This window comes from Pristis pectinata, chromosome 3 (genome assembly GCF_009764475.1).
Source record: "Pristis pectinata isolate sPriPec2 chromosome 3, sPriPec2.1.pri, whole genome shotgun sequence".
Lineage (NCBI taxonomy): Eukaryota > Metazoa > Chordata > Chondrichthyes > Rhinopristiformes > Pristidae > Pristis > Pristis pectinata.
In genome coordinates, this window is record NC_067407.1 from 46,148,973 (window position 1) to 46,254,718 (window position 105,746).

General features: G+C 42.2%; 1 protein-coding gene across 1 annotated transcript; it reads left to right on the top strand.

Moving 5' to 3' along the window:
* Window positions 1-296: 296 nt before the first annotated feature.
* niban1a (niban apoptosis regulator 1a) lies at window positions 297-97,614 on the top strand. Its single transcript, XM_052012465.1, is given in 14 exon segments — window positions 297-454; window positions 37,511-37,641; window positions 43,741-43,872; window positions 47,892-48,006; window positions 51,078-51,245; window positions 74,098-74,213; window positions 75,523-75,627; window positions 77,650-77,812; window positions 80,053-80,240; window positions 81,793-81,954; window positions 83,174-83,284; window positions 89,061-89,168; window positions 91,019-91,130; window positions 95,025-97,614. Coding segments are annotated over 14 exon segments (2,391 nt in total). The 5' UTR covers window positions 297-402; the 3' UTR covers window positions 95,753-97,614.
* The last annotated feature ends 8,132 nt before the right edge of the window (window positions 97,615-105,746 follow it).

Genomic DNA, 105,746 nt, shown 5'->3' on the forward strand with positions numbered 1-105,746 from the left:
AATTCTTCTTATACATTCCTGCTGCTTGGAATGAAATGCCACTCGGCAACTTGAGGAGTGCCCTTGCATGGGCGCAGGGTGGAAATGTATCTACGGCAGATATTCGGTGCTCAACAGATCTGTTATCATTTAACTACGTTGTGCAACCTGTCGCTTAGTTATTGTTAGTTATTCGCCAATAGTTACTCTTGTTGTGCAAAGCCAGTCTAATTGATCTGGGTGAGGAACGGGGCGGGGTGAAGGCGGTGACTTTTTTCAGGAAGTTAATTATAACAGCAGAATGAACAGAGCAACATTCTGCTGCATGTTTCCCCGTTGACAGCCTCGGACTAGCGTGGCTCTGCGGAAAGTTTAGATCCCGCTTATTATCAGCGCTCCAGCCGGTATTCTATTCCTGGCATAATGGGCGGATCTGTTTCCAGCTTGGATGAGAGCAAATGCAATTATATCAGAGGTGAGGACGATTTAATTACAGAAGTGGGTCTTTCTTGGTTGCAGCGCGGCAAAGAATAAACTGTCAAGTAATTCAACTTGATAAACTGTTAGATGTTAATCTTTGATTAGTGGAAATCGAGAGACTAGTGTTACTTTGTGTATATGTGAATGAAACTTAATCCGTTGTAATAATACTGGGTTGTTTGCCTGCCCGGTACTTGGAGGGTTTATGTGTGCCTGCGTGTTCTCTTCAACTCTCTGCGGATTCATGCCTAGTTATGACCAATTTACTTTTGAGATCCAGATACGTCGTATCAACAGTTTTACCCTCCCTAGAACCGTGAAAGATTGAAAGTTGAATGCTGTAAAGTGTGTGTGGGAAGTGAGAGATGGAACTCTCAACTCCAGCGGAAAACTTGATTCATGTCGAGTCCCATTGATGATGTCTGCCGAAAGAAACTTTGAAACGCGCATCTTTTCCAGACCAAGGACTACTTGTTTCATATGTGAGAGGAAGGTTTTGCTTTATTCGTAGATACAGAAGGGTTAATCATTAACGTTTCCCGGTATTTTTTTAATATAATTATTAACGCCCTGAACGTTCAGAATGCGGTCGGCCACCGATTTGGGGCACCACTGCCAACAGTAGACGGGTTGTATGGTCGGGTTTGAAATCGCGGCTGTTGCTGTGGACATTTGTGGAATAGCAAGGGGCAGCAGTGTTTTAGCACTCTGGACTACTGAGAATTTGCACTCCCTGTACACTTGTGCTACGTGGCCTATCAGAATAAAGGGGCAACTTCGTGGCTGTCTGGCCGTTGCCGTCCCCGGAGGTATAACTCTAACCGCTGTGCTGAATTAGTAAATGGTCTTATTTACTCACAGCTTGTGTCAGCGGAGGTGCGTGACATCTACATCTGGTTGGATCTCAATGGCTGTAGCGCAAGAGCAGTGGGTGCAAGCACAAAGCTGTCTGTTAAATATGTGCAGTCCGAATGAGATTGCCATTGCACCAATTTGCAGAATCAGTTCTAAGTTACTCGGTTGTGCTGCTGACCAATAAACAGCAACGTTTGTCTTGTTCCAGCGTTAATGTCCATAATTTATGGTCGTGGCAAATTTGACCAGTGAGCACACGCTCAGGCGAAGGAGACGTGGCGACTGTTCCGCCAGCAGCTTCAGGCTGATTCCTGCACTAAATCCGCTGCATTTAAAATGCACTCCAAGAGGCAAACATCTGCCAACGAAACGAAGAGACAAACAGTGCTGATGCATTTAGAACTATTTGGGGGAAATGCCTTTACAGTTACGGCATCGAAAATGCGGAGAGCACAGACTTGGGCGGGCGCGCTGCACTGCCCTGTTTCGTGAAATCGGGGAAACTCCCATTAAATCACACGGTCACCTCCATTGCAAAGGCACAATAATTGGAGCGCTCAACGATGAAAGCGAAGTGGCGGTTGTAACTCTAGCTTAAACAACATTAATCAATCAGGAGCAGTTCCCTTGGGCCGCTGGGGTCCCACAGTTAGTTTTCTGGCTGCAGCCGCGGTTTGCTGCAGTCTGCCCCTGGGCTCGCCTCCAGGATTTCACATTTTCTGCTGTTGCTGTTTGCCAATTTGATTTTACTGTTAACCTTTAACATATGAACTAAATGGAAACCCGCACAATTGGCACAGCAAGTTAAACCAAAAAAAAGAATACATAATAATGGGATTAATTTAGGATTAGTGTAAATGTGATTGATGGTCGTTACGGACTCGATGGGCCGAAGGGTCTGTTTCCTTGCTGTATCTTTCTGTGACTCTATATCTGATGGTCACTAATTTTATATGGATAGGTCTTGGTTTAAAAAAATGCATTTTTTCCGTTACAATATGAGTTAGTTGCTCTAGATTTTTTTGGGGCTGGATGGTTGCTTTCTCCGTGCTGATGATTTTATGTCCTTTATTTAATCCCCCCCCCCCCCCAAGATGATTGGTAAAATGGCGAAGGGTGGTACATCTCACCCCACGCATGAATGGGGACACACTTAGCATAATAGAATTGGGCGGTGAGAGGCTTCCTGCTGTTGGTGGTAAGTTAGCTGAACTCAGGGTAGCAGTTGGTTCGTGCAGTTGTCCAGTATGTCCAGTTATCCCCCCCCCGGCACACTGAAAGTTAGATAGCAGCAGGACTCTTCATATTGCAAAGCGGATATTGGGTAGAACAAGAAATCAATCCTCTGAATTTCCTCATTAACTCCATCAATTATAATATTATTGTGCTGAAACTCTCAAAGAAATTGAGCGTTTTCATTCAGTTGACGCCTGAAACAGCATCTCCCCGCTATTTATATAACAGTGCTGATATCTCCCCAGCACTCACAGAAGTGCAAGGAAGTCACCCTCGAAGAAGCAGCAGCAGAATCAGACTCACGGCGGCACTGCACACGAAGTGCCCGCCCCTCCTGCCACTGCGCAAATCAACAGCCCCAAACTGGGGAACACGTTTTTAAAACCCTCTTCTATATACCGACGCCTGAATTTCATCTTTCCGGGACGTTTCCTTCCCCTCCTAGACACAAACCTTGCGAAGCTCGACAATTCCCACCCCAACCCACGCAGGATTTCGATCCACTCGAGTGGTTTTCCCAATGGGAGCAACATGCAACACCATCATGCTGAAGGAGAGACGTGTCCGGGTAGGACACAGGTCAAAGGACAGCAGCCCACCAGGTTATGACCCAACTGCGATGTGGTTGAGGCGGCACCTGAGCCACCAGGAACACTTGCAGTAACCACCCATCCAATGACTACCCGAAGGGGGCCAATGAAAATCACTTCCAAATTCATTACAAGCGTTTGTTAGTTTCAGCACAATAATTGTTGAAGTAAGGAAATTTAGAAGGTTAGTATCTCACTAGATCCGATGTCCACCATACGTAAAAGTTCTTCTGCTAATTTCCAGTATGCCAAGGGGCAAAATCGGACAAGTACGAGGCCCCACAGCTACTGCTAGAGAAACAAAGGAATGCAGATGCTGGAATCTAGATGAAAAACACTATGATGCTGGAGGAACTCAGCAGGCCAGGCAGCATCCGTGGAGAAAAGCAGGCGGTCAACATTTCGGGTCAGAACCCTTCCTCAGGATTCATACTTTGATATCCTGAAGAAGGGTCCTGACCAAAAACGTTGACTGCCAGCTTTTCTCCACAGATGCTGCCTCGCCTGTTGAGTTCCTCCAGCATCCTTGTATTTTTCTTCCCACAGCTACTGCACTGAGCTTGTTTTCAGATTCATTGCACAGGATCCAATCCTCTGTGGTTGCAGCTAAATGTGCCAGGCTCCTGAACCTTCTGGGCCAATACCGGGCATTGAATGTCAGGTGCTGGATGGAACATAGGACATGGAGGAATTCTTGGTCACAGAGTCCTAGAGAAATACTGATCAGAAATGGGCTATTTGGTCCACCAAGTGTGTGCCAGCCATCAAGCATGCATTTACACCAATCCATTTATCGTCCCACGTTCCCATCTGCTCCCTCAGATTCTACCACTCATCAACACTGTAGCATTTTTCTGCCCAGGACCGCAAGAAACTGCAGAGAGTTGTAGACACAGCCCAGCACATCACGGAAACCAGCCTCCCCTCTATGGTCTATACGCCTCTCTGCCTCGGTGAAGCAGCCAGCATAATCAAAGATCCCACCCACCCCGGACATGCTCTCTTCTCCCCTCTCCCATCAGGCAGAAGATTCAGGAGCCTGAGGGCACATACCACCAGGTTCAAGGGCAGCTTCTATCCCACTGTGATAAGACTATTGAACGGTTCCCTTATACGATGAGATGGATTCTTGACCTCACAATCTACCTTGTTATGACCTTGCACCTTATTGTCTACCTGCACTGCACTTCCTCTGTAGCTGTGACACTTTACTCTGTATTCTGTTATTGTTTTTACCCTGTACTACCTCAATGCACTGTGTAATGAATTGATCTGTACGAACGGTATGCAAGGCAAGTTTTTCACTGTACCTCTGTACAAGTGACAATAACATACCAATACCAACCCATACTTCTCTGGGCTGTGGGAGGAAACCTACGTGGTCACAGGGAGAACATGCAAACTGCACACAGACAGCACCCAAGATCAGGACTGAACTCGGGTCATTGGAGCTGTGAGCCCAACTAAAGCTGTGAGGGAGGGGCTCCAGGAGCTGCGCCATTGTTTCACCCCTATCTTTTATCTTGGATGTCATTCCCCAAATACATAACTGTTGGAGGAGCTTTTTTTTAGTGGCTCTTCCTTCAGTTTGAAGATGGGTATGATTTGTGACCTGAGAGTGAATGAGAAATTCTGACAATAGAGCTTGCAGGCTTATTATGACACAAGAAAAGGCCATTTGGTCCATCAGATCCATGCTACTTCCCAACAGAGCAATCTAATCAGTTCCTTTCCCCTCCTTATTTCCCCCATACCGCTGCATTTCACTTGCCCATCAACTCGCCCTGGTTCTTTTGTGACTTACACCAAGGGTTAATTTACAGTGGCTAATTAGCCTTCCGGCATATCTACAGGATATGGGTGGAAACTGGAGCACCTGGAAGAAACCCACACAGTTATGGTGAGAATGAGCAAACGCCACACTGACGTCAGGATTAAACCCAGAACCCTGGAGCTATGACACAGCAGCATTAACTGCTGTGCCACTTTTCCGCCCTTATTTAATTTGCTGCTCAGGTTAGCTGGTATTAGTTTACAAACAGATCTCTGGATCGTGAGCTAACACTGGCTAAATCATCTTCTTTATCCTTACTTACCTTGTTATTGTTCTGACGATAGGGTCCCTGCATAATCTGGTGGCTTAAGCAGGCATTAAAGAATAGGTGGAAAACTAGGGCCTTGAAAGAAGTGAAAATACTGCTGAACAAGGGTGAAGTGGAGATGTTGTGACTTTTATAAGGAGTTTTTACAAAGAGTTGGAGAAGGCACAATGAATTTGCTTCTGTGCTCTAAAATTCTTTAATGAAACACTGCAGACTTATCAGGTACAATGAGGAAGGGGTTATGTAGTGAGGAGGCCACCACACCACAAGAAAACTGAGGTTAAATTTTAAGAGTCCAGCAATGGCCAAAAGGACAGATCAGACAGTAGAATTTGGACTCTCATCTGTCTGGCATAGATTCACATCGGGCTATGATTTATCAACTGAGTAATTAGAGAAGTGCATAAATTAGATAGGTCCATTGGATCTATGACAGCTCTCAGCAGACCAATCCCATCATGATATAAAGCAGCAAATGTCAATGCTTGGAAGGAGGTGGAGGTGTTGCTATGGTATCTTGTGTTTGTCTTGTTGATGAATTTTTGTCAAGAGTTCCCCCTCCTGATATTGTTCAAGTCCTTGTAGTGAACTTGGAGGATTTTGAGGGAGCAGCATTGAGGAACCACTCCTTCCATGGTCAGTCACGCCTTGCCAGAGTGATGACTCCCTTCACACGCTGGCACTGAAGCCACCCAGGTGGAACACTCTGTCTGCCTTTGGGATTCAGAGCAGGGTTTTTTTCAAGATTGAAGTAGAAGACCCCTTGGACTTGGGCAAGTCACTGAGACACTGGACCAGGTCATTTTTGATGGCAAAGTTTATTCTGCAAAGACTACATTCCTCTTCTTATTTGCCCCTGCAGAAGAAGGTTTACCCACCACCTTGCTCTTTCAACTGGCCACCTCTTTCCCATCATGTTTCATTAAGTATTGGTTTATTGTTGTCACTTGTACCGAGGTACAGTGGAAAAATGTGTCTTGCATACTGTTCGTACAGGTCAATTCATTACACAGTGCAGTTACATTGAGTTAGTACAGAGTGCATTGATGTCTATGTCAATGTGTCTGTTCCGGAGCTAGGATAGCAGAGTGGTGTTCAGATCTGTTGCTGTTGAGGTTCTCCATGAAGGTCCTGACATTCCAGGTCCCAATTTCATGGAGCGGGAGCTGCCTGTGGGTGGTTTCTTTTAACATGGAGTAGCAGTTGCACACCAGCTGCCACAGAGAGCAAGGTCTTGATAAAGTGGCAAGGGAACCCAAGATGACTGGAGACCAGGCTCTGCTGCATGAGTATTAATGCTCACACATTAGTGGGTACATGTGTAAGTGGTGCCTGCTATGGACATGCTCGCTCCTGCACATATACCAATGTTGCTGCTCAAACTCAGATGGGGAGGGGGCCTTTAGCCACTGTTTCCCTCCTGGCTTCTCACCCCACCTCTTTTCCATAATTTTGTCTCTGCTCCAGTTACTAGTTTACCAGTTCCTTAGCCTGGCCGTGTGCGAGGACCCATTTCCAGTCTCTGGTTCCAGCCACATCCCTGACTCCCATCTCTGGCCACATACCTCACCACTGAGGTCCATTACTGTAGCCAGATATCTCACCCTTTGAATCCCAACTCCTGCCATACTTCTATACACATCCCGACCCCCTGCTCTGGCCACACTTTGGCATATGTCCCTGACCCTGGCTCCAGCTGCACACCTAAACCCCGTGGCATGCCAACTATGGTATTAACCAACAGCTTAACAATTGAACCATTCTCAGAAAAGACCAGCATCAAGAGAGGCTGCATTGTTGCCCCAATAATTTTCTTGTTTTTTTTTTGACACAATGTTGCACCTCACCAATAAATTTCACAGCTAGTTTTCTGAGCCAATGGAAAGCTGTTTAACATCTGCTGACTATACTCTTGAAACAATCCACCAAAGCTCTGTAGTTGAGCTGCAGTATGCAGCTAACACTTGCATTTTTGCACACTCAAAGCTGAATTCCAAGCCATCATTAACACTTCCATTCACACATACAAGCAAACCCTACCAATCTACCCCCGCTGCACCTCACTGCCCTATAACAAAAAAAAGGTTAACGGTGAGACCTTGGAAATCATGGACCACATCCCAAATCTCAGGAACCACTAGTCAATGAAGGCAGACATCAATGGTCGCTTGATGAAAATGGAATTTGAAGATCATGACTTCCGATCCAGCACAAGCTCATGGCTTACCAGACAGCAGTGATCACTGCCCTCCACATACCTCTAAGACCTGGATTACCTACAGCAGGCATCTCAAGGCACTGGAAAGATACCACCAATGCTGCCCCCTTATAATCCTCCAAGTTCACTACAAGGACTTGAACAATATCAGTGTGCTCTCTCAGACCAACATCTCTAGTAATGATACCTGAACCAGATCCTCTATTCCAAGCTCTATCAGAGGAAGATATTAGCAGGTGGACAGAGGAAAATATTCAAGGATATGCTCAGAGACTCCTTGAAGAAATGCAACATCCCCACTGACTCCTGGACTATGCCCATGCAAAGTGTAGCATTTGGAGATATTTCTTTTAAGATATCTTTATTAGTCACATATACATTGAAACACAGTGAAATACATCTTTTTGCATAGTAATTTGAGGGGGCAGCCCACAAGTGTTGCCACGCTTCCAGCACCTACATAGCATGCCCACAACTTCCTGACCTGTATGTCTTTGGAATGTGGGAGGAAACTGGAGAACTTTTGAGTCCATGCATCAGGAACACACACAGACCCTGCATGAACCACCCAGCTGACTGCCTCCTCAGCCACCACCTGCACCATCTGTGGAAGAGTCTCTGGTTTCCACACTCCCCTCACTCACCACCTCACAACCCACAGTGGAAACACAAGAGGTTCTGCAGATGCTGGAATCTGGAGCAACACACACAAAATGCTGGAGGAACTCAGCAGGTCAGGCAGCATCTGTGGAGAGAAATAAACAGTCGACATTTCAGGTCAAGACCCCTCATCAGGACTGGAAAGGAAGAGGGCAGAAGCTGGAATAAGAAGCTTGGGGGAGGGGGAGGAGGACATGCAGGCAGGTAATAAGTGAGTTCAGGTGATAGGTGAGTCCTGGTGAGAGGGGGACCTATCACCTCTCAGCTTCTTCCTTCTCCCCCCCCTTCCCCACCCCCACCCTTCTACCTTCCCCCTCTCACCTGAACCTGCCTATCATCTGCCTGCATGTTCTCCTCCTCCCCCCTCCTCCTCCTCCCCCTCCCCCTCCCCTGACCTTCTTATCCCAGCTTCTGCCCTTTTCCTTTCCAGCCCTGATGAAGGATTCTTGACCTGAAATGTAGATTCTCTCCATAGATGCTGCCTGACCAGCTGAGTTCCTCCAGCATTTTGTGTGTGTTAACCCACAGTGGAAGCAAGTCATCATTGATCCAGAGGGACAGCCTAGGAAGACCTCCATCAGCCTCATTCCCCATTTCCTGCTTACTCTGCAACTTATTCTCACTTGCATGTCCATTAGCTCCCTTTCAATTCTTTTTCCACTTTTTTTTTTCTTTTTTCTTTGCACTGGAACAATTATTGAGTTTCATTTGTATATGCACAGGATTGTCAATGTTATAAAATAAGGGAAAATAATACAAATGTAACTATTGAAGATAATAAAGATGTTTAATGTCCTTTAGTTTAACTTGCACAGCACAGATTATATTTTCAAATATTGTTCTATTTACACTCAGTACATGGACAAAATATTAGGAAACAAGATTGTGCAATGTATGGCATGTTAATGGTTTTAAACAGATACATTTTTCATGATCTATCACTATGACATAAGCATATAATTTAAGAAAAAAGATGATACAACCATTGTAGCAGATGTGCTTAGTTGCAAAATAACTGGTTTCTGTTCCTCAAAAAGTACATACAAAAAATATAACAGAGTATCATTAATTGGAGTGAAACATACTAATCTCCAAAATAGATATTGTTGTCAGGGAAGACCAACAGAGCTATTATTTTCAGTGGGTGTCAGGGTGTCCTCTCTGTTTCATTTTCATGTATGGAGAAATGAAATTTTGTAACCAAGGATAACAGAAACTGCTCTCTGGTAATTATTTTCCAATAGCTCATGCTGTTGCATTGGTTATATGAAACTGTGAAGAGGAGGCCAGCAGCCTTCGCAAACACAAGGGTACCCAAGACCTTAACAGATGATGTAAATTATTGCACCAAGGTTCTTAATAATACTGCAGAGATGAAAATCATTCCATTTGCATTGAGTTTGATATGTAACACAACTTTTACAGTCATAAAATGATAAAGACATAAGTCTGATCTTGACACGTTGGTCAGCATGGTAGCTTATTGTTCCAGAGAGATGCAATAAGCTTGCCAAGGGTGATTGAGGCTCTGCCAATGAGCAATCTACTTCACTGGAAGGTTTATTAAGCTGGTAAAATTTGAGCCAAGTTACCAGAAATGCTTCACATTGTCAAGTACTTCCTTACTCATCTAAACATTTGGAGAAATGCCTGTACTTGTAACTTCTTTATGCTGATGCTTGCCAAATTTGCTGCATGCATCAGAGAGTTTTGCTGGTCATCGGCAGAATTCATTGGAAATGTTGGAGGTGAATATAGTGCCATCTGCAAGGAGCAGATCTCGAACACTAAGTTGTGTAATGTGACCTTTGCTTTGAAACTATCAGATATTAAACAAATCAGTACCCACCCTTATTTTAATGGCTCAGATGGCACTCCACTTCACCCAGCAACAATGCTGTGTGGGTCAGCATTGAAATATGGAATGTGCTGAAGGTCAGATGCTGGTGACCTGACCTCCGTCTCCACTGCTGGTCAGCACTGATTTCAGGGACAGAGCTTTGTCGAGTATATGGTCCCTGAGCTTTATGGTAGCATTGACTGGGATTTCTAATGTGAACCCATTCATTTAAGTGAGTTTACAGTCCAGAATGTTGAAAATAAGTGATTTGGCTTTTTTTAAATTTTAATTAATTTATGTCAGTTAAATGTGTTCTGAAATATGTATTTTTTTTACTTTTAAAATATTCTTCATTTAAATCTAGTTCAACTTCTTTGAAGTATCTTTGATTATCAGAGAGATTTAAAAACAGTTGAAATCGTCTTTAACAGGAGCTGTAACATAGCCAGAAACACCAGCTACACACTGTAGGTTTGTGTAGTTAACTGGAAAATCATTGTTTAAGTCAAGAATTTCATCTTAAACTTCTATGTCGTACTCCAATAAACCTTTAAGTACAATGATCCTAATAAAAGCAATTTAAAGGTCAATTTTTTAAAAGTCCCTTCAAATGGTTGACAGAGTGTAGTGGTTGAAGAGTGTTACTTTGACTGGAGGTCTGTGACCAGTGGCATTCCATAAGGATCAGTGCTTGCACCTCTGTTGTTTGTAATATATATAAATGATTTAGACAAAAATGTAGGTGGACTGATTGGTTAGCTTGCAGATGACACAAATATTGGTGCAGTTATGGACAGCAAGGAAGGTTGTCAAAGGATTCAGCAGGATATAGATCAATTGGAAATGTGGGCAGAGAAATGGCAGATGGAGTTTTATCCAGACAAGTGTGAAGTGTTGCACTTTGGGAAGTTAAATGTAAAAGGAAAGTATACAGTAAATGGTGGGACCCTAAGGAGTATTAATGTACAGAGGCACCTTTGGGTGCGAGTGCATAGCTCTCTGAAAATAACACAAATAGATACAGTGGTAAAGAAGGCATATGGCATGCTGCCCTCCATTGGTTGGGGTGTTGAGTATATAAGCCAGGAAGTCATGTTGCAGCTGTGTAAAGCTATAGTTAGTCCACATTTGGAGTATTGTGTGCAGTTCTGGTCTCTGTATTGCCGGAAGGATGCAGAGGTTTTATATCGGGTGCATAGCTGTTTACCAGGATGCTGCCTGGATTAGAGGGTATTAGCTACAAGGAAAGATTGGACAAACTTGGATTGTTTTCTCTGGAGTGTCAGAGTATATAAAATTATGAGATACATAGACAAGGTAGTCAGTCTTTTTTTCAAATAGGTCAAATGTAAGAGGGCATAGATTTAAGGTGACGGGGGAAGGTTTAAAGAAGATCTACTTGGCAAGTTTGTTTTACAGAGTGGTGGGTGCCTGGAATGCACTCAGGGGCAGTGGTGGAGGCAGATACCTTTAAGAGGCATTTAGACAGACACATGAACAGGCAGGGAATTGAGCGATATGGACCACGTGCAAGCAGATGTGCATTTTAAATTGGTGTCATGGTCGGCACAGACATCGTGGGCCGAAGGGCCTGTTCCTTTGCTATACTGTTCTATGTTCAAAACTTTAAACACTTGCAATTATTTGTATTTCTCCAACTTTACAAAATATTCTATAATGTTTCAACAATCTTGTGTGCGGCAATCTTGTGAAATGATCTTTAGATTTCCATTGGTAGTAAATTAACAAACTGGACAGTTAAGTGACTAATTAACATTTTTAACGGGAGGTCATGGATTTTAGTCGAAAAAGCAGAATCATTATGAAATAGAAGCTCAGAGACATCTGCTGTTTGCAGATGATACTAATGAATTTAACAATTTGACTACTTCTGTGTATCTTGAAATAATCCCCAGCAATCAAATAGTTATTTTTGTTGATTTGAGCCATAGATCCATAGACCCACACAGCATGGAGAAAGGCCTGTTGGCACACTGAGTCTATGCTGATCTCAAAGCACCCATTTACACCAGACCCACTTTATTCTCCCCACATTCCCATCAACTGCCCCCAGATTCTACCACTCACCTACACACCAGGAACAATTTGCAGTAGCTAATTAACCTACCAATCCACAAATCTTTGGGATGTGGGAGGAAACATTAGCAGCAGGAGGAAACTGTGCTCCGGCATCTCTCTACATACAGAGGCAATATGTAAATTCCACATGGGTAGCACTGGAGGTCAGAATTAAACCCAGGTCTTCGGAGCTGTAAGGCAGTAGCTCTGTTAGAGCTACATCACTGCCACCCCTTTGCTGATCTGCAACTTTGCTTTCAATATTTTGCATCACTGAGGAAATGCCAGTACCTTGTGATAAAGCAACGGTTCTTCCTCACACTGATGATCTTGCCACATTTGGTGCACATATCAGAGAAAGTCTTCTCCATAAAATAGAATTCATCAACTCAATTGTCTAATCGATGCACCAAATGTGGCAAGATCATCAGCGAGGGGGAAGACAGTTGCTTTATCACAATTCATCAAATCAATCCTCTGATAAGCACACCATCTATGGCAAGATCAGCAGCATGAGGAAAAGACTTAGGCTACGTGAGATAAGTCTTTAAGATTACATATGGGTTGTGGACAAATCCAAAATAAGGAAAGAAAGTACAAGATAGGGATTTTTTGTTTTCTCAGAGACTTCTTAGAATGTGGAACTCTCTACTACGGGAAGTAATTGCGGCAAATAGCTTAGATGTTTTCAAAGCAGACTTGATGAGATCATTAGAGAAAAAGAAATTGGAAGATACCATGAAAAATCAAGGTGAGAGTGATGGAATGGGAGGACATTGCAAGTGGTGAATGCATAGTGAATTAATTGGCAGAATGGCCTGTTTCTGTACCGCATGTTCGTTGTACAGGAGACCACTGAGCATTTTATGGAATTTGCCACTGGAAACATGTGTCTAAAGAAGGCAATCTTTTCCTATTGGCATTATGCTTGTTACAGAAACTTCAAAGTTAAAATGGAAACACATGACTCTGTTCAATCAGCTCTTTGCCCAAAGAAAAGACTTGCATTTATGTAGTGCTTTATGGGACTCTGGGATATGCCTAGTGCCTTGCAGTCAATGAGATACCAATTTTTTGAAGTGTAGTCAATGAAACAATGTTTATTGCCATATGTGTTTGTGAACAACAATGTATGACGCTCTGAGTAACAAGAAGGGCATTCTCCGAATTCTCTTTTCATATTCCGAACAAAGTGGCAATTTTCAAAAGCATGGTCTGAGGTGGAACCTGAGCTATTGTGCTTGCCACATATTGGATGTACTGTGGAATTAAAATGCATCCCTTATGCACAGTCCAAGTAATACAAGTCACATGGGCAGCCCACCATCTCCTCACAAAAGCAGGAATCACGGTCAAAGTTGAGTTTATTGTCATATGCACAAGTACATGTATGCACAGGTGCAATGAAAAACTTATTTGCAGCAGCATCACAGGCCCATCGCATCATATAAGCAGCATTCTCAAGAAAAACAAAAATTAGACAGACACAATTTTTACAAGACAGAACACAATTAGAACAAACAAAGTCCACTTTAGTTGTGAAACAAAGTGTCTCACTTGGAATATCATTTTACTACATTGAAAATCATTCCTTGTAATCTTTTGTAAAGGTCCGAGCTTCTGTGAACTGATAGCTCACAAATACCTCTATCTGTGACCCCAAGACTGCCATTGATCGCAGATGCTTGGGACCACCTGCACCCCAGGGAGACCCATGCACTGTTACACCCTCCTTCCCCTATAATCCCTCTGCCCAACACTTTTTTAACAATCCCCTCTCCCTCTACCCTCATTTTTGCAGACGACCCATTTGACCTCCTATTTAAGTTTGAGAATGCTGTGAATAATTATCTTTAATGGTATTGATCCATTTCGCCTGGATCAGTGAGAAAATGCCACCACTGCTGCTCACCTAGTAAGTGGCATTTACCATGTGGGAAACATGAAAGTTAGGTTTCTTGAAGCAAGGATGTCCCAATTCTGCAATTTCACTATTTATTTGGTGACTTCCAATTTGGTAACCTTGGTGCACATTTGGTGAGCACCATACTCTTGTTTAGGCATGGTTCTGTATGTTTAATATACCATTATTAACATTTCGCACAATGAGCCCAAGCTACCAAGCAGTTAAGGCACTATGCTATTCAGCTGGGCAATGTCAAAATTAGGATAATAGTTTCCAATGTCAAAAAAAGTAGACTGTTTGCAGATGAGGTTTTGAAATTTGGTTTTCATTTGGATGGCATTGTTGACTTCTGATCAGAACTTTCTTTTCCCTAATTTGGCCATGGGCCCAAACCAAAATGGAAATGATCTGATATCCAAAGTGAACCATCTAAATCACTGCTCATCTGGGGGCTCTAGACTAATAGCTTTCTCTTAGAATGCCTAGGGAATTAATTCACACCTAAACAAACATTTTCTGTCAACTGATGTTTCTGTTATGGTTAGCATATTAATTGCTAAGTAATTCATCTGCAACATCTTAAAAATGCATTTGGCCTTTCAGAGTATCTGTCAGTATGTCACAACCATTGCAAGTAACAGCACCACCACTGTGCTGGAAAGATGAAACCTGCTTCTGATAGGTTAGTAAAGTAATCCTGTGATCACAATGCTGAAAGTGGCAAGTCCTGGCTGGTGTCACATTTTGTGAAACAGCATTATGTTATGTGCTTATATCTGATTGCAACTAATCTGAAATATTGTTTCAATATGAAAATATGAGAGTTTGTGGAGGAAAAGCTGCACTTTTTGAAACTTATTAGGTTTAATCCATCTTCCTTTACTCCAGTTGGGTACCATATGGCTCAGGAAAGAACTGAAAGCTTGCCTACCATAAGGGAAATTAACTCCCCCAATAAGATTGCTGAGTGATGACTCTATTAATTAATTAAGCACCATCATGCAACACAGCTGTGTATTAGAGATGACTAAAATTATATGCAATCTGCCTTTCAAAAAAAATAGAGTGAATTGTTCTCCAGGATTGGCAGCCATCTGTATAAGTACCATGGAATATCCAGCTTGGGTCCAGACCAACAGCTGGAGCAGAATGGAAATATGTTTCTTAAAAATAACTGTAATACAGTGAAAACTCTGTGCTTACTTTCATTATACATTCATAGCAGCCACCAAATACATATCACATGTCATCCTAGTGCTGAACAAGTTGCTTGCACCTAAAAAAAAACGATTTGGTTGGCTGGCTTTGTCGAAATGTTGAGAGCCCAGTGAGGGGAGAATGAAGAGGGGGGATTGGAGAGGTGTGGAGGGAGGAAGTGGTGGACATTGATGGACCATAGTTTAATGTTGAGTATAGAAACTCCCCAATAAGGTAAATAAATATTAATAAAACTCCTTTTATGTATCAATGACAGACTCCTGGAAACACTGATTACATCACACATATTGTGCACTGTTGTTCAGTACAAGTCAAGTTTGGGAAGAGTACTTCAAACCTGTGATCAGCACCCAATTTGCATGAGATGTAAAATGTATGCAATGGGATCCAATTGCTGGAACAGTGTTTGCAGTACAGTTGGTAATCTTTGCATATAAATTTGTTTCAGTGAATATCTATAGTAAAAGATCACTGACATTAGGGAAGCTCACAAGTTTTAAAACGGAACCCGTTGCATTTTTCCATCAACGTGATAGTTCTGCTGCACCACTCTATATTTACCTAAACTCATTCAGGGTCATTGTCATAGAACATTAACATAAAACAATACAGCACAGTACAGGCCCTTTGGCCCACTCCATGATCACCTCCAGCACTGTTATTCTCAACACTGGTGCCACACAAGGCTGCATCCTCAGCCCCCTACTCTACTCCCTACATACTCATGACTGCGTGGCCAGATTCTGCTTTAACCCCATCTACAAGTTTGCAGATGACACCACTGTAGTAGGCCGTATCTCAAATAACAATGAGTCAGAGTACAGGAAGGAGATAGAGAGCTCAGTGACATGGTGTCATGACAACAACTTTTCTCTCAATGTCAGCAAAACAAAAGAGCTGGTCATTGATTTCAGGAAGGAGGGGGTGGTGTACATGCACCCATCTACATCAATGGTGCTGAGGGCTGAGAGCTTCAAGTTCTGAGGAGTGAAGGTCAGCAAAAGCCTGTCCTGGTCCAACCACGTAGACACCACGGCCAAGAAAGCTCACCAGTGCCTCTATTTCCTCAGGAAGGCTAAAGAAATTTGGCATGTCCCCTTTGACACTCACCAACTTTTATTGATGCACCAAAGAAAGCATCCTATCTGGATGCATCACGGCTTGGTATGGCAACTGCTGTGCCCGGGACCGCAGGTAACTGCAGAGAGTTGTCAACACAGCCCAGCAGATCACGGAAACCAGCCTCCCCACCATGGACTCTGTCTATACTTCTCATTGCCTTGGTGAAGCAACCAGCATAATAAAAGACCCCACCTACCTGGGTCATTCTCTCTTCTCCCCTCTCCAATCAGGCAGAAGATACAGGAGCCTGAGGGCACATACCACCAGGCTCAAGGACAGCTTCTATCCCACTGTGATATGACTATTGAACTCGTAGAATGAGATGGACTCTTGACCTCACAATCTACCTTGTTTGACCTTGCACCTTATTGTCTACCTGCACTGCACTTCCTTTGTGGCTGTGACACTTTACTCTGTATTCTGTTATTGTGTTTATCCTGTACCACTTCAATGCACTGTGTAATGAATTGATCTGTACGAACGGTATGCAAGGCAAGTTTTTCACTGTACCTCTGTACAAATGACAATAATAAACCAATTCCAATACCTTTCCCTCCTACACAGCCCATAACCCTCCATTTTTCCATGTGCCTATCCAAGAGTCTTTCAAACTTCCCTCTTGTATCAGCCTCTACCACCACCCCTGGCAGTGCATTCCAGGTACCCACCACTCTCTGTGTAAACAAAAAAGAAAAAAAAACCTACCTCTGACATCTCCCCTAAACTTTCCTCCTCTCACCTTAAATAGATGTCCTCTGGTATTGGCCATTGCTACTGTGGGGGAAAGGTGCTGGCTGTCCACTCGATCTATGCCCCTCATAATCTTATACACCTCTATCAAGTCACTTCTCATCCTCTAATCCAGGCAGCATCCTGGTAAATCTCCTCTGCATCCCCTCTAAAGCTTCCACATCCTTCCCATAATGAGGTGACCAAAACTGAACACAATACTCCAAGTGTGGTCTAACCAGAGTTTTATAGGGCTGCAACATTACCTCGCGGCTCTTAAACTCGATCCCCTGACTAATGAAGGCCAGCACACCATATGCCTTCTTAACAACCCTATCAGCTCGCACGGCAACTTTGAGGGATCTATGGACCTGGACCCCAAGATCCCTCTGTTCCTCCACACTGCTAAGAATCCTGCCATTAACCTTGTATTCCGCCTTCAAGTTCATTCTTCTAAAGTGTATCACTTCACACTTTTCCGGATTGAACTCCATCTGCCACTTCTCCATCCAACTCTGCATCCTGTCTATATCCAGTTAAAACCCACAACAACTTTCTACACTATCCACAACACCTCCAACCTTGGTGTCATCTGCAAACTTACTAACCCATCCCTCCACTTCCTCATCCAAGTCATTTATAAAAATCACAAAGAGTAGGAATCCCAGAATGGATCCCTGTGGAACACCACTAGTCACTGATCTCCAGGCAAAATACTCTCCATCTACTAGCACCCTCTGCCTTCTGTGTGCAAGCCAATTCCGAATTCACGCAGCCAAGTCTCCATGGATCTCCTACCTCATGACTTTCTGGATGAGCCTACCACGGGGAACCTTGTCAAACACTTTGTCAGTATACATAATTTGATGAAAATACTTTCCCCATGATTTCCCCAGTGTTCATTAAATGCATGCAGCATAGCAGGGAACTTGTGTAGATATTTCCATCCTAGGTTATGTGTCTCCCTTCATAACTAGTAGAGTGATCTCTAAGTATGTCGAGTAACCAGAGATGTAAACCAGGCAACTGGAATATAATGGAACCAAACCTGTACAGTACAAACCTGAGTGTATTGTGCTAAAACAATATAGGTTACTCAAAAGTTAGAGAGAGTAAGCTTCCTTAATTGGAACCACAACTGGTCAATTTGCCTCTCAATCAAAATTGCCAGTATTAGGCTTACATTTAAACAAATTAGCCTACAAGTTGTTTTAAGATACAGATAGGGATGGATCAGTGGTGCAACTTGTAGAACCGCTGCCTCATAGACCCACGTTTAACCAGAGACCCAGGTTCAATCGTGACCTCAGGTGCTGTCTGCATGGAGGTTACATATTCTCCCTGTGACCATGTGGGTTTCCTGCAGGTGCTCTGGTTTCCTCCCACATCTCAAAGGCACGCAGGTTGTTAGGTTAACTGGCTGCTGCAGATTATCCCTAGTGCTTAGGTGAGTGGTAGAACTTGGGGAGAGTGGATGAAAATGTAGGAAGAATAAAAATGCGATTTGTGTAAATGGGTGGTTGACGGTCAGCGCTGACTTGGTCGGCTGAAGATCCTGTTTCAGTGCTGTATCTCTCCATTACTCTGTTACTCTAGTACAGATCATCCATCCAACCTTCTCCCAAGGCCATCGACTGAATATTACTATTACAAACAATTCAGTACTCCCCCTCTTCACTTCGATCCACCTATCACCTGCCAGCTCTTGCACCACTCCCTCTCCCCACCCTTTTATACTGTCTATCTCCCCTCTTCCTTTCCAGTCCAGATGAAGGGTCTTGACCTGAAACGTCAACTGTTCATTTCCCTCCATAGATGCTGCTTGACCCGCCGAGTTCCTCCAGCATTTTGTGTGTTGCTCCAGATTTCCAGCATCTGCAGTCTCTCTTGTGCCTCCAGTCGTTAGAGTCACAGGATAATACAGCACGGCAACAGGCCCTCCAGCCCAACCAAGTTGCCAACATGAGCTAGTCTGATTTGCCTTCATTTGGCTCACAATATGGAACATAACTATGGAAAGTTTAATTGTTATCATTAAAAGTCTTTGGTGTAGAAATTCATCTGTGGTTACTCATGCTGGATGAGAGTGACTGTCTGTTATATTCCCTCTCAACATACAGTTCCTTTGACTCAAGTGGGAAGTACTCTAATTTTTATCCTGTTAACTTTAGGTGAATATTTACGTGCACTGAAATCTCTTCTTGTCTTGTGACTTGGAAGTCTTTTTACTTCTGTCTTTGGAGTAGTTTCCCTCTCACTAAAGTGCTCTTTTCTGATTGGGGTGGAGGGATTAACTGCATCCTGGGCTGCATTGATGCAGGTGTGTGGATGTGAGAGACCACCCCGTACTGCTTCTCCTGTATGTCTGTCACAACTATAGTTTCAACCTCAGTGTTCAGGAAGGTATGGAGCATCAACAGGGATCTTCAGCCCACAACACAATTGTCCTCACCGAACCATGTGAAACAAAATTATTTCTGTTGTCAGAAATAACAGAATACAGAGTAAAGTGTCACAGCTAGAGTGAAGTGCATTGCAGGTAGACAGTAAGGTGCAAGGTCAAACAAGGTAGATTGTGAGATTTAAATAACATTTGGAGTGGCAAGTAGTCCTTTGAGCTTGTTCCACCATTCAATAAAATCATGCCTAATCTCTTACCACACCCACGTTTGCAACAATCTTCATTTTTATTGATTTCATTCATTAATATACTCACTGATGAACTATCCACAACCCCCTAGGAAAGACAATTGCAGAAATCTGTAATAATCCAATTGAAACATTTCTCTTTATCTTATTTATAAATTATCTTATTCTGAAATTGTTTGTCTAGTTTTAGACTTCCCAGCCTGAGAAAACAGCCACTCAGAATCTACCCTGTCAATCTCCTTCAGAATCCTATTGTTCATTCTTCTAAACACCTGAGTGCAGACCCTCTCCTCACTGGACACCCCCTCCATGCCACAAGTCAGTCCAGTTATCGAGGCTGTGCTCTTGAAATGTTAAGACTTCTAAATACAGGTCCTCCCCAGGTTATAAACTCCTCAGATGGGAATAGGCAGAAGATCAGGTCAGCATGGACTAGATGGACCAAAGGGCCTGTTTCTGCACTGTAGTACTCTATGATCCAACTTATGGACATCCCATACATACAGACAACATTAGGGAGACCAACAGGATGGCAGGGGATGGATTTGCCGGCTGCTGCAGGTATCTTCTGCTGGGTGGGAACGGGGCATTTCTGTATGCTTTCTCTCCTCCCCCCCCCCCCCCCCCCCCAACCACCCCCCCACACCCCTCCCAACCCCCTGAGCCGCAGCAATCAGGCTGGGTTGAGCTGTACAGAGCTGGGAGTGCTGAGCAGTCTCCCTCGCTCACTCACTGAGCCAGTGAGGCCGGCTGGTGGCCGCTCTTTCTGCATCTTGCTCTCTTGTCACAGCTGCTTCAGTGATCCTCTCCCACACACCGTTTCTGTTCATTTCTGATTTATGAACAGTTTGGGTCACAGGCAGTTTTCATGACCAGAACCCTGTCGCAACCTGGGGACTGCCTGTACAGTAATTAGGAATCAGGTTTCCTAAGGCTTAGGGAAAGTGGCAGCTGAAGAACTAAGGCTCCATTTGTTGTGCCTTTCCAGCAATGCCTGTGTGCCAGGGAAAGTTGGAGTGCTTCTGCCATTGGTCTCCATACAAACCTGTTCCCTTCCAGTAATCAGGCAACTTCCATAAGCTGTGAAACCCTCCTGATCTCTGATGCAAAGTCCCCCAACACCCAATTTGAAACCACCTGACCTACAATTTTAAGTCCCCAGATCCCAAGATCCAAGCTTGCCTGAATGCCACCTCCCTGACCTGGAATTCAAAGTCCTCTCTGAATTTCCCTGCTCTCTGCTTTGAAGCTGAGAGAAAATAAAGCTGGAAACACTCAGCAGGTCAGACAGCATCCGTGAAAAGAGATTTCCATGGAATTTTTACTTTCTGGCACAATTTTTCAAATTAAGTTATGTACACTGAAGATTTTGAAAATTTTTTTTCTTTTAGTCCTTTCCATCCTTTGACTATTCATCATAATTAAGACAACTCCACCTTCAGGAGAACCCAAGGACTGATTAGAATATTGTTATCTGTTGCATCATTGAGGGGAATAGATGCATTGAAAGAGAAGTTGGATAAGTGAGAGGGAATAATGGGTTTTACTAGTAGAGTTGATGAAGTGGACAGTAGGAAGTTTCTGTGGAGCATAAATGCCAACCAATCGGTTGGGTCAAACCTCCTACTTCTGTGCTGTTAATCCCATGCAAGGATGAAATACTGTGTAAACTCCACTATATAAGCCTATACCTGAAGCCACACTGCATGAGCATTCACTCTAGAATCCTAAGCCCCGGCCCATGATTTGAAAGCCCCCTTCCAATCTATCATCCAAAGCCTTTAACCAACAATCTCTTTCCTGACCACATAATCTTTAAAAAAAAAATTGGATCCGACAATCATAAGTAACAATGACTAGATTTGAGCAGTTCCTGTGAGGACAGCATTTATTCCTGTGGCATTCCATCACTGCTGAGTTTAATGATAAAATTGGGCAAGGCTCTTGTCTTAGCAAACAATAATTAATCGCATCATTGCTTAAAAACTTGGAATTAATTCTTGCTTCAGTCAAAAAGGCCACAACAAGGGCTCATGTGGGATTTGGAGAGTCGCACAGTCTCCAACTCCCACAAATGGAGTAAAAATAAAATAGCAAATAATCTCAAAAAAGCATTACTTTGGTTTGCAAAACAATTAAAAACTGCGTCAGAAAACACAAATCTGATGGAATTTAATGCAACCCTCTTTCCACAGATGCTTCTGAGTGTTTCCAGCATTTTCTGTCTTCATTTTCCCTTGTCCACTCTTCCAGGTCCACCCACCATTTCCCTTCTCAGGGTGGGAGATGCAACACCCACTCTTCTACTTTGTCCCTTCCCACCACCTGGGCACCTAAAGTGTCCTTCCAAGTTAACCTGTTGTTTCACTTGCACTTCTTCCAACCCATCGCACTAAAGTCAGCGTTGACAATGTGGTCTCCCCTACACTGGAGGAATCAAAGAGAGATTGGGTGACTGCTTTGCAGAGCACCTGCTTTCTTTCCACAGGAGTGACCTGGAGCTTCCCAGTGGCTGTCATTTTGATCCTCCATCCCACTTTCTCCCTGACCTGTATATCAGTGGCCTCCTGCACCGTTCCAGTGAGAACCAATTTAAGATTAAGGAGCAGCCTCTCATCTTCTGCATGGGCACGTTGCAGCCCTCGGGAGTTTGTATCAAATTCAACAACTTGAGATTTTGGTTGGGGTTAGAACTGGCCAGTTCTGCTCTAAGTTCATCCATCTGTGATATTAACAGTTCTTTTTCCTCTACACAGACACTACCTGATCCACTGGGCACTTCCAGCATTTTGATCTCAAGTTTCTGTATCAGCTCTGATCTGTGTTTCACAGCTTTACCTGTACCTCTTGTTTTTCCTCCTCCTAACGCCCCTCATTTCACTGTGCGTCTCGATGTACATGTGACTAATAAAGATATCTTATCATTAATCTATCAACCAGATGACTCTACAATCACATTGGCAACTCTGACCTCACCCTATTAGGCATATTCCCTTTGTGCTATCCATCCCTCCACCCCTCACCCCACAATGCAAGCTAACCTGTTTTCTTAATTTCCCAGTTCTGATGAAGGGTCTCGGACCTGAAATGTTAACACTACTTCTCTTTCCACAGATGCTGCCTGGCCTGCTGACTGTTTCCTGCTTTTTCTGGTTTTATTATAGCAAAAAAATTATGCTGACTTGTGTGTAAGGACATTTTGAGACAAAGTAGAATATATCTTCAGTATTCCAATGAATGGTGCCGGCTCTTCCCTATAAATAAACCAGAGGATCAGTTTTTACCCCTATGTGAGAACATTTCCTTGGCTGGGAGCAGCACCAAGCAGACATGGCTGACTCTAACAGTGTAATGTTTGTGCTCTTCCCATCCAAAAATAGCCTGAGTCAGTTAGAAGCAGTCAAAGTTGTGCTGCTGACTCAGGGAAACAGACCACAGCATAAGATGTGTGGTTGAGAGCTCACTATCAGGGAAGGAGGAATGCCCACAAGAAACTTGTTTAAGGATGAAGACAATTGCCCTTTGCTGGTGGGAAATCCATCACTGCTCCAGCCTGAGTAAAAGCAGCAGTTGAATCATGTTGACAGAGTCCAAATCGCATATTTAAAGAAGGACTCTGCAGGACTTGGGCAGCAGCCTGATTTCAATCCCCGTGCAATCGAAGGAATGGTGCATCAAAACGCCATTGTGTTCTCATAATATTCTTCCATCTGCTATTTTAGTGGAGCCGTTAACTATACAAGTAAACTCACTACATTAATTACTCCTTTTTAACATTGAATGAAGAACTTTTATGTGCAATTTTCTACTCAATTTTCACTCTGAACCTTTCACCCTTTTTTCAGTCAATATAAGTTCTTTGCAACATCTGAATGCTTAATTTCTGAGTTTTGCCCATTGATATTTGCTCTTGCTTTAAAATGAGCTCAGTTTGTGTAATTTAATGCTATGGAGAAAGTGAGAGGGCAGGGAACAGGAGTTGGGTGACTGATTGAAAGATATTAGCTGTGACCCAGGTTGTGTAATAGCTTGTTACTCAGAAGCCTGTTATTTAGATCCTTATTGCCAGCATGTTATTTGAAACCATTGCAGACTTTTTTAATGCTTCCCATCTTTGAATGTTTATCATAACTTGGGTAACCCCTACACCAGCAGATATGATTATAGATAATGTTTTTATGGTGAAGACCAGCAATTCAGTGAAAGGGGCTGGACTGATGCAAAGCAGGTTAGCAACACCATTGTGTCTCTCAAATCTGATTTTGTCAAAACCTTATGAATAAAATGCAAGGCAATCATTAAATTCGAGGGTAGACAGTATTATGGGTGCAAATCTATTGTTTGTGGAGAATTCAAAAGGAAGGTCTGTGTAACATACAAGAGATTTGATATTGTTTAATCCAATTTTGATTATCTTTTCTTTCTTTTGCTTCAACTTCAAGCCAGCTTCATTATTTGGAAGCTAAACCCCAACATTCTGAGAAATTTCTTTGAAAACTGAAACAATTATTGCAGAAAACTGCTTGTGCAACACTGATAGCAGTGGATGAGATGTTGTAAAAACTCTCCTACTCCAGTCTGGAAAGAGCTGGATGCATAAAAGTTCACCCGTGTAGCCACTGACAATGCAGTGCTTGCCTGCTCTGAAGATCCAGTTGCAGATGCAGCATATTTTGGTGAGAGCATCCTCATTGATGCACAGACATGCAAAGCCTCACTCCTTGCTGAGTTTTGGGGAGGAGAATGGCTTTCTGGACACTCTGGCTGTATTTGTCCTCCTGCTGTAAACCTTTACCACACCCCTCTCCCCCCTCTATCAGCCGTCTCCTCAGCTTGCCTTGTCTGCATGCCTTCTGCTCATTCTCCCAGTCATTCTGTATTCCCAGCAGAATGCATTCTGATATCTCCTCTTTTTCAACCATTGACTGCAGTGCCACTTTACACAACTTTGCAACCCTCTTTGTCAAAGTTTTTCTCCTGTTCTCTGTCCTAAGTTGCATTTCATGTCTGTCCTTTTATCAACGATCCCTCAGACAGAAGGACGTGTTTATTTTAATTGCCTTGAAGCCCATGCAGCACTGCGGTGATCTCTAAAACTGCCCCTGAAATAAAACATGCAGCAGAATCAGAATCAGGTTTATTATCACTGATGTATGTCGTGAAATTTGTTGTTTTGCGGCAGCAGTTCAGTGCAAGACGTAAAAATTACTATAAGTCACAAAAATAAATAAATAATGCGAAAGAGGAATAATGAGGTATTGTTCATGGACCGTTCAGAAATCTGATGACAGAGGGGAAGAAGCTGTTCCTAAAACGTTGAGTGTGGGTCTTCAGGATCCTGTAATTCCTCCCTGATGGTAGTTACACGAAGAGGGCATGTCCTGGATAGTGAGGGTCCTTAATGATGGATGCTGCCTTTTTGAGGCACCACCTCTTGAAGATGTCCTTGATGGCAAGGAGGGTTGTGTCCATGATGGAGCTGGCTGATTCTGTAACCCTTTGCAGCCTTTTTCGATCCTGCACATGGGAGCCTCCATACCAGGTGGTGATGCAACCAGTCAGAATGCTTTCCACTGTACATCTGTAAAAATTTGCAAGAGTCTTTGGTGACATACCAAATCTCCTCAAACTCCTAATGAAGTAGAGCCGTTGGCATGCCTTCTTTGTATTGCATGTATTGGGCCCAAGATGGATCCTCTGAGATGTTGACGCCCAGGAACTTGAAGCTGCTCACCCTTTCCACCACTGACCCCTTAATGAAGACTGGTGTGTGTTCTCCCAGCTTCCCCTTCCTGAAGTCCACAATCAATTCCTTGGTCTTGCTGATGTTGAGTGCAAGGTTGTTGTTGTTGCAACACCACTCAACCAGCCGATCTACCTCACTCCTGTACGCCTCCTCATCACCATCTAAGATTCTGCCAACAACAGTGGTGTCATCGGTGAATTTATAGAAGGCGTTTGGAGCTGTGCTTAGCCACAGGGTCATGAGTCTAGAGAGAGTAGAGCAATGGGCTAAGCATGCATCCTTGAGGTGCACCTGTGTTGATTGTCAACAAGGAGGAGATGTTACTACCGATCTGCACTGACTGTGGTCTCCCGATAAGAAAGTCAAGGATCCAGTTGAAGAGGGAGGTACAGAGGCCCAGGTTTTTGAAGCTTGTTGATTAGTACTGAGGGGATGATGGTCTTGAACGACAAGCTGTAATCTATAAACAGCAGCCTGATGTATGTTTTGCTGTTGTCTAGGTGCTCCAAAGCTGAGTGGAGAGCCAGTGAGATTGCGTCCGCTGCAGACCTGTTGTGGCAGTAGGCAAATTGCAGTGGGTCCAGGTCCTTGCTCAGGCAGGAGATAATTCTTGCCATGACGAACCTCTCAAAGCACTTCATCACAGTAGATGTGAATGCTACCGGGCAATAGTCGTTGAGGCAGCTCACCCTGCTCTTCTTGGGCAGCGGTATGATTGATGCCCATTGAAGCAGGTGGGAATCTCCGACTGCTGCAGTGAGAGGTTGAAGATTTCCTTGAACACTCCAGCCAGTTGGTTGGCACAGATTTTCAGTACCCTGCCAAGTACACCATCGGGGCCTGACGCCTTGCGAGGCTTCACCCTCTTGAAGGATGTTCTGACATCGACCTCTGAGACAGAGATCACAGGATCACCAGATGCTGTGGGGATTTATACATGTGTAGTGTTATTCCCCCTTCTTGTTCTTGTTCTTGTTCTTGTTCTTGTTCTTCTTGTTCTTTTTCTTCTTGTAGAGAGGTTATTAGTGAGGAATGATAACTTTAGAAATGCATCTGTCCATAATGGAAACTGCAGTTCTTAAGTCTGGCTGTCTTGCCACAACCCATAATGAAACAAATAAGTGTCAATGAGGAAATGCAATGCAAATGAAGTATGACACATTGTTCTGCACCTCTGGGTGATGTAGCAGACTTTGTGTTCGTGGAACTCGGGGATCTTAAAAGGTTGCTGATTGTGTGAGTTAAGAAGCATACACTCATCTTTGTCATTAAACATCCTCAGAGTATGAGCTCCACTGCAGACATAATCTAATTGGATAAAATTGGTTGTCACTCCTCATCTTCAAACAATGTTGGGTTTCTGAACATGTTCTGTGTAAATGTCACTAATTGTAGCCGTTGTGCAAAATAAATTTATGATCAGGATAGGGTCCAAAAATCATCTGTTTTTTATTTTGCAGGATCCCTTCTCACAAATGAAGCTAATTATAATTAATCATTCAGAACAGCTCATTTTATACCCTTGCTAATGTTTCCTAGAGTCAATTTAACCTCTTGATGTTAGGTTGTAATGAGAAGTGAGATGTAGATTCTTCTTTCAAGTGAGCCATTTAGGTCTTTCTCAAAGGCAAAGTTAAAATAGATAAGACATATTTGATTCTGTACCTCTTTATTTACTTTTTTTAAATAAAAGCTGCCTTTTCAACATGCCACTCACACACTCCAGGCTCTTGTGTGTGTGAAACGTAAATCATGTACTTAACACTTGAATGAACATAATAATGTTCAGGGTTACGGAGGCAGATTGTTCCTGTGTTGTTTACACTATTTATTGCTATGGATCTGTAGCAGGGGAATTTGAATAAATGATGGCTAACAAGGCATATGTTCTGCAAAATAATGCCCGACAAACTGATATGTTCACTTAACTACAAAACCAGTCATTAGATCTATTGTCAGCATGCAACAATGAAGTAGGCAGAGAGATGATTGACAAATAGGCCATGCAACAAATCCAGTGTAACTACCTACCAAGGCTGGCAATCAAGAAATAGTTAAGTTCAGGAATGGCTCTAATTCCATCAGCTCCCCTCCACCACTCCTACCCTTCCCTATCCCCTCCCTCAGTCAGTGTCTCTAAGGCCAAGTAGAATATACAGTGCAAGCCCAGAAACACAAAATCTAGGGTGATGCATCAATGTAACACTGTGGTTTCATACATGGTTAAAAAGAATGACTCGCAATTATCAGATAAAGTAGAAATCAGATAAACAATGGGTCTTTGACCTGTAAACATTAAATTTGTTTCTCATTCTATAGGTGCTGCCTGACCTGTTGAATGTTTCCAGCATTTTCTGTTTTAGTTTCAGATTTCCAGAATCTGCAGTTCTTTTGGTTTGCCATTATGAAGCACTGTTTACATCCACAGGGCATTACAAAAGATTTCACAAGCAGTGGAATATTCTATTTAAATGCAACACTCTTCTTGAACTTGGAAAATATGGTGCCACAAACAACAAAAGATAAGTGACCATGTGGTCTGTGTTTTCGTCCAGGACACTGGGGAGCAGACTGCCACAGGAACATTTAAGTTGAAGTTCAGGTTTATTGTGATATGCATACATAACCAAGGTAGGGTAGACTGAAATCTCATCTGAGGACAGTAACTTTTACAGTGCAGCCTTCTCTCTATTGTAGGGTCATATGTCAACCAAGATTATATACCCAAATCTCTGAAGTGGGGCTTGAACCTGCAATCTGATGACTCATAACTTTACCACTGAACCAAAGCTGACAAAGCATGGGTGTTGACCTATAGAGGCTATGGTGCATATAATGCATCTTGTCGTGTGAAGCAGACCATGTAGATTGGAATGGAAGTACTTATGGGACTGCTGCAGAACTGTGCTGATTACTGGTAAACAATGAGATAAAAGAACGTTTGAGTCAAGTAAAAGGAGAGTAAAGTCTGGAATTAATATTTTTTTAAGACATCTTGTGTGACACTGAAGATGTTGGCAATGAAATTTATCAATTATTACAATTACCAGCCACAACCTCAGTGCAGGGCAAGGAGTGCATTGCCTGAAGCTGTGAAGGTGACCATAGGTGTGAACTTTTATGTGCCTGGCTCCTTCTCGGCTGGTGCTGGAGATAAAAGCAACATATTGCAGTTTGCAGTGCATCATAGAATAAGCCATTGATGATCTATAAATAAAAAAGAGAACACTTGATTTCATTACTTCTTGCCAGAGGACAGTCATCGTGAACTCCAGGATTTGCAAGGATTGCAGGCTTTCCCATGGTGTAGTGTACCACTGAGTACGTACATGTTCCATTGAGTACATTTTATGTCAGCTCTGTCGTGTCTCTAAGCTAAGAGAGTGGTGCATTATGTGATGCCTTCATTCTAAACCAGGCTTCTAATAGCCACACATGACTCAGTGTAAAAGATTGTTGAATAACCATTCTTGGGAACTGTATTATATTGTGTGCTATATAAATGCAAGTTTTGTGGTTGGATCTCCTTATCTACAGCTGCTTCCATTTGGCATCAGGAGCAGGGTCAGGGAAAAGTTACAGAGATCAGTGGCCTCTTTTTGACCTCGTATCCTACCCAGCACCAAAAGAGACCTTTATTAGTAACTTGTTTGTGCCAGCTATATTTCAGCCGCAAAAAGAAGAAAATGGTGCCTAAGTGGAGACCAGGGAAAGCACAAACAGCATGGCTTTTGGGGCTTGCTTGCAGTGTGTGCATGTGTATGATTGTGCATATAATGAGATGAAATCTGATAAAACTTCACAGGTGTTTTGAAATAATAGGTTAGAAATTGGATCCACTAGCTTCTGTTCTCCATGCACAAAAGCAATTTAACCCAGGTTGGATTGTGCTAGTGATCATTTTTGGGTGAAGGGGAAACTGGCCCTGATATTTCTGTGTGCAGTTCACCAAGGTATTTCTGATGTTTTCCTGATATCAGTCACACGCCTCATGATTTTACAGCTTTTGGGTGCAATCTATAATCTTTGTTAAACTGTCCCAAAATAATCAGGCACACATCCTGCTGAGATCACCAAAGAGATGTCAACTGAAGGATCTCCATTGTGAAACTGATGACTAGCACACTACATCTGCCAGACACAGTTTTCTGTGCTCAGGATTTGGCTAAGTCCTCGGTTGTCCCATCGCTGATTACAACCTTCTCATGTGATGCACGTCAGAGGTGCACACTGTGATCTCTGCCTCATTGATCATCTCGAACCTGCGGTGGTGTGGGGTCACTCACAATCTGGGACTTCATGGGGCTGGCCACTCACACAGAGGATCACCATGTCCCCCACGCTCCCTAACACACCCGTACACCTCCCACTGCACCATTACTCACACACCTCTCAGTCTTAGGCACTAACCATTATTATTCCACCACAGCAGCAGCAGATTATACATGAGACTGCAACCCACTCATTAACACCTTCTTGCATTGCATCCTGAGTGATGTCATCTTGAGGCCCACTGATGGCACATTCCACCAGACTCCTGGTGTTTGCTCTGCAGGTGCCCAGTCTGGAGTGAACAGCTAATCTTTGCTGATTGTTGGGGGCTGTCCCTTCTGCCGGAGCCTTATTGCCTATGAGCCAGCCAACTATCTCCACCATTAGAGTTTTATTTAAAGCTGCGTGTGCATTCATTCTAATACCAGCCTACACAATTTCTACTGGGACAAGTACAAGAATGAAAATTAGAAAAAAAATCCCCTGATACACTGTGTCACTCAAAAATTAAGCCCTGCGTCCTGCTAGATGGAAAATAATCATTAACTTCAAGACTGGATGGTACTGATTACACTGAGATACAAAAGGCAGCAGATGCTGGAATCTGGAGCAAAAAATAAATGGCTGGAAGAACTCGGGGGGTGGGGGGGGGGGGGTCAAGTAGCATCTCAGAAGGCAAAGGGATGGTTATGTTTTGGGTTGAGACCCTGCATCAGGACTGAGAGTGTAGAGGGCAGATAGCCAGTCAATGGAAGTGAGAAGCAGGGGGTGAGACAGAGACTGGTAGGTGATAAGTAGAACCAGATTGGGGATGGGGGTGTGGGGCGTATGGTGGGCAGATGGGGGAGGGGGAGGGCTGGTGTTGAGACAGAGATTGATAGGTGGAAACAGCTAAGGGAGAGGGGAGATTCGGCAAATGGAACCAGGTGGGAAGGGGAGAGATGTGTTAGAAACAGAGGCTGGGAGGGAGGGGTAGTGGGTAAATGGAACCAGGCTGGAGAGGAGGACGGAATAGAAAAGGTGAACTAAGGGAGAAGAAACCCAGGTGGATAGCTATGTGGATGATGGGCAGATGATACCAGATGAGGGAGGATAATGATTCTTGGTAATGAGGGGGAGGAGGCATGGAAAAGGTAAACAAATGGAGAGAGAACGTGGGTGGACTGGTGGGAGTGGGAAGGGAACACTGGTGTGGGTTACCTGAAATTAGAAAACCCAATGTTCATAGCATTGGGCTGTAGGCTACCTAAGTGGAATATAAGTTTCTGTTCTAGTTTGCGTTTGGCCTCACCATGGCAGTGGAGAAGGCTGAGGATGGACAGGTCAGTGTGGGAATGTTAAGGGGAGTTGAAATGGTGTGCAGTCAGATGTTCAAGATGGCTGTTGCAGACAGGGTGCAGGTGCTCTGCAAAACAGTCACCTGGTCTATGTTCAGTCTTGCCAAGGGAGGCCACACCGAGAGCATCAAAGACCAGGTTGGAGGAGGCGCATGTGAATCTCTGCCTCACCTGAAAGGGCTGTTTAGGTCCCTGGATGGCGGTGAGGGAGGAGGTGAAGGGACAAGTGCTGCACCTTCTCTGGTTGCAGGGGAAAGTGGCAGGGGACGGGAAGGGCTGTGTGGGAAGGAATGAACAAACTGGGGAGTCATGGAGAGAGTGGTCCCTGTTTGTTTTAAGTTCAGCCTTTACTGTAATGATGACCTCGGGGAAAGCAATCAAGCTAATTGTGTGATGAGAAACAGAGTTTTTGTCACTATATTTGTCTGTTTTATTATTACTGTTCGTATTGCTTTAGTTCAAACTTCATCAATTTTGGTAGTCACTGGATGATGCTCAGACTTGATGCTATTAGTGAGGTGACACTGTATATGCATATTCTGTAAAGTCATGTTAATTCTGGAAATTGCTGTACTTCCAAGGACACATACTGTGTTCAGCATTCGGAGCCAAAAGCAGAACACAAAGCACCTGAAAGTGACAATTGTGAGCGTAAACAGTTTGGCAGTGGGGTACTTCCACCTTTCCTAGTTTTAGAAATTTACCATTCGGTGAAAGGAAGAGGTCTATTTGTGTATGTGTACAAATGTTCCTGACATCCATAATGTCAAAAACAACCTGAAGGATAACTATGCAAGAGATCTCAAAACTATCTCAACCATGTAAAAATAGGAACATGGTGTGTTTTTCACAATAAAGTGAATATTGACCACAACTTGGATGGAAATAATATATATAGTGCTATTAATATTTTAAGTCATACCTTGGAGCAGATAGGAAGATTGTAATTAGTCATTAAGCCTTTTCTGACTTAAAAATGTTTGTACAAGTGCCAACTTTTAGACTGTTTATCTGGACAGGGAGCTTCTCCAGACAACTGTCAGCTCCCAGCACTATCAATCCTATTGCCTGAGATACACAGAATGTCACATTTAACTTGGGTGCCTCTTGCCTTTTGCTGCTTCACATAGTTTCCTGAGTATTATGAATGTAAGGTTTTTCATTTTTTAAAATATTTCCTTTATAAGTAGCCTTTGTTCAATTGACATCACTCGGTAAACAACACTTCATCATCCCAAGTGAGTCAGGTTGATAGTGACATCTACTCTTTGGATTTTGTTTAGGAGAGACTACAAAATAGATTGCAGAGAATTACTTTAATTTGTCATTTACAGTTGGTTTATGAGCATTTTGAGACAATGTTAAAATCAATTGCTGGAAAATGAAGTGCTGCATGTGTGCATCTTTTCAACGCTCTTGAAAGGCAAGGCTTTGTGAATGGATAATGCTATTGGAAAAGATACCCTGACTTGTTACAGATCCTGCTGGACTTTGAAAGAGACAAAAGTCAAGGGAAAGTTAGTCTTATGAACCAGTTGTACTGCATTTTTCCATTGATGTAAAGCAATTTCAGGCTTGGATTTTAAGGACATCATTTTCTGAAAATACTTTTGATCTGAGAGAGATTATCCTTGGCCATATTGGTTTGTGTTGTCAATAGTAAAGTTTATAAATTCCATAGTGGTTCAGTGTACTCCCCATGGAGATCTTCAAGTGCTTTTAATGAGCTTTTTTTCTAATATTTAAAAAGGTACACTGTTGAATTGGTTTTCTTCAACTTAACTGGCCAGCAACAAATTCTTTGTCCAACATGGACCATGCAGAATAAGTCAGTATTGTTAGCTCCACTTTTCTCCAAGAAGGTACAAGCCCTGAACAGTGAGTAGCAATAATGTCCAGTTACATTAAAGGATAAGATGATCAGGGGATGTGACGACATTGATCCCTGGGACTTAAATCCACCTGGACCAATGGAATTAAAGTTCGCCTCTCCTGCCTGAGAGGTTCCAAATTCTTGCCCTTGTTTATTGCTGGGGTATGAAGGACTGACGTACCAGATGAAAGTAGATTTTTCAATGTGTTCACTAAACAACAATAAATTATTCTACAGTAGCACAGCATGGAAAGATTTTTTATGTTCCTCTTAGCCCTGTGGAGGAACAGAGGGATCTGGGGGTCCACGTCCATAGATCCCTCAAGGTTGCCGCGCAGGTCGATAGGGTTGGTAAGAAGGCTTATGGTGTGTTGGCCTTCATTAGTTGGGGTATTGAGTTAAAGAGCCACGAGTTAGTGTTGCAGCTCTATAAAGCTCTGGTTAGACCATACTTGGAGTATTGTGTTCAGTTCTGGTTGCCTCATTATAGGAAGGATGTGGAAGCTTTAGAGAGGGTGCAGGGGAGATTTACCAGGATGCTGCCTGGATTGGAGAGCATGTCTTATGAGGATAGGTTGAGCGAGCTAGGGCTTTTGTCTTTGGAGAGAAGGAGGATGAGAGGTGACTTGATGGAGGTGTACAAGATGATAAGAGGCATAGATCGAATGGATAGTCAGAGACTTCTTTCCAGGGCAAAAATGGCTAACACGAGGGGATATAATTTTAAGGTGATTGGAGGAAGGTACAAGGGGGATGTTAGGGGTAAGTTTTTTTTACAGAGAGTGGTGGGTGCGTGGAATGCACTGCTGGCAGAGGTTGTGGGGGCAGATACATTAGGGACATTTAAGAGCCTGTGAGACAGCCCCCCATTTCTCTATCATTCATGTGTCTATGTGGGAGGGAAGGGTTAGATAGATCTTAGAGCAGGATAAAATGTTGGCACAACATCGTGGGCCAAGGGGCCTGTACTGTGCTGTAATGTTCTATGTTCTCATATTACCCTGACTTTAGGAGAGAATGTGAGGAGAGGGAAAGTTATGAAAAATTTACCAATAACCTGAGAGGATTGATATAAAATTGGGAAACTCAAAACATCTTCCCCCAGATGACATCCCAGTCCGAGAATTGCCCTCTGCTTTGGCACTTCTTTTCTTGAAGAGTGAATGAAGGCTCTTCTCTGCCAAAACAGTGCGGCCAATGCCAAACACACAGTTCTGCTGCCATCTGCCATTCAAGGAAGCTCAGACAACTTGTTCAAACAGACATTAAATCTCAGCTTAAGAGCAAAGCTCAGAGTTGGATCACTCCCAAACCAAGTCCACCCTTGGCTCTGTTACTTCCACCAGTCCTACAACCCTCTAGAAACTGTGCTCCTTCACCTCTTGCCCTCGCACTTTCTTCACCCTACCACAGGCAGCCAAACCTTTTGCTGTTGAAGCCTTCTGCTCTGGAATTCTCTCCACAAACTTTTCCATTTGTTGATTTCTCTTTCTGCTTTCCAACTTTTTGACCAAGCTTTCCTCCACTCCTTCTACACTTGACTCGGGGGCAAAAAATTGTTAATAACCACTTTTGGGAAGTGGTATTCTACGTTAACTGTGATATATAAATGCAAGTTTTTTGGTTGTTGTTGGACCTTCTTGTCTGCAGCTGCTTCCCTTTGTCATGAGGAGCAGCATCAGGGAAGAGTATGCAGAGATAATTGGCCTCTTTTGATCTCAGATCTTCCCCAGCTCCAAAACAAACCTGATCAGCAATTTGCTTGTGTTGAGAGGACTCTGGTCTCAATATGCAAATATTTGGCCACAAGCTTTGGAGGAAGTGCTGCGTTTTCTCTGCCATGAATTCATCATCCTGTTCATTGACAAGTACGTAAGAAAAAAAGGACTCTACATATTTGTCTGTGGAGGTGCAGATGTTGGACTGTGTGGGTGTATATGTTTGTTGCTGTAGAACAGTGATTAAGGGGAAAATGCAACTGAATAGACAAGAGGTTGAATTGGCAATGTGAGCATGGGAAAGACAGGAATGATGAACAGTCAGATGGGCTGTCAGTTTATGTTGGCAAGCAATTGAATTGCGTATGGAGTAATCACTATTCCCCCCTCCAACACTACACCCCCAACACCTCCCCACTTGAATTGTTAGTAATGGCTGAATGAACTCTGGAACTCAAATTATGGCAATGAGAGAATTGAGGGAAGGCAGACAGACAAAGACTCTCAGCAATGAGTTTAACAGAAGCAAGGATTTCCTGGGCTTTTTGTGCACAGGCAGTATCCAGTGAAATGATTACAGAACTTCAGCTCCCTGTACTGCTGACTGCCTTATTAAGTATTACCTCAACCCCACTGCCTTGCCTTTTAAATTTTAAAAACATTACACATGAGAATGAATGTGGAGCTCAAGATGTATGAAAATGGATTTGCCAGACTTATTTCTGCAGATGTATGGAGTATTCATTGTGCCGTCAGCAGGATTCCAAGTACAAAATGCTGAATTAAGTAACAATTTGTTGCTGTGGACCATGGTCTTTGGGGAACTACATGAAGACAGCCCAAATTAATCCTGTACCACCAACACAAAGTAATTTTTTTCCTAATACAGGTCCCAATTACAAGACCATCTCTTGAGGCCTTGATTATTAATTTGCTTTAAGAGCTGACTTTGAGCCAGAAAAGCTAACAGCTTGAATGAAGCCACTCTTAAATATAATTGCCCAGAAACTCCTTTGCACAACTCTAAAGGAGCATTTGCTGTGCAGTGGGATAAGGGCTTAACCTAGAGTACAAAAATTTTGTGCCTATTTCTAGGCATCTTAGTGCTCATTAGGAAATTAAAATCCTGAGTTTTTGGCAGGATTTTAAATTATCTCATCACTTTTACTCCAGAGTAAAATTCCTTCAGATGAGGTCAGCAATAGTGCACCTCCAGGGTGATTTTCAACCTCGTGGATCTGAAAACAACAGTCCTTGTTTACTTGCAGAATCACTCGTCTTTACTAACCTGATTTTTCCCTTGCTAGTTAGAGGGCCAAAGTTAAACTGCAATGCCTTGTCCTCGATGAAATCTATCCCCTCCACTGACCTCAGATATAATGTCATATGCCTTAAAAATCAAAACAACTGCAGATGCTGGGAATCTGAAATTAAAAAAAAGCTGGAAACACTCAGCAGGTCAGGCAACAGCTGTAGAAAATAGAAAGAGTTAACATTTCTGACAAAAGGGCTTCAACCTGACGCATTAATTCTTTTTTTCTCTCCATTGATGTTGCCTGACCTGCTGGATGTTTCCAGCATTTTCTGTTTCTTTTTCATGTGTGCTTTGACTGCTCTGCCCACGGAGGTCAGGGTCCCGGTTGCACTTAGCTTCCCAACTTCACGATTGCTCCAGGTTGCTGCTGCAGATCTCTGCCACATCTCGCAGTTTGCCGCTCACTGCTGGATCAGGGAGGTCATCCAAGCTCTTCACTCATGGAGGGAAGGTCTCAGCCTTCAGGAGCAGGCAGAAGACCATGCACATTTGCCTGTCTTGCGGGCTTCCCCAAAGCACAGGCATTCGGAGACTGCACTCATGTCTATACAGGGGCAACTCTGGCCAGCGGCGCCTGGCTTGTAGCCCTGGTGGGTCTCTGCAGGACCATGCACAAAGAACATGCCTCCTGCAGCTGCTGTTCTTCAACAGCTACTTCCCCCTGACCTCGCTGGGAGTTTTCTTCCTCATCCCTTCCATCATTGCAGCAACGTTCTCCTGCTGCTGGAAGAGCTGGATGCAGAGATCCCCTCTTCAATGCCAAATGCAAGCAGCTGCAAGATCTTGCAACAGAATGCACAGTACTGAAAGTGAGGCCTGGAATGAGGCATGGAAACCCAACAGCACTGCTGCGTGCAACTGTGAAACTCACAACTGAAGATCTTGAACTTCATGAGACTTTCACAAATCATTTTCTTCTTCTTCTTCTTCAACAATCCCTTAGGGTCGAGGAGGACCTGCTTCTGTGTATGAGTTCATTTAACATGGGTTGGCTAAGTAGCCTTGGTGATCCACAATACTGTTTTAACAGCACAAAAAGGTAGTAAATGTTAGGTTAATGCATCCTGCTTAGAGGAACTGATGGGTCTGGGGAAATCAATAAAAATTAGACACTGGTGGTGGCCAAATTATTGGAAAAATTCTGAGTGACAGTATTTTGACATCATTTAGAGAGCTACAGATCAATCAAAGACGGTTGGTGTCAATTTGTCATATGTGACTAATGATTTCATTTTTTGAGGACATAACGAGCAGGTTCAACGAAGGTATTTTGTTTATTTCTCAACTGGAAGTGCACTCACTTGCTCACTGGGCTTTCACGGCGCACAGTCTTAAGAGAGGTGATTCTGATGACAGCCTGTTTTATGGTCAGTGGTGAATGCTAAACACACACCCGTCAGTGTCCTTATTTTCAGCATTGTACAAGGCAAATGGGAGCCAAAATAGCATTGGGGTTTCCTCCTGCACTTTAATTAGCAAGAATTTAAAGTTTTTGTACAATCTAACGCGGAGGGTTCCACCTTGACATGATTCATGCAAGGCTCTGGTTTTGCGTCTGTGTTATTATTTTCCTGTTCTATTTTCAGGCAAGACTGAAGCAGAGCTTAAAAATTTCAGCCCACATTACCAGCGGCAGTACCCTGTGACCTTCTTCAATCACATTCGGCGTGAGGTAGAGCAAGACAGAGAGGTCCAACCCCAACTGCTGCATCGTAAGGTACAGTATATGTGTTGTGGTATTGGAAGGGTCATCCCACCATCCCAGTCAACTGCAGTGACTTGCATTCAGAGAGTGCATGGATCATTCTGAACTCTGAGCCACATTCCTTGTGGACATGTTCCACCCTGGCAGCAGCAGAATTCAAGGAATTATCTCTATAAATATCCTACTGTGTATGCCAAAGTTTTGGAATTAAAACAGAAAAGGGTTGAAATCTTCAGCTGGTCAGACACCATCTGTGGAGGGAGAAACAAAGACTTGGTGCTCGAACTAGCCCATGCCTCATGGTTGCCTCAATCCCCTGCACTTTTATGTCCTCTCAGCTTCCAGGGTTCTCTTGGTATTGCTGCCTTGATTATTCCACCAGGCAGAGTGAAACCAATGTTTCAGGTCAATGATCTTTCATCAGAAGCTCACACGAGAAATGGCAAAGTTACAGACAGTCAAATTCCAGTCAATCTAGTCCTGAACGAGCCCAGTCCCCATAACTGTGATTGGAAAGCATTGTCCCAGTAATTATACCATTTGCACTGGATTTGAACCTGACTTCAGCTAAACCCTGGACAGTGGCAAGCTATTTGCATGACCTGTCAGGTCAGGAAGTGGTTGAGTTCAAGATCTTTGAATATCCCCACATTTTATCAAAAAACATCAGAATCACAAAAAGCAGCTGCCCTTGTGCAGTTTTCTGGCAAGAATATCAGTTTCAGTCACGATTCTGTCAAGGAGTGCTTAATCTGAGGTATATTCTGCTTGTTGGTCCTGTTATTAAATTTGTCTTAAGTTAATCCAATGACACCCAAGAGCCACAGATGTCAGCAGTGACAGACTGTGCTGTGATATATTGTCATCAAGTCATATAGTTGTACAGCATAGAAACAGGCCCTTCGGCCCACCATATCTATGCTGACCATCATACCAATCTATGCTAGTCCCACTTGCCTGCATTAATTCCATATCCCTCTATGCCTTGCTCTTTCAAGTACCTGTCCAGATGCTTCTTAAATGTTGTTACTGTTCCTGCCTCCACCACCTCCTCTGGCAGCTCATTCCAGATACCAACTACTCTTTGTGTGAAAAATTTATCCCTCAGATCCCCATTAAACCTCCTTCATCTCACCTTAAATCCATACCCTCTAGTTTTAGATGCCTCTACCAGGGGAAATAGACTCTGGCTGTTTACCCTATCTGTGCCTCTCCTAAATTTTTATACAGTTATCATGTCACCACTCAGCCACGTTTGCTACAAGGAAAACAGACCTAGCCTAGATAGCCTCAAGCCCTCCAATCCAGAGGATCCTTTAAGAGTCCTTTGATGGTTGCATCATGGTACCACCTCCTGTTCCGATGTTGTTTGTGGTACTCAAGTCCTCATAGATATCGGCAGTGAAGATGACTTTGGACATTGACATGACCCTTGACATTGTGATTCTCATCTGGTGTCTGTTTTATATTAGAATACGGGTCCTCCTGAGGTTACAAGAGCCCAACTTCTGTACAGCTCATACATACCAGCGAGCATTTGGGAGAGGGGCAAATGGATTTGCTGGCTGCTGTGAGGCTGCAGGCATCTTCTGCCACATGGGAGCGGCAGTTTACGGCAATATCTGAATGGTTAAGTTAGATGCCCTGGTTTAACTAGACATTGCCCTTGGTTGGCCTATGCTGTTCTTTAAATAAATTGCCGGGAGGCCGCATTTCTGATTTGTGAATTGTCTGGGTTATGAACAGTTCTCAGGAATGGAACCCTGTTGTAACCTGGGGAAGATCTGTGCCAGAGATTTGTGGCCACTCATTCAGAGACTAGACATTAATCTGGGTGGTGATCCTTCCAGTCCCCCATTCACAAATCCTGCTTTCAGCTCTGATGTTGGGAGGGCAATGAAAAGGGAGTATCACCCTAGGAAGAAAGCACAAGGAAAATTCAAAGTGAATAGGGTAGTTTACCTCGGTTTTATAGTGAGATTGTTAACCTTTTACCTTCATTGAAGAAGTGGATACTCATTATCATAGCTGCCTCCCTCCTCAAAACCATGCACATACCTAAAGTCGAGCATCCCAATTGATTTGTATTCCTTTTACAAGAACATGTCTATCTGGCTCCCTGAAGTTTGTCTTTTTCTTCAACCTTACTGCTATCACTGCTGCCCAGAGTGCTTGCGTCCTCTAATGTCACCATTACTCCCATTGTTGCCATTGCTTTTTTGAAACAGCAAAAGATTTAAATTTTCTCCGATTCATCCAAGATTCCATTCTCCTCTGGAAGTCTCACTGTCCATTTCCCTTCCACCATGCCCCCACCCAGGTATTCCAAGCTCCTCTTGAATGCCCCATGTACCTGAAACATCCTGCACGGTTCCAACTGTTCAAATTAACCATCCCATCATCTCCCACTGGTCTTCAGGATATAATATTGACCTTGTTTGAAGTGCTGCTCTGTCTCTGTTCCCACAGACCCATTGTCATCAAGAATTATCAGACTCAGTGTATTCCCTGTGGACCTGCTGTGATCCTGCTCATGTGTAGCACTTAATCTGTGGTCACATTTCTGACTTCTTCACATACCTTGCTGCTAGATCTGGGATGGACTTTCCCCCTACTTTTCCCTTCAGTGAAACTCGAGCCTGTGCTACTTCAAAACAGTGTATATTGGACTGTAGCCCAACGTGTTTGTAGGCCAGTGCAACAGGCTGGAGCATCACAGTGGGGGACATCCCTCGAGTTGACAATGACCCTCAATGATGGCAACTAGTGAAGGCACAGGACACTGGGAGGTCAGAGTCTTGACAGCACATTTATTTGACTGTTCTCATTGCAAGATTGGGAAACCTCACTGTAAGCATTTTTTCATTTCCTATTTAAGAAGGTGAAATGTGTTTTAAGACTGTAGCTGGCCTCCAGTTTTGCTTCTAATACATTCATTATCTATACACTAGCTCCAGGCAGAATTAATTAAAAACAATGGGTTAATTTCCCATTGGTGATGATACAATCTATGTGCCTGTTTGATGTCTCCTACTGTACAAAGCAACCACCTGGCCAATGGAACTCCAGTTGTTCAACCTTGACAAATGTGGACCCTCTGTATGGCTTTTGGTGGCACCAAAGTATCTCTGACAATGATTTCATCAGCCTTCCAGACAGCTCATTTAATAATGCCTGCTGTTAACACTCTTTTGGCTCTGGTCTGAGCTTTCCATTCTACATCCAGTCATCCACCGATAGCCACCTTGTGCAAACACTACTCCATATCCAACTTAGCACCTCGCTAGCTGAAGCTTTCTTATGGGTGCATTCATCACCTTCTGAATGGTTTTACCTTGTGCTTTCCCAATGGTCTCAACAAACCTACCCTGTATAAAGACTAGCCAATCCAGAATCTCCTCTGCACAACATTTCACACATTCATCATGAATTGAACAGTCACCAGATTGTGCTCGCTTCAGGCTCCTTGTCCTCATTATTAAATCCTTTTGCAACCCTGTGTGGGAAATCTTATTTTCTTGTCTGAATTTCCCATTTCTCTAATTCCACATTGCTGCTTGACCCTAGTCCATACTGTCTCGCCACTGGAGATTTCTCCAGCTGCCGCTGTGCCCTGGCCTGACAGAATGGTTTTCCCAACACACTTATTCCCTTTGGCAAAAATTGTTCTTGTTTTGCAGCTAACTTTGGCCAGGCTAAGGTTACTGTCCATGCCCACCCATTCCCATTGGTATTGAGAAGATGTTGATGGATGGTGTTCTTGATCGCTATTCCACAAGTAATCATGAGGGTTCTTCTGCTCTTGCTGTGAGAAGAGTAAAATGAAGTACACTTTCAACATGTTTCACAACTTCAGGCATCCTAAAGCACAAAATAATTCTGAAATGGAGCCAATATTATATGCCGGAAATGTTGCAGCAGTTTATGCACAGCGACTCCCACAGAGTCATGTGATAATGGCCAGATAACCTGAAAACAGAGGATCATTGCTCTCCTCAATTGCTACAGAACCTTTTGGATCCACTTGAGAGAGAAAATGGGTACGACTGGTCCATACAAACACACTTCTGACAATGCAGTGTTCCTTTCAATTTTGCACTGGAGTTTCAGCCTTGCTTATTGTGTTTTGTGATCTGGGGTAGACAGTTTCTGGTTTTGGACTCTCTGAACAAGCCCCAGTACTTGGTTTCTTCAAAATTCCTTCTTAGTTTGTGTCTAAAAGGCAACATGAAAGAAGTTAAAATAGGAAACTGGGAACTCCACCCTCCCTCCCCCCATCTCTGTAATGGGCCCTTGCATATCACAGAGAAGCTTGGCTTTCCTTCCTCATAATGCCCTGAAAATCCTGGAAGGTTTGCATATACTCGGTGACACAACCTCTGTCTCCTTTTCTGACTAATCAGTAGCATTGAAAAGATTAGTTTCTAAAATGTCACACTTATCAATGAACACTGGCCGTTGTTTTCAAAGGAAGAGGAATTTGCACACACATAGATGTTGCATTTCTGCACAAAGCATTCTTGCCCACGATATGATGGTGTGGCTGAGTTGTAGCATTTTAGCCTCTGATTCAGAAGATTCCACTGCGATGTTCAAATGGGCATTTGAATTAGCGTGGTAATATCCGGTACTTTTATTTCCTGTACTCCTCAAAATGTCTGTCCAAGGGTAATAGGAGAGAAGACATTGGGGTCATTTTTGTTGCAATGCACACACTTCCATCAAAGAGCCATCTAAATTCCAGTTAGTTTAAGCACCCTTCCAAAGGCTTGAGCAACATAATCTAGGCTGACACTTCACTTGTGGCTACTGGCAGAATGCTGTCAACCTGAAGGTGATATCTTTGAGGTCCTCCTTTACCCACCCAATTGAATTGTAAAATCAATAATCACACATCACCACTGGAAGAATAGCTGGGAAGTTAGCTCAATATCCTGGTAAACATTTAACCCCTCAACTAGAACACTAAAGCAGAGCAGCTTGGTCATTGATCTAAATACTAATGCATTCTTTCTCAGGACATTTCAGCTGTTGTATTTGTCTAAATTATAACACTTGATACTGATTGTGAATGTTGCTATAAAAACAGCCATTTTGTTGTTCTTTTCGCCGTCTGATTAGAATAGTCTAACCTCGACCCATGACAGATTAGTCATCGGGTTGATTTCTGAGTAATTGGATACATTTATAGAATAGACGCTGCACTGGAAAAAAAAAGTACTTTTGCTCCAATAAATGAAGTCTGGGCAATTTGATGAGTGAAATTCATCCATTTTTATATTTTATGCTTGACAGAGATTCTATTATCTGGTGTAAGAATGCTTCTGCTTGCTTGGTTTACCAAACATTGTGAGCCTTTGATGAAAGCTTCCTCTATTGGGTACTTCTAATGAAATCTTTGGGATGTATTTATGGTTTCATTGGAAAATACCAAAATGAAAATCTTCATGATCACATTTTATTGATTCCACTTACAGTGGTGATAAAGAATTGTTGCTGTCTCTTGATGCCCTTATTTGCAAGTTTTGGCCTTAACTGAAGTAAATGGATGTATGATTAATGTAACCCCAGCTGGAGTTACTCCCACAGGTAACGAGTTTGCTTTCTGAATGGAAACAACAACTGATATTAGAAAGAAAGCTTTTGTGTCTAAAAAGTTAAAAAGTAGTTTTAACTTTATTTCTTTGGTGTGCACTTGTTTTTTTTTAATATTTTGCTTCTAGCTCCTTTTAGTATATTTGGCTGGCCTGGTAACTACAGCAAAAAGGGGAGATAGGAAATCTGAATCTGAGCTTTTGTTGGACCTCCCCTCATACCCAGTACTCACAAGATCTGACAAATTGCTTCTAAAAGGATGCTGCTTTTCCCACTTCCCACTGAAGTATTCCAGGCTGACTCATTCTGGGAGAAGCATGACCCAAAGTGTGAGCCTGCCACACTCCCTGATGCTCGGCACCAAGCACTTATGTACTAATGTTTGACACAGTTGTATTGCCCAACTTCTCTATTTATGGTTTATGGTAAAGTAATGAACCTTTTGCTCAAATAATTTGAAATAAAGTAATTAGTTGTCTGTGAATTATGCTTTAGAGTTGAAATGCTTTCTTTTAGGAGCAGGCAGAAACTGGGAAAGTGGTGCATGAGCAAGTCGTGATTCAATATGTGGAAGAATTGAAGAAATGGAAAGACCGATACATTGTTATAAAAAATGACAACAGCATTGAATGCTATGAAAACAAGGATGTAAGTAGTTCTCAGCGTCATAGAGTTGTACAGCACAGAAATGGGCCATTCAGCCCACCACATTGATGCTGACCTTTCGGTCCATATCCATCTATGTCTTGCCTATTCGAGTGCCTGTATAAACATCTCTTAAATGTAATGATTGTATTTGACTCCACCCCCTCCTCTGGCAGCGAGATCCAGATGTCAATCACTCTGAGTAAAAAAAAACTTCCCCCCCAAATCCCCTTTCAAACTCCTTCCTCTGACTTTAAACCTCTGCCCTCTTGGTTTTGAAACCCTTACCATGGGCAGTGGTGGTGGTGGGGGGGGGGGGGGGGGAAGATTCTGACTCTCTCCTTTCGATACCTGTCATAATTTCATATATTTCTATCAGGTCATCCCTGAGCCGCCTTTGCTTCAGGGAAAACAAACTCAGTCTATTCAGTTTCCCCTCATAACTGCGGTCCTCCAGTCCAGACAACAGCCTGGTGAATTTCCTTCGCACTCTCTCAAGTAAAACCACATCATTCCAATAATGTGGCAACCGGAACTGCAAAGATGTATGTCACAACTTTTACATTACTTGCCCTGACCTATGAAAGCAAGCATGCTATATACCTTCTACATCACCCTATCTACCTGTATTGCCATTTTCAGCGAACTACAGACTTGAACCCCAAGGACCTTCTGTTCATCAACATTTCTTGGAGCCTTAGCAGTTATGCATATGTCCTACACCTATATGACTTCCCAAAATGCATCACCTTACAGGATTAAATTCCATCTGCTAACGCTCTGCCCAGCTTTCCATCTGATCTATATCCTGCTGTAGCTTTAGGTGACTTTCCTTGCTATCCACAACACCAACAACTTTAATGTCATCTACAAACTTATTTATATATCACAAAACAACAAGGGTCTCACCACTAATCTCTGTGAGACACCACTGGTCACAGACTTCCACTCAGAAAATCATCCTTCCACAAAGATGGCAAGATTAGGGAACCTTGGACAACAAAAGATATTGAAGATCTGATCCAGAAAAAAAAGAGGAAGACTACGGGAGGGAAAGGAAAGTGGGATTGAGGGAGTTTTTTGAGAAATATAGAGTGTGTAGATGAGAATGTCAGAAAGAAATTAGGGGGACAAAATGCAGCCATGAAATATCCTTGGCAAGTAAGATTAAGCAGAATCCCAGGATATTGTCTAAGTATATCAGGATCAAGAGGCCAGCTAGGCAAAGAGTAGGTTCCCAAAAGGACCAAAAGGGTAATCTATGTGAGGAGCCAGGTGATGTGGGCAAGTCTTAGATGAATATTTCTCAGAGACACAAGAGATTCTGCAGATGCTGGAATCTGGAGCAAGACATGCAAAATGCTGAGGAATTTTGTGTGTTGATGAATACTTCTCGCCTGTATTCAACAAAGGAAAGCACATGGAAATTAGTGAGTTCAGGGAGAGGTACGAGGGTAATCTGGAGCAGCTCAGTATTAAGAAGGAGGAGGTGCTAGATGTCATGGGTTACTTTAGGGTTGATAAATTCCCAGGGCTGGATGAGATCTATCCCAAGTTGCTATGGAAAGCAAGGGACAAGATGGCTGGGGCTCTGATAGAGACTTCTGTATCTTCATTAGCCACAGTTAAGGTGCTAGAAGACTGTAGGATAGCTAATGTTGTTCCTACCTTTAAGAGGAGCAGCAGGGTAAACCATGTAACTACAGGCCAGTAAACTTACCTCAGTGGGAGGGAAATTATTGGAGAAAATCCTAAGGGATGGGATTTACTTACATTTGGAAAGACAGGGGCTGATCAGGGATAGTCAGCATGGCTTTGTGTAGGAGAAATCCTGCCTCACTAATTTGATTGAGTTTTTTGAGGAAGTAACTAAGAAGATTAATGAAGGGCAGGATAGTAGGCATTGTCAAACATCTTACGAAAGTCCATATAAACAAAGTCCCGCATGGTAGGATGGACCAGAAAGTTAAGACAAGTTGGTTAACTGGATCCATATTGGTTGTAGAACCCTTACTAACTCACTTTTAGAAGATTCCCACTTGTCAGCTATTGTTTTACCTGCAAGCATTTGTTCTCAATCTGGGCAGGCACAGTAGTGTAGCAGTTAGCATAACGCTATTACAGCACCAGCAACCCGGGTTCAATTCCTGCCGCTGTCTGTAAGGAGTTTGTATGTTCTCCCCATGACTGCATGGGTTTCCTCCAGGTGCTCCGGTTTCCTCCCACATTCCAAAGATGTACGGGTTAGGAAGTTGTGGGCATCTTACGTTGGCGCCGGAAGTGTGGCGACACTTGCAGGCTGCCCCCAGAACACTCAACGCAAAAGATGCATTTCGCTGTGTGTTTCGATGTACACGTGACTAATAAAGGTATCTTATCTGATATTATCAATCCACTTTTTCCAGATTCCCTCTTATGCTATTGAAATCAGCCTTCCCCCAATTCAAAACCTTAAGTTGAAGACCAACCTTATCCCTTTCCATAACCACCTTTTAACTTACAGAATTATGATCACTCTTCCCAAAGTGCATCCCCACCAACACTTCCACCACCTGCCCAGTTTCTTCATTCCTTTGCTGGTTTGTTAGACCTGCCGAGGCAAAACAAAATAATTAAGTCAGACCATTAATGCTACGCTCGAATGTAAAGTTCATAATTCACAAATGGAAAGCTGCAAGCTTTCTTTGTTAGTAGCAACACCTGAATGCAGATTCTTATCGTTCTTTTGGCATAAACTGCAGGCTCTCTTTGATCTCCACGGCAAGATTGTTACTGTGATAAGCAAAATTCTATATTTGCAATGAATGTTAAATGATCTAGTAGTCTGTGGTAACCAGCTAGCATTCTGCATGTTGGTGGCACTGGATTTCTATATTTCAAAAAATAGAAATTATTCAAAATATATACAGTAAATACATTTGGTACTTGTCTTTCTATACATTCATACATCAGTTCAATACATTTTCTTACTGTTATAAGCATCACTCATATTTTCTCCTCAAACTGGATGAGAAATCAGCAGGTAATTACACTGATCATAAGTTATTTGTATTGGTCATGCTGGTGCCATTTTGTCAGTGGATTTCCCTGGCACAGTAAGAGGAGAGAGGTTTTTGGCTACACAGCTAATTGTAGTTAAAGAGAATATTTTAAAAATATGAATATACTTTATTTTTGCAGATTACTAGTGATAGAATGACGGTAATGATCAAATTAGTGACATCTCTATTAACATATCATGGGCTTTTTTTGGGCTGGTTGACATTTTTGAATAGATCTATATCATTTTTATTTGTATTTAAAATACCATTGATAGTGGTTTTTAGAATTTCATGTCAACCTGTTTAAATTGTATAAAACTTGACAAGAAATTAGTAGACAAATCTGAAGGAAAAGCAGCCTTGGTATTCACCAATACATTTCTCTAAAGTGAGAATGTTAACTGTTATTTTGAAATTGTTAACCACATCAATTGCTGTAGAAATGACAACTTCCAGGAAAAAATGTGTGAAGCATGCACATTACCTGTCAGTCCTGCTTTCTCTGGGAATTAACAGGCCGAGCCAATCGCTCCAAAAGGAACTGTCCTGAAAGTTCAATGCATTTAGGAAGATTTTATGGAATCCATGATAACTCGAGAGGATCAGGAATGGGGTTGGCAGATGATTACATTTTTATATCTATACTTCCTCAAGCCCAACAAAAATCTTCCAGCCCACGACCAGCCCATTCTCAGCCTCCCTGGTATCCCCTCAACCATCCCCCAGGAACACTCTCTCCAGAAGTGCAGCAAGTTCCAGCAGAATGCTCATTCATCGCAGGTTCACTGGTGGCCTGGGCCCGAGAGCCCTTTGACGGTAGCTCACCATCGGGCCGCTACCTGGGTGACATTCAACCAGAACTTCACTTCTGTAATGGAGAATGGAATTCTTAAGATTTTGTCACAATAAACTAAACATCTAATTTGTAGTAAGTTTGCTGTGGGCACTGATTATTCATTGCGTGTTGCTTGTCTATGTCAGGCCTATCAGAAAGGGGGTGGCCCAAAATATAAACTCCGTCCGACCGGCTGCAGGGTGTTGACATCCATGACTGAGTACAGCCTACTGGTGGATAAATATTTCCCTGACCCAAGCGGTGAGTTGTTGACATTTTGATTTCGACTGCTGCCTTAGTACATGTCGATATTTCCTTCATGTCCTTCTGGGAGAATGGCCACTTTTGTCAGGACGTTCTCAGTGAAAGGCTGGAGAGCCCCAGGTGCTTTATTGAAAGCAATATGATGACCAAACTTCTTGAAACCTATCAAGGTTAGACAGATTGGAAGCAATATTAATCAATCTACAATTTTATACTTGCATTAAAAACAAGAGGGTGGCCAATGTTGTTCTTTTATTTAAGAAGGGAAATAGGGATAATCAAGGAAATTATAGGCCAGTGAACCTTGCATCAGTGGTAGGGAAGCTGTCAGAGAGGATTCTTAGGGAGGGCATTTATGCGCATTTGGAAAAGCATGGTCTGATTAGGGACAGTCAGCGTGGCTTTCTGTAGAACAGGACATGTCTTACTAACTTGATTGAATTTTTTGAGGCAGTGACAAAGGCGATTGATGAGGGTAGTGCAGTGGATGTTATCTATGTGGATTTTGGTAAGGCTTTTGACATGATCCCTCACGATGGGTGGATCCGGAAGACTAAGATGCATGCAATCCATGGTTACTTGGTAGTTAGGGTTCAGAGTTGGCTTACCCACAGAAGACAAAGGGTACTGGTGGAAGGGTGTTATTCTGGCTGGAGGTACGTGACTAGTAGTAGTGTTCTGCAAGGATCAGTTTGGGACCTCTGTTGTTTGTGAAATATATAAATGACTTGGATGATAATGTAGATGGGTGGGGTTAGTAAATTTGCAGCTGACACAAAGATTTGTAGAGTTGTGGACAGTGAAAAAAGTTGCCAAAAGATACAGCAGGATATAGATCCATTACAGATTTGGGCAGAGAAATGGTTTAATCTGGGCATGTGTGAGGCATTGCACTTTGAGAGGCCAAATGTAAGGGCAACATATACAGTTAATGGCAGGACCCATGACAGCAGTAATGTACAGAGGGATCTTGGGGAAGTCCATAGCTCCCTGAAAGTGGCCATGCAAGTAGATAGGGTGGTAAGGAAGGCGAATGCCATGCTTGCCTTCATTGGTCGGGGCATTGAGTATGAGAGTCAGGAAGTCATGTTGCAGCTGTTGCAGTTATGAACATAGAACAGTACAGCACAGGAGCAGGCCCTCCGGTCCATGATGTCTGTGCTGAACATGATGCCAAATTAAAGTAATTCTCTTCTGCCTGTACCTGATCCATATCCCTTCATTCATGTATCTGTCCAAAAAGCCTCTTAAACACTACTACCGTATCTGCTTCCCACCACTCCACCTAGCACTCCGTTCCAGGCACCCACCACTCTTTGCACATCCCCTCCAAACTTTACCCCTCTCACCTTATAAAGCTATGCCCTCTCCGTGTTTCTACCCTAGAAAAAGATTCTGACTGTCTACCCTATCTATGCCTGTCATAAGCTTATAAACCTCTGAAGGTCTCCCCATCAGCCTTCAATGCTCTGGAGAAAACAACCCAAGTTTGTCCAACCTCTCTTACAGCTCATACCCTCCAATCCAGGCAGCATCCTGGTAAACCTCCTCTGCACTCCTTCCAAAGCCTCTACATCCTTCCTGTAATAAGGCGATCAGAACTGCACACGATACTCCAAGTGCAGCCGAACCAAAGCTCTATACAGCCGCAACATGGCCTCCCAACTCTCACACTCAGTGTCCTGACCAATAAAGGTAAGCATACCAGATGCCCTGTCTACCACCCTATTTACTTGCATGGCCTCATTCAGGGAGCTATGGACCTAGTTCCCAAGCACCCTCTGTACATCAGTGCTGTTAAGGGTCCTGCCATGAACTGTGTACTTTCCTCTTACATTTGATTGCCCATAGCGCCACACCTCACACTTGCTCAGACTAAACTCCATCTGCCGCTTCTCCCCCCATTTCTGTAATTGATCCATATTCCGTGCATCCTTTGACAGCCCTCTACACTGTCCACAACTCCACCGAGCATCATGTCGTCTGCAAATTTACTGAGCCACCTGAATCTGAAATTAAACCATAAAATGCATGAATATGCAGGGATGGAGGGATATGGAGCATGTGCAGGCAGAAGAAATTCAGTTTAATTTGGCATTGGGTTTGGCAAAGATATCGTGGGCCGAAGGGCCTGTTCCAGTGCTGTACTGTTCTATATTCTACAGCCCAAAATTGGTGAACAATACTTATTATTCTTCCTATTCATGAGAAGAGCTTTAAATTAAAGGAAAATCATGCAACTTCTACAATGCAGCATTGCCAGTTTCACTTACAGATGGCAAAGAGAAATCTACCCCTTCTCCTACTGAAGTGTGATCAGTCTGCCCATTAAATGATTGAAGCAATCCCTTTCTACACCCATGATGTACACAGTTTCCATCTGGGTTCACAAAGCGGTCCTATTTTATATCCTGGTTTGCAGAATGATATTTTTTAAAATATTGGGTATGGACAATATCAGATACATGGGTGCACTCTTATCGCCAAGGCCCAAGGAGAGGAGATTGGAAGGTGATCAGAAGGTCTGATGGGGAGGGTGAGGGGGTGGAGATGGAAGAGAATTTAGTTGGTGGGGGGCAGTGTTGACAGGCTGTGTGCCATTGTTGGAGGGGCCCCAAGGTATAAAAGTCAGATAAAGGACATGCCTTTAGGGGAGTTGCAGTGAAGTGCTGTGAAGACCTGATTGTCCAGAAATGGCCAACGATGATCACTCCTGGGACAATGTCATCAGAGTTTCCTCATAATTCTCTAAAAGGAATGTAGCATGAGGAGTGGACGCCATCCCATGCACAACTGACATGGAAACCACACAAGGTGTGCCAGGGTGAACCGCACCCAGGAATGCTGGTTGATTTTCTGAAGCAGCATGATACTGTACAAAATAATGCATTTCAGAGGCATTGTTTCAGAGAAAAAGTGATTGGGTGTTTGAATTTCTAGGCCATGCATCTATCCAAGATAAACCTCAAATATATGCATGGAGATATGAACTGTGGTTGGAGGATTTTTATACATGGTCCCATATTTATTCTCCTTTTCCTAGTACATCAACTCTGTTGACATTTCAGGACCAATGGGAAAGATGGTAATCAGTGCCTTGTTGTTAAACCACACCCAATACCCAGTTGTATCTGTGGCATCCATTCGAAAACACAGCTACTTCTGTTTTGAGAATGAGGAGACACAACAGGGATTTGGCGCCGTGCTTAATGACTGTATCCGTCACCTCAATTATGGTAGGTTTGAAGAAACAAACTAAAAACTACATGTGAGCTATTGCTGTTCTTTTTGCTCTTGTAGGCATCTTAATTCTATTATTACTGAAAGTAAATGGTCTTAGTGCACTCCAGAAATAAGTATTTAAACAGGTTCTTGCATATTTCAAAACAAAGTGAAAATGTAGAATCCTGACAAATTGGACTGTTTCTACTTTGTTGTGCTTATCTGGCTGCCTGTTTCTGAGGGTCTGCATTCTACAACTGTATATTTTCCCTCCTGTGTCGTAATTGAATCTGCATCAGCGCTACAAAATTATACCTTAGTGAGTAAACCCAATGATCTGCAACTGAGCTAGCAAGACAATGCAGACCAGGACATGTAAGATATGGAGGCAATTATGGATAATTATTGATAATTGCATCTTGTAAGGAATGTCGGAAAACAAATCAAAACACTAATAACTGCTAATGTCTGCTCTCTGAATGCCTGTAATGCCAAGGAAGTACAAGATTCCAATGCAAACCTTCAAGGAAGATAATCTATTTATGCAGTGGCGTGTTTAATGATGGGTGGTATTGTAAAGCAGTTTAAGGAGGGGCAGGCAAACCCTGATGATGAGAGTATCACACATACAGGGTTTCTCAACCTTTGGTGGTGAAGGTATGTCACCAGTTTCTCCCAGAGTTGTTCTTTCCCAGTGTAAATAGCAGTAACAAATCCATTTGTAACAACAGCATTTTTTCAGCAAGATTGGTATCATTATGTTACATGTTTACAGAGCAGAGGAGTTGAAAGCTTGCCTAATATTCAGAATAACAATGCTGCAGTTTAAACAGGTGCCTACTGTGTGAAATCTTGATTTCCCCCTGTTCAGGCTGGAACTCCTTGGTAAAAATGTAATTTCAGCTTTATACATAGCGAACCTTGACCAAGTTACACTGTAGTGTTGTTAAGACACTACAATAGCATTGTTTCAGTATATATTGGCCAATCCCAAACTGACTTCAATATATTTTTGTAAGAAAAGGAAACATTTTCAAATGAACGAGCTTTGGTATTGGGTAATGAACTGCAGCCTTTATTAACTGCTGAGTACAGCAAAAACAGGATCTGTATGGTAAGTGCAATCTCTGGTGTTTGTTAAAAGCAATGCCAGCAAGAAAGAAGTCATTAAAACCCAACCTTGTGTGTTTTAATCTGTTGAATTCACACCTGCTTGGAGTGCTGGCTTTCTCCTCTTGTCGTCACCAGACATGGAGAAATATTACTGGGAACATGCCCATGAAAATAAGTAATGATTCCACAAGGGACTTTGCAACAACCCTCAAACTGTCCAATCTCTGCTCCTCACATTTTATTAACTGCTACCTGTTTTCAAGATACTCAGTAATAAGACATTCCCTGACAAAAAAAAAATAAGCTCATTAGAATCACAGATAGGTTCTCTTAAAATTCTAGGTTATGGTCTTTGGGAGGATGAATTTTCACTAGAGTACTACATGTTACTCCCTTCAATAACAGAGTAAAGATAAGCCAGGCAACTACAGGCTAGTCAGTTTAAAGCCAGAGGTGGGAAAGCTTTTAGAAACATTGATCTGGGATAGGATTAATAGTCACCTGGAGGAAAGTGGATTAATTAAGGCAAGCCAGCATGGATTTGTTCAGGGCAATTGTGCTTAACTAAGTTGAAAGATTTTTTCAATGAAACAAAGGAGAGAGTTGATGCAGTCAGTCGTTTATTGTCATATACACAAGTACATATATGCACAAGTGCAATTAAAAATTTACTTGTAGCAACATCACAGGCACATAGCTTCATATAAGTATTCACAAGAAAAACATAAATCAAACATGCATTATACAATTTTTACAAGAAAGAACACAATTAGAACAAACAGAGTCCATTTTAGTGCAAAGTGATCAAAATGGTCATAGTGTTGCTGAACTGTAGTGATTAGGGTTTTGCCAGTTGGTTCAAGAACCGAATGGTTGAAGGGAAGTGGCTATTCTTGAACCTGGTGGTATGGGACTTCAGGCTTCTGTACCTCCTGCCTGATTGAAGCTGTGAATGGTGGGGAACTTTGATGATGCTTGGATGGTGGGGATCTTTGATGTATGTTGCCTTCTTGAGGCAGCACCTCCTGTTGACACTACCAATGGTGGGGAAGGATGTACCCATGATGTATTGGGCAGAGTCCACTACTCTCTGCAGCTGCTTGCGTTCCTGTGCATACACAGTGTAGTGTATGTACATGGATTTCCAGAAGGCTCTTGATAATGTGGCACACAGGAGGCTTATCAGTACAAGTCCTCACAAGTTACGAATGCCAGACTTATGGACCTTACATACAAATGAGCATCTGGGAGACCGGCAGGATGGATTGGCTGGCTGCTGCAGGGCTGCAGGCATCTTCTGCCCAATGGGAAAGGGGCATTTTCACATGCGTTCTCCTTCCATCCTCTCTTTCCCCGACCCTCCCGAGCCACAACATTTGAACTGAGCAGACTCACTCGTTCACTCACTGAGTCAGTGAGGCTGGCTGCTGGCTGCTCTTCCTGCACCTGCTCGCTCTCCTGTCACACCTGTTTCTGTGATCCTCTCCCACACACTGTTTCTGTTCACTCCTGACTTGCCAACCGTTCAGGTTACAAACAGTTCTGAGGATTGTAACCTGGGGAGGATATATAACGGCATAAAAGAGTCATGGATACAAGGTTGGCCAAGTAACAGGCAACAGAGGGTTGTGGTGAATCATTGTTTCTCGGATGACGAAGGTGAATAGGGACATTCCCCAGGGGTCATTGATGGGGCCATTGCTATCCTTTTATTGTATGTTAGTAAGCTAGATTTGGAGGTGCAAGCCACAATTTCTATATTTGCGAATGACACAAAACTTGGCAGTATCATGAATTGCAAGGAAGATAGTAATAGACTGCAGCGGGATATAAACAATCTGGTGGAATGGTGGCACAGCAGTTGAAGTTTAATGTGGAGAAGTGTGAGGTGATGCATTTTGGTCAGCAGAATGAGGAGAGGCAATGTAGAATAAAGGGTACTGTTCTAAAAGGGTGCAGGAACAGAGGGGCCTTTGGGTATGTGTGCACAACTCATTGAAAGTGACAAGGGCAGTTGAGAAAGCAATTAAAAAGGCGTGCACAATTCTGGGATGTATCCATCCGGGCACAGAGTACAAAAGCAAGTAAGTTATGTTGACCCTTCAGAAAACTGGAGTATTGTGTTAAATTCTGGTTGCCACATTATAGGAAGGATGTGCAGAAGAGATTCACCAGGATGTTGCCCAGAATGGAGGTCTGTAGTCATAAGGAGAGACTGGATAGGCTGAGATTACTTCATAAGATTATTTCATAAAATAAGATATCTTTATTAGTCATAGGTACGTCAAGACACACAGTGAAATGCATCTTTTGCGTAGTGTTCTGGGGGCAGCCCGCAAGTGTCACCATGCTTCTGGCGCCAACATAGCATGCCCATAACTTCCTAACCCATACGTCTTTGGAATGTGGGAGGAAACCGGAGCACCCGGAGGAAACCCACACAGACACGGGGAGAACATACAGTCGGTGGCCAGAATTGAACCCGGGTCGCTGGCGCTAGGAAGCGTTACGCTAACCACTACACTACTGTGCCTTCACCAGGATGTAGGAGGCTGAGTGCTGATGTTATAGAGATTTATAAAATTATGAGCAGCAGAAATTGTGGGGGCTGTTCCCTTTGGCAGACAGGTCAAGGACTAGAGGTCATAGGTATAATATAAAAGGGGAACTCAATTATAAATGACACGAGGAAATTTCTTTTGAGCCTGTGGCTGGAATCTGGAATGCACTGCCTCCAGATGTGATGGAGGCGGCTTCCATTGTGGCCTTCAAGAGGGAATTGGATCCAGATATGGTGAGGGAAAATAGGGAAAATGCTGGGAGGTGGAAGTAATTAGTTGCTCTGATGGAGAGCCTGCACAGACACCGTAGGCTGAATGACTTCCTTCTGTGCGGTAATCACCCTGTGAGTAAACCAGTGAGCTGAATGTCAGAACTCAGCCAATAGTCGAGGCAAGAAAAGTCCATAATCCAGCGGGGTATTACACCTGCCTTATTTTAGACTTCTGGGTGCAAAGCTGACAGGTATCTTTATTCTATGGAAAATGCCCCAGTAATACTGAATGTGGAGTATTCTGTGTATACTTAGACATATACATTAATCACCTGCTTCTAGAACCGGGCATCATAAACTGACACTCCCTTGCACATTCCATGTGCCAATGTTTTTCTGATTAGCATAAAGGAAGTGGAAGTATTTTCTGTTTGTGTGCCTTCAGTAAATGCGGTGGAGTCTGTCAGCTGCTGAAACAAAAGTGGGACCTCACTGCAAACACAGGATTCCACACAAAATTTAATGCACTTCTGGAGATTCCTGCATCCTGGGGATCACCAATTCTGGCTTCTAGAAGAGGACAACAGCCAGATAAAGGACGACAGTATTATCTTGCAATAGATTCTTTTTACATCTGTAAATTGACTCGGTAATAAATCAAGAAAGACAAGGATCACCTCGTAGATGAACAGAAATAGGATAACTCCGAGAGATGCTAAAATTCTCTGGGTTCATTTTGAACACATATTGTACAAGAGAACCCAGAAGATAAAACTGGATCTGGGGTGGACAATATAATGCACTAGGATGTGGTTTCATGATCACAACTTCCTGTACACTGAGCAGGCATTTAACCTTAGGGAAAGTCTGAAGAAGGATCATTTCAAGTTCTCTACCTGTACCTGGGTGCTGGATCAAGGTGAGAGGGGCAGGAGAAGGTCCTCTCATGGCCAAAACATGATGTGTAATCTGGGGAAACTGGGAAGAAATCCTGGGAAAAGAAAAACTTGCTGTGTGTTGCTGGTGAAATTCAGTGCTTTAACTACAAATCAAGAGGAACAAGAAGAAATTCTGATTGTAACAGAAGAGGCATGAATAGCTTTGTGTGATAATAAATAAGTCACTCATTGTTAGGCAAAGTTAGACTGAGTTAAGCTGCTATATATCATCCATTACAAAGAGTTAATACACACATACCAGGGTGATAGACCAAGCATGTATCCTGTCTGACATCATTTCCTCACATAATGTCAGTTTGTGGTAAACAGCCTGACAAAGAACCAAAGAAGGATGCACAAGAGTTTTCCTTTATGCTAATCTAATCTTGAAACATATTATTTGCAATTTAATTTTTTGCAGCCCTCCTCCATCTTACACTCACTCACTGACTGACTAAAACCCAATTTCATGTCTGCTACTGGTCTTGGCATAGGGCATAGGAGAAGCTCATGGGTTGAGGCAGGACAGAGGAGGAGGGAAGGGGTGGAGTTTGGGGAAAGTCCAAAAAAAGAACTTTTTGTTCAAAAATACTTTATGTATTGGTGAAAGAAATGTATTTGAAAAGAAATACCACTAAAATATTAAATCCTCAACTGTTTCCGGTCTTCTCACTTACATTTACATAGTTATTCTCACAATTCCAAATCCTCTCAGAGGCCTTTACCCACAAATAAATGTTTCTGAAGTCAAGTCACTGTTGTATGTAGGAAACACAGCAAATTAACAGTTGTGTTTCCATGAAAGGAACTTGATTATAAATAGAGTCCTTCAGCCGCAACCTGTTATGCTGCTCGTCTGCAGCTGAGTTGAACACTGGATGAAACGAGAAATTAAGTGTTCAGGTTTCCTCCCAGAACTTTAACACTGGTGCAAAGAGATGTCCTCCTCAAAAAGACTTTTCTACAGTTCCAACATAATAGTGCTGTGAGAATGTTAAAAAGCAGTTGAATCTGGAGTAACGTTATGATGACTGGCCAGGAAATATGACTCTTCACTTTTTAGAATTTTCTTTTGCACAACACCTTTCTTCTGTCATAAAAACTTCCAAATAACATCAATAACAATGCAATATTTCAAATTCATCTCCCAGGCGAATTTCAACCTCACTAGTCTTAAAATTCACAGATTTTTTCTTACCCAGAGAACAATTAGCTTTCAGTAATCAAATTTCCCTAAAACCATGCTTAAACTTAAAGGGCCAACACTCAAACTACATTCTGCGTCCTCAATGAGATTTGTGATCCCCTGTGACTTCAAATACAAACCTGTGCCTGGACTGTTTTGCCCAGGAAGATCAAGGACATGGGCACTCTTGGCATCCTAGCTTCTGACCATTCCAGGTTAGAACAACTGATCTCTGCCACATCTCACAGTCTGCTGCTCACTGCTGCATAAGGAAGGTCATCCAAACTCCACAAGCTCCTCAGGAGAGGAGACCACATATTTTTAAGACCCAGCTGTCAAGATCACAGCTGTGAGATTAAATGCTGACAGCAACAAAAATCTAGTAATAGCTCAAGTGTCACATGCATTAGAATTGAGAAGACCACTATCATCCCGGTACCAAATAAAATCAAGGTAACGTACCTCAATGACTACCGACCAGTTGCTCTGACATCCACCATCATGAAGTGCCTTGAGAGGTTGGTCATGGCACGCATCAACTCCAGCCTACCAGACAACCTGGACCCATTGCAATTTGCCTATCGCTGAAACAGGTCTACAGCGGATGCCATTTCCCTGGCCCTACACTCAGCTCTGGAGCATCTGGACAGTAAAGACACATATGTTAGACTATTGTTTATTGACTACAGCTCTGCCTTCAATACAAGAATTCCAAGCAAGCTTGTCACCAAACTCCGAGACCTAGGACTCAACACCTCCCACTGTAACTGGATCCTTGACTTTCTAACAAACAGACCGCAATCAGTAAGGATCGGCAGCAATACCTCCAGCACGATCATTCTCAACACTGGTGTCCCACAAGGCTCAGCCCTCTACTCTACTCCCTATACACTCATTGACTGTGTGGCCAGATTCTGCTCTAACTCCACCTACAAGTTTGCAGATGATACCACCATTGTAGGCCGTATCTCAAACAGTGATACAGGAAGTACACGGAGTACAGGAAGGAGATAGAGAGCTTAGTGGAATGGTGTCATGACAACAACCTTTCCCTCAATGTCAACAAAACAAAAGAGCTGGTCATTGACTTCAGGAAAGGGGGCGGTATACATGCACCTGTCTACATCAATGGTGCTGAGGTCGAGATGGTTGAGAGCTTCAAGTTCCTGGGAGTGAACATCACCAACAGCCTGTCCTGGTCAAATCATGTAGATGCCACGGCCACGAAAGCTCACCAGCACCTCTACTTCCTCAGGAGGCTAAAGAAATTTGGTTTGTCCCCTTTGACTCTCACCAACTTTTACCGATGCAACATAGAAAGCATCCTATCTGGATGTATCACGGCTTGGTACAGCAACTGCTCTGCCCAGGACCGCAATAAGCTGCAGAGAGTTGTGGACACAGCCCAGCGCATCACGGACACCAGCCTCCCCTCCTTGGACTCTGTCTTTACCTCTTGTTGTCTTGGTGTAGCAGCCAGCATAATCAAAGACCCCACCCACCCGGGACATTCTCTCTTCTCTCCTCTTCCATCAGGGAGAAGATACAGGAGCCTGAGGGCACGTACCACCAGACTTAAGGACAGCTTCTACCCCACTGTGATAAGACTACTGAACAGTTCCTTTACACAATGAGATGGACCATGACCTCACGATCTACCTTGTTGTGACCTTGCACCTTATTGCATTGCACTTTCTCTGTAGTTGTGACACTTTACTCTGTACTGTTACTGTTCTTACCTGTACTACATCAATACACATTGTACTAACTCAATGTAACTGCACTGTGTAATGAATTGACCTGTACGATCGGTTTGTAAGACAAGCTTTTCACTATACCTCTGTACAAGTGACAATAATAAACCAATACCAATACCAAATGACCCATCAAAAAGGGAAATCTGACAGCCATGCTCTTTGAACCTTGCATTTCTCCATTTGAAAGTCTTAGTTCAGAAAATGAATCCATTAACACCCGTTTTTCACAAATTGCGCATAAAAGCAAGACAGATGTGCGAGTCATCATTTGTAGTTGAAATCGGGCCCTTGGAAAGTCAGCCAAAGCACTTCCATGCACAATTCACCTAAGCACGTCTGACATTTCCCAGTGTCAGTCACGGATCTAATGAACCTACTGCAAACAAACAGCACTCTTTAAGCTTGTGTTGTTACTTTTTGAATGGATGCTGTGGTAATGGAAGGGGCATGGGAGAGTACTCCCAGGGAAGACCTGGAGAAGCTGATGAATGGAGAGCAGTTCCAACAGGAGGGATGTTCTTGGTGCAAAGGAGCCACAGAAACCTTCCAGGGTGACAGGAAGTTACCACGAGGGTTTCTGTGCAAAGTAATACCACATGAGTGCAGTCTATGCATACCTGCACTTTGAGGAAGACTGCAAATCTTGTTGCCAGCATTGCAGACTCCTGTGGGCTCAGAAAATTATACATAGTCTCCTCTCCTTGAGTCTGGAGTTTGGGCAACCTTCCTAATGCAGGAAACTGTGAGATTTGGCAGGGATAAGAAGCTCTTGGTTATGTGACACACATTTCTATCCTTACCAGCTCAAATTGTAGCTTTTGGAGCTTTACATCCCAAAAAGCCATCTCCAACAACCCCCACACTAAGGATTTTTTTTCTCTGCTCTGATCGGGTAGGACATCTTGAATTGTCTTGGTCAAAAATGGTTCAATGCCTTTGTCAGAATACGTGGAAGTAAGCACATCCTCAGCTCGTTTGGTTATCCACACACGCCGTCTGATATTAAGGAGGCAGGGTGGCCACTAGTGCGATGAATCCCTGCCTCCATCAGTCCTTCAAGCTGAGCTTTCAGTTTCTCTCTGAGAGCAACTGCAACAAGTTTTGGAGGAAATACCACCAGCTGCTTAATCTCAGTGATCTCAAGATGTAATTTTAACTCAAACATTTCACTTCCTTCAAGCACATCTGCAAATTCATCCAGCAGCTGCCACTTGTTGAGTGTGGAACCTGCACCTACAGCAGCCTGCATTCTCCTCAGGTTCTCTCAACTGTTACCTCTTCTAGCCGCTGGGTTACAGAGGTACTGAGGATTGGCTCAGCAGGTCAGACAGCATCTCTGGAAAGAGAAACAGTCACCATTTCTTTAGAAGAATGAAGAGCGAAGGCTCACAGACCTGAATCATTTACTGTTCCTCTTTCCGTAGATGTTGCCTGACCTGCTGAGTGTTTCTGGCATTTTCTGTTTTTATTTCAGATTTCCTCCATCTGCAGGTTTTTTAAAACTTTCATTTATCAGGGATTAGCACACAGTTCTCCAAATAAAGCAAACTCTGCTTTGAATTCTTTTCATTCTTTGGATTTTTCAATTTGCCCTGTCGCTGTACATTTTTATAGCTGAGCATCGTTAGCACTTGTTTCATCTTTTCAGGTGATTTATCCTCTTTCAGTCCACTATGACTGCATAATGCACTTGGAGACTACATCTAGAATACTGTGTACATTTTTGGTCCCTTTATTGAAGGAAATATATATTATCATCGCAGGCAGTTAAGAGAAGTTTCACCAGGATGATCCTGGTTATGGGGGCTATTATCTAATGAGGAAAGATTGCTCAGGTTGGGTCTGAACCATTGGAGTTTTGAAGAATGACAAGTGATCTTATTGAAATGTATGAGGTTCTTTGGAGGCTTGAGAGTGTAAATGCTGGGAGGATGTTTCTCCTAGTGGGAGAGCCTATGACCAGAGGGTATAGTCTCAGAATAGGGGGGGGGGGGGTGCCCATTTAAGACTGAAATGAAGAAGAATTTCTTCTCTCAAAGGGTTCTGAGTCTTAGGAATTCCCTGCCCCAGCGTGTTATGGAATCCTTGAACGTATTCCAAGCTGAGGTGGATCTTTTATCAGTAAGGGAATCAAGGATTATAGGATAGGGTGGGAAAGTAGACATGGGGAAGGTTGGATCAGTCATGATCTTCATGAATGGTGGAGCAAGCTCAAGGGGCTGAATGGCCTACACCGGGTCCTATTTATTTAACAGTTCCATCCTTTCTAGTATCTCCTCTTTGTCAATTTTGAACCCATCCATCATCTCATCCATACCTTCCTTTGCTGAGACTCCAGCAGCATCCTCTTCCTTGGTGAAGACTGACGTAAAGTAGTCTGTCCTTCAGCCATGTCCATGGCTTCCATGAGTAGAATTCCCCTTTTGGTCTCTGAGCAGCCCACCCACTCCTCTCTTCTTCACGTGTTTTCAGCATTGTTTTGCATTCCCTTTTGTGTTTGATGGCTGTCCTTTCTCATCCTTACTCATTGCCTCTCTTAGTACCTTTATTTTTCCCTGAGCCTTTTGTAATCAGCCTGGTTCTGACTTGTGGTGGCAACCTGGTGGCAGTCATGTGCGCCTTTTTCTCTGCTCCGTTTTGCATGCTCTCATTTGGGTCATCCAAGAAGCATTAACTTTATTTTCCCTACCCTTCTCCCTCATAGGAAAGTAGCCTCACTGCAGCTGAAACAGCTCCACCTTCTCATTCTTCAATTGCATCTTTTTCTACCAAGCTTTGATTCTAATTTACCCAGATCTGTCTCACCCCATTCAAATTGGCCCTTCTCCAAATGACAATTTGTGGAATGATCTATTTCTTTTTCCAGCCTATTCTAAACTTTATGATATGGTTTCCTAGATGTTCTCCCACTGATACTTGCTCCACTTGGTCTGACTCAGAACCAAGTCCAGCAATGCCACCTTCTTCATTGGGCCACAAATGTATTGATCAAGAAAATTCTCCAGAACACACTTTAAAATTCCTCTTCCTCTTTGACCCTCACATTATTGCTGTCCTAGTTTGTGTTTGGGTAATTGGCCCCCCATTATCACTAGGTTAGTGTATTTTACACATCTCTGTAATTTCCCTGAAAATTTGCTTCCCAGTGTACTGCGATTAGTTGCTAGTTGCCCACTAGAAGTCCCAGAACAGTTGTGTGATCGCATCACCATTGTTTCTGAGCGCTAAACAGATAGATTCTTTCCTCCATCATCCGAGCACACCCCGCCCCGTCTCCACTATTGCAATATTTTCCTTATATCAACACTGTATTTCCTTTATTCCCCTCCCTCTCTTAACTACCTTGTATCTAGGAATATTGAGAACCCACCTGTCTTTCTTTAGCCAGGTTTGTGTTATTGCCATTACATAACAATCCCAGTCGGTTAATTGTGCTTGCAGCTCACCAACCTTGTTTAATACACTTCCTGTGTTTACATGCAGGGTAAACCTTCTTGTCCCCTCCCTTGGTCTGGTCCTGTCTAAAAACCTGTGATTTCTGGTGTTATTTATCTCTCTACATCCTTTTCTTTTCAAAGCTGTCTTCCTGTGCACACCCCTTGCCAAATTTAGTTTAATGCTCTCCCACAGCACACGGCAACCTTCCCACAAGGGTATCAGTCCCAGCTCTGTTGAGGTGCAATCCATCCAGCCTGTAACGGTTCCCACTTCTTTCAGGAATAGTCCTAATACCCCAAGAATCTGAAGCCCAATTTCCTGTACTCTCTCTGAAGCCATGTATTTATTTACACAATCCTACTCTTTCTATCCTCTATGACTCGTGCCACCAGGAGTAATTCAGAGATTACCACCTTGATATTCTTAATCTCTTTTCCAACCTCTTAAAACCCGCCTGCAGCAGCTCATCCTTTTTCTGCCTTTGTCATTGATACTGATGTGGACCACAAACTCTAGTGACACCCCCTCCCCATCTGGTTTCTACAGCTGCTCATTGACCATCCTTGACTCTGGTGCTTGGACAGGGATTGCGTAGGCATCACATCCTCCTGGAATGACAACTGTAACCATAGAGTCATCTCCCTGCTCCCCTAACTATAAAACCCACTGTAACTGTTGCTTCTATCCCACTGTGATAAGACTATTGAACAGTCCCCTTATACAATGAGATGGACTCTTAATCTCACAATCTACCTTGTTGTGACCTTGCACCTTATTGTCTACCTGCAGTGCACTTCCCTGTAGCTGTGACACTTTACTCTGTATTCTGTTGTTTTTTACCCTGTACTACCTGAATGCACTGTGTAATGAATTGATCTGTACGAACGGTATGCAAGACAAGTTTTTCACTCTACCTTGGTATAAGTGACAATAATAAACCAATACCGATAACCTCCCACAGGGGAAACCCATCCCCCATCAATACTCATTAATGAAAACTGGTCAGCAAGCACAACACCCTTGGTACTTTCCTGGAATAAGTTCCCATTCTTTACTGTCTGGCCGTCGCACCTGCACTTGAGCTGCAGGATGAGCACGCCCTGAAGTGTACAATCCACAAAGCTCTCCGCCTCATGGATGGACCACAGTAACGTCAACTGTTGCTCAAGTTCCAAAACCCAGACCAAGCGGTTCCTCTGGGTGATGACACTTCCTGCACTTCTGGTTATCCAGGACGTGGAAATCATCCTGGAGTACACTCGTGGCACAGGATGCACGTTCCATGGCATAAAAACAGAAAATACTCAGCAGGCAGCATATATGGAGAGAAAAACAGGGTTAACTTTTCAGATAGATGACCTTTCAATGTTAAGTTACAGAGCAGGGGAAGGGGAAGGAGGACAAAGGGAATGTGTGTGGTGGGATGGAGACCAAGAGAGATTGTGAAGCAAATCATGGTGGTGCTGATGGAGAGAGCATGGTGACGGCTTGTCTGGCCGAGGTGTAAGTAGAACGAGGTGAATGAGGAAGGAGGAGAGGGAAGGAGAGCAGGGCTGGAATTGTGTGATAGAGAACACCGAAGTTACTGGAAATCTGAGATTAAAAAAGAATGTTGGTAATACCCAGCAGGTCAGCTTCTGTGGAGAGAGGAAATCAGATCTTTTCCAGCATCCACAGTTTTTTGATTTTCATGAATTCCATAGGTTGGAAGTACCATTTCATTCCCTTGTTTATTTAACTAAATCAATCAACAGAGAATGAGTGTACTTGATGTTTTAAGACCATTAAATTACTTCAGGTTTCACTTAATCTGAACAAGGTGTTTTTTAATTGATTGTGTTAATTCTTACTGAGTCATGCTTTGATCTCATCAAACTTTACCCCACATGTCTTACAGAACCTGCAGGCAGCTTGTAAAATATTGTGAACTAGCCTTTTTCTTTACTGGTACTGTCTACTTCCTGCTAATCCTAGTCCCTCTGCAATGGGATGAATAGTGATTAATCCTATTGCATTTTTGGCTTTCCTTCCATAAACTGCACATTTCTCCTACTATTTGCCACAGTATTTGCAATACATTATATGGTTGCTGTTCTTGCCTTCAGGCCTTCTGTTTGACTACATGGATGGAATTGTGTTTCCTGCCAGCCATTTCATTAACTGTGGGTTTAGACAATTCTGAGACCTTAAATGATTTGACACCCTATGCCAGGTTTCTCACAACAGATCCTGAATGTCAAATTCCACAAAGAATCCTGTTATGGATCAATGAATCTCTTGAATCCCTGAAGTACCAATTTGAAGCCAGCAATTTCAATTTACTCAAGAATGTGTTGAAAATCTCCCCATTCACCATACAGCTCCTGAAAATATTGAATCTGTCCACCATCTCATTGCATGGAGGGTTGCACTAATTGGTAGGCCTGATTACTCAGAGAATCCCCTTTGGCTCAACTCATCCACGTCACCCAAGATACCCATCTAAGCTAGTCCCATTTGCCCGTGTTTGGCCTGTATCCCTCTAAACCCTTCCTATCCATGTACCCATCTAAGTGTCTTTTAAATGTTATTGTACCTGCCTCAACCATTTCTGCTGGCAGCTTGTCCCATATATGCACCACCCTCTGCATAGCAAAGTTGCCCCTCAGGTCCCTTTTAAATCTTTCCCCTCTCACCTTAAACCTATGCCCTCTAATTTTTGATTTCTTTTCCCTGGGAAAAAGACTGTGGCCATCCACCTTATCAATGCCCCTCATGATTTTATACACTTTTTTAAGGTCACCCCTCAGTCTCCTACGCTCCAAGGAATAACGTCCTAGCCTGCCCAACCTGTCCCTATAACTCAGACCCTCAAGTCCTGCAACGTTCTCATAAATTTTCTTTGCACTCTTTCCCATTTAATAGTTGGTTGTCATTCAGTAGTTATTTCTGCTTCAGTGACCAACCAGACAGAATAGTGCCTTCATTTCTATTTTCTCCTCTTTATTAGCTGTTGCCAACTTGATAAAGAAAGAAAATTCCCTTTTCCATTGCTCCATTCATCCTGCAAGTCGCTTGCTCAAAGTCCATTTGTTGAAGTGGCTTTACCTGCTCCAACCTCTGCCATACAGGTCAATGGTGTACTGACCAATGGAAAAGTAAACAAGCCTGGTTTTTCTGGTCCCTTAGTTTCACGTCCATTCCATTGGGATTCCATCTGTCTAGCACCCATTTGCAAGGGCTTCAACTTCCGTTCCATCATATGAATCCAAAATCTGTCCCTTTCAAGATCCCCATGCACCCACTTTCTCCTACAGCAGTCCATGTACCATTTCTCAGAAGCAAATCACTGCTGCAAGCAAAACCACATTTAAAATGGACACAATGTGCTCAAAACACTTTTCTCACTGCCTCCAGAAGGTTACTTTCCTTTTAATTAATTACTCCTTTTCAGACTTTGACATCTACTCTCAAACTTTGGGTCAGTCTCCTCTTGGCAGTATTCTCTGACCTTTGACCTCTAAATACAATGCTTATAATTGGTACTACTAAGCAATGGAACTATCACTAATATTGTTCTAATGTCAATAAAAGTTAACTTCTACTTTGCAACCTCTTGAAACTTAGATACCTATTTCTGTTCAGTGTTAGCTATTGGACTAGTAACTGTTGTAGAACAGATGGTGACCTGCCACTGCCATTATCTGTCCTGAAATGTGTTAATTTACCTTAATGCATGAATCTAAAATTAATAATGCTATTTGCAAATGAGAATGTACACCAAAAGATCGATTGTATAATCACCTGAATTGTATAGTACTTAAACCACTTTTTGATACAGTGCTGTTTGTTAGCTTTCTATCCCCACTACCTCTCTCAATAACTTCCTCTGTTTCTGGTGGAAGTGATGTTCAGTGTTGGATGAGCTGCAGTTCCATCCAGTTAAATATTGGGAGTATTTAACAAAGCCTTTCAACTCAGTCTGGAAATCTCACCCTTTCCAAGAGCCTGACTCAGACTGAATGGAACCATTTGCAACCTTAGTGTTCCATTTTGACCCTGAGCTAAGTTTCTGACACCATGTCCTCTCTGTTACAAAGACTTACTTTCACTTCGTCATCATTGGTTGATGTCCCACAATTAGTCACAGCAATGCTGCCTGCATTTTTACACCGGCTGTCAGGGACTGGTTTGGGCAGACATCTGAAGGTTTTCTCTATTCTCTCCTTGTTTCAAATAAAATCCTAAATGCCTCCTTTATATTCACATTTTGGCACAAAATGTGTGTCAGAGGCGTTCTTGTTGCTGAGCATTTTATAGGAACCAGGCAAAATGTGGGGAATGAGATTTGAAGTAATTTCCAGATCTAAGTTAATATTACCTTGAGTCTTGCAAATTATTGAAATCTACACAGTCCTGTGGGTGTGCCAGGGCTCAGTTCCCTTTTTGTTTCCTTCCCTTAATTTCTCTCTTGATTGAATTTTTGTCTCCTTGCCTTCAGTTAACCTGAATTAGATTCACTAGGGAATTTTCCAATTACCTTTAGCATTTGCAAAAATATTCCATCAAGTTGAAGCAAAAATGCTCATGTTTTGTAAACGCCATGTGTTGTAAACAGAGTAACGCACTGACGACACATGGCTCGCTTTTTCCATTCCCATTAGAACAGCAGCTGAGTCCTCACCAGCAACCAGTAGCAACTTCTGACCCAAATCAGTGGCTCTCAGTGCAACATTGTACCACAAGGAGCAGTGGAAAAGTAAGAGCCCAAAATCCAGATCCATAAACCCAAGAAATGAGGTTGCTTTCAATATTCTATTGTCCAAAGTCAGGAACTAGCATTTGACTTTCAAAATCAGGTGAGATCTAGATTAGCGGTACAGGCAAGTTCTGTTACTCTGCTGCTTTTCTACATGTGTCACAACATTTGCTTGTGCTGGAGTAAACCACAAGCCTACTTTATCTTCAGGCTGCAGGCAAAATCCTAAAATCACCACAAGCAGGCCTGTTGTCAACTGATTGCATCACTCAGTTTTTCAGCCTGACAGTTTATATTGTTTGCCTAGATACTGCTTACAGATGAAAATACATTATTGAAACATTGTTTAATGTCCACCAGTAATGAAGGTGTCTTTTCCATTGCGATGCTTCATTGCCAGCATTTTAAAAATTACATCCGTGTTTGAAATCCCAAACACTGCCTTATTGACGTACAGTGGCATGCAAAGCACTACCTTTCAATGTCAAGCACTTCCCCAGCCGACAAGCACCATGGCTTTCAACCCTTGAGCGGACTGCTCCAACATCACCAAACAAATACTGCAGCAAGTGGGGTGTTTTGACAATGCAGCACAGAAAGGATTCTGACATTAGGGAGTGTGAGCCAAGGTTTTCAGAGAGAAGTGGAAGTCCCGCTGGAAACAGTTAAAGGAAGGGTAGATCTGCTGTGTGTCAAGGGAGACGGGCAGCCCACCAGAGCCATGTCCAGAAGCGCCTGGGACATGGTGGCAAGGGAACTATCTGCCCACTGTCCAATTCTCAGGAGTGTGGATCAGTGCTCAAAGAAACTTCATTGCTTGGCCAGAATTGTGAAGGTGTGACCTTGTGCTCAAACTGCTTTGGGTCTCCAGAAAGTGGTTTTACTTGCTGCATTCAGTGACAATTGTCTGGCACTGCATTATGGTATTGCTTTGCACACTTTGATGGAGCAAGCAGTAGAGGAGGGTGTTCTGCAGTGCCTCCTGATTCATGGAGTTGAATGCTCTGGTTTAGGTTGATAAAGGCCATGTTTATTGGAATTGTCACATGGGGCAAATCATGTGATATTAATCAATGGGTCGACAACTGAATCATTCTGAGCGAAGACTGATGTCAAACATGACACTTGTCACAATCTTCTGTGCCACAATGTTGCAAACAGACATGCCAAGCAGTGTTACCAGGTGGACAGAGGACAGGATTCAAGGATGTCCTCCAAACCTCCTTGAAGAAATTCATTTCGCCACTAACTGCTGGGAATTTCAGGCCCATGGCTGGTCAAAGTGGAGCAGGATATGTTGTTGAGAGCCCTAACTCCACTGCATCAGAAGCACACAGAGGCTCTGCACTAGGGTGGAAGGAGCCGACCACCTCACAAACTACCATCAGCCACCATCAGGTGCTGGCCCCACAACTGTTCACAATATACATTAACGATTTGGAAGAGGGGACTGAGTGTACTGTATCTAAGTTTGCTGATGACACATAAATTGAGCGGAAAAGCAAATTGTGCAGAGGATGTGGAGAGTGGAGTTTCACAAGCGTGTGTGCCTGGACAAGGGCCTGCAGTCAGACCAGATAGGGAGGATCTGGCCAGGGCACGTGGCAGTGAGGGCTCTGGCCAAGCGGACATAGGTCAGCCCCAGAGATGGGAAGGGCACAGGAGAAAGACAGAGACAATACTAGAAGGGTATCTGAATGTTTGCTGCAACCTCTGGGGACCATGCAGGAGGACTCTGCTTCCACACTTTCATGCCCCGTCACTGGGGACCATAGACACAACTGCCGAGGACATGTGTAACTTGCTGCCTCCTGCCGTTTCCACCCCCCGGCATCATGTTGCCTCTGGGGTTTTCCCGCTGCCTCTATTCCTGCACCGCCACAGTCACTTCAACTCTGGAGGCTCAGGCTGAATCCACTGGAGCTCGGCTACCATTGCTGGATGTCTTCCGTCCAGAGTTGGGGTGGTGCAGAGCAGAGGGATGGCAGCCATGAGCTGAGAGCAGCAGCTTATGAGGGATCTCTTGGTGGTGCGGAGGCTTTGACGGCAATCCCCGGAGTGTCTCAGTTAAGTACCTTCCCTCCCATGATGGTGGCACTTCTCTTGGCAGTCATCTCATTCGCTTGCCCTTCCATGTATATATCAGAGGGCATCCCCTGGTGGGGACAGAGCCAACTGAAGCTGATCCTTGCAGAAAGAGTTATTTGTGGGTGTCCAATGCTGCCATCTGATGTTCAGTACACAGAAGCAGAACAGCCTTTCACCAGCCGAGCAGTAGCCACAGTGAGGGCACTGTGTCACAATCTGAGAGTTACTAAGCCCATGTATAAGGCTTTGAGTAAGAGGAGGTGTGTACATTTCCTTTTGTATAAGTCTCCTTTACATTTCTGAAATGCATATACTGAATTTGGTTGAACGGAAGAAATCACTGTCAGCATGCTTCTGTGTGAAAATAGGGGCACTTCCTGAGAGCCTGCACATCACATCAACTCACAGAGAAAGAATGGGGAGAGCGTGAGAATGGAGAGGGAGAGAAAACAGAGGCAGAGAAAAATAGAGGGAGACAAAGAAAGAGAAAACAGAGACAGAGAAAATGGACAGAGATTATCAATCATAAGTACTTTATGTTGAATGAAGCACAAAAGGCATCAAACAATTACACTTACAATAACCCAGAAATCACATACACTTGCATTTCATTGTTGAGGAGAACCATGAGGAACCCTGCCTGATCTCATGGTTCAATTCCTTGAGTGATGCTTTAACTAATTTTAGATAGGCTGCACCATTTGACAAAGTTACTAAAACACCTCTCAATGTTAGTCCTCATATCTTTATTGGTGAGGCCTCTCTGGGTCATTGGCAGCACAGACGGTGTTGCAGTGCAATGCCATAAATGTTCTTTATTACAGCAATTTCCAATCTCAGGTGATGAGATGAATGTACAGGTGGCATTACAGGACACGCATCGAATCAATGTATTCCATGGAGACAGCCAATTATGTGTACCTAAAGATCAAATTTTGTCAGGGTTAGAGCTCAGTTTATTTGAACATCCTTTCAATGCAAGATGATAGCTATCGGTAAGAGAAGATCTTTACATTCTCAGAAACTAAATACACATGTGTAAAGAGCTCTGAATATATATAACTGCAGTGCATAGTAATGGCTATGACAGGACACTGTAACCAGGAGTGCAGATAAAGGATGTTAGTATTTTGGCTGAAAGTTTATGAAAAGGACTAGAGACTTTTACAGCTGATAGCTTTGACACAGAAGGCTTGAATTTATCATTCGTAGTTGTGCTTGAGAGATCTAGTGGAGTTCTCCTGCATGAGGTAAATTTTAAAGTCAAGTTCTGTTCCAATGTCCATTGTTTGAATTAAATCAGATTGAAGAATTTTAATGAAAGATGCAGTTGTAAATTAAAACTTTATTTACCACATTCCTAATGGCAGAAGAGAAAGGATGTCCAGAGCTTTTGAAAGAATGGTTCAATCAATGCTTGCAAACATAAATTATAACACCAGTTTGAGGCAAGTAATTTTTGGGTGGGAGGGGGAGGTGTGGTGGGGCGTAGATACTCTGCAGTCTTCTGCAGATTGAGAAAATCAATGGACCAGCGACTCCACGGGGAGATGTGCCTCCAGCACCATCTCCTATTGTCCTTCTCCTCTGGTGTCAGCTGGACTGCTGTCTGCTGGCGGGTCCTTCCTCAGACTTTTCCTCCCCTTCCAACGTGTTTTTCCTGCTCCCGGAATTCCTCTGACAAAGGTGCTGTTCTGTTGTTGGCCAAAGGAGGCAGCGGTCTATGATAAAAGGGAAACCCTGTTGAGTACTGCAAAGTGCTCCCGACCAGTGAATAGAACAGAATCTCCTATTCAGTGTGTTTATGGTATTTTCCATGAGGCTCTGTGTTTCAACCTGTACCTCACTGTATCTTTGCTCTTCCTAAGGCTCTGGAACCCTTAGTGCTGTGAGGAGCCATGGCAGAAGAGGATAATGCTTGTCTCCCTGCCGACAATTATCTTCCTCCAGTAAAGATGGCAAGTTAGACCAGCGTAGAATGAATGAATCATGTGAATTCCCTGGAAAGCTGCCCTTGACGATCATGAAATTGTTCTTGTGGTCGACCTCTAGCTGGGGATTGAGGGAGTGGAAGCCATTCCTGTTCATGAGGCAATGTAGATAAAGCTTAAACTTACTGGAAGTAATGAACGACTTTGTTTAAATGCAGGGCTGCAGAATAATGTCTTCCATATACCTTGAAAGCTAAAGTGCTGAAAAGTATAAATTCACATCAACAGAGCTGTGATAAATGCTGTTAAAGTGTTGTCAGTACGATGAGTGAACATGATGTGAACTTCTGTATCTAATATCTGGTGCAATGTTGCCATCAGAAAACGTTGCAGCTGCCTTTTTGTTACTTACTAATCTATACTGCATCACATTGCACTGAGAAAAAACATAGTGATAGGGCCCAATATGTAGGCTGTTATCTCAGGCAACTTCATCCTGAAAAAGGGGGCCATAAACAAGCATTGGTCCTGCCCAACATAGATGTAAAGGAGCTGGTGTCTGCTTCAGACGCAAGCACTCATCAGCTTTTTTTGCCTGCCTGCATATAAAACATTGGTTTTTCATGAGCACAAACCACATACGACACATTGGATGTTTGGGAGCTTGAAAATGAATATGGTGTCTTTGAATTTCGAGAGAAGTATCTCTAATATTTCTTGTCTTCTATTCTAATGGAGCTAATAAATTCTGTAGGGTAATGAAGAACCTGTTATGGCGTTGGTTGAGTTGGTGACCTTCACATATACACTTGGCTAGAAATTCTTGTGCACCCAAATGTGTTTGTTGGGATGGACATTGTTGTGGGACACGATTATCGTGGGACACTAATATGACTGTTATGGTCCTGGGACCACTGCTACAAGTTTGTGCAAGTTTTGGGCACAACTGATTGAACTCTGCACACTTTTGGCATTGAGACTGTACCACCTGGGAATGACTAGTGTGGTTGAGGAAATGACTGCGTGCATGTGTGCCAACTCTACTTTTAACACCATTTCCTGTCCATTAAGGAAAATCTCAATTATATTTTTGTTTTACTGAACCAAGCCAAAATGGGCATAAATGTGATGATGTTTAATGAATACATTTTTTCTGAGAAAAGATGCATTGATCTTATGATAACAATTCTGCTGATGGGTTGAAGTTTGTCTGAAGCATAAACATCAGTGAGGTTGAGTTGAGCTCAATGTTCTGTCTTATGGGTGTACAGTTGTGAATATCCAGCAAATTAGTGTGAGAGGAAAATTACTTATTCTAATTTGGAATAACCCATTCCCTTTCCTATTCTGAGCAGTCAATGAATATAGAAAAGTGAAGGATTATAATTTGTGAAAAAATATAGTTGTAAGGATCGTACTGTTTACAGCTTAAAATCTGGTTTGGATTATTTTGCCATAAATACATGCAGAAAGTTCAGTGCTGTGTTGTTGTAAATGTTTTAAAATGCTTGCTTTATGTTGAATTTTTGGCTTCAAATTGATGACATTCTGAAGTTAAATGTAGTAGTTGGAGGTGATATCAATTTGAAATATTCATGGGCCATGCATTTAATTGTCTTTCAGTTGCTTTGGTACCTCCTGATATACAATCTAAAAACGTTTCCTGAGTAATAGACTACATTGTTCTTTTTATGGGCAATCCATATTTCATAATTTCCACCCTTTATTAACGTAAACTGCATAAATAAATAATTTAATATTTATTTCAGCATGCTTAGAACCTGGACTTTTCAGCCAATCATCCTATTAAATTACCGTGACCACTTTAAAAAAACTATTTGATTTTTTTCCATCATTTAGAGGAGGACTAATGACAAACTGAAATGGCATAAATGTGTATTAGCAATCTTATCTACAATTGTAAGATATGTTTTAATATTTAGATCATATATTCATGGTGTGACTCAGTTGATAGGTGTATTAGACATTCAGGGCCTTTTATCTCAGGCAATTTCATCCTGAAAAAAGGGGCCATAAACAAGCATTAGTCTGCCCAATACAGATGTAAAGGAGCAAGCACTCGTCAGCTTTTTTTTTGCCTGCCTGCATATAAAATATTAGTCTTATAATGAGCACGAACCACATATGACACATTGAATGTTTGGGAGCTTGAAAATGAGTACAGTATGGTTAGTAAAATGTGGATTTCTACTTCATTAGAGAAAAGCCTGCTGCTAAAATGTGATCAGAAACTATAGTAGAGGCATTGGGGTCAGTTGTCTGGCAATTCCACCCCCAACTTCCACTCCCTGGAGAAGCATTCAGTCTCAAATTGCCTTCTGTCCTGAATGTCCATCCTTTCCCTTAGAATAGACTCATATTTTCTCATGACGTAGGAGGAGGCCATTTGGCTCATTGAGTCCATACCAGCTCTCAGAGCATTCCCATCAATCCCATTCCCTCACTTACTTCCCTGTAAACTACCCTGTCTTAAACACCCATCAACTGCCCTGCCACCACACCCCCCCCCCCCCCCCATGATTCTCCTACCATCCTCTAAACTACAGGTAATTTACAGTAGTCAGTTAACCTACTTACCAACAGGTTTTGGGAGGTGGGAGAAAACTGGAGCACCTGGGGAGACTGATAGGGCACAGGGCAATTATGCAAACATGGCACAAACAGCACAGGCAATCAAGATTGAACTTGGGTTACCGTGGATGTGAAGCAGCAACTCTACCTGCTGAGCCACTGTGCTGCCCTTTTCTGTTACAATCCAATGCTGAATTGCCTAGCTTTCGAGTACACAGGTCCCTGCCAACTCATGCTGTCTAAACAGAGAAGTATTTATCAAATGCCATTGATCATGTCATTTACATAACTTTCTATCTTATTATTATTCAGAATTTGCAAAGCAAAATTCCTTTGAAGCCCAAGTGTTTTCAGAAGCCATTCAATTCTTCAGGCAGGAAAAAGGCCACTATGGGTCCTGGGAGATGAATCAAGGTGATGAAGTGCTGGTAAGTCAATAATGGACATTGAAGGTTGTTCAGATCTCATTAACAATATTCCTGCAACTTCAGTTGTGGTCTCAGATGTTCTTCAGCCCATTGAAACAATGGGCATATTTGTAGAACAGTGTATGAGAGTGTATACTATGTGCATGAGATAAATGATGTATAGGGGAGAGAGGGGGACAGAATCTGTTGAGTTCATCTTAGACTTAAAATCTTCTTGTGTAATTGAGAACTCAGACCCCAGGGAAAGAGCATCACCAGTTGTGCAGGTTTCACTTCAAACCTACACAATAGACAAGTAAATGAGCTCTTATCCTCTCCCTAGCCTGACATTGACAGGAGGAGGTGAATGCAAATGGGCTGATTTCGGTCTTGATAGTGATGAGCTTATGGTAGGTCAGGCCTGAGTTTAATCTTGGTTGGGGAGAATCTGAATGGTGGAGCAGGTTTGTGTGAGTTGGGTGTGGGTGGGGAGGCTCTCAGGGTTTTGGGTAGCATTTTTCCATCAACACAGCTTGCCTTCATGGCACAGTGGGATTGGCGAGAGAGTACATGTGATAAATGGATGGTAGCAATGCTGGCATGGAGGATGGGGGTTAAGGTTGGTGAGTAGTCAGGGTTTAAAGTGTCCAGTATGGATTAATTTGCATCATCCTTGGAGTACAGAGGAATAATCACTGGTTGACCTTTGATGCACCTGGATAATGTCAGATGTTAAATGGTGGCAGCTTTTCAATGAACTGAATTATGTTCCGTATGACAGAAGCCGGGTTGTGATCAGAGAACTAAATCTGGTTGCGCAAAAGAACATCGTCTTCTGTTGCTGTTGTGGACAGGGTAGCCTTGGCAGGAAGATTCACTGAGTTAGATCATGCATGAATGGTACTTCATGTACCTACACTAACATGCTGTTCCATTATTCACAAGAGTGTATTGCCGTGTCTCAGGTGGGACAGGGGTGGGAACAATAAAAATCAACCACAATGTGAAATATAATTCAAATGGCTGTTTAGTGAAGTAATAGGGACATTGGTGTCTAATTAACACCCATCAGGTAACGCTAGGTACAGTTCACTGTACTAATGAGTCATTGTAATGAATGTAATATGCTCTCAGCACCACCTGCAGGTTTGCTATTAATAGACTTTTGAGGCCACTCCTCATTTTTAATACTTATGTGATGAAATTAGTAAAGAATGGTGCACCTTTCTTCATATAGTTCTCTCGTTAATAGTTCTTGACATGGAATGCACAGCAAAACAAATGAACAAAATTGTTAACTGAACTGTAAACTTGTAATTTCCTCTTGTAGATCCTAAGCAACCTGGTGATGGAAGAATTGTTGCCTGCCCTGCAGAGTGATCTTTTGCCGAAAATGAAGGGAAAAAGGAATGAAAAGAAAAAAGCCTGGTTCGGTGTACGTACCTAACTGCAAACTTCATAATACTGGGATCTGCTTAAATGCACAGTAATAAATGGGCAGTGTGAATACAGCATCAACAACTAAAATAGCAAACCCTTAACCATACCCTTAATGTTACAATTGATTTTTCTACAGAAGGTGAGAGGTTATTTTTATTCTGGCAGCAGAATCTGCTGTGTGAGTGAGTTATATTTTGCATTTAATTAGTGCTTTATGGCCTCAGGACACCCTACCACCAATGAAGAGTAGTCATGGATCTCAAGTACAAAATGCAATGAACAGTTTCTGCAGAGAAAGCTTTTTTTAAAGTGTTGATCGAGGGATAAATATATATTGGCCATGACACTAGCAATAACCTCTTCCTCTTCTTCAAAGTAATATATTCACCTGAGAGAGTAGATGGGACTTGGTTTAATGTATCATCTGAAAGATGACTCCTTACAGCCTTGTATTCCTGAAATACTATACTGGAAATGTCAGCCAAGACTTTGGTGCTCAGATTTCTGACTGGAACTTTAATTCATTACCTCATGACATAAATGTAATGTGAGCCATGGCAGACACACAGTGTATATGTTGGGAGTAGGCATTCAGAAGCTTGAAGGAAATCCAAATTAACTGACTGCCAATTTAAAAGCCATGTACAGACTTAGTGCACCCTTACAACCACTTATGCTCTGCTTTTCAATAATGATACAATAATGATGATCTTCGCCATTTGTGGTTCAAATTTTGATTGTTGCTTCATGATTAGTTGAGACTTCATGAAGCTGTTTACAGTCATCACTCCCAAAAACATCATCAGAGTCATGAATTCTCGGTACTAAGACGAAGGAGATCTCTTCCCAAGAAGTTTGGGAGAGCAGGGGAGCAGCAAGGTCATGGAGACAAGTTGGCTTTGTTCCCCCAACATTTTAAACTCAGCATGTTGGGGGAATAGAACCAGTGCAAATCAGGAAGGAGGGAAGTGATGAGCAAGTGGTATTTAGTGTTTCAGGATACAGAAGATTGCATTTTGAATAAGATGAAACCTGTGTAGAGTGGAAGGTTTTTAATATAATTTATTATTCTGTCTTTTTTTAATATATTGATCTCTGTGCTTTATTTGTATGAATGAATTTGTTCCAGGTTAACATTCACCCCCAATTAACTAACCAATTAAGTCAAGCTCTTGGTCCAAACTAGAGGTTTACCTGTGCTGAAATTCATTTCTGTTGGTACTGCAGTGAAGTACAAAAAATATTCACATTGGCAGCGTTTGCCTTTATAATCAGACAGTTGGACTGGAAACTAAAAGGGAGGAAGTTCTGCTCCAGTTAACCATGTTAATAATTTGCTTTCAGTTAAATGGCTTTAAATTTAGCTCATACTCCCTTGTGTGGAACATTGTCAAATGTCTCTGGAAATCCATATAAACTACATCTGTAGACAAGAAAGTCTTGAGAAAGCGGACAGTGAAATATTATAAAAGCATTTGAAGTAAAAGCGAAAATGCTGAAAGCACTCACCAAGTCAGGCAACGTCCGTGGAAAGAGAAACAGAGTTAACTTTACTGATCCAAGATGGTTGTGATGAAGGGTCTTGAACCTGAAACGTTAATTTTGTTTCTCTTCCTACAGATACAGCCTGACTCGCTGAGTGTTTCCAGAATTTTCTGTTTTATTTTCAGATTTTTTGACATCCACAGGTGCTTTTTTTATTTCAAAGCATCTGAAATATTTGTCCGTTTATGATGCCCCTGTAATTTTAATCTTTTGGATGAAGAGTAGCGGTGATTGAGTTGTAGTTATGTGCAGACTGACAGCACTGAGGTTTACATGTTTGATCCTTGGCAGTCTAGCAGTGTGAGCCCCCTACATGTCTTATTGTATGCTAGGAAAAGATTTCATTCAAACATCACATTCAAACCTGCACATCCAACCTTTTGAACCCACATATCAGCAATGCGCAGCTCCACCAAATGTCCCAGGATATTTTTGATAATATGGTGAAAAAGCTTTGGTGTTCTTTTTACAGATTGTGGAAGATGCTTACAATTTAGTACAAACCCATCTGACTGATGGTTTGCAATCCCTACATGATGAGTGCAAAAAATCCAGCAAGGAACTGGAGGGGATAATTCGCTCAGATATGGATCAGATCATTGCTTCAAAGGAATTCACAGCTGGAAAACTTAAAGGTGATTATAGAGATATGAGTACACACAATGTCCACACAGCATTCAACCTATCACTGCAGATAATATACAGTCCTCCCAGCACACCCAATCTAAGGAAGGAAGCTGATGACGAAATGCAAAGCTGAACAGAAAACTAAGTGAAACTTCTCCCTGACTAAAGCAGAATTTAGAAACATTAATCAAACCTTGAAAGGCAATGTTTTATTTGTGACCTACTGCATTCACAGTTGATTAATTCCAGTTCTGATTGCATGTGGACCAACTTTTAGCCGGAACCTTTGAAAAATCTGAACCTAGTGAACTTGCCTTAATGACTATTTATGGAAGACTCCCTACAACCTGTCTGGATTGTCTCACCCCTATCTCTTCTCAATCAATTTAACTTCCTAAATAAGAAAGCAAGAATAATTTGGGAATATAGGAACAGCAATAAACCACAGTGTCCTTGAGTCTACTTGATATCGTCCACTCCAGCAATACAGCAATGGTCTTCCCTATGGCCATTGTTATTATTATTTGATATTTGATTAACAGGGGTTTATATTATTTAGCTAGGTGGTTTGGCCCACTTTGCCCCAGAGATGGAAGAATTTGCCTGAACAAACTCAGGCTTTTCCTGTTACCTTTCTTACCATACTGGAAATGAAACCAGGTTAGATAAAGGTAGGATTAGATTCTGTTTTCAACAGTCTGTAGTGGAGAGGGACAGGTTATAGAACTCTTGTTCACCTGCCTGTGCCAGACATCTTCAGTGAACTGAGAAATGCAGGACTGAGAATTAACAGATTGAATCTCCATGGAGTTTATCAGGTTCTTTTGCCCAGCCCTAAATACCCTCAAGAAGATGACAAAGAACAGCTGCAGCCAAGTTGGCAAGGGCACTCCCATGTTGCTGGAATTCCACAATTCTCATTCAGTGATGCAATCCATTTCCAAGTCAGAGTGGAGTGGGACAGGGAGAGCAGGTGCACGTTTGCTGCTGTTCCCAAGTGCCAATCATCCATGTCCCCCAGGTGGTGGAGGTAGTGGGTTTGGGGGATGCACTTGAAAAAATCTTGATGAGCAGAGGCATTGCTTCTTGTAGATGCTACTTGCTGCAGCTGGTTTGCCAGTGATCAAGGGAGTGGATGTTTATGGTGGCAGATTGGGTGCTGTGCTAATCAAGGAATTGGCTTTGTCCTGGAAAGCTATAAGTTTTTTGTGTTACTGTAACTGCACCCATCCAGGCAAGTGGGGAGTATTCCATTACCTTCCTTTTAGGTGTTGGAGATGCCATCCAAAGCTCTTATTTGCATGTATTTCCTCTGTCAGTTTTTGTGTTACCACTGTTTAATGCTGTGAGTGTCCTAAAACTAACCCTCTAAATTTTCTCCTGACAACCTAAGTATTCATTGCTTCTGCCCAGCTCCAGACCTAGCTCTGCTTTCAGGTCTCAACACTTCTGGGACAGACCCTTGTCTGTATCAAAATGCTGTAGAATATTCATTCATGTTAGACATTATCTCTTAGCCTTAAATGCTATTTTTAAGTTTTGTTTTGTGATTGTCTCAGGTAAACTATTTCATTATTGTACTCTGGGTAACAGTAACAACATTTTATGTCTCTTGACCATAATAGCGTAGAGATATTTCACTGTTTGCTAGACTACTAAGCAATTTCAAAAACAGTGAATAGTTGTGATTGTTGGTTTTTAAAACAGCTGTTATTTGGCTGTTTATTGCCACAGAAAATGATGTTCCAGCACATCTCCTTTGATTAGTCAATCACAAGCCTGTAGTCACAGTTGTCCGACTCAGTGTAGAGCAGAGACAAGATGTTTGTGTAAAGACAGATATGATCAGCGAATGAGTAACTCCTCTTTATTTATCTGTGAACAAATCAGAGCCATGGGTAAAAGTCAGAGAAATGAGATGAGTTGGGTATTGATGCAGGACTTGGGAGAAATAAAACAGTAAATTTATTTTTATATTAATACAGGTCTGTGGGAAATACCTGTTAACATTAAAATTATCTTATAGTTCTGTATCCTTTTTGTAAGTTCTTCTCTTGGAGGAGTCTTGAAGAAACAAGTCATTGTACAGGCAAACACCCATGAAGAACTGCCTGGCTTTATCAGCCTGATCATTCAAGTAACAATGTGCGTCTTGGGAAAGGGTCAAAAATCCCAGAGAAAAAAAATTTACAAATGGACGAAATAACAAGGTGTGCAGTTACTGAACCTGAGGGAATCTTTCTTTCAGCTACAGTGACCGAAAAGGCTGAGCAGTGCTGCCTTGACAACATTCAACCCTACCTGGCATCTGTACTGGAGGAGCTGATGGGACTGATCAGTTCGGGATTCAGTGAAGTCCGTGCCCTCTTTGAAAATGAGGTCAATGAGTTGAGCACAAAATATTAGAATGCTGGCGATGCTGAAAAACTGAAGGAGGTAAATGTTTTAATGTGAATCTGACCCAGTTCCTCCCTGCCTAGGTTTCCAATAGAAGGTTACTTGCACTCCTGCAGTACCAGCTGCATTACCACTCTCAGCATACTTCCCCACCCACTTCCTACAGACACCTTTTGAATTTGTTCTACACTGTTACTGGTTTCACCACCTGGCAACTCAGCTGCATGTAAAAGAAAGATGCTGTGACCAACAGGTTCACGTGCCTGGCAGCCTTGTAGCACCGACCCACCACCCTACAACCCCACCATTTGAGAAAGGAAGGAGAGAGAAAGCTGGGAACAACGGACCAGTTAGCCTGAACTCAGTAGTAGGGAGATTGCAGGAATCTATTATTAAGCAAAGACACTTAAAAAATAATAATAGGATTGGAATGAGTCAACATGGATTCATGAGAGGGAAATCTTGTTTGACAAATCTCTTAGAGTTTATTCAAGTTGTAATGAGCAGAATGGATAAGTGAATGTGGTATATTTGGATTTGTAGAAGGCCTATATGGGGCCACACACAGCATTGGAGGCGACATACTGGTTTGGACTGTGGACTGGTTAATGCACAGGAACTGTAAGCAGGAACAACATGTGACTTCTGCTTTGGGATACTGACTAATGGGGTGCTGCAAAGTTCAGTGCTGCCCCTATCCATTTCAGAGTTTAGAAGAAAGAGAGGTAATTTCATTGAAACATACAAATTACTTACAGGACTTAACAGAGTAGTTGTGGGGATGGTCTTTCCCTTGGCTAGGGTTTCCAGAGCCAGGGGGTCATTGCCTGAAAATAAGGGGTCAGCCAGTTAGAACTGAAAGGAGAAGAAATGTCCTCATCTAAAGGGTAGTGGATCTTTGGAATTCTGTGTTCAAGAGGGCTGTGGAGGCTCAATCACTGAGAATTTTTGTGGTCAAAGTGGATAGGTTATTGGATATTATGGAAGAGATATGGGGTTATTGTAGGAACCACTGAGATAGAAAATCAGATATGATCTTGATTAAAAGTGGAACAGTCTTAGAGGGCCAGATGGGCCATTCCTTTCCCTGCTCCTAATTTCTCATTTCTATTTTCTTAACCTGTCATTTTGATGTTGAGAGAGATTCTCAAATCTTTGGAAACATTTTACAATGGGCAATGGTCACAAGTTAATATAAAACTGCCCAAGCACTTTTGATCTTAATGGTTATTCATTATCAACCTAATCAATCAGGACTGAGTTGAGAAGAAGTTTCTTCACCAGAGATTAGTCTCTGGAATTCCCTATCCAAGGGGGACATACATGGAGGCTTAGTTAGAAAGAGATCAATTGATTTTAGATATTAAGTAACCAAGGGATCTGGGGTTTGTACAATAAAGTGGTGCTGAGGTAAATGATCAGTCATGATCTTACTGAATGGCAGAGCAGGTATGAGGGGCTGAATAGTCACATCCTGCTTATCTGTCACATGTTCTAAAGCTTTCTGTTTATCATCAAAAGCCTCAACCTCATTAAGGTGCTTCCTGTTCAGTTACTAGTTTTTCACATTGTCTCTGTTTCTTTTCCTCAGTACCTAGCCCAGCTAATGAACCTTCCTTTTAATGCTGTGAAGATGCAGCCTTGCTACAATAAAGTCAGCCCTCTTCAAGACCAGCTGCAGGAGTTGAAGAACCGTTTCAAGTTCACCAATACGCTGTGGCTTGTTCAAACAACTCAAAACTTCATGCAAGAGGTTTGTAACACAAGGTCTTCCCTTGTAGACCATCAGGTTTCCAAAGGGTTTCTGTCATAGTCTACTTCATTTGTAAGAAAAATGTTAATAATAATAAGATATAGGAGCAGAATCAGGCCATTTAGCCCATCAAGTCTGCTCTGCCATTTGATCATGGCTGATTTATTTTTCCCTCTCAACCCCATTCTCCATGTAACCTTTAACACTCTTACTAATCAAGAAGAATAATTCTCCTAACGGCTCAATATGTACTGAATGGCATAACACTGACCCATAGTGAACAAGAGGGTCTGAAAACTGATTCTGATGTGTTGTATTAGCTCCAGTAATAGTGGGGGCTGTTCAGGTATCTGCATGCCATGGAATTGCACACATCTGCCAATGGTATCATCATGCATCAGCAGAATTATTGTCCATGATTTCCGTGGGTAATCCTTCTTTAAAAACGAAGAGGTAACAAAGTCTGTTGTAGCATCCCTATTACTGCTCACATAACTTCAATGAACACAGCGCCGATGAAAATAACTTTTTGGGATACTTTTGTAATCAGAGTGAGTGAGATAGCAAGACGAAGAAAGCTTGATTTGAAAGAAGAACCTCTGCTGACAAGCAGCAACCTAGAATGAATACAACAGATGAAGGAGTACAAGTAACACAAATATGGTGCAGAGAGGATTTTTAAAGAATGTTGTGGATCTTGAATTTGCTTTGCAGGGGCTTGGGTAGTGGGGAAAGAATGGAAGCAATGTCCTTTTGAAGAAGAGAATTTAGGTTGCAGGTTTTTGCACTGACTTGTTTTCTGAACTCCAGGTCAATTTGGAGGGGATAGGAGAAAGATAGAGTTTCAGCAATGGAAGGTAAAAAAAAACCATGAACAGATATTGTTTTGAATGTGGCTTTGCAGATTTAGAGCAGAAAGCTTAGCTTGATGGAAATGAATTTGGAACCTGGTTACCCTTGTTCAGTCAGGGTAAGCAGACATGGAGGTTGTTCACAATTGTGCTTTAGGCACTTAGGTGTTGGCAGGAGACTAGACTGGGTTTGATCTTGCCATTCTTCAATTTACACTATTTCACGCATCCTGCCTGGGCTTAGAAGTTTAATAGATATTAATCATTACTATATTATATATTTCTAATATGCATGGTAGTTATAAAATGATGAGCAGTTTAACTTTGATTCCCACTTCATTCTTACTCGATTTTTATATTTTCCACAGCTGATGGACAATGCCGTCTACACATTTGAGAAACTGTTGTCTGACTCACTGACAAGCAAGACATCAAAAACCATAACGTCCATTGAAAAGGTTAAGCAGCGAGTGTTAAAGGTAACTAAGTTATAAAGAGACAAATTCTGTAACTGTAGTAATATTAGAGATGTTTTAAAATTAAATTTAACTGCTGTACTGGACTTTGAAAGGAGGAGTGTTCTTATAAATTTCAATGCACATGATTATATTAAAATATAAGTTAATCAAGTAAAATATTTAGCACCAAGATATGTCTCTGATTGGTGGGATGCCACAGATGGTGTTTCCCAGGGCATGGATTTTTTGCAGCCTGGATCTTCGAAAAGCTGGCTGAATAGACAGTTGTATCTCCAACCTACAGATGGCACCAGACTAGAAAGAACAACGTGCTCTTGTCTAGATGGAAACAAGAAATTATATTGGGCTGTAGAAATTCAAGGAAAATGATGTACCTGAAGTTCAATGTGGGAAAGCTGAGTTTGAATCTCAGAAGGACACGGACAATAGTTTGCTGATGGGTGAGATTAGGAGTTCAAGGGTAGAATGCAAAAATGAGGATGTTGTACTTGGTTCAGAGCCTTGTTTAGATCCTTGTCACCAAGCCTTGGGAAAGAAACAAACAGAAAGTGTTGGAAATACTTGTTAGGTCAGATAGCACCTGTGGAAGAGAAACACAGTTAACATTTCAGTCCAGTGGACATATTGGTGTTGGCTGAGAGAGGATGGTGAAAGCTTGTCTCTGGAGCTAATTTGTCTAGGGTTATAAATAGATGGAGCATAGGGGAGGTAGAAAGAGAATCAAAAATGCCTGCACTTTGAGTGTGAAATGCAGAAAATAGTGGTTGCTGAAAATCTACATTTGTTTCTACTTGTCAATTACTGAGGAAAGAAAAGTTGCCCTTGGAAGAAATAAAGCTCTGAATCACTAGAATTATGCAGGATTCAAAATATTAGGACAGGTTACATAGAAGTGAATTTAATTTCCTTCAGTTTTGAAGGTTGGGAAGTGGTCACACTGAGGTGTTTAAAGATGGAAAAATTTCTTGATTCAGTGGGTGAATCCATAACAAGAGGACATCATTGTAAAATTAAAGCCCAGTGTAAAATCAAGAAGCACTTTTTCAATATGCACCGTAGTGGAAACCTGGAACTGTGGATGTGGGGCTAATATGAATGTAGGGCTAGTAGAAAACAGTGATATTTGTTGGATAAGGTTATCAAAGGAATATATATTTGTAACAGGCTTAAGGAGCTGAATTGCCTATTCCTATTCAAGTGTTCCTATAGTAATCATCTGCAAAGCAATCTATGGTTGCATTAGGAGATGTAAATGGGGACAGGAACATAGAAACATAGAAAACCTACAGCACAATTCAGGCCCTTCGGCCCACAAAGCTGTGCTGAACATGTCCCTACCCTAGAAATTACTAGGCTTACCCATAGCCCTCTATTTTTCTCAGCTCCACATACCTATCCAACAGTCTCTTAAAAGACCCTATCGTATCCGCCTCCACCACCGTTGCCGGCAGCCCATTCCACGCACTCACCACTCTCTGAGTAAAAAACTTACCCCTGACATCTCCTCTGTACCTACTCCCCAGCACCTTAAACCTATGTCCTCTTGTTGCCACCATTTCAGCCCTGGGGAAAAGCCTCTGACTATCCACCAAATCAATGCCTCTCATCATCTTATATACCTCTATCAGGTCCCCCCCATCCTCTGTCGCTCCAAGGAGAAAAGGCCGAGTTCCCTCAACCTGCTTTCATAAGGCATGCTCCGCATTCCAGGCAGCATCCTTGTAAATCTCCTCTGCACCCTTTCTATGGCTTCCATATCCTTCCTGTAGTGAGGTGACCAGAACTGAGCACAGTACTCCAAGTGGGGTCTGACCAGGGTCCTATATAGCTGCAACAATACCTCTTGGCTCCTAAATTCAATTCCATGATTGATGAAGGACAATACACCATATGCCTTCTTAACCACAGAGTCAACCTATGCAGCCGCTTTGAGCGTCCTATGGACTCAGACCCCAAGATCCCTCTGATCCTCCACACTGCCAAGAGTCCTACCATTAATACTATATTCTGCCATCATATTTGACCTACCAAAATGAACCACTTCACACTTATCTGGGTTGAACTGCATCTGCCACTTCTCAGCCCAACTTTGCATCCTATCTATGTCCCACTGTAACCTCTGACAGCCCTCTATACTATCCACAACACCTCCAACCTTTGTGTCATCCGCAAACTTACTAACCCATCCCTCCACTTCCTCATCCAGGTCGTTTATAAAAATCACAAAGAGTAAGGGACCCAGAACAGATCCCTGAGGTACACCACTGGTCACCAACCTCCATGCAGAATACGACCCTTCAACAACCACTCTTTGCCTTCTGTGGGCCAGCCAGTTCTGGATCCACATTACAATGTCCCCTTGGATCCCATGCCTCCTTACTTTCTCAATAAGCCTTGCATGGGGTACCTTATCAAATGCCTTGCTGAACTCCATATACATTACCTCCCTTCATCGATGTGTTTAATCACATCCTCAAAAAATTCAATCAGGCTCGTAAGGCAGGACCTGCCCTTGATAAAGCCATGCTGACTATTCCTAATCATATTATACCTCTCCAAATGTTCATAAATCCTACCTCTCAGAATCTTCTCCACCAGCTTACCAACCACTGAGGTAAGACTCACTGGTCTATAATTTCCTGGGCTATCTCTACTCCCTTTCTTGAATAAGGGAACAACATCCGCAACCGTCCAATCTTCTGGAACCTCTCCTGTCTCCATCGATGATGCAAAGATCATCGTCAAAGGCTCCACAATCTCTTCCCTTGCCTCCCACAGCAGCCTGGGGTACATCTCATCCGGTCCCGGCGACTTATCCAACTTGATGCTTTATAAAAGTTTCAGCACCTCCTCTTTCCTAATATCTACATGCTCAAGCTTTCCAGCCTGCTGCAATTCCTCACTACAATCCCCCAGATCTTTTTCCATAGTGAATACTGATGTAAAGTATTCATCAAGTAGCTCCGCTATTTCTTCCGGATCCATACACACTTTCCCACTGTCGCATTTGATAGGCCCTATTCTTTCACATCTTATCCTCTTGCTCTTCACGTACTTGTAGAATGCCTTGGAGTTTTCCTTAATCCTGCCCGCCATGGCCTTCTCATGTCCCTTCCTGGCTCTCCTAATTTCCTTCTTAAGGTCTTTCCTGTTCGCCTTATACTCATCCAGATCTCTAACATTACCTAGCTCTCTGAACCTTTTGTAAGCTTTTCTTTTCCTTTTGACTAGATTTATTATAGTCTTTGTACACCACGGTTCCTGTATTCTCTCTTCGCTCCCCTGTCTCATTGGAACATGCCTGTGCAGAACTCCACACAAATATCCCCTGAATATTTGCCACATTTCTTCCGTACTTTTCCCTGAGAACATCTGTTCCCAATTTAATCTTCCAATTTCCTGCCTGAGAGCCTCATAATTCCCTTTACTCCAAGTAAACGCCTTTCCGGTCTGTCTGTTCCTATCTCTCTCCAGTGCTATCGTAAAGGAGATAGAATTATGATCACTATCTCCAAAATGCTCACCCACTGAGAGATCTGACACCTGACCAGGTTCATTTCCCAATACCAAATCAAGCACAGCCTCTCCTCTTGTAGGCCTATCTACGTATTGTGTAAAGAATCCTTCCTGAACACACTTAACAAACTCCACCCCATCTAAACCCCTCACTGTCTGGAGATGCCAATCGATGTTTGGGAAATTAAAATTTCCCATCACAACAACTCTGTTATTATCACACCTTTCTAGGATCTACTTCCCTATCTGCTCCTCAATATCCCTGTTACTATTGGGCGGCCTATAAAAAACACCCAGTAAAGTTATTGACCCTTTCCTGTTCCTAACCTCCACCCACAGAGACTCCGTAGACAGTCCCTCCATGATGTCCACCTTTTCTGCAGCCGTGGCACTATCTCTGATCAACAGTGCCACTCCCCCATCTCTTTTGCCTCCCTCCCTGTCTTTTCTGAAACATCTAAAACCCAGCACTTGAAGCAACCATTCCAGTCCCTGAGCCATCCAAGTCCCTGTAATGGCCACCACATCGTAGCTCCAAGTATTTATCCAAGCTCTAAGCTCATCCGCCTTGTTCACAATACTCCTTGTGTTAAAATAGACACATCTCAAACCGGTCTGAGCACGTCCCTTCTCTATCACCTGCCTGTCCTCCCTCTCATACCTACCACTAGCTTTCTCTATTTGAGATCCAAACACCTCTTCCCCAGTCTCTCCAGTTCGGATTCCACCCCCCAACAATTCTAGTTTAAACTCCCCCCAGTAGCCTTAGCAAACCTCCCCGCCAGGATATTGGTCCCCCTGGGATTCAAGTGCAACCCGTCCTCTTTGTACAGGTCATACCTGCCCCAAAAGAGGCCCCAATGATCCAGAAATCTGAATCCCTGCTCCTTACTCCAATCCCTCAGCCACGCATTTAACCTCCTCCTCATTCTGTTCCTATACCCACTGTCACTTGGCACAGGCAGTAATCCTGAAATTATTACCTTTGAGGTCCTGCTTCTCAACTTCCTTCCTAATTCTCTATAGTCTTTTTTCAGGACCTCATTCCTTTCCCTACCGATGTCATTGGTACCAATATGTATCACGATCTCTGGCTGTTCTCCCTCCCCCTTCAGGATATCTTGGACGCGAAAACATCCTGGACCCTGGCACCTGGGAGGCAAACTACCTTCCGAGTTTCTTTCCTGTGTCCACAGAATCGCCTGTCCGCCCACCTAACTACAGAGTCCCCTATCACTACTGCCCTCCTGTCTCCTTCCCTACCCTTCTGAGCCACAGGGCCAGACTCTGTGCCAGAGACACTGCCACTGTTGCTTCCCCCAGGTAGGCTGTCTCCCCCAACAGTACTCAAGCAGGAGTACTTATTGTCAGGGTATACAGCCACAGGGGTACTCTTTAGTACCTGACTCTTCCCCTTCCCCCTCCTGACTGTGACCCACTTGCCTGACTCCTGTGGCCCTGGTGTGACCACCTGCCTATAACTCCTTTCTATCACCTCCTCATTCTCCCTGATCAGAGGAAGGTCATCGAGCTGCATCTCCAGTTCCCTAACGCGGTCCCTTAGGAGCTGCAGCTCGACACACCGGGTGCAGATGTAGCCTTCCCGGAGGCAGGGAGACTCCGGGAACTCCCACATCTGACACCGAGTACAGGAAACTGCACTCATACTCCTTCCTTTACTCAAGTCACCTACCTTTCCTTACCTCTTGCACAAAATTTCCTGAAATGCAAATTCATAGGATCATAAGTGCAAAATATAATTTGCAAGTCAGGCATCCAAAGTTGGAGTGAGTTATATAGAGGTTAATTTATGAAACTAAAGGCTTTTAAGGCATTTTTGAGATTTCTTGGATTTTTTGCTTCATTTACAACTGGTGGCATTTAGACATTCATGAGGTCAGTTCTAAATTATTAATCTTCTTGTTCTCTGCACCATTTTAATTACGCCAATGATTTTCTCGATGGGAATCCTAATATCTGGGATATCTACCAAGGGAATACCCATGGAGAGATGCCACGTGCCAGATGGCACACAAGACATTTGTGCCTTCCATCTATCTTTCCTCACCCAGATCTGTAACCTCTTACAAGAATCTTGATATTTGTGATTGATTTTGCATAGAATGGGGTTATCTTTAACATAGAATGAAAGTTTAGATGTTAATATTCTAAATTAGTATTATTAATTTGGTTTTTAATACTGCTTTGCGCATGGCATATTTTGAGGTTCTATAAAGATTTCAAATATTCTCTCACCCAGCAATATGACCATGACAGCAGCACAGTAAGGAAGAAGTTATTCCAGGAAGCTCTGGTGCAGATTACATTGCCAACACTGCAGAAAACATTGGCACCAAGTTATAAGCGTGTAAGTGACACAGGAGATTGAAATGGTTGCATTACTGTTGGATAATAAATACAACAATCAAGTATTAAGATATGAAGATATTCCCACACTCCAATCTCACCACATTATTTCACTTGACAAGCAGATTTGATATGGAGGTTCAGACATCCACATTGTAGCCCTCATAATTTCTTGGAATGAAACATCCCATCATGTAAGCTTGTATATTGGTATGAAAACAGCATTGGGTAAATCGGATTACCAAAAGTGATTTTAGTGCTACTTGTAAAATTTTTGAACATTGGGCCTTCTGAGATACCACTGTACCAACATTTAGTGTATTCATGAGGCAGGGCCATTCCCTCATGAGTTAACCCCTGCATTCAAATCAGAGAGCAGAATTTCCACCAAGCATATTAAGCTGGTTCTTATTCTGATTGGTAAACTACCCAGAGCTGTTGGTTCTTATACTTGGACCACAGTGTGCCCCTGGCCAGGCTGATTAAAGATGCCCAGTGGAGTCCAGGACCAGTAGTTGGATGGCTCTAATTTGATAGCTTGTGAGGCTTTTACCGCCAGACTCATCAGCTGCCACTGAGATTAAAGGTCTGTGAATGAATTTGATATTAACAAATATTCAAAATCACAGGTACAATTACAAAAATAAAATTAATATAAAAATTCAAAAATGTTAAAAAAAATTCAAACACTAAAAATTAAAACACTTAAAAGCAGATATGTTTAAATTAAATGAATTAATCCATATATAATGTAAATCACTTTCTACATGCTCATCTCTCTGCAACTTTTTCTTCTTAATCAAGCTAACAGATAGATCTACTTCCCACCAGCTCTAACTTAGGGCAGGCTATGCAAGGAGATTTCCAAGTGTAAATTCTGGGAAATCTGACTGCACTCTGCTGCCCTATGAGGAAATGCAGGAGCTCAGCACCAGCATTTGGAGACATAAGAGACTGCAGATGCTGGAATCTGGAGCAAAAAATAAACTGCTGGAAGAGCTCTGCAGATCAAACAGCATCCATGGAGGCGAGGAGTGGTCGACATTTTGGGTGGAGACCTTGCATCAGAACTGAGAGTGTAGAGGGAAGATAGCCAGTGCAAAGACTGAGAGTGTAGAGGGAAGATAGCCATTTTTGTACATGTTTACCACTGTCACATTTATGCTATGAAGTAGAAGCCTGATTACTAGCACCTCATTGGGAAGGAAAATGAAATCAGACCTAAGTCATCAGATAAAAGGAAAACAACTGAAATATGTAAATAGATATTTTGTGGGGATGAAGAAAATTTGAACTGATGCCAGACTTTATTGCTACATCTTCAAGAAACTTCTAAAAAACACCTCAGTAAACAAATTTAAGTCAATTCTCTGTAATTTATTTTATCATCCTTAACTAAAATATGTCAACTTTCTTCAAGAAGTTACTCAATTAATTAGGCATTTTATGGCTTTAGCATCACTATTTAACATGTGAAATACTTCCCTCCATTATTTAAAATAAATAGGTTAATAATTTTGAAGTTCAGGGATTAAGGATTCCTACCCATTGTTCAAGCAATCTCAGTATACGGTATATTTCACTTAAAAATATTTTTGATTTTCAGGAGTTAAGAAATGGCTGTGCTGATAGGCTTCATTTTCTTTTACAATATTGCAATAGTATAATGAAGAAAATTGGAAGAAGACAAGGGTAATGAGGTTATGTTTTCAACTTTCCTCCATTCAAAGATCACATACATGAAACTAGGAGATTTTCTGAGCTGTGGTCAATGTCATGCTAATGCAATAAATTGAAAGTCCAGATGGTAGGGATTAAAGTTGACTTTTTAAACTTTTTCTCCTTGAACAGGAGCTTCAGAAATTTGAGCAATACATCTTTGCAGATTACACAAAACTCGTTCAAGTGGAGAATATCTATGAAGAAATTTTACTTCACACCATTATCAGGGAGGTGATCAAAGGTAAAGAGTGTTTGCACATGTGTTTATCTAGAAAATCAGCCCAATCTTCAGATTAGCTGATAAAATCTAAACAGTTAACAGCTAAAATCTGTCTTGAAAAAAATTACTATAAAACCCCTGCCCTTTTGTAATTTAACCTGTAGATATACTCAACATTTTTTCACTTTCATTAAAGAGAGAAAAAACATTGTGGCAAGTGTCCTTCACACCTGTTGAAAACAGGTTAAGGTAGGTAGGTAGAGGATGGTTTGATGCTGTGAATTGGCTGCTAGGTAGCTAGAAGATAGCTCAAGCATCATGCCAAATTTCTCACTGAGGTTTCTCACTAGTCTCCTTCCTCAGCCTTTGCATTGAATGACACCTCCAGAATAATTTCCATTGTCTATCTCAATTCTACCTGCTCTGTCTTCTTTGAGTTTGATGCATTTCTTTCCTCAGCTCAATCTCTTTCTTCATGAAACTTCTCTAGCTGTACTCTCAGCCACCCCTTCACCTCACCATTGCACATGGCCTCACAACTCACATTTTGATTATCACAAATAATGCCATATTCTTTCCCTCAGCCAACTCCACTTCCTTCTGTGCCTCGACTTGGAAAACCTTTCTCTGAAGACACCTACTGCTAATGCACTTTCAAATTCTTGTAGCCTTTGGTGCTCCATCCAATGTGACACTGGTTCAACAAACATACCCATTTTTCCAGTTCTTTGCCCTTGATTCCATTGAAACCATTACTTGGTCTCACTTTAGTCCCTTGCCCTGGTATAGCCTTCATCTCTTCTCCATTAGATCCAAGGAATTTAGACATCAACTCAGTGGTGAACCACTGGCCTAACCTTCAATTGTCACGGGTAGCATGGTGGTTCTGTTATAGGACAAGCAAATTTGGAGCTTGGACTAATGAACCAGAGGTAGGAGTTCAAATCCCACCGTATCAACTAAGGAATATAAATTCAGTCAAATAGGTAAATCTTGACTGAAAGGATATATCACTGATGGTAATCATGAAACTGTTGGTACTCATCTGTTTCATTAATGGCTTTGAGTGAACAGAATCTCCTGTCCTCACTCAGCCTGGCCCGTGAGACAAGAGACCCACACCAATGTGGGTGACCTGTAATTAACCTCTGAAAGTGCTTAGGGAAGTATTTAAGAATAAAACTGAATGGTCTAACTGGTAACATAGACCTAGGCAGCAGATGCAGACAAAATTAATGGCAACCCTGCAGTGTATTCCCCACTAACATTTGGGGATGTGCCAAAATTTTGAGAACTGCCCCAAAGCTTAGTCAAACAACACCATCAGATACACAGAATCGCACATTAGAGTTCAGTGGGTCTCAGATTTCTCCATCATGATCCCTGGATAGGTTCTGTCCCACCAGCAGTGATAACACTCACTGGAGCTTGCAGCACAGTGATACCCAGGCAGGAACAGTGTGTCCTGGGAGGGTGGGGGTGGGGGTAAACATCATGCTCATTCCCAGTCACTGTCCTCACTCAGCATATGAGTAAGTTCTCCTCCATGTCAAACATCACTTGGAAGAAGAATGAGATCAGATCCCACCACCTCACATGACCCTGACTTGGAAATAAATTGCCAGTTCTTCCTCGTTGCTGAAACTCATGACCCATCAGGACTGTGGGAGTGCCTTCACAGAAGCACTGCTCATCGCCAACTATCAAGGGTAATTAGAAAAGAGAAATTTAAAAAATGGCCTTGCCAGCAACGCACTGAAAACGACTCTTTAAATAGAAGTAAGGGCATAGAATGTTCACTGGGTGGGGAACCTTAATATTCAATCAGTAATAGTGACCACTGAACTGTCCTTGTAGAGATGGTCCCATCTTCAGAACAGATCTAGCAGCTCAAAACTAGGTCTCCATGAGGGACAGTGGGCTGTCAACAAAACCGTTGTATTCCACCACTATCTGGAACCTCCTGGCAGGTCAATGGTTAAAGATTTTTCATCTTAATCCTTCCATGGTCTTGTGTTCTTCCCTCCTTGTCTCTGTAACCTCTGGTTCTTCAAGCCTTTGAGATCTCTGCATCCTCCAATTCTGACATCAATGAATGTAATTACTCCACTCATGCTGGCTGTGGTTTCAGCTCCTAAGCTTTTGAATTTCCTCTTTAAACTTCTTTGTCTCTCTATTTCTCCTCTCTCTTTCAGATATAATCTGTCTTTTTGATCAAGCTTTTGGTCATCTGACCCGATGGGTCCTATTGAGGCTCAGTGTCAAATTTTGATCAATGATGCTTTTATTAAACACCTTGGAATGCTTTCCTATACTAAAGGCATAAGTTGTTTTTTTTGTGGCACATTGAAAGTAAAGATCCTGGCTGAAGGTACAAGGGAAGGGCACAAAATTTCATTAACTTTCCAAACTCTCTTTCGTTTCCAAAATCCCTGATCAGGTTGTTGCCTTTCAAACCTGCCCACCTTTACTGCAACATTGTATTTGAATCTCTCCACTCAGAATTATCTTCTGCCTGCACTGACATAGACATAACTAAAGTCACAGGTGACAGCTTCTGTGACTCTGATTCCGGTGTATTATCCCATCTCATCCCTCATCACTTCTTATGAAGCCTTTTGTACATTTAACCATGCCACTTCCCCATTCACCAGCTCCATCCCCTCCTCCCCACCTTCCCAACCACTGATGTCTCCTAATTACCCAGCACAGTGAAAGCCCTTTCCCTTGATCCCAGTTTTACTGACCTGATTATAACAATGACTCTTCTACACACCTCCCTCTCAGTGGTTTTGGAATCCTCTGAGGACTTACCTTTAGTCCTTTCCGTGCTCAGTTACACCTTGGTGACACCATCTGAAGCCATGGGGTCAGCTTCCATGTGTGTGGTGCTGACAACCAGCTCCACCTCTCCAGCAACTCTCCTGACCTTATACCAATCCTGTTTATTGGCTGTGATCAGTTTTCTCCAGTTAAATATCAGCATTTTCTTTGTTTCTTATCCTGCACTCAATTCCTTTGCCTCTACTTGGCCTCTGTCTCAGACCATAGCAGATGGCGCACATCTTTGGCACCCTATAGAACAGCTTCTGAGCCCTGATAAAGTGACCACATACTATCATCCCTGCAACATCACCTGCCCCCCTGCTTACCTCAGCTTGTTTGCTGGTGAAACTTATGCCTTTGTCAATTCAGAATTGACTGTTCCAATGCATGCCTGACTGGCATTCCAGCCTCCACCGCCTGTAAACTTCAGCTGATCTCAAACACTGCTGTTCCTATCCTATGATGCACCAAATCTTGTTCAGCATCACCCCTAAACCTCTTTATTCATCCCAGCTGGTGGCTGCACTAGGAGTTTAAAACCAGTGGGTTCTGCTGCTGTTGTGGTGGGAATTGTGAATGAGAACATGTTGGCATTGGGCGAATGAGGTGAAGGCAGCTGCAGTAGCTGGTGACCCTTGTATGGCTTCAAAGCCTCCAAGGAAACCTTCAGCATTGCTGCCAAAAGACCATCCACCTGCAGTATCTGCAGCTTCCTGTTGCCAAGCCTCCAATTTGAAACTCTTATCACTTTCCTGACCTACCCTCACCTTTTCCTTCTAATCTCCTCCAGAATTCTGATTCTGGCCTCTTGTGCAGTCTACTCTCTGCGTTTCACCTTGTTGTGCACCCATTTGGGTATTTCCTCTTTGCACTGCTCTTACTTTGCATCTCCCTCTCCTGCTTTAAGGTTTTTTAAAACTCATTAACTAGCTTTTTGTTAAACTTGCTAACATTCCCATGGATGGCTTGGCATCTATTTTGGTTTGATTGTACCTTTGAAGTGTTTTTTTTGAGAAATACTTTTATTTTGGAAGGTTATCTGTGTTGTTTTATTTTCATTTGTAAAGCAAATTCTTTTTCTCCTGTTAGTGGTGCAAGAAGCTGCCATTTTGAAAAAACACAATCTGTTTGAAGACAATTTGCCTTATACCAGTGACAGTGATGGCAACCTTACTGATAAAACCGAAGGGAAGACACCACCAGGTTCTCACCCAGGAGCCCAGCCAAAACACTACCTGAAGGCTCGTGTGCTGAGGGACTGGAAGTTGGGTGAAAAAGTGATTTCACAAATTTCTACTCCTGCATCAGATGTTATACTGAATGAGAAATCAGAAAGTGAACAACCATCAACCTCTCATGAGAAATCTGGGGATGAAATTCTTCACTCCAAGCAGAATGGAACAGTGATAGCCCAACTTGATGTAAATGCAGTACAGGAAGCTACTTCAACCGCAGCGACTTATCAGGAAGCTGGAAGTCCAATTGAATTAAACAATGCAAACAATAATGAGGATGTACCAAGTAATGAATGTCACAACAGGCAAGAAACTGAAAAAGAGAATGAAAATATAACTTCAACAGCTCCTGATAGTTTAAAAGAAATTCATGACTTGCTAACCGTGGCAATAGTGCCAGCTGAGGAGAGTTCTGAGAATCAGGAAGCTTTGCTGTGCAAAGCAAGTGATGCAGGCCATGTTGAAGTGCACAGTGAATCCAATCCAAATATGGATAAACATTCGAAGGACCAAAGTGAAACGAAAGGTGAAGATGAGACGTCAATAGTTGAATCCATGGAAGTTCAGGCAAGAGAAAATTGAGGAAACTGAAGTAAAAAACTTGCTGGTTCCAGGCAAAGAATCTTGTGGAAGGGACAGAATGAGGAAGATAGTGAACCAGGAGCTTAACTTCAACAGTTGATGACTTGTGGAAGGTCAGGATAAGAAAAGTAATGAATGGAAGGGCTCACCATCAACAACTGATGAACTTGTGGAAGGTCAGAACAAGGAAGATCAGGATAAGGGAGATAATGAGGATGAAAACTTACCGTCAGCAGTTGATGAAGTTGTGGAAGTTCAGGGTAAGGAAAATAATGACAATGATGGCTTACCAGCAATTGATGAACTTGTGAAAGTTCAGGATGATGAAGATAATTTAGGCAAGGGCTTATCATCAACATTTGATCAACTCGTGGAAAATCAAGTTAAGGAGGATAATGAATGCAAGAACTTACCATCAACAGTTGATGATCTTGTAGAAGGTCAGGACAAGGAAGGTAAAGAGTCCAGTGAAGACTTATCAAAAACAACTAATGAACCACCACAAGGTCAGGATGAATTGGCTGCAGAACCTGAAAAAGAAGATATGTCACAAAAATGAATGATTGTTTGGAAAATGAACCTTCTAATGATAACATTGAGTCTGATGCAGTTTCTGGGAGTGGCCCAACATTGATCAAGGAGGAAGCTCAAGAATTGGTTCTATACACACGGTAGACACTGAAGTACTACATGCTGCTTCTGAAAAAGAGGAAGAGCAAAAGACTCTGAATCAGGATGAGTTAAAGAAGATGACAAGAATTCTCAGATGTAGATGGTCATTGACGTGAAGCAGAAGTAAAGGAATTAACTATGAATCAATATCATGAGCATCCTATCACTGTAGAAAATCATCCATTGAATCACCAGAAACAGAAGTAAAGCAACTTTATTCTCATGTGAGATGTCTAAAATGCCAAAAGTCCAACTTCTTTTGATTTGAAATCTTTTCTAGACTCATAATGCTTTCCAGATTATACCAGGCATTATATCCTATTTTGACTTAAATTTACAAATTAATCTTTGAAGAACAAGGGAAAAGACCAGTGTTTGCTTCAATTAATTATTCATTGCCTGTATCTTTATGTGAGCTTCAACTGGCTAAGCAGTCACAGGTGAACTGCCTTAACAAAAGAAGGAAATTCCCACATCCAAGTGAGTCAACAATAGTATGGAAAAAATATATAGAAAGAGTTAAGTCAAATGAAACAGATTATTGAAGAGACAGCTGTTATGTAAATTCAAAGGAACTTGAAACATTTAATAAGTAAAATCTTTGATAATCATGTTATGTAATGATAAAAATTATTGGCACAATATATTCTATTTGTAAGCCTTCAAGTAATGGGCTATCTTATGAGAGATTAACAGGGTGGCTGCTTCCATGTCATATACAGTACACGGAACAATTGCTGGAATTTTCTGCTTTATACATGCTATCAACACTTGTATTGCCATACAGTGATTTCTAGTACCCTGTTTATGGTATGGAATTGATAGAGTCAGAGAGCCACAGAATTGTACAGCGCAGAAACAGGCCATTGGGCCCACCATGTCTGTGCTGACTTTTTTTACCCATCTACCTGAATCCTATTTGCTTCATTAGGTCTGTATCCTTCTATATGTCGCCTACTTAAGTGCCCAAAGTAATTATGGTTTTAACCATGTGTTAATCTGTGACTGTGTAATAGAGTGCACAGTTACGCCAATACCAAAAACTAATTTTGAATTCAGAGTTTCATGTAAATATCATTCCCTATCCATCCAAAGCTCGCACAACTTGCTACTCATAATAAGTGCAGCATTAGACCTTGCTATTGACAAATCATATAAGATTTAGTGTCAGTGATTGCATGACCACACATTCATACTCTCCAGTACTTAAAATATTACAGCTCTCTGTGGCTGCTTTATAGGAGTCTGACAATATTATAATAGTCCTGGTGTGGTGTGTTGTATAAACAGGTCTTCAGGCATGCTACTGCCCTCAATTTGGGTACTAACTAAAGCAGGACTAATCAGACAATGTGGAATATTTTTGCTGCATCCTAACCTATAATATTAAACACTGCTGAAATTGAGGTTCGTGGTTGTAATTCTCAAATGAAAGCTTATCAGCTACCTAAAGTAAAATTGTGAAGTTCACTGCACGGTCACTTAACTAAAGGGAAGAAATGAAACATTTCCATTCACCTTACAAGAGAAGAAATGAGACAACAAAAATGGGTGCAAGCATGTCCCACACCACATTCGACATTCTTTTGCCAAGAGTTTCAAAACTCGAAACTTTTCATTTTGGTAGAGAGAAGGAATGAAGGAAGGATTTATTTAAGTGAGTGGCTTCTCCAGGCTGTTGCAGGTCACTCCATGCCACTTCCTAGAACTTGAGAGGCATAACTAGAGATGTGTGAAGGTGACACCTCAGCACTTTAGAGTGTGTGTTTCTGGGGAATCTAATAAAGTGGGGGAATACATTTTAAATGGAAAAGAGAAACAAAAGAAATAGCCTGAGTATAATGGAAAAATATACAGAGCAATAAATGACAAGGGGAGAATGCAAAACTACAACCATCATTTTATCCATTGATAATTAGCTTTTAGACCAGTCTACTCCATTGAAAAATAATTTGCATACTACTGCACCATCTGTTTCACATGAGAAAAACTGCAATAAAATTAGTTAATAACAAGGCCTGTTGCTGAATAGTACAATCCAAAGTTATTCACTTAAAAACAAGAGAACTCTTCAGAAAGTACATCAATAGTCAATAATGCTGTAAAGCATAATGAAGCAAAAAATAGTATTTGGTCTTCTTGTCTTCCAAATTTTGCACATTTTGCTGCTTTCAGCTACGTTGAGGAATATGAGTTATGCAAGTTTCAGTTGAGGTGGCCTAGTAGTTTCCACAGAGCTAATGTGGCACTTTAACAATAAATGGACTTGAGTGCAAAATGTACCCCTGTGTAAGGTTCAGTGAATTGTGAAATACCATCTCACATTAAAACGGTTTAAAATTGGTACTAAATTTAATTATTTTAAAACGATTGCACTTTGACCTGCTTTTCTCTTATAGATTGTAGATTGTGGGAATACTGTGTGGTGACAGTGTCTTCCAGAATCTACTTACACAGACACCAGGGGCCATCACTTTGCAAAATGGTAAATAGCATTTTAAGAGCATGTTTCCTGTGAGTTTCCACCATCTGAAAATTGAGCTCTGCTACAAGAGAAATCTTAGTATTCAGTTAAAAGTCAAACTGCTAGGGGGAGGGAAAACTCCATGACAAAAACCTTGACATTCTCTATTCTGCTAGCTTCTGCCTACTCTTACCTTCTGATGTTTAGTTGGGCGACAGTCAAAATGATTGGGTACAAATTGTAGTATGTGAAAATAGACTCTTCTAACATTTTAACCTTTATGTATTTCCACACAAGAGCTACAGTATAAGTGCTTGCTGTTAGTACTATGCAGCATAATTTCAACCCAGGTCCTAGCCAAACATAGGACTTAAAAAGCAAAAGAAGGAAGGGTCATACAGTTCTTTGAATCTGCTCCACTGTTCAATGAGGATCATGGCTGATTTTAATCTCAGTGCCACTCTCTTTGACAACCACATATTTCTTTAATATCTTGAATATCTGCCATGGCTGAGCTTCCGCAGCCTCCGTGGATAAAGAACTTCAAGGATTCGCTACCCTCTGTGTGAAGAAATTTCCTTTCATCTCAGCATTGAATGGCAGAACACAAGGTTCTAGATACCCCAGCCAGAAGAAACACCATTCCTACAACAATCTTGTCAAATTCCAAAAGTATTTTGTATGTTTTCAGTGAGATTTCCTCTCATCTTCTGAACTCTAGAGAGTATGGATCCAATCTGTTTACCTCTCCTCATAGGGACAATCCCTGCCATCCCAATAATAAATCTGGTGAACTTTCATTGCTTTCCCCTACTGCAAGTATATCCTTCCTTAGGGAGTGAGACCAGAGTTGTACACGATATTCCAGATGAGGTCTCACTAGGGTCCTGTGTAAGACACCTTTACTCTTGCACATAAATTCTCTTACAACAGAGGTCTATGTATCCTTTGCCTTTCTATTTGTTTCCTGTATTTGACATTTAGTTTCAATGATTCACAAACAAGATAGCCAGGTCTCTCTGAATGCTGAAACTTTTCAATCTCTTATTCTTTTTAAAAAGTACTGTTTTTCTATTTTGTTTACTGTCATTTTATATTATTAATTTAAAACACTTATCCCAGGCTCTCCTGCAATAGTGCAGAGTGCACATTCAGTGTTGAAAACTGATGGAATCACATGTAATATTTTAATCACAGTTTCCACTTTCTGCCAATTTGTTTGGGGTTTTTACTGTAATTGACACTTCTACATAACATAAGTTTTGTTTTTTTTTGACATTCACAACGATACAGGCTTTCTGTAGTAAAATGAGTGTGCAACGCGTAAGATTGTTAATAAGGTGGAAGTAGTTATCTTCTGAAGAAATTACATTCTCGATAATTTTACTGTGCATGAACTTTAAATATACACCTTGTTGCTATCACATAGCAAAAGGAAAGTGGCTCTGTAAACAATTTAGCTATCCTTAAATGTCTTCTGTAATATGACTTCTATGTATTTTCTGAATTAATTTGAATACATCAGTATGTTGAAATTGAAGAAAGTTGCACAAATTGATGTTTTAACTGTCAGTTTTTCATGTGGAATAGATAAGCTCTCTTTCAAGATTCTGTATGTTGAAAACCCATTTCTTCAGTATGACCTAATTTTTTTAAATTAATACATTATCATTAAAAATGATTAAAATCCACTTTCAAACTCTGTGCTTATTAAGAAAGAAATAGAACTTCATCCATCTTCTGCAGGAAAACTACCTAACGAGTAAAAGATTCATCTTCAAAGATCCACACATTTGTATTAGGTAAGGCAGCAATCATAAAGCTCCTTCCAAATAAAAGATCCTTTTTTGATAAATGTAGAACATTCAGGAGTATTTTTCTGGAGTTATTGAACTTTTCATATATTGCTGTGTAATTCTCAAAAAAAATTCTATAGCCCGTATAACGTCAAGTCTGAGCTTTATTCTGCTCTCCTCAATATCCATGTGACTTACAGTATATCCATGGCACACTCCCTTTCATAAGAGTCACTGTGTAAAGATCAGGCAGAAAACTCCTGGCTGGTTTTTTACCTTCTGATTATATGACACTTACAAAGTGCAAAAAGGAAGTTTACATGATAAAGAACACAGAGGCCAAGTATCTCTGGCTGAGATCAGCCAAAACAGGCTAGAGATTAAACTGTGGATATAACTATCTGTATAGTTAGCATAAACATCGGACAACACAAAGAGCAATTGATCTATTAGCATGCAGCAACAGTTGTATTATGTGATGGAGTTCACATGTCTCCTGTTGCCCAATAATCAACAACTTCCATTAACAGTGGCACCTTTAACATAAAAAAAAATTCTTTGCATGCTTTATAGGAGTATTACCACATAAATATATTTCAGAATCACATTATAAAAATAGATTGTTCCTGTATTTTCAAAGGCAATCCTACATGAAAAGACTACCAATTCACAATGATGCCATTTGAGATACTTGTGCTTGATACCTATTACTAACAACCAGATGATCAACCCTAAAGCACTGATAAGTTTTGTTGATAACTTCATATTTAAACAGGTGTAACATGCAACACGTCGTACTGTCTACATATGTTTCACAACATGCTAATGGAATGCACCTGTAGGTAACACTGAAGATAATGTAGCATAATTGGAGCTCTAGCTAATGTCGCGTCAAGGTTCCTTGCAGTCTCACTCTGTTACCCAAATAATCGCAATTGCAGCATATTTTGACATTGGTCATTGATCGTAGCCTTTATACGCAATGATTTAATTCTCTTAAAACTGGACTGCTTTATTGCACCAGTCTTCAAATCTTCAACTAAGAGCCTATTTTCTCAATTGCATGCTGACATTCTAGAATTTGACATTTTGGAACTTGCACTTTGTTTCAATGTAAAAAAGTCCACCTATTAGGAAAGGTTCTTTATGAAACCTTTGCATGCCTTATAGGAGTATTATCACATAAATATATTTCAGAATCACATTATAAAAATAGATTGTTTCCTGTATTTTCAAAGGCAATCCTACATGAAAAGACTACCAATTCACAATGATGTATCACAACGATACCTATATGAAAGTGATATTCTCCAAACCCAAGGATGATCTACTGACTGAATCAGGAAGTGTGTTCTAGGTGTGCAATACTGGGCATGATATGGTTCTGCACATAATCTCTGTCTTAGAAGTGTTTTCTCACCATTCAGAAACTCTGAATCTGCAGATCTTTTTCAGAGTTAATGTTTTTCAGGACTGGGTGGCACAGCTATGAAGGTCACTGTCTCTGACCCTGGGTGCTGTCTGTGTGGAGTTTACACGTTGTCCCTGTGTCCCTATGAGTTTCCTCCCACATCCCAAAGATGTGTGGGTTGGTAGATTAATTAAATACTGTAAATTGCCCTGAGTATGATGGTGAGTAGTAGAATCTGGGGGAGTTGATGAGAAATAGGGAGAATAAATAAAAGGGATGAATGTAGGATTAATATAAAAGGATAGTTGATGGTCATCGTGGACTTGGTAGGCCAAAAGGCCTGTTTGCAAGTTATATGTCTCTATGGTGGTGTCTTCATTCACTAAAGGAACCAAACATAACTCTATATTTGCTTTCAGGTGGGTTTTTGCCCAATCACACAAATATTTTATTCCTTGAACTAGTAGCATCAGTTAAGAGCTGGGAATGCAGTGATTTTCAGTCACAAAATAAATGAACATGTGTTCCCTCACCAACTTTGCACATCAAATGTATGTGATTAATATATTTATGAAGGAAAGAATTACTCAAGATTATAGAAAGAAGCCTAGGGCCGAGAAGTTAAGTTGTATAGTGTCTCTTTATCTGATGCTAAGTCCCCAAGGTGGCAAGAAGGTATTATGTGCACACATCCAACCAAAAGTGAACCATGCACCATACTGTAAAGAGCACACATGCGTATCTTTCAGTATTGAAGTTAGTACATGCAGTCTATGGTCCTGTGCTTCTCAGAGCTCCTAGTTTCCTTTTTGATCACCCCAGAACATTCATCACATGTTGACCTTGCTCTGCCTCAGATGATGCTAACCAGCCTGAAGGTTTCCTCAACAGTGCTATTTACTCTGGCCATAATGTGACTTTTAGTACTTTTTGCTGCTTTGCCTGCTTTTGCTCTGCTGTTGCTATCGGTCTCACAAGCCTTTGGAAACAGAAGGCTGACAATAGCAAGAAAGACACCTCAACTCCAGAAGGAAGGAGCAGGAGAATAGCACTGCAGAGGAGAAGGTTTCCAAAGGGGATATACAGGAACTATTTCTCTTACTTCCAATTGAGTGAGGTGAGCTCATATGTTGCCTTTGTTTTACCATGTGGCCACTGAGGTAGCACCTGCTGCAACAACAGCAGATGGTTGTTGCTAATTTTATTACCTGTTGCAAACCCCTGCAGCTGCTTTGTAATGCTCTTGCAAATTATTTGTTATTCTCTTGTGCAAAAAATATTTGACACGTAGTTCTGTGAGGAAATACAGAGCATCATGGGGTATATGGTTAGATTTACTCAGGATATTGTGGTATCTGTAAGCAGTACAAAAGAGCAGTTGAAAGGAGAATGATCATGGAGATATTTTGCAAATTCTAGCTCTAAATGCTGATTTCACATTAATGTAGTCTCAACACAAAAGCCTTGTGTTTATGCGTCCAGGATTTCTGAGTATAGCAATGCAATTTTGACCCAGGGTGTATTTTTATTGAGGACAGAGTTGGAAGTGTGGACAAGATCCTCCCCACCTTCTTAGAAACAGACTTTCTAACTGTTCTGAAGAAAACAATACTTATGATGTAATCACACAATCATGTTCTTGTTACTCTTACTGAAAATAAAATATGAAAGACATAAAATAATTATTGGTTCACAAAAATACTTGATTAATTCCCAAGCATTAACAATATTTCAGTAATTCAATATTTCCTCTCATGGAATACTGCTGAGTCTCTGTTACCCTGCTATACTTTGGCTTTCTGAAGTACCAGCCTTTATTAACTTGAGGCTTGACTATTCCAACACAATCTCAGCTGATTTCTCTCATTCTGGAACATAAACAAAGCTGGATTTGCAGGACTACAGAAAATGGGCAGTGGAATAGGACTTATTAGATTGTTTTCACATTGCTCTAAAGCAGAGCTGGTATGGAATCAATTGACCAAATGGCCTCCATCTGTGCTGTAACCATAATAAAGATAATGGCTTTGAACTTTGCTATACCTAGTTGAGAGGAAATTCCTTCTGATTGAGTATAAATGTCAGACAACCACTCTAACAACTTAGAGGTACTGCTGGGAGGAGGAAGGACAAAGGGGAACGTATTTGATGTCAAGACAGGTGCTAATGAAGTGGATGAAAATCAAAAAGAAAAATTGCAGATCTGGAAATCTGAAACAAAAACGAAAAGTGTTGGAAATACAGCAGGTCAGACAGCATCCACAGAATGAGAAACAGTCAACGTATCGGGTCTGTGACTCTTCATCAGAAGTGGAGTTGGGTTTTGGCAGCATATAAATGCAAGGCGTTACTGTGGGTTTGGAGATGATATTGTGAGGAGACAACACATAATGTGAGAAATAGAAATCAAAGACCAGATCTTTGGCACAGGCACGGAAAGAGGAGCCAATGCAGGGGATGACTGGATGGATCAGAATGGAGCCAGGCAAGTCCAGTTTGGTCCAGCCAAATAACAGTGAACAGGCGATGGTGTGATCAGTCCTGGCAAAGACTAGACAGGGTTAAGATTACACTTGTCACAATTAGAATGACGTTAGTGACTTTGCAAAGAGGCATTTCAGAGTGACTTTAGGTCATGGAGTCATACAGTACAGACACTTTGGCCTACCGAGTACAAGAGAATAGAGCTGAGGTAGCAGTTCAGCCACGATTTCGATGAATGGAGGGGCAGGCTTTGAAGGGTCAAGTGGCCTAACCCTGTTCCTATGTTTTCTCTGCTTACGCTAAATTGTCCAAGCACTCATCCAACGTGTAGTTGCTGAGCTACAGTGGCTCCATTTTAATGGCTCAATTTTGAAATGTTCATTCATGTTTCAAATCTATGATTTCAGCTGCTTCCTGTCTAATCTCCTTTAGCTTTGTCAAGCTCCAAGAAACTGCTGCTTTCCTCTTAAACAATCGTAAGCTTAATCACTCCATCATGGGCGACTGTGTCTTTCGTTGCCAGTGCTACAAACTGGCTGGCAGGGTCCAGACCATTGCTGGGAATAGGCAGTACCTGGATCATTCTTCATCACCCCATCAGACCCAGTCCAGTGAGGCACAAGAGACTGCAGACAATCCAGTGGAAGAACTCAGCAAGGCGAGCAGCATCTGTGGCAGCTCTTAACCCGAAACATCCACTGCCCATCTCCCTCCACAGATGCTGCTCTACCCGTTGAATTCCTCCAGTGGGTTCGTTCGTGGCTCCAGATTCCAGCATCTGACATCTCTGGTGTCTTCAAGAGCATCTTGTTTGATGTCCGGGTTCAGTGAGCTTGCTATAATGTAGAAATCTGTGGCTATAATGTGGAAATCTGTGGGCAGTGGGGAGCTGTGTAGCCAAACGAACAGAGGGAGTGACTGCAGTTTTCATCACATCCAAAAGTGGTGAGGGGGCCGACAAATGTGTGTGATCCGTGCAGCTCAGCTCTCCCAGGCAGCCTCTCCACAGAGGAGAGGCAAGAGACTGCAGATGCTGGACTCCGGAGCAGCAAACTATCTGCCGGAGGAACTCAAGGGGTCGAGCAGCATCTGTGGGCGGAAAGGAATTGTCGCCGTTTCGGGTCGAAACCCTGCATCAGGACTCATTGAATCCCGAAACGTCGGCAA